General features: G+C 37.9%; 6 protein-coding genes and 2 non-coding genes across 12 annotated transcripts; 5 read left to right on the top strand and 3 right to left on the bottom strand.

The window, feature by feature from the left end:
• The first annotated feature begins 10637 nt into the window (after window positions 1-10637).
• On the top strand, window positions 10638-12088 carry LOC133318251 (protodermal factor 1-like). Of its 2 annotated transcripts, none has more exons than XM_061520252.1 (3): window positions 10638-10828; window positions 11000-11360; window positions 11758-12088. In XM_061520252.1, exons 1-3 carry the CDS (start codon window positions 10675-10677, stop codon window positions 12086-12088), a joined length of 846 nt encoding a protein of 281 aa, XP_061376236.1. In that variant the 5' UTR covers window positions 10638-10674. The 2 variants fall into 2 exon arrangements, with proteins under 2 accessions (XP_061376236.1, XP_061376231.1); XM_061520247.1 differs by having other exon boundaries at window positions 10638-10846.
• A 4642-nt stretch (window positions 12089-16730) lies between these two features.
• On the bottom strand, window positions 16731-22459 carry LOC133318177 (uncharacterized). Of its 4 annotated transcripts, none has more exons than XR_009752439.1 (6): window positions 22208-22459; window positions 21986-22092; window positions 19991-20108; window positions 18819-19144; window positions 17412-17557; window positions 16731-17250 (listed from the first exon to the last, which is right to left on the bottom strand). XR_009752439.1 is itself a non-coding variant. In XM_061520157.1 (4 exons), the coding sequence occupies exons 1-3, from the start codon at window positions 22377-22379 to the stop codon at window positions 20055-20057; spliced, it is 345 nt and encodes a 114-aa protein (XP_061376141.1). In that variant the 5' UTR covers window positions 22380-22459; the 3' UTR covers window positions 19164-19281; window positions 19991-20054. The 4 variants fall into 4 exon arrangements, 1 of the variants encoding a protein (XP_061376141.1); XR_009752435.1 differs by having other exon boundaries at window positions 18819-19099; XR_009752440.1 differs by lacking the exons at window positions 21986-22092; window positions 22208-22459 and adding an exon at window positions 20642-21759 and having other exon boundaries at window positions 18819-19099.
• A 4228-nt stretch (window positions 22460-26687) lies between these two features.
• LOC133318244 (cystinosin homolog) lies at window positions 26688-30958 on the top strand. Its single transcript, XM_061520241.1, has 6 exons — window positions 26688-26771; window positions 28973-29139; window positions 29993-30035; window positions 30272-30389; window positions 30490-30539; window positions 30786-30958. Exons 1-6 carry the CDS (start codon window positions 26688-26690, stop codon window positions 30879-30881), a joined length of 558 nt encoding a protein of 185 aa, XP_061376225.1. The 3' UTR covers window positions 30882-30958.
• Window positions 30959-38748: 7790 nt separating this feature from the next.
• Window positions 38749-40760, top strand: LOC133318237 (trifunctional UDP-glucose 4,6-dehydratase/UDP-4-keto-6-deoxy-D-glucose 3,5-epimerase/UDP-4-keto-L-rhamnose-reductase RHM1-like). The gene is made up of 2 exons (XM_061520231.1): window positions 38749-40236; window positions 40314-40760. Exons 1-2 carry the CDS (start codon window positions 38749-38751, stop codon window positions 40758-40760), a joined length of 1935 nt encoding a protein of 644 aa, XP_061376215.1.
• A 22065-nt stretch (window positions 40761-62825) lies between these two features.
• On the bottom strand, window positions 62826-62932 carry LOC133318272 (small nucleolar RNA R71). Its single transcript, XR_009752454.1, has one exon. It is a non-coding gene; the product is annotated as a small nucleolar RNA R71 (small nucleolar RNA).
• Window positions 62933-63994: 1062 nt separating this feature from the next.
• LOC133318231 (uncharacterized) lies at window positions 63995-64531 on the top strand. Its single transcript, XM_061520223.1, has one exon. The coding sequence runs from the start codon at window positions 63995-63997 to the stop codon at window positions 64529-64531; it is 537 nt and encodes a 178-aa protein (XP_061376207.1).
• Window positions 64532-71617: 7086 nt separating this feature from the next.
• Window positions 71618-71724, bottom strand: LOC133318267 (small nucleolar RNA R71). The gene has a single exon (XR_009752453.1). It is a non-coding gene; the product is annotated as a small nucleolar RNA R71 (small nucleolar RNA).
• Window positions 71725-100388: 28664 nt separating this feature from the next.
• LOC133318212 (protein ETHYLENE INSENSITIVE 3-like) lies at window positions 100389-109489 on the top strand. Its single transcript, XM_061520208.1, has 2 exons — window positions 100389-101081; window positions 108623-109489. The coding sequence occupies exons 1-2, from the start codon at window positions 100389-100391 to the stop codon at window positions 109487-109489; spliced, it is 1560 nt and encodes a 519-aa protein (XP_061376192.1).
• The last annotated feature ends 22844 nt before the right edge of the window (window positions 109490-132333 follow it).

Here is a 132333-nt window from a genome sequence, read left to right as displayed (position 1 = left end):
TGGATTGTTGTTCCTATTATAATTACCTATAAAACAAACAGATTGAGGGTTTTGTGGACAATTATCATAAACATGGGCACCATTACAGAAAACACATGATATAGCATCAGTTATGGCATTGACTGGTTGTGCTTTAGATTCAGTAGACAGATTTAACGTCTTGATAGAGTTGTTCAAAGCTGAAATCTGTTCTGTCAGTGCTGTTACATCATCGAGTTCCAGAAATCCAGCAGCCTTCTTTGGTGTTGAACTTGCTCTTTCTACAGGCCACTGATAATTGTTGACTGCCATCCTATCTAATATTGCATATGCTTATGTATATGTCTTTTCTAAAAGGGCTCATCCAGATGATGCATCAACCATGCTCTTTGTTGGTCCATGAAGCCCATTGTAGAATGTCTCCATTTGAATCCATTCGGGAATGCCATGGTTTAGACACTTCCTCAACAGATCTTTAAATTTCTCCCAAGCCTCATAAAATGACTCTTCCTGCAATTGCTTGAAAGTTGAAATATCATTCCTATATTGGGCTGCCTTTATGGGAGAAAAAAATTTCAATAAAAACTTGTCCGCCAACTCTTCCCAGCTTCGGATTGAATGTGGTTGTAAAGAACTCAACCATGCTTTAGCTTTGCTGGTGAGGGAATATGGGAACAACTTTTGCTTTAGAGCATTGGATGTAGCTCCTCTGATCTTGAAAGTGTCTGCTACATCCATAAAATTCTTGAGGTGAAGGTGAGGGTCTTCACTAGGCAGTCCATTGAATTGACCAATGGTTTGTAGCATATTAAACATCACTGGCTTCAGCTCAAAGTGCTATGCTGCTACATCAGGTTGAACGATTCTAGAATTCAAATTGTTGGGCGTAGGAATTGCATGCGCTCTGATTGGAATCTCAACTTGAGCTGGACCTTCATTGTTATGTTCAGGTCCATCCTCTTCATCGTTTCTTAGCCTTTCTGCCATGTCAGGTATTGCTGTAGGATTGTTGTGTCTTTGTCGTCTTTTTCTTGCTTGAAATGTTCTTTCAATCTCAGGATCAAAATCTGCTTCTTGCTCGGATGAAGTACTGCTCATACGCTGCAATTAACACCTTGAAAACAGAAAAGAAAGAAAGGTGAAAGAAAATAAAAGAAAGAAAATTTCTTCACTCGAATAAAAACAACTTTATAAAATAATCCCCGACAACAGCGCCAAAAACTTGTTGTGCAATTTGCAATCAATTAAATCAATCACACAAATACGCAAGTGCACGTGTCACAAGTAATAAATGGATGTGTTAGTCCAAGTATCGTTCCCACGGAGATGATTTATAAAGTTTGTGTTATTCAAGTAAAGAAAATAGGGAAAAAGATTGAGTTTTTTTATTGGATTTATAAACTAAAAGATAATTAAAACTAAGAAAACAGTAAACTAATTTTAAAGGTATTAAGATGATGGATGACATATAGGTCAGGTTCAATTTCCCTGATACAGCAATACTGAAACAATGCTTTAACGATGCTCTATCAATGCTTAATTAGTAACCGAACACTAAGGTATGTCGGGGATTTTGGCCAACCTAACGTATATACCCAATAAATAATTCCCACATCTCTATGGCCAGACTAATTACTGAATTGTTAAAGTTCAAGTTCAAAGGCTATGTGGTGCGAATGATCTTTCTACCCACAACTTAATTAAGTTAGTCTAAACCTAATTAATCCACACAATTCAACAAGGATCTGGATTCGGAAACCTCTCGACCTCAACCTCCTCAATATCATATATGTATATCTCTCGACATGCATACATGAATAAGAATAAGTAAACTCGTTGAAAAACTAATTAAACATTAATAAAAACAAAGTTTAAGCATACATCTCAATGTTACAACATAGGTTCTTTATCACCTAACCTATAGAGCAATTTAGCTCATAACGTAATTAAATAAAACATAGAAGAGGAAGAAAGAACTCATTAAAAAACAGAAAAGAAGACGAAAACGAATGTTGTTGTAGAATTTGTCACGGTCTTGCTCCAGCAGCTCTTCCTCCTCCAAGAATCTCACTTTCTCTCTCTAAAACGCCCATTTTGACTTGACTTGACTTCTTTCTTACTTGTCTAACCTAAAACTAAAACTGAAACTAAAACTATAACTATAACTCCAAGACTAAAGAATCCGTTGGGGACTCCTCTTTAAATAGGAAAAGTAGTTGGATAATTGGGCCTTAGGTTTGGGAGTGAGATTCCATGAATCTTGTTGCTGCAGCCTTATCTTATCCCTAATTTCTTGGGCTGTTGGCACTTGATTGGATAAGATCTTGATCTTCTTGATTTTCTTGTGACAATATTGTTGTTGACTAAAGACGAGTTTGTTGTCCTTGATCCTTGCAATTTTAGGATAAGAATTAATCTTTAAAAACGTCCTTGATCTCTGTTTGCTGGTGTTTTATCCATTTGTTGGGGAATAACTAACTTTTGAATTTTGAAAATTCAGTTGTTCCCTTGTCCACGCTGTCATGCTGTACCGATTGCTATATCTTGTCAGCTTTTCTGCTACAACATTCTGACGTCAATTTTCCTACAAAGATAAACACTTAACAAGTCATCTTTTCTTACACAAAATCAAGGAATATTGTCTCATTTTCCATACTCAGTCATCTTAAAGCACTTGATCATAAATATGCAACATTTAGCTTAATTATCATGCAAACAAGACAACTTATATGGAATTTATGCAGCAAATTCATCATAAAATACCAAATTAACTCTCATTTGGGAGAGTTAACATGGCTCCTTGAGCAAACATAAACAATTAGCCAAAGATTGACTTTCTACTATCAAGACATCTACCAAAATATGAATCAGTATATCCAATTACTTCTAATTCATTGGACCTTTTGTACATGAGCATGTAATCCTTCGTGCCTTGAAGGTATCTTAAAACTTTCTTTGTAGCTTTCCAATGTTCCTTTCCTGGATTACTTTGATATCTGCCCAACATCCCGACCGCAAAACTAATATCCGACCGAGTACAGGTTTGAGCATACATTAAGCTGCCCACAACAGAGGCATATGGAATTGATTCCATCTCTTTCCGTTCAACATCCTTCCTTTTACATTGCATGAGACTAAATTTATCACCTTTCTGTATAGGAACAATCCCAGGTGAGCATTTACACATATTAAATGTCTCTAGAATTTTCTCAATTTATCCTTTCTGAGATAGTCCCAACAATCCTTGTGATCGATCACGAAATATTTCTATTCCAATCACATAGGACGCATTTCCCATATCTTTCATTTCAAAATTCTTTAAGATAAAATCTTTAGTCTCAAGCAATATGCTCAAATCATTTGCAGCAAGTAAGATGTCGTCAACATAAAGAACTAAGAAAACAAACTTACTCCCATGGATTTTCTGGTAAATACACCGATCAACAGTGTTTTCCTCAAATCCAAAAGATGTAATAATGGTATTGAACTTGATATACCATTGTCGGGATGCTTGCTTAAGTTCATATATTGACCTATGGGGTTTACACACTAATTTTCTTTCACTTTCCATGGAAAAACCTTCAGGTTGATCCATATAAACTTCCTCCTCTAGGTCACTATTAAGAAAGGCTGTTTTTACATCCATTTGATGTAGCTCTAAATCATTATGAGCCACCAATGCCATAATTATCCTTAATGAATCTTTTTTCGAGATAGGTGAAAATGTCTCTTTATAATCAATGTCATCTTTCTGAGTATAACCCTTGACAACAAGTCTAGCTTTATATTGTTCGATATTACCATTAGAGTCGCGTTTTGTCTTAAAGACCCACTTACAACCAACTCTTTTGGAACCTTCTGGTAATTCGACGAGATCCCAGACATCATTTTGATCCATGGATTTTAGCTCTTCTTTCATAGCTTCAATCCATTTATCGGATTCTATAATTTCTATGGCTTGTGAAAATGAAACTGGATCTTTATTGATTCTAATGTCATAATCTGACTCTTGCAGGTAAACCACATAATCATTCGAAATAGCTGGCCTACGTTCCCTTTAGGATCTTCTTAATTCTATTTCATGTGGTTCTTGTGCATTAGCATTCTGCAAGTTGGCATCTGCTAGGAGTACTTCTTCATTCAAATGTTGTTCAGTGTTGTCATCTTATTCTACAACAACTGGAACACCATTCGGGAATGTAGTAGATGGAGTAACAATTATAGTCTTTTGAACTGCCTTACTAGGAATCCTATTCAGCAAGTATGTTACACTTTTAAGCGCATAAGTCCACAAATTTTTGGGTAATGAGGAGTTATTCATCATGCTCCTGACCATATCCATTAATATCCAGTTATGCCTTTCTACCACACCATTTTGTTGTGGTGTGCTTGGCATAGTATACTATGCACATATGCCATGCTCTTCGAGGAATTTTGCAAATGGACCTGGACATTTTCCTGACTCATTATATTTATCGTAATATTCACCACCTCTATCTGACCTTACGATTTTCACCTTTTTATCTAACTACCTCTCAACCTCCTTAATGAATGTCTCTAGGACATTTACTAATTGAGATTTTTCATGAAGCAAATAGATGTAACCATAGTGTGAAAAATCATCAACAAAGGTAATGAAATATTTTTCCCATTAAAAGCTGTAGTGTTCATAAGTCCACAAATATCAGTGTGTATAATCTCTAGAAGCTGGGTGCTTCTTGTAGCATCTTTCTTATTATGTTTGGTTTGCTTTCCCTTAATGCAATCCGCACATAATTCAAGATCAATAAAGTCTAAATTTGGCAAAATATCATTCTTCACCAATCTCATGGCAAAATATCATTCTTCACCAATCTCATTATTCTTTCTTTGGATACATGACCCAATCTTCTATGCCACAAGAAAGCAGAATTATCATTCTTTATGTTACACTTAAATCCAACATTATAAACAACATTAAGCAGTGATTCATCATAAGACTCATTCAATTTCAATCTATATAAACCATCAATCAGAATACCAAAACCAACAACATCAATATTCTTATATAAATTGAAATAACCAGATCCAAACATAAGTTTAAAACCATTAACATCTAACATAGAAACTGAAATAAGGTTCCTAGATAATGAAGGTATATAAAAGGTGCGTAATAGGTCTAAATGATAGCCACTATCTAAGACCAGACGATAAGTCCTTATGCCTTCAATCGAAGATTTCTTTCTATTTCCCAAAAAGAGAAAACAATCTTCATTTGGATTTATAGTTCGGATCATAACGAATCCCTGCAAGTTGTTGGAAATATTCATCTTAATGAACATAAGGCTCAACCTGTTACTTCGATTTCATGCCTTATGGTGGGATTTCTCTTCCTCACTACTGGTTTCAGTAATAGCAGTGGGTTCATTCTCAAGGAGTGCCAAGTTAAGATCCATAACACCTAAATAAAAATTGACTTGTTCACGCCATTCTGAGAAATTCTCACCAGTAAACATAGGAACAGATGAAGCTTGTAAATTCATGGAAAAAAACTGCAATTTAAATAACATACACAAAAGCTCATGAATAATCATAAATTTGATTCAAATAAAATCATACAAGCACAAAGTAGCACTCCTTTGGGTAGATACTATAATATACCCATCATAAGCAAATACCAAAACATTAATAGACAAAAAATAATTTTCAATTAAATATATCCATTATCTTTGGATAATCAAAACATATTTAATCAAAATACTAATTTGCCACATAATGTCACTAATTATAGAATATGATTCACCTTTGGGTGAATCCCTCATTTCTAATAATCAGCAACGTCAATTTATCCAATTTATATCAGTACATGGATAAATGACAATTTTATGCATGCGATAACATTCTAGTTTGGCCACTGTGGTGACTAACAAACTATAACCATACTGCACACAAATAAATAACTTTTATGTTATCTACACACTTTTAGTTTGACCACTTTGGTGACTAACAACCATGACATAATGTGTGAAAATAACTTAACATATCAATCTCATATCATAATCACAATATTTACATCAATAAAAATTATTAATGAGTATATATAAGACAATACAATCCATACTTCAAATATACATATTGCAATTTATTAATATTATTATTACTATTTTTTAAACATGAACGATACAAATCTTCATACTAATGCTCATATAAAAAATAAAAAAAATAAAAATTCATTCAGCAGCTGCGAAAATCATGTTATTATATATACATGCTGAATTATTCATAATATAAACAATGCATATATATATATATATATATATATATATATATATATATATTAAACAATTAAGGGATTAAAATTTAACATTCAATTTTAATCCAATAAAAAACACAGTACTTTATATATATGATAATATATATAAACATTAAGCCACAAGCATTTGTCTCGCCTTTATAAACATTAGCTTTATATTTGTAAACATTAATTTTATGCATTTGATTTATATATAAAAGCAAAAATCTAAACATATATATAAAATATCATTCGTAACCGAGGAAACGATGTATCCATTCCATCCATGGAAATCGTTCTATTATAATATGTATTGGGTCACGAGAATCAATGCATATTGATTTTTCAAATAATATAACTGGAATATATATTAACTTTTATGTCCTTCTTATATACTTTAACGAAAACCATCGGTTGACTTTTATACGAGTACAAGTTGAATCGGTGTATTTTTTTTTTAAATGTATATAAAGTTCACCGATTCAATCATTGAAGAAAGTAATAAACTTTATATAATGAACCGACGAATTACAATGATACGGAAAAATCATAAATTTTAGAAACCCTAATTTTTTAAAAATCAAGAATCCATTCATAACCATACATGAAAAATCATGAATTTCCAAACCATGCTCTGATACCACATATTAGTTTATACATAATATATCATGTTCATAAATCATAAAATAGGAACATGATAAAGAGATCTTGAAAATACATGATTTTCACATACATATAAGAGATAAAGACATACCCGAAAACAATGATGAAGGTTTTACAGCAAACATCTTGTCAGCGATTTTTTGGGGTAGTTTCTTTCTATAAGCCTTCTTTTCTTGATATATATTCTAATGGAGAGAATAACATTAAGGTTGAACGGGAGAGGATCATCCATAATATATATATTCCATAACTTATAATCCGGTACATCCATCATATACCAAATCAAATCAATGATTGAGATTAAGTGTATCAGTAATTAATTGGGTCATATAACATTTAATGGGTAATATCAAGAGTATTAATATTATAATTATAATAAAATCTTTTTAATATTGTAATTGACTCTTAATATTTCTAACAGAAGGTATTAGTGATTAGATTCAATTTTTAGCTTAAAAGTTACTTAAAAACACATATTTCAAAAAAACTCTATCTCCATCTCTATAGCTCTTCATTTAAAAAAAAAATACACAATTCAAGAAGAGCTGATAAGAGCTTAAAAAAAGTTCATTCTAGGAACTTTTGTCTTTTAGCTTTTTTCTTAATTTTATAAATAAAAAAATTTCTCAAAACCTGTTTAACCAAACATTTATTTATAAGTAGTGTCTTGCATAAAAAAAAGAATGAACTTTTTTTTAAGCTTTTTTCTTAATTTTATAAAAAAAGAAATTTTCTCATAACCTGTTAACCAAACATTTGTTTATAAGTAGCGTCTTGCATAAAAAGAAGAAGAAGGAGAATCCAAAGAAGACACTTTGTCTAATCTAATTCTTTATTTTTTTAAAAACATTAAACGCACCCATAATTTTGACTTGAATACATTTATCGTGAGGTCCCTCTATTGAGCTACCTGTACATGTAGATAATTAAAACAGCGAGCGTTGATGCAGATAACGTGCAAATTGTTTACACGTAGGTAATGCTAATATGAAATATTCAGTTATATTTTGAACGCCATTTTAAAATAGAGACAAATTTTATTTTGCGTTTTTTACGTAAGGTATTAATTTCTTAAATAATTAGATTAATTTTTCGCTGTTATTACCTAATATACATTTTTTACGAAAGCGTAACATTGTTAACTTCTTGCTTGAAATAATTGCTTTACATAACGTTCACCCTAACAGAAATGAGTTTATCATTTTACTTTGTGTTAGACTGCTTCTCTGCTGTCATTCATAACATTGTCTGCCCTTATGAAACAGTTCATAGCCAAACTGTTTTCTTACAAGTACAGAGAATCATTCATTTCTATTAATAAAAAAATTGAATCCGAACCAATGTCTCTTTCTCTAATAAAAACCCAAGTCAATGCAAGGTTTGACAGAGATTATGAGTCCCAATGGTGGCACCAAATTTCCTACCCCGATTCACTCCTCTCCTAACATTTTTGTAACCAAACCTACTTTTCTGTCAATGTCATTTATTTCGTAATAACTCACTCACTTGTAATTTTAGTGTTTCGGGCCCCTCTTTTCTACTGTTTCGCCAAATGTTTCATTTCGAATGAAGATACACATACAATTGAACATATATTATATTTATACAAATTTTATTATTTTATTATAATTTATTTTATTTTATTTTTTTCAAATATATATATATATATACGTACACTTTAATTTTGTGACTTATCCCTTATGTAAAATGTGAGATATAAATAATGTGTAACAATTTTTTTTTCAAGTCTAAATGAAGTTTTCTTTTTATATAAAGAATAAAATTAGATAGATAAATGATAAATTTTATAAGCACCAAACAAAATTCTCACAAAATCTTCATTAAAGTTTAATGGAGTAGTTGAGCTCATGTGAGGGCTTAATAATGGCGGAACCAAGAAAATTTAATGAGAAAAGAAATAAAATTCACATTAACTTAAACATGTTCAATACGTTATCAAATTTGAAAAACTGAAATAATATAGAGGAAAGCTCAAACGCTGAACTTGAAAGGAGGCAACTTATATTATATTACCTTTCTTTTAAGTAGGCAAATATTTGCATAGACTTGAGCGGGCGATCACCCCTCCTATCCCCTCCTGGACTCATTTGTTGGGTTTAGAAAAGGTTCCTTAGGTGAATTGTAAGTTTTCATCTAGATATATACATAAAGTAAGATAAAGGTGGAGCGAAAGTATGTGTTCGATTCTCTCCATTATCGTTTTTATGAGGGGTTTGAAATCTTAATCACGAGACTCGTCCCGAATTAGATCAATTATGAAGCAATGAATCGATTGGAATCTTTAAAAATAAAAGTGAGGGTCTCATTATCGCACGTACTTAGGACACATGTTAAAGAATAAAAAACATTAAATACCTTAAAATTCTAAAATATATTTAATACTTTATTCTTTAAGTAATTAGAATAAGAAATAAATACTATTTTAAACCTTAACATATATATATTAAAAACTCGTAAAGGAATTGCGCAAAGAATTTTAAGTATGATACAATTATTTTTTATTAATTGAATAAAATGTTACGACGAATATGTTAAATATTTATATACATGATAGATAGTATATTAATATTTTGCTGCATGAGTGAATACACAAAGGTAGTCATCTATTCCCTATACTTCTGACTTGCCCTGAGAAAGAAAATAATGTAGGCCATTTCCAATTAATGTAATATTCAAAATATATGACAGTTGAGCTGAGCCATAGATACTGACTGATGATAGAAATTTAGGGGACTATTACTGGTCACTGTGGCTTACTCTACTGAAAGGCAACATATGAACTAGCTGTTTATGGACCATATAGCAGAGTTTTACACTTTTCCATGCTCATTAGTTAAATTGTTGATTTTTTTTACATACCAATTCGTATATAAAGTCTTAATAAATTTGACTAATTTAATTTTGGGTTTATGTCTCTCCACATTCGGTATTTTTCAAATGTCCAGGAACCTTAGTGAGAATAAAATAGAAAAAAGAAAGTGGGTTCGAAATTGGAAATTGGTAAATCAAGTCAATACACTCAATATGTCCTGTTTATACCTTATTATATACAATATCAACTTTTGAATATCTATTTATTAATACAGAAAGGCATATATTGCATTGATGGGTACAGCCTGTTAAAATCAACCATAGCTTTTTTTAAGCGTGTCCTATTATGCATATTGATGTCCTTTCCTAGGGTATGTCTCTATCAGCTCCAATAAATGTGGGGGTGTTGGAGATTTCACTTTCAAGTGATTGATATTATATTCAAGTGGAATTTCCTAATTTTTGTTGAAGGAGACTGAGATGCAACAATTGTAAATGATCTTTCTAAGTTGTAAACTTCTTTAGACATAGCAAAGAAAATGGTGTATAACTGCTATAATTAGATTTCCATATATAAGTGACATTTGTACACACAATTCAGCTTAATCTTTTGATCAACAAGAAACAAGGCCCAGGATTGGAGAGAGAGGATTTGTTAGACATGCTTAACTGAATTTTAGTCATGTGCTCTTAAGCTTTTGCAGAAAAATTCAGACATATTTATTACATGGAGAAGAAGTAAATACTATGAGTAAATGCACCCTGCAACACATCAACTAACCACATACTCTTCCCACCTGCTAATATTTACTTCAGTCTGTGAACCATTTTTATATCCCCTGCTAGCTCCCTACTCCAAAGCACTTCAAAATCCTGCTCTAACCTTCTTTCTTTCTTCTATCTCTTAGTGTTCTAACCAGCTAGACATAATGGAGAAGAAAAGAAATCATGTCTCTCTTACCATGTTTGCAATGCTCATTGGATTGCTTTCTCAGAACCTTGTAATACCTGTAATATCCACCACTGTTGAAGACCAGAAGAACTACTATTCTCCAGATCCACATGCAGGAACTCCTCCCACAGGTTTCTCTAATTCTCTGTGTAATCCTCTAACTGAAGTATCTACATTTGTCCAATATTTATGCAAAGCATAAATAGTATTGCTATCTACATTTGAATCAAGCAATAGCTAATTAATGACTTTGGTCTTTTCCTTTCTCATGTGATAACATACATTGTCTTCACTTATTGCAGGCTCACACAGTAGTCCTCCATCTCATGGCCATGGAAGCACCCCACCCTCACATGGAGGTGGTGGAAGCTATAATCCAACCCCATCAACACCCCCAGGTGGCAACTGTGGATCACCCCCACATGATCCTCCCACTCCAACACCCTCAACCCCTTCAACACCTTCAACACCCTCAACCCCTTCAACACCTTCAAACCCTCCTTCAGGTGGTGGATACTATAACTCCCCACCATCTTATGGAAGTGGTAGCCCCCCAACACCAATCACTGTTAGCCCACCAACCACCCCAATTGACCCTGGCACCCCCAATATCCCTTCACCCCCTTTCCTTCCTTCCCCATCTCCCTTCACTGGCACATGCAAGTAAGTTACTTTCACAACAAGTACATCGTTACCTACTATACAATATATACTAATCTATTAGTTTATATTTATAAATTTTTTGTTTACAAACTCTTACAAATTACACTAAGTATGACTGGTTATACTTCAATCAAGAATGTATGACCGGTCATATTTAGTGTAATTTATAAAAAAAGTTTGTAAATGGATCTTTTCCCATAAAATATAAAGTAAACTACTATATATTATTTTACCACACTGTTATACAACTTTAATGGGATGAGCGTAGATCAGTAGTAAAACTGTTCTTTTGTGACAGAATGATTATAGATTTGAATCTATGAATTTTTCTCACCCTTAATGGGGAGTGGTTTTTTGTTATAATATAACCTAATGAATCAATTCTTTTAATCTTCAGCTACTGGAGGACTCATCCAGGAATCATATGGGGATTGCTTGGGTGGTGGGGAACCTTAGGGAGTGCATTTGGTGCGACTAATGTTCCCGGGTTCAATTCTGGTGTCACCTTGCCACAAGCACTTTCCAACACAAGAACTGATGGGCTAGGAGCACTATACAGAGAAGGTACAGCTTCTTTTCTCAACTCCTTGGTGAATAACAAGTTCCCTTACACAACCAACCAAGTCAGGGACAGATTTGTGGCATCACTTAACTCAAACAAGGCTGCAACAACACAAGCTCACCTCTTCAAGATGGCCAACGAAGGGAAAATGAAGCCTAGAGCTTGAAATGGATTAGTTTATTTAGTGTGTCAAATTATGGAGTTAAGAACTTAATATGTAAGAAGATTTCTGCTAGTTTGTGACATTTATGGCTATGATATGTTTTAATTTATCTTGTTATTGGTATCATGTTTTGTTTCCAATTTAATGCAAGCTTTATGGTTTTAGTTTTAAATAAAGTTCATTTGTTGTTAGAATTGATTGTACAAGACCTTCATTCAAAAGAGTTAAAGAGAAATCCCCACAAAGCAGAGTCAAAATGAATTGATTTTGCCAGACAGAGTAATATTGAAGTAACACGGTCTAAAAGTGTGGATTGGGCTTACTACATAAGCTTGGTTGGTGGGTCTTGCAGACAAGCAAGGACCCCACCATTAAATGTCGAAATTGGGTAGTATTGTTTCCTAGTGAAAATACATGGTTTAGTTGTCTATATATATGCATGTGTAAAGACAAACATAGAGGGCTATATGCTAGAGGGTTAACCATTACTTGAAAAGGAACAGCTAAGCAGCCATAGGAGATACAGTTAGTGCCAGTTTAATTGCTTTGAAAAGAAACCGTACAAGACTGTGGTTTGGCCCAGGGTCATTTACCACAGGAGCTAATCCCCGTACATTCTACTAAACTCAATTTTTTTTAGAGTAAATATCATTTTTGGTCCTCAGCAAATTTCATGATACTCGTTTTAGTCCCTAGCAAATAAAAAGGCCTATCGTGGTCTCTAAGAAATTCAAAATAGACTCATTTAGTTGAAATTGTGGTCCTCACAAATTCAAAAAAGACCCATATTAGTCCTTAAAAGGACTAAAATGGGTCCATTTTAAATTTCTTAGGGACCACGATGAGCCTTTTTATTTTCTAGAGACTAAAACGGGTATTGTGAAATTTGCTGAGGACAAAAAAAACATATTTACTCTCTTTTTTTAAAATAAGGCACAACCACTACCTTAGAAGATTTTTATTTTTATTTTTATATTGATTGATTTCTTGATTAATTCAATTGGACTGAATAGGGTTATAAGAGCAATAAATCTTTCTATAATAAATTTTTAAATTTGAACTCGAAATCACTTATTAAACTGCAACAATAATTGAACTAGTACAACATTCTAATTTTAAAAAATACACAAAATTTCTCATATTTTATAAATTTTAGAAATATCTACAATGACCATAGCCTATAAGTAAATGAATTAAAGTCACCTTTGATGAAAAATGAGTTAAAAATGATAGTTAAGAAAAAAATGTTGAATGGCAAAATTACTCAAAAGGTAAAAGTAAAAATAGAAACATGATTAGAAAAATATTTTAGTCCATTAGGTAAAGTTTGGTAATGAATAGAGGTGACTAGATAGATAAGCATTTACCTAGTTGAATTTCACTTAATCTATGTAAGTGAAAAGCGTCAAAACTTCTTATTTCTTCTTCATCTTCCAACAGAATTGACAGAGGGAGAAAAAAAAAGATTTTGAGTGAAATCTTCCAAAATACATATAGAGATCTCCAAATCACTTCATTCCAAAGCCAAATTTGTAAGAAATTTTGAGAGAAACATATTGGTACCCATATTTTCATGTGGGGTTCATTGTAGAAAGAGTTCTTCTTCCCCTAAGATTTCGGGTTTCATAAAAAATATGAATTTTGATGGAGCTTAAGGCCATGGGAGCTTGAAGTAAGCTTTACCCTTCATTCTTGGGTACATTGTGGTAAGGAATCACCTTTCTTTTCTTGTTTTCATTTAAGAATTCTAGATTTTGTGATGAATAGTGCACGAAAATGTGAGGATTTTATGGATTGTGATGGTTTGTGGTATATTCATGTTGTAGAGTTGATCCCAACATTGTTTTGGTAGTTAGCGAGTGATGTGGATATAGCTTCCTTTGTTAAATATGCTTAGGATTGCTTATTGATGAAAGACAAAAAAAGAAATCACCATTTAGCTCATTATAGGAATCACCAGTTGTGCCAGCTGTCTTTTTGGGAGGAAGATTTTTTGAATTCTTTTTCCTCTGAACGACCATCCATGGGCCTACTCCCTGACTTGCTACAGGTTTGTCAACTTATGCTATGTTGACCTCTTGTGTGTTATTATTCTCCACTGGTTTTGCATAGTCAGGGCATATTTCAGCGTTGTGGCCATATTTACCACACTAGAGACATATCATGTAGAGACCCTCATATTCAACTTTGAGGACTTCATCTTTTAGGATATACTCTCCTCTCAATGGTTTGGAGAGATCGAGGTCTATGCATACCCTAGCAAACTTGTCTCTATCACTTGTAGAGGTAGTTTTATCAACCTTTAGGACTTTCCCAACTATGTTTCCTAGATGTTTCAGAAAAGGCATTTCACAGAACTCTTGGGGAATACCTGGTAATCGAATCCAGGCGGTGACTCTGTGGATATTGGCTTTTGAGGGTTGAAGCATGGCTCCCATTTCCTTATAGCGAGGTAGTGACCCATCAGCACCCAAGGGCCTCCTGTTAATGCCAAATTGAGGTCTTCCAGATTTGAAAATTTTACAGAGAAGAAATCGTTACCCACATCTGCTACTACAATGGAGCATGACTTGACCACAGATTCTCATGTTTGCTATTCATATACAGAACACCCACCTTTTTCCCTAGGAGTTTAACTATGATAGCATTCCTCCAAGGACTTATCATCCTCTGCTTTGCTTCTTTGGAACATCTTATTCTGACGGAACCATCTGCTTCATAAATGGTCTGGAATCCTCATTCAGAGATGTCACCCTTATCAGGATCTAGAGGCTCGTTTGACTCCATTAAGTTATCTTCTTGCCAAGCACTATCGTCCCCATGGGACTATCTTCCGATCTAAGTGCATTAGCGAAGGTCCTTTGTTTTCCAGGCGTTGAGTGGTCCAGACATTTGCCCAAATCTGCTCCTCTATTTGGGGAGATCAAGGAGAATTATTCCCCGTGTGTAGATCTTTTGATACTTTTGCGTGAGTTTTGTAAATTATCTGGTGGATTCAGAGAATATTTCAACGGTCTACCATGAGTATCGTTGGAGGAATTCATCTTATTTTCCCTAGCAGAGAGAATATATTCGCATGTGTGAGATGCATGTGTCTAACCCATTTTTTAATGATTCTTCTTTTTCCTTTACAATTTGTTAAAAAAAAAGTGGGAAAAAGGGAAAAAAAATTGAGAAACTTTAAATAGAATATAAAAGGAATTGAAAAATAGTATGTGGGGGAATTAATTGAGGTACATAATAACATCTCTGATCTAAAAAGACCAATATGCTTAGAATAGGCGAGTTTTGAAATATCACTACGTTTCATAGCACCATGAAAGGTTTTGAATCTTTTGATGGAACTCATTTATCAATATCTATAGATAAATAATTTCTTTTTTTTATAAAGAATTTTTAGATAAAAATATATATTTGATAATACACACATTCTAAGATGTGTCTGTTTAATAAATAGAGAGATTTTTTTTCTAATTTTTTAATTATGATAATACAGTATACAATATATGTATTTAAGAAATAATGAGCACGGAATAAATAAATAAATAAAAAGTTTTTTATTTTATTTTTTTTACAATTTCTGTTCTTTAGTTATTGGTTTATTTTCTGGAATAGAAAAATTAAGTTGAATTTATTAAGCATAAATTCTAATCATTTTTATTTTATACATTAAAAATTGAAAAAAAAATAGAAACGTTATGATACATATCCTAAGTGAGTTAGAAATGACGATATGATGTGCTTTAATAAAGGTAAAAATTTGAGTTGGTGGGTCATGTTTGAATTCCCACAAATATCTTCGACACGAACATGACAGATATTTAATAAATAGAGAGATTTTTTTTCTAATTTTTTAATTATGATAATACAGTATACAATATATGTATTTAAGAAATAATGTGCACGAGAATGATAAATAAATAAAAAGTTTTTATTTTATTTTTTTTACAATTTCTGTTCTTTAGTTATTGGTTTATTTTCTGGAATAGAAAATTAAGTTGAATTTATTAAGCATAAATTCTAATCATTTTTATTTTATACATTAAAAATTGAAAAAAAAATAGAAACGTTATGATACATATCCTAAGTGAGTTAGAAATGACGATATGATCTGTTTTAATAAAGGTAAAAATTTGAGTTGGTGGGTCATGTTTGAATTCACACAAATATCTTCGACACGAACATGACAGATATTTATTTGTATCAAAACTCTCTATATTAATATGACTTATTTACCATACACTACATGACGATAGAACACAATACGAATAACTAATTATTTTACTTTTCAAATAAAAATAATTTAGATAACTTCAAATTAATAAATAAAAGTGGATAAATGAGACAAATATGTAATTATATAATTATTTATTTTAAACAGTGCACACCAACATGAATCCTCATGAATGCAAATAAGGATTGAGACAAACACAAAAAGTTAGCAGCATATTTGAGTGTTGAAAATTGACACTCCTAATTTTAAACGTTTTCCTTGTCCTCTTTTTCCTTCTTTTTTTTATTTTCGATTCAAATAGAAGGATTAATTATGTACGAGAAAAATAGAAACTTTAGACCAGCTAAACTGTTATGCATAGACAGGATACTAAATCTTGTAATAACAAAAAGTGGCACAGAAAGAGGCAGATAAACTAAAAAAATCTTAAAATTTTCTTGTTACATATTTAAATTTAAGACAAAATTGACATTTCTTGCAACAAGGTACCAGCCCGACTCGCAGCGCTATTACGACGCAATTAACTACTATGTTTCTACTCAAATATTTAATAAAAGTATTGCTAAAATAAAGCTGAAACATCCATTGATTGACCAATTGTAGCAATTAATAACAATTAAGATAACAATTGCTTTGCATGGTAGAGAAAGAGGGAATAACTTATTGTCAACACCTAATTTATCAACAGCAGCCACAAAACACCACCGATGTAGCTCGACCATCCACACAGCTCGAGGCTTCTTTTGATTTGATGGGTCCTCTTTGTTATGACCTTTCTTAGGCTCTTCATAATCTTCATCATGATCTTCTTCCTCATTACATGCTACCATATATTTTGGAGCTCTTCAATTCTAAGAGTTTTACCAAATAATCACAAGCTCCCAGACTCATTCCTTTCATCACCAACTTTCCATGCTATCTCCAGATAACACTGAGATAAAAAATTAAATAATGTTAAAAAGATCATCAAGCAACAAAATGAAGCCCCAATACATAATACCTCGAGAAAATATTTTTAATTTATACAGAAAGAAGACCATAAAATCAAAACTCAAAATTTTAAAAAATAATAAAAGAACGGTTGAAGATTACATATAAAACTATCACAAACATATAATAGGTATGTCCATCCAAAGTCGACCGAGCTAAGTCCATCCATTTCAGGCATGTGGAGATCATGTCAAACTTGTTTTCTCTCAACAACCTTATAGCCGTCATTGCCTTTATAGTCGTGGTTACTGCAAAATAAATAATTACAATAAATTTTATTCTTTATGAACAAAATGAAATATTGCAAATACAAGCATAATACAAAACCTATAAAAAGATCATTAAATGATTTCCAATCATAGGAAGCTAGTAACATCCTGCATTTGAAGCCAGTAATTTAATTGAACACAACGTTTCACAAACAATATCAAAGAAAGATAAAAAGTTAAAAAAAAAATATGGATTAAGAGTAACATTGACAGGACATAATGTAAACAAATAAGATATTTGACGGGAAAATGACTCAACTTCATTGATATTTCACACAAATATATACAACTGTGTAACAAAGAAATCAATAAAAGATTTGTTACTTTAAAAACCAAACAGAAGAAAGTAAAAGAATCAACTTGACAAATTTAAATTTATGGAGAAAATGGAAAAAAAAGAATATGTTTTTATTCCAATAATAATACATCTAGACCAAAAGAAACAAAAACACCCAATGGAAAAGCCACATCCTCATTATTTTCAATTTTTCACCAAACTAAGAAAGAAAAGAAAAGAAAAGTAAAGCACAACGGAAGGTACAGATCGTGGTAACACAATTTTTCAGGAACAACGTCAGAGAATTAAGAAAAAAATTATAAATAATTCAATTGACTAATATTAGCACTGAGTAGATATAATGTAGAAAAAAATTATTTGACGGGAAAATGATTAAACTTCAGTGATAATAATTTCACACAAATATATACAGGAGTATACAACTGAGTTGAAGAAATAAATAAAAGATTTTTTTACATCAAAAATCAAACTGAAAAAAGCTGACAGAAAGAACTAGACATAAAAGAAAAAACATCTGTTATTATTCCAATTGAAAACCCACATCTAAATATTGCTAAAACAACAATGAAAGAAAGAAAGAAACATAGATATACAGGATTAATGGATTATATATATTTCTCGAACTTAAAGAAATAAATATTCTATGTTAGTTTTTTTACATGAAACACCAACTAAAAAAACTAAAAAATTCAAATTTATATATGTATGTAAAAAACAAACAAACTGAATCTGTTATTATACCAATAATATGTCTAGGCCAACAGAAAAACACAATAAAAAACCCATAGTCAATATTGCCAAAAAAATATAGAAATCAAAAAACATTTTTAATTAGGTTTTTAGACCGAAAGAAACATCAGCATACCATCGAAAAGTCACATCCTCAACATTTTCAGAAAAATAGAAAAGATAAAAAGAAAAGAAAGAGAACAAGTAATGTACCATGGTATTGACACCTTCAGTGTTGTCTGGAAAGAGTGACAGAATGCTGGTGATGAAAGCAATTAAATTGGGAGCTTTATATTATTTGGTAAAACCTGTTAGAATGGAAGAGCTCCAAAACATCTCACAGCATGTAATGAGAAAGAAGATTAAGACGCAGGAGGAAGAATATCAGGATGAAGATTATGAAGAGCCTGAGAAAGTTCTTAACCAAGAGGACCCATCAACCCAAAAGAAGCCTCGGTTTGTTTGGACGGACGAGCTGCATCGAAGCTTTGTGGCTGCTGTTAATCAATTAAGTGTTGACAGTAAGTTATTCACTCTCTCTACAATGCAAAATAATTGTTATCTTAATATTGTTATTAATTGCTACAAAAGGTCAATGAATTGATGTTTCTACTTTCTTTTAGCAATATTTTATTAAGTTACTGAATTGTGTTATTTTGATTGCAAGAGGCTGTACCTAAAAAAATTATTCAATTCATGAACGTCGAGAACATCTTTTAAACAAGAGTAAAAGAAGAAACTAATAATATTAATAAACATTGGTACTCAATATGCATTACTCATTCTACATAATTTGTTTTTAAAAAAAATTTCCAAGGATGTCAACACTCATTTGGACTAGACTAATCTCTTCCTAGCATAGAGCACATAACGATTTTTACCAGGATGTAATCGAACATATTTGAAAAATAAATCATTCATCTATATATCTCTTGAATTTCACTGTTATTAGTTGGTTACCTTCATTTTATTGTCTCAGGGAATCTGTTACAAGGATGGTCACCCTCTTTTATTATTCCCTTCATCATATCTCATTTTTCACTCATCATCCAAATAAATATTATGTTTAATTTAGCTACTACTAAAATTAATCTTTCTTACTTATTTATATTAGATTCAAATATATTAAAGTTTTATTTATTTAATGTTATATTTACATCAAATAAAAAATTGCTTGTGGATTTAGACCAATTAAGGCTCTAGTGAGGAGCCAAAGAAAGTCTGATTAAAAGAGCAACAAGAAGGCCAAAGAAAGCTTGAGAAGAAACCATTTACAAAGACCTTAATCTAGATGGCTTTAATGAAATTTTGGTTATTGATACCACTGTTTAGAAAAAAATTTAAAAGACGCTTAAGCAGTGAGAGCTAAAAGCAACAGCAAATACCTTTCTGATTGGAGGGGAATTCCTTCAAGATTATTTTAATTCTGCAACTTAGAAAGTGATAGTCTTACTGTGATTCAACCACCTCACACCCATTTAAGAGATTTTCATACAAATGAACCTGTATAAGAGTATACAAGAGTAAATAAGAGCACATCGTTTAAAAGAATAGAGGTCGTGATCAAAATTGAAGAACTATGGGAGTGTAAAGTTCTTATCAAACTACAACACCAATTGGAACGAAACATAAGGTATAACAAGTTTACTAATTCAAGTAATAATGGCTGTGCACATAAGGTATAACAAGTTTACTAATTCAAGTAATAATGGCTTTGTAGCAAAGATACGCCAATATGATGATAGTAATGAAATAGCCATGTCCCATTATCTTTCAAACATATTAAAACAATTGATTTCTTTGTGTTCAACACTTCATGTATTATTGAGTACTCTTCACTATAAAAGCCTCTCAACAGAAGCATAGCGAAATGCAAGCAATTGAATAATAAAGTACAGAGTTTTCAACTCCCATGCATATAAATTCAGAAATGCTCTCATTGGCGAGGCTACTTAATCAGAAACTCAGTCTGTGATTTTATGGACCTTTTGTGATTACTAAAAGAATTGGTCCGGTTGCATATCAATTGAAATTACCTGATTATGCCAAAGTTCATTCTGTTTTCCATGTCTCTCATAGCTAAAAAAGGCTATCAGCTCAGCAGCACTAGTTTCAAATTTTACTAGTTGTTTGGCAGAGGACTACGAGCTTCGAGTGCAGCCTGCAGATATCTTAGATGCCCGTCGTTTACTTAACGGTAAAGTCAAAATTTTAGTCAGCTGGTTCGACCTTCCTATTAACGAAAGTTCATGGGAAGATTTGGAGACTTTTATAGATTTGGGGACAAGGTGAAAGGATGGGGGTAATGTTGAGGCTATCAAACATGTTTACAATAGAAGGGGGGAAGGCCCAACATGGCAGCAAAGGACTGGCCCAGAATTAGAAAGTCTAGTGCAATTTCAAGAAGGTTCAGGGGCTGACCCAAGAGCTGAGGTGGAGAAGGATGACGTGGAAAAGGAGCATAAAGATAGAGGAGATTACAATGAGCGCATGGAAGAAAAAGGGGAAGTTAGTCAGAAGGCGTGGGGAGCGAAAGGTGATGCTGGTGTGGGGGGATTTATAGGGGAAGGCAGCATCCAAATGGGGGAGGATTGGATAATGAATTAGTTGGGGAATGTAGGGGATCCATTGGGGACCTCTTGGGAGCTTTTTTCTTCTCTTTTCGGTGTCAAATACAAAGTGTCTCTTGCCGTTGTTTAATTTTCTCCATTGTAAAGAGCAGTGCTCTGTTATTCTATCAATACATATTATAGAAGGTTTCTTTAATTTTCTGTGTTTTATCAATTTCGATTTATCTGTTCCAACAAAGACAAACTAATTGTTATAAAAAAAAAACATCAAGGACAATGTGATATGCATAAAAATCTTGTTTCACAGCAAGCAAGCAAGCAATAATAATAACAATAATTCACAATAATAGCAATGGCAAGGCAATCACATGCATATCACCCAAAACTTTTGAAGAAAAAAAAAGTAAGGAAAGAAAGAAAATCCATAGATGCTAAAAAAAGAAGTGAAAAGTTGATACTTGAAATAAGAAAATCTTCGTCCTCAACCATGAGTCAAAAGAGAAAGAATCAGAGAGAAAGCTAAAGAAAAACTAAGCATTATTCAGAGAAAAACTGAAGCTGAATTCATTGATTACAGATCTGAGTAGAGACCTAACTTATATAGACGATACAATGAGATCTGAACAGAATCTAACTACCTGACTCGAACTGACTGAACTGAAACTGAGCTTCTAAGATTCAGTTATAACAAACTTAACACTACAAACACAAGAGTCCAAATACAATGAATGAACCATAGAGTACAAATACATGACACGTACAATATTAATGAGGATTTAAGAAAAAATAAAGGTATGGAAGGGAAGTTACCTTATCCTCAGCAGCAAGTAAAGGAAGATGGAGAAGAATCTCAAGAGGCTCAGTGTCGGCTGCAATCACAACGACCTCCGAAATGCCTCTCTTCAGTGTCTTGGTCGCTGAAACAAAAACTAAAATGGTAAATAAAACGCAATAACACTTAAAATGGTACAACTAATAAAATAAAACCTCTTTTAATCAGAGGCAAAGTAATAATAATACCATCATTAGCACCTTTTTGAGCTGCTTGTAGTTGTGAGTTGTGCATCGGCCAAAGGCAACCATTTTTTGTTGGGGAGTCGTTGATTGAAAGAAAGAAAGAAAGCATGAAGAAAACTTGAAGAACATTCAAGTCAGATTCAATGAATCTTTTAGAGGGAAGAGATGATAACGAAAAGGTAACCATTTTTTGTTGGGGAGTGGTTGATTTGATTGAACGGTGAGAAGAGAAGCGGCTAGGGTTTTTCGTGGAGAAAAAGAGAGAGGAATGAGTGATAGTGCAATACAAAAAATGGGTTTTAAAGAGACTGGATCTGCAAACATTGCTTTTATGGGTTATGCATTGCAGGGCCACACTACACTACATTATGATTCATTCTTGAAAAGCAATGGTTATTTTGAGACAGTTTTGTTTTGGGCCCAATCCAATCCATCTTTGTTTGTCATCGAGGAGGGATTTCTGAATTCTAAAGAAATGTTAATAAAATTGCTAATATATCTATATCTATATCTATACTACCGTAGAAGGGGATTCCATACTTTAGCGTGCAATTTTTATCATTTCAAATTCATCTTTGTTAATTATTGACTTAATTATGTACCAAAAAAATGATTGATTTAATTATTTAAAACAAACATTACAAATATACAACTTTAAATACATCTTAAAAGGATAAAATATAATCACTTAATGTTTACCCGAAAAAAAAAATATAATCACTTAAGAAACTGATTAATAATAATATTATTAAAAAATAGAATTAGCAAACACATAATACTGAACAATATGCTGAATAATGTGTGTGTACACACACAAAATTATAAAGGAAATCTCATGCTTTGGTTTTTATTTTTTTATTTTTCAAAATTATTATTATTAACTACTTATTGAAAGAATGAAATTATAGAACAGTTTCAGCCCTAAAAAAAAGCCTATTTAGAAAGTATGTTGTAGATTTTTGTTTACATGTCAGGCTTATAAGTCTACAGGCTGGCTTATTTTATATTATTTATTTTAAATTAAATAAATAAATTATTATTTTAATGGTTTTGAATAATAAGGTTATATTATTTTTAATTATTGAATGTCTTATCGACTTAAACATGCTAACAAGTTTATGCCAAGGCTTTTGTTTTTTAAATATAGGTCATGCTAAATTTATAATTTGGGCCTACACAAGATAACGTATTCGGCCAGGCCTAAAGTATTTTATACATGTCTGACCTATTTGAGCTAGAACCTACCTCTGTCCAGCCTATTTACACCCCTACTTTTAACAATGATTTTTCGTCGTTCATTGAATGTGAGTACTAAAAGCATGCTTTTAACATGGGCTAATTTATATATAAAGTAGAGCCATCAAAACAACCTATCTCATCCCTTTAGGCCCTAACCCACACAAGCTAAGGTAAAAAATCCTGCAAATAAAAAAGGTCGCATGGGCCAAAATCTATATAATCCCACGGGATAAGGCCAATCCACAAACCAAAATTTCATATAAATCAATCATTTTTCATTAATTAAAATTATGACAGTAGCAAACAGGCATCACCAAAACCTTATTTGAAATTCCCATCTGTAATCCATCTTCCACTCCTAATTTCTACTCTCCATAATCAACTATAGTGGAAAGAACAATAAATCTTTACGTAATCCTCCAAAACAAGCAATCAATGAGATAAAATAAACCATGTTGCCATATAATTGAATAGGAATTAGTTTCTTCGCGTAAACTATTCCCAAATTACAAACTCATAAAAACGTCTCATCCATTTTTTTTTCCTTTAATATAGTGAGTGCCACATATTTAATGAGTCTGCAAGAGAGGAATAATTTATTCTGTAACAACAGGAGAAACTAGGAAAACCATTGCCATTTGTTCATTCCTTACTTTAACATAAATTCGTTACATTAATTATGTATTTGCTACTCCAGGAGTAATAACCAACAAAATTGCTTTAGGCTTATTTTCAATGGTGTGAGACTCATCATTCTTGCCTTTATTTTATTTAGCCATGTTGATTTCATTAGCAATTTCCATTCAGCTTCTTTCCTTTGTCATCATTTTCTATCATCCCACCATAGCAGAAGGTGGTTGATCCAGTTCGCAATTCAACATATAGCTATGAGAAGGTGCAACTTGCAAGTGGGATAATATTCCCATCTCAAACTCAGTTAGCGGAAACCTCACTTATTGATCCGTAAAGTGAGTCTTGTATACCATGAACCGCCATCAAGATTTCGCTGCATTGCTAGGCGTGTCACAAGCCCGACGATCACTACTGACCGCGAATGGCTGCCACATCGCCTCATATGCACCATTTTCAGTAATAGTGAAGCTAGGCTCAGATTTGTAGTGGCAACGCAAAATGTCCCGGTCAGCATAACTTAATGACGAAGTAGCTATCTCTGTTTCAACCCAATCCCTCGCCTCGAGGCGATCGTCCGACTGAGCAATCTCCATTAGTCAAGTAACAATCCTACCTGGGAGTAGGGGTGTAAATGGGCCAGGCTGGCCCAGCCCAGCCTACATTGAGCCCAGCTCAGGCCCAGCCTTTCAGAAAAGTAGAGTAGGCTTAGGCTTATAAAAAAAGATTTTTTTAATAAATAGGCCATAGGCCAATTTTGTCAAGCCTGGTCTACAGCCTTGTAGGCTTGCCTATTTAATTTATTAAAATAAATTAATAAAATAATATTTATTTTATGTGGCAAAGACACAAAGTACCAAATACCAATATCTCTTATTTTTTGTGCTATTTTATTTTATGAAAGGAAAACTTGCCTAATGTCTCCAAATTTTACATGTTGTTGCAACTTAATACCATGGAGCAATGAGTACATTGCTGGATTATGATGTTACTGATGAAGATCTTTCAATAATACTCTTCTTTCCCTTGTCTTGATGGTGGTTTAAAGATTTTTAGATGAATGACATTCTCTTATAGACTTTATTTCAGCATTCAGTAATTGTATTTTTCTTATTTTTCCCATTTCTTTGACTCTATTCCTCTATGACATACATTCTAGAAATGAGGTATTATGTTGACTCTTTCTTGTTTGTCATTTTTTCTTATGAGAAGTACTAATGCATGCATGAATGGAACTTTCTTTGCTCTAAACAATTATTTTTTTTGCTTAGTATATTTAGTGGGAGGCCTACAAGGCCTGTAGGCCATGTCAGGCTTTCTTATTTTTGAAAATGGGTCGGGCTTGGCCTACAAATAAAGCCTTTAATAGGCCAGTAGGCCAGATAGGCTGAATTTTTTTTGACGTAGGCTTGGGCCAGGATGGCCAAAGCCCAGCCCAACCCATTTACACCCCTACCTGGAAGCGATAAACACACAATCAATCTTCAATACTTCACCAACGCCAAGAAGACCACTGCGAAGAGAAATGAGGTCCCACCTCGCCCTATTCCTCACTCTTGTGATCGCCAACACCCTCCTTACCAACTACTACAAGAAAAAAATAACTCAAGCACAAACTACTTACCATCAGAATCAGAAGTTTCTGAAGAGCTTGAAGAATAAAAATCTGAGTAGCTTAAAGAAGAAGGCCACCAAGCAGGCGGTATCTTATAAAGCCCCAGGTCTTCATATATGGCGTCCCACACACCATACTTTACAAGACGTCCATCTTCCGGATGAAATCTACCTAGCCGGTTCTCTGCGGACTCATCATATTTACGGCGATGGAAAGACTGAGAAATATGGGGTATATGGCCCCGCGAAGTGCTCAAAGCAACAGGGGAGTCAACAGTCGGGTGGGAAGGCTTATAGTAATACTCTATAGGACGATTTTGTGGAAGACGGTTAACAGAAGACAAAGGCCGAACAAGTCACCCGGCTCCTAGGGCAGAGCGCCGTGAAACATGGCGATAAGGACCTCTCTTTCATCCAGTTGAACGAACAGAAGATCTGGAACCACGACGATGTGAAGGGCGAGCCCTAACCCCCTCACTGGAACCCCTTGACCGTCGTCCTCCAGATCTGGCAGGCTGACGCCTCCTAGACCCGGAAGCGGTCTCATCCCATGATGAAAGGCGCTCACCACGCGGTCGAGAACCAGATGCTTCACCCAAGTAGGAAAGCATAGGCCCTACAGCCCGTTCAGGCAAGAGACTCTAAATCTCCTTTTCAGAAAAACCTAGAAGTTCTGGAATTCTACCATGGGGCAATGACTCCACCTCAGGGACTAAGGAACGATATGAGGGAAAGCTGTTGCTTCCCCCACGCCTAGCAAGATAGTCCTGCATAGCTGGCCCCATTGTACAGCCTTCGACGGAGTCAAAGGCTTCATCAAACTCTTCCTCCTTAACCTCAACCCCCAACTCAGGCAAAACCAACCCAGGAACGTCCATGACTTTTACCGTGCCCAGGAAAAGAAGAGGAAAAGCTATACAAAGAAGAACAAGGAATATCAAAGGAGAAAGAGTGAGACACTATACCTGAGAGATATGCAGACAGTGAAGAAAGAAGGACCAGCTCGAACACTATGGTAAGAAGGAAGAAGCACAATGTAATGGTAGCAACAGGAAGAGCAGTAATCAGCGTGAAGAAGAGCCTCAAAAGAGAACAAGTTCCCCTTTTAAAGAAGAAATGAGTGCAAGGTGGCACTCACGTATACTGCCTCTTGATATTCCGATCGTTAGATGTCATAACTGTCATGGACGGGCGGTTATGATGAGAGGCTTGATGGTAATTTCAAGGGGATAAGACACCAATCACGTCGCATTAATGCGTCGTGCCTCGAAACAAAGCAATTGCTTGCAATGATGAAGAATCCATCATTGTAACTTGCACGAAACCCAAAGAGACACCCTTCGTGTCAGAAGGACGAAAGACCTGAAGTACCCCTGGAAGAGCGAAGGACAAAACTGTTGCTCTCCCCGCACCAGTCAAGAGACGCCTAAAATCCCTAAGTGGGCGACACCAACCAGAGAACGCCCAGGAGTTACTATAAGCGTACAAACACAAGTCTACAACTATATTTAAGTGGCGATACCACCTATATATCGCCCAACAAAGACTACCAATCACGAAGACTGCCCGAAAGGTAACGCCCAAGGATTATAACTTGGCACCATCCTACGCATGCTACCAAGCTGGGGGGGCTCCTGTTCTGGATGGCCCAAACGCTGAAGCGGCCCAGCTGTTTAGGCCCAATCCTTAGCCCCAACCCGCGTCATCCCTAAGGACCCGCACATCCTCCAACCCTGCAGCACGTCCAAGGGATACACCGAAATGTCCCATCTTGGGACGCAAACCACCAAAGGCAACCGCCACAGGCACCACAAAGGGAAACTGCCCATTTGCCCAGTGCTGACAGTGCCAGATGCAAAAGGTGCAGCGCTGCCACAATGGCAGCGCCAACCACGCCCAACACTACCATCATGGGAGTATATCCCAAGGAGGGTTGACCCCTTCCTCACCAACCCACACCATCTTCCTTATAAATAGCCCTCATGGGCACAGCTTAAGGGCTATCTTATGTATCGTTATTATGCCCATTTCTATTAAGTCACATATTTAGCCATCTTTCCTCCATTGTTATTAACTTGTTATACTTGGAAACATACCATCTAGCCTGGTCTTTACCTAAGCTAGTGGTACCATCCATATAGTGACAACCCCCTCCAAAGGGAATATAGTGGGCTTATAGATTCCAACAGTACACTCTTATAACTATAATGCTTTGACTTAGTGTTGAGCTCTTGATAATTCAAAGATAGTAAATTATCTGCTATTTTTTTCTTTATGGCTTCTGCAGCGTGGAAATCAGAAGTTCTCCAAATATGCCATTGCAATAATTGTTGTCGTGTAGTTCAGTGTTGCTGTTTGTTTTTTCATAGCATTACCTAGCCAGTCTTGGCTTTGGCTAATCTCCATCTTCAAGCAAGTTTCACTCTTATTATGACTCAAATTTTTTCAATCTATCCAGAAGGTTTTAAATGTTAATTAAGCTCTTCGGATTATGATACAGATTACTAAAATGGATGTGATTAGTATGTCTGTACTCTTTCACTTACTAAAATTCTTGTGTTGTATCCACTACCATGTGGATCAACTGGCATTGGTTGTTCTAGGTTAACAAATGGTCTCAAATTCGAGCTTTGAGTATGCAGCTGTATTAAAAATTTGGTAGGGAAAGTTTTGCTACCCTTGTGATTCTGCCGTGCTTGAATTTTGATTAATTGAGCTTGTTGGTGACTGGATATTGGATGATTTATGAAAAAAAAATCTTTTGATGAATTACATCATATGCATCTGAGTGTAGGGGTAAGTAAGATGACTAGTGAACTAAGATAAATTAATTATGGTCATGCTCTAACATGGCATAAAGAAATCATGTAGAACTAAAAAAGTTAAGATTATAGTTAAATATTGCACAGTTTCTTCAGGTATCTTTAATCAGTGATCTCACTTCAAAGTTTGAATCCATTGCCTTGGAGTATATCCCAAGGAGGGTTGACCCCCTCCTCACCATCCCACACCATCTTTCTTATAAATAGCCCTCATGGGCACAGCTTAAGGGCTATCTTATGTATCGTTATTATGCCCATTTCTATTAAGTCACATATTTAGCCATCATTCCTCCATTGTTATTAACTTGTTATACTTGGAATCATACCATCTAGCCTGGTCTTTACCTAAGCTAGTGGTACCATCCATATAGTGACAACCACCTCCAAAGGGAACATAGTGGGCTTATAGATTCCAACGGTACACTCTTATAACTATAATGCTTTGACTTAGTGTTAAGCTCTTCATAATTCAAAGATAGTAAATTATCTGCTGTTTTTTTCTTCATGGCTTCTGCAGCGTGGAAATCAGAAGTTCTCCAAATATGCCATTGCAATAATTGCTGTCGTGTGGTTCAGTACTGCTGTTTGTTTTTTCATAGCATTACGTAGCCAGTCTTGGCTTTGGCTAATCTCCATCTTCAAGCAAGTTTCACTCTTATTATGACTCAAATTTTTTCAATCTATCCAGAAGGTTTTAAATGTTAATTAAGCTCTTCGGATTATGATACAGATTACTAAAATGGCTGTGATTAGTATGTTTGTACTCTTTCACTTACTAAAATTTTTGTGTTGTATCCACTACCATGTGGATCAACTGGCATTGGTTGTTCTAGGTTAACCAGCGGTCTCAAATTCGAGCTTTGAGTATGCAGCTGCATTAAAAATTTGGTAGGGAAAGTTTTGCTACCCTTGTGATTCTGCCGTGCTTGAATTTTGATTAATTGAGCTTGTTAGTGACTGGATATTGGATGATTTATAAAAAAAAAATAAAAAAAATCTTTTGATGAATTACATCATATGCATCTGAGTGTAGGGGTAAGTAAGATGACTAGTGAACTAAGATAAATTAATTATGGTCATGCTCTAACATGGCATAAAGAAATCATGCAGAACTAAAAAAGTTGAGATTATGGTTAAATATTGCACAGTTTCTTCAGGTATCTTTAATCAGTGATCTCACTTTAAAGTTTGAATCCATTGCCTTATGTTCATAGTGTCTTTGTTTATGGATTATATATCATTGAGGTTTAGTTCCCAATGTTGATAATGTAAATTGATGTAGGGATGTAGTTAGGAAAAGTTTCTGTCAATTCAGTGTAACATTGCAAAATATCAGCCTCTTCAAGGGTCTTTCAAGGAAATGTTGATATTCTTCTGTTTCTTTTTATTTTTTATTTTGTTATTTTAATGTAATTGTTAATTTTATAGTTGTCTTATGAGCTGTGATATGATTAGATTTTCATCTAAAATTTTGTGGAAATTAATTATATTGCAGCTCAATTCAAGTATGTATGACAGTCATCAAATATTTCCCCCAGGTCAGAATGTTTAACCCTACATATTATGTTATTTATGATCATCTAGAAATTTGGCTAGAGTTGCTTCTCAATTTCTTACTCTTGTTTCATTGGTAATGGACAGATAAATTTATTTGTGTTTTCCTTATATTCATCTTGTTAACTTCATACAATTTTTGAACAAGGAAAATGATATTTACTTGATTAGCCATCAATATTTTGTTGCTAAGTTATTGCTATTTGGTTATGAAATATAGGCATTCATGAACTTCTTGAGAAAGAGCACTGATGGATTTAGCATTGGGGGTGTTCTCCTTGATTTTTCTGGAGGGGTCTTTAATTATTCACAAATGGCTGTGCAGTCTATAGATCAAGGTTTGTGATTTGTACAAGCTATAGTGAATTAGTTAGACCTTGCCATCAGATTTTATCCTTGATGTGTGATATGAATTTCAACTTGATCTATATAATCTAGGTTCCTGGGTGAACTTCTATGGGAACATTGGGAAAGTACTTATATCCTTGGTATGTAATCTTCTGCTACTCCATATTCTCAATTCTTTTTGTGTGGTAAAATTAAAAATTTGTTGAACATATTTAAAAGCCATTCAAGAAGTAGGCCTCGTAAGATAAATGAAATGACACAATGAATGTGAGAATTTGCTTAAACTTTAAAAATCATAGAAGAGGCTTGTTGCATGAGTTTATGTATTGAAATCATTAACTACTGTGAAATTTTTTGATGATTTTCTCTATATTACACCATTGCAGGTAACAATATTCTATGATTCTATTTTGATGTTACAACATTATGTACTATATCCTGAAAAGAAAGGGACTTCTAAAAATTCTGAAGAAATCAAGTAACCACTAACTTGTGGAAATCTAGTAGATCAACAAATCAAAGATTCATTCAATTCTTCTAATCAGCCTCCAGCAGAAGTATGAGGAGTAACTTGGATCATGTAGTGTGCAATACCAATGTACAATGTCCGTAAATTAGGCACTGTAATTTAAAATCCCCCTCCTTCCCACGAGCACGTGTTTTGTGCAATAGGAGTTGGTATTCTCTTATCAAAAAAAGAAAAAAAAAAGATATGGAAGGAAATACTCATAAAAGTAGGGGTAGTATAAATATGTTATTTTTTTCTATATTTAGTAAAGGATGTACCAAATGCTTGATATATACATAGTACTGAAAATATATTTTCATTTCCTAAGGATGATGTACAAAATATATATAATATATTTATCAGAAAGAAATTTTGTTTATTTGATACAATTATCAGGTGGCTCTTTTTCTTTATTTTCTTATCCAACATGTTAGTGTGCATTATATTGGGGAGAACTATCCCTAATAGTAATAGGTTAAGTGACAATTCATCATAATAAGTGGATTTAATATCACATCTCAACTTAAAAATTTAATGTATTAAATTTATAGGTCGTTTTCGTTATGCCATTTGGGGTTACATGAATATATATCTTGCGTGAGAATCAACTGAGAGAATATATTATGCAATGAAAATATTTTGTCATGTAATGGAATAGAGGATTGGAACCATATTGACTCATTGCACTCATTAGAACACAAGTATATTAGAAGTCCAAATGCAGTGTTAACTATTTCCCCCTTAATTTGTTAATTGAAAAATACACGGATCTTGAAAAATGTTTTTAAATTTAGAGTAAATACCCTTTTTGGTCCTCAACAAATTTTACGATGCCCGTTTTAGTCCCTAGCAAATAAAAAGGCCCATCGTGGTCCCTAAGAAATACAAAATGAACCCATTTTAGTCCTTTTGAGGACTAATATGGGCCTTTTTTGAAATTGTGAGGGACCACAATTTCAACTAAATTGGTCCATTTTGAATTTCTTAGGGACCACAATGGGCCTTTTTATTTGCTAGGGACTAAATCGGACATCGTAAAATTTACTGAGGACCAAAAAGGGTATTTACTCTTAAATTTAAAGGTCAAAAGTGTTATGCTTCTTAAAACTTGGCTGTTTAATATCTGTCCCTTTTTTTGAAACTAACATGAGCGTCCTACAAATATGAACTGAATAAAAGCCAACAAATAAGCAATGTCATTTCATTCAATAATATTAGTTTACTTATGGTATTGCGTTCTTAGAGGGTAAGCTGCTATTGTTGGATATATTAATAATATAATCCAATAATATGTTCATATATAAGCTCAATAGGTGAAAGAATGGTTATTTGGGTCCATATGGGCTCAAGTCAAATAGCTTGCATTATATCTAGGGTTTCCTAAGCTGGAGGTAACACTGTTGAGCATTCCAAACTTTGATGTCTCTTGGTGTAATACTTCAAACACCTATAAACCCTTCTCTCTCAAACTCATAACCTCCAACAATCTTGAAATATTAGCAATCTTGAAGTATTAGCTTTGTGTGTCGGATTTGAGCGAGTAAGGTGTCTATTCGAAAATCTCATCGAGTGAAATTCATATTTTAAAACACTTTCGCGATTCGACGGAAGGAACTGGAGCCGCAACTTTTTGGTCCAGATCCCGAAAATTTCGGCCATTTTCAGAAAGTGAAACCTAATGGGCTTTGTTCTACTCGTCGAGACGATCGTTTTGAGTGGTCACTCGCCTTAAACGGAGATCGGACGAAGGAGATATGACTTTTTGAAGTTTTATGTACACTTTTATGCGAAAAAGAATATTCCTGCGAAAAGAAATATTCTGAGAGAATATTCTGTTAGTTGGGAAATATTCTGTTAGGGGACATTTCAATAATAAGGAAATGTTCCGGTGAGTTTCTTGCAACAGGGGTAGTCTATCTTAAGATTTTTGGGCGCTCTGAATCTGTTTTTGGGGTCTGTTTTGGCAAATTCCAAGTCTACAGAGCAGTTTGATGAAAGTTGGAGCCTTTGTTTTAATTTATGAAGTCTGAGAACTACAAGGTGCACTCTTTCTTGGGCATGATTGCCCTCAAATACTAGGGATAACCATCTGCATGATTTTGACATTTCATCACAAATATGTGTTCATCACTTTTTGCAACTATAATTGTATAATGGACTTTCATACAATACATTTTAATAGTATGTTACATTGCAAACTTGGACTCGAACTCCTGTTGAACAAATAATGGATCTTCTAATTGCCAAGCACCTTGCAACTCATCATCATCACCATAGATAATCTCTTCAAAGGGTACTCCCAATTAATATATGTATAATGCTTGCTATCATTCTAGAATAAGACACTATTTTGCACTACATATATAACCATGATATTCTTATCATATGCACTCACTAGATAAATATGACATGATAAATAAAATGAGAAAGTCATTAACGAATCACTATTAACTGGGTCAACTTGAAGGTTTGTCGAAGGAGGGATACTCATATTTATTGGCATCGTATTAGCATCAAAATCACCCTCCACATTAGTATCCAATGAATCACAGAGGGGAATTACACTTTCAGGTTCAAACTCATCATCAATGTACATATCCAATGAATCATCGTCTTCTTGATCCCCTAATATGATCTAACTTAACATTGTTGGAGGTGTACATGAGTGGAGAATTTTGTCTTCATGGCCATAATATTGTTCTGTGCTCATTTTCATCAACTAAACGAGTAAAGAAGATGACTAACCAGAGTCAACTTTAGCATATATCTCAATAAAGTTTTGTCCATTTTGGCCAAAATATGCATCGATCATATAATCCACATCTTTATTGTCATTGACATTATTATCAAGATAACATCAATTAGAAGTTTCGTACTTGGATGTCAAGCGAGAAACATATTGGTTGCCTTGGAGCCCTAATTTTTGTTGAATTCTCCTCTTGAGAATGTTGCATGTAGTGTCACGTTTGATTTGCATTATTTTTCTTTGACTTTCAAAAAATTGACCATTGGTACCTTCAAATTGCCTACTATTGTGGTACACAATTGTAACATGTTTGGGAACTTGAGCTCATATTTGCCACAGATTAGGGTTTGGAGATGAGTTCATATTTTTGCAAAAATATTCAAAGAGCCAAGGATAATGACAATAATTTGATAAGGGTAAAAGTTCAGGAATATGGGGTGAGAGTTAAATTGCTCGGTTGGAAGGAAGATGAAAAATGAGTGGGAGAAAATGATAAAAAAAGGGGATGAAAGAGATTTTGGCCAAAGCCCCCTGTTTTAAGCTTCTGGCTGATGGTTACTCTAGTAACTGGCCTATTTACTCAAGTAACAGTCGGTTAATAATGGTCAAACTGGAGAAATTAATATGTAATTTAAAAAAAAAAAAGATAAAATTAATATATAATTTAAAAAGGGAAGAATGTGATAATTTTTTCTTTGTTGAAAAAAAAGGATGCAATGGCCAATCACCCTTGTTATCATGTTTAGAAGTTTTGAATCATTCAGGTGGGCATATAATTTTAGGTTGACTACGTAAATGTATTGTTTGGAGTGAATTAAGCACATAATTAAAAATGTGTAAAAAAAATAGTTTTATTAAAGGAAAAAGTATTTCTCCAGTCACTGTAAACTCAAAATGACATCGTTTTAGGGTTATATGATTAAAAAAATTATAATTATAAAGACTAATATAACCATGCAATATATTAAAATTATAAAAATATCTTGATTTTTATCTCAAAACGATATCGTTCTGGACATCGAAGATAAGTTATCTCTTGAAAAATCCTTTACCCTTTATTGAAATATCTTATAAAGTTAGAAACAGTTTATTGTAAAGAATCGTGTACAAACTTTTCTTCTAATTTCACTTAAACTCCAAACGTTTTTGTAAACTTTTTATTCTTAACAATAACATAACTCGAATTTATTATAAATTTTCGTTAACGCAAATAATTTGTCGTTACTGTTGTTGGAGGGAGGAGAAGAGTTATTTGTCCTACCTTTAAATTTTTATTAAGAAAATAATAAAGCTATTTTTAGTTTTTTATTTTTATTTTAAATAAGGGAAATGTTATATTGACAATTTTTTTCTTCTTACAAACTACAGTAAGTTTGACTATGACCAATCATACACTCTTAATTGAAATCTAACTTAACTAATCAGACTTAATATAATTTTTAATATAGTTTGTAAGTTTATAAGAAAAAAAAAATTGTTAATATAACATCTTCCTTTAAATTATTTCTATGAAAACTTAAACTTTGATATGTAATGCGAATAATTAAAAATTAGGGCACTCTATCTCCTGTGATGCTGACATGACAATGGTAGTAGTGACCACTGGTCCGTCACGCGTAGCACGCTTATATTAATTAATTGTTTATTTCATAAACTTTGGGTCAATGTACTCACAAATTTATTTTGAAAATAAGAAAATACATGAAATGGAAAGAAAGTAAAACACCCTTATACTTAGAGTGCCTAAATATTTAAGTATGAAGAGATTAAATAAAATAATTAATACAATAAAATAATTTTAATAATTAAATGATAACCATGGAAGTTTTCCTATTTTTTCATTCGATTTTTTGAAAATTTAATTAGTCTGTTTCAAGCATTCTGATTATAAGGGGTGCAGCTCATTTTTAATTAGAGAATATATTTTTTTTGGTCTCTTTTTCACTCTATATAAAGTATTTACTTAATTTCATTTTAACTATTTCATGAATGCTGTTTTTGTTAGTGTTGTTTGATTCCAACACGAAATCTACACACATGCAAATACACAAGAAAAGTCCCAATGCATATATAATCAATCATAAAAACACATAACCAGTTTTTGTATTTAGTTTTGATATGTTATTATTATCAATTGCACTATTATTTAATTGATATTTCCTTAAAAAGGTTAAACTTTTTCAAATAAGCAGTGTTATTAAACCCGACCCGGGCATCGATCCGGTCAGGGTACTGGGTCATCGGGTCACTGGTCGGACCGATGGGTCACTGGTCGGACCGGTTGACCCGGATATATACAGATATATAAAAATATATATAAATATAAACATATAAATTCAATTATATTCTTCATATCTAACATGAATTAAACAAGATTCATTATTATGTCAATTTAAATTGTAACTTAAAATCCTCCTAAACATACATCTCAATGACATTGAACTCATATTTTTCAAATTCAACTACATTAAAAATGACACATGTCACAATCTCTTAATTTATTATTTCGCAAATTGCTTCACTGGAATTTGAGGCCATTGTAGAAGAGTATACTAGCAAATAATCTTACAAAAAAAAAATTAAAATGAGTTCTACATTTATTTTGACAAGATAAAACAATTTTGGTTTTTTTTTTTTTAAATGCATGACCCGACCGGGTCACCGGGTTTGGCCGATTTTGTCCTGGTTTTGACCGGGTTTGACCGAATTGATGTATTACCGGTCCAATGCTTAACCCGAACCGTCCGATGACCGGGTCACCGGGTTCCGGGTCAACCCGGCGGGTTGGGCCGGGTTTTACAACACTGCAAATAAGTGTCATTGTAGTAAGACTTATTAAAAATATTATCATAGCCAGTCTTGTAAAATAATCTATATATCAATATATAATCGTATAATAATTAAAAATTTGTATCATGATATAAAGTGGCCAAAATTATACATTTTGTTTTCTGTTTTGAAAATATAATGGTGGTTTTAGTAAGTTGAGAAAAGAGTCTGAAAACTCAAAACAACATATACAATTTTAACTATAAAATTGGAGGAGGATTATACTGATAATTTTTGCAAACTTACAAATTATACTATATTTTATTCATAAGAGTGTCTTACCGATAAGACATAATGTAATTTGTAAAAAAAAGTTTGTAAATATAACATTCTCTGTAGAATTAAATGATTAGATGTTAGCGCATATATAATTTGTTAAGACTACTCGTTAATATAGTGGATGAAGAGTGATGATTTATAAACACATTTTTTTACACTGAATTTATGCACGCTGTGTAGGTAGTGTATGCAGTCAGCTTCCCTTAAACGTACCACGTGACACAACTAATTATTTTAAAATTATGATCCCTGGGCCACAAAACAATCCCATGTTGAATGTTGATAAGAATTGTTGTAGAAATTTTGAGGCTTCTACACCCTATGCCAGGAATAAAAAAACATAACTCGTGTTCCATGAGAGTAACGAAACTATATGGGAAGCATATTTATTATAAATTATGAATACAACATACGAAAGCAACTCATTCCTCAAACGTACCTAAGATTGCCTCTCTTTCTCTCTTTCCTTTTTCCTTGCTGATAATATTTTAAGCAAAACTTTCATTTCTGCTTCAATTTTGATTTCTTTCCTCAGGTAGCTAAGGACCTTAGGTAAGTTATTTCTCAGTTTTCAATTTATCACTATTGTGGACTTTCTTTGATTGAAGATTTTAATCACTTGTGTTTCTGCTCTTACTTTACTTACTGTAATATTCTAGTTGTGTATCTCTGCTTTCACAGCCTTAATTAAGGTTGGTTTTTAGTGATGCATAGTTAACTAGTTCTCTGTGGTTTTGAATTTTTTTTTTTTTTTTTTTTTTTGACTATTTAAATTGTTGCAAACCTTAACTAGTTATTAGTTGATAGAGGGTTGGGAACTTTGGCTCAATTAAAGCGAAGACTGGATACTGCACTAGTTCTTACTGATAGTTTCTATAGAAAATTGTGCTCTTTTCGTTTTGAATGGTTGGGATAATTGTAAATAAGGGTAGTTTTTAAATAACTTTAATTGTAAAAATATATATATATGCCAAAGGAAAGTTCTGATATATGCTGGAGCACACTGCTCTAGCTTTTGGCCCAGTGGATGGTTACTTGTTTTTGAGACGTGTGTATATTTAACATTAAAGGATTGGGGAAAAAAAAAAACAACCAAAAAACTATGCAGTAAAGCGCTACAATACTTGAGCCTTTTATTAGATAACCTTTTGATTAAATATTTTTTTCGTTAAATAATTAAAATTTCATACAATAATAATTTTTTTCTCATTGTGTGGAATACTTTTTTTAAACTAAAAGTTACTTTTAAGTTAAAGTTAAAAAAAAACTTAACAAATAAAGTTAAAAGCTATTTGATAATTGTATAAAATTGCTCTTAAAATTTTGAAGGGAGAAAGATGAAATGATTTGCTATTAGGACAACATAAATAAAAATTTAGAATAAGGGTATAACTGAAAAAAAAAAAAATTTCAAAAAAACTGTCATCCATATTAAAAATAGATCTTCGTGAGAGTTTTTAACTTTTAGCTTTTTTTTATTATAAGAAAAGTTCTTTTTATAATAATAGCTTTTGTAAAATTATATTTAGCTAACCTTATGTTTATAAGGAGAAAATAAACTAAAAATAAGAGCTCCCAAAGAGACATTAGTCAGAAGGCAGAAGACAATAATAAAATTTAAAGAAAAAACTAATATTTTATTTATTTATTTATTTATAATGATATAAATACAATAAAAAAATTTATTTTAAAAATTTATAGATATTATGAAACGGAAGAAATATTAAAATACAATATTTTTCATTTTTTGTTCTTTTTTTTTTTGTGGTTGACATGTTTAATTTTAATTTATTTAACTTTATTATCAATGTTATTATTTTGGTGTTGAATTGTTTCACAGGAAACATTGTTCTAAAGTTCTTACGAATTTTTCTGTGAAATGATTCAACAGAAACAATTTTTCTTGATATCATTCAACATTTTATGCAAAAAACTGTGACATATATCTGAATTGAAGTTGTATTGCTTTAAAGCAAAAGTTGCAGATATGGGTAGCGCATATAAGCCAAAGAACATTCTTATTACTGGAGCAGCTGGATTCATTGCATCCCATGTATGCAACAGGATAGTCCATAACTACCCTTCATACAAGATCATTGTCCTTGACAAGCTTGATTATTGTTCAAATCTCAAGAATCTGTTTCCCTCACGTTCATCCCCCAACTTCAAGTTCATCAAGGGAGATATTGGAAGTGCTGACTTAGTCAACTACATTCTTCTCACTGAATCTATTGATACCATAATGCACTTTGCAGCACAAACCCATGTTGATAACTCTTTTGGCAACAGCTTTGAGTTCACCAAGAACAACATTTATGGAACCCATGTCCTTCTAGAAGCCTGCAAAGTCTCTGGTGGTCAGGTGAAGAGGTTTATCCATGTCAGCACAGATGAAGTTTATGGTGAAACAGATGAGGATGCTGTGGTGGGAAATCATGAGGCTTCTCAGCTTTTACCTACAAATCCTTATTCAGCTACAAAAGCTGGCGCTGAAATGCTTGTTATGGCATATGGTAGGTCTTATGGATTGCCAGTTATAACCACAAGAGGGAACAATGTTTATGGGCCTAATCAGTTCCCTGAAAAGTTGATTCCAAAGTTTTTGCTATTAGCCATGAAAGGAAAAACTCTCCCAATTCATGGGGATGGGTCTAATGTCAGGAGTTATCTCTATTGTGAAGATGTTGCTGAGGCTTTTGAGATCATTCTCCATAAGGGTGAGGTGGGACATGTTTATAACATTGGGACAAAGAAAGAAAGGAGAGTGATTGATGTGGCTAGGGACATATGCAAGCTTTTCTCTTTGGATCCAGAGACACATGTTAAGTTTGTGGAGAATAGGCCTTTCAATGACCAGAGGTACTTTTTGGATGATGAAAAGTTGAAGAATTTGGGTTGGTCGGAACGCACTACATGGGAAGAGGGTCTAAGGAAAACCATGGATTGGTATGTTAAGAATCCTGATTGGTGGGGTGATGTTTCTGGAGCTTTGCTTCCTCATCCAAGAATGCTCACAATGCCAGGAGTTGAGAAATACTATGATGGCTCTGAGGTGAGCAAAACTGCTTCCAATGTTAATGTAAACAATTTGTCACCACAGAAGCCATCTTTGAAGTTCTTGATATATGGTGGTGCAGGGTGGATTGGGGAGCTTCTAGGGAATATTTGTGAGAAACAAGGGATACCCTTTGAATATGGTATAGGACGTTTAGATGATAGATCACAGCTCCTGGTTGATATTAGGACTATTAAACCAACTCATGTTTTCAATGCTTCTTCTGTGACTGGTGCTTTAAATGTGAAATGGTTTGAAGCTCATAAACCTGAAACCATACGTGCCATTGTTGTCAGTGTGTTAACATTGGCAGATGTATGCAGAGAGAGCAGTCTCCCCATGATGAATTATGCCTTTGGTGGTAATTTTGAAGATAGACCAAATTCTATTGATTCCTTCTATTTTAAAACCCAAGCCAAGGTAGGTTCAAAAAAAATTTCATTTTGCTTGTTATGTTGCACATTTTTTATTACATGTCTAACACAATATGGTGTCAGGTTGAAGAGTTTCTAGAGGAATATGAAAATGTGTGCACACTCAGAATCCAGTTACCTGTATCCTCTGATCTGAGCAATCCACATAACTTCATCACCAAGATAACAAGGTCTGATAAGGTGGCTAACATTCCAAACAGCATTACTGTTTTGGATGAACTTCTGCCACTTTCAGTTGAGATGGCAAAAAGGAATTGCAGGGGCATTTGGAACTTCACGAATCCTGGTATTGTGACTTGCAATGAGATTCTTGAGATGTACAAGAATTATGTTGACCCTGGTTTTATGTGGGTTAATTTTACACTTGAACAACAGGGTCATTTCCCTTTTCCAAGCATTAAGGATGTGGATGCATCAAAACTGAAGAAGAAATTTCCTGAGCTGTTACATGTCAAGGACTCGTTGATTAAATATGTCTTTGAACCAAAAAATAAAAGCTTGGGTTATTGAGTAGCAGAACTAACCATGTATAAATGTATACATGAAGGTGGTCTATGTATTGATTTTCCCCTTTTTGTACTATGGTCTGAATTAGTTTGCTAGTCTTCTGCACTTTTTTTCAAAATCATAATGTCCTATAAGCTAATGTATCATATAGAGAACTGTATCCTATTTCCTTTTTTTTGTAGAAATAACATCTGAATGGCGTTTATAATTATGTCTTTTTTTTCCCTTTTTCATTGGTATTTGGTTATTTTCTGCATTGCGAATTCTCATCTCAATTCATTACATGTTTAAAAGAAGCAGTTTGTGACATTGGACACCAGTGAAATTCATGGTATTTTGTAACATGAGAATCTTCTCATCTTGAATCATTTGACTGAATAAATCTTCATCAAGTAACTGTACTTATATAATCTAGAGCAAGGATGCAGACATAATCTAGCTTGAGTAATTTTGACGTTTGTATTTAATTACAATTTGCCCCGTCTTGTATCTGGAATGAATGATGCTGATAAACACAAATTGGGCCATGAATTATGTATTTATTAATGGGCCTTGCCTAAAATCTAATGTTGTGAACTGAAAAATTAATAAAAAGGAAAAATTGTACTTCGGAAAAAATAAAAAAAGAAGAGGAAGAAGGAAAGTGATAAATAAAGAGATATCGTGTTTTTTATTCAACAAATAATCCTTTGAAAACATCTTATAGTTTGACCGTTTGACGGCCTTGTGAATTTGTGATGAAACGGGGAAGGTAAAAATCAAGGAAATTAGAAATGTTTAGGCCAATTTATATAGACTTCATTTACAGAGAATTTATTTGAACCGGTTGACTCGGTCAAAATTTTAAAAACTAATTATTAATTTAGATTAAAGATATGTTTGAGTTTTAATATGATTTGGAAACAAAAAATTCCGAAAACCATTTCTTATCAAATTTAATGCATGTTAATGCATGTACACTAATCAGATAACCACTTCTTTACAAATTTCTCCATATAACGGAAGAATTGATTAGTTTGGCTAATGTCCTCTTGAATTTTATGAAACAAAAATTCTAAGACAGTGAAAAGACAAGACAGTGATAGTAAAGAAAGAGAGAGCTTCAAATAGGAAACATCTCAAAGAGAATAGTTCCAAATAAAAATAAAAAGAGATAAGATATGACTACCATCAATTAGTGTTATTATTTATCTATCGGTTATATTTATTTTCACCGTAACCATATAAAAATGAAAATAAATATAAAGTATTAAATATATGAAGAAAAAAGAAAATTTTTAAAAAATTAAATGAGAATCGTTTGATCATCATAATAACAAACTGGTAGTGATATTAGTAATAACATTAATTGGTAGTAACAATATCCTATTTCAAAATAAAATATAGAAAATATAAAATAAAGTAAACTAAAAAAAAAAACAAGCAAAATGTTGTTGAAATGATATCAATCATTTCAAGAATTACTCATCCTCACAAAATTGAAGGGGAAAAATGATAAGAGGAGGTGAACCAATAAGTATAGAGCTGACATGCAATGGTGGATTTACCCATACTAAGAATATTTAATATAACATAAAACTAAGAGGGGAGACAGAACTGGGCAAGCTCAACGTTTTTTTATCTATAGACTACATCACACGAAATTTCGGAATAAACTAAGCCCATAAATCGGGTATCAGTCTCCTCCAAATGAAAGCAATCAAGAAAATAGGGGCGAAATCCCATATTTTCTATCGTTTTCGATCATTTTCATTGCTAAAGACGGACAATAGAAAGAGTTAACACTCGGAAACAAGATATCTCGAATTGACGAACACCTTCGGAGATTCAGAACAAGGACCCATCATTCAAACATAGAAAACAAAATAAAAAATAAAGAAAGCGTTATATTTCTAGAGATTTTGTATAAGAGAAACAAATTTTCAGCACACGCAAAATAGGAATGGTCTCGGTCCTATTTTTTCTCTCTCGTTCTACATGTGAGTTTTACTTATAATTTTATTTTTACTACATGAAATAATTATATAAAAATTATTTCCCATAAAGAAAAGAAAGAAATATACTTCACAGTTTTAGAACTGAAACCAAGGGGCAAGACAATATGTTGTAGGGTTTAGGATTTAGAAGGAAGAATTAGAGAGAAAAGATGAGAAAGAAATTGTAAAGAGATAGAATTTGTCCAACAATTTTCTCATTTTCTCCACTTTTTAGTTTCTGTTATATATTCTGAATGTAACAAAACAATTCAAATTGTAAAGTGTTTACAATATAATAAAAGTGAAAATAAGCTTACCAAAAAAAAGTAAAAATAAAAGTTAGCCCATTATGAAATCCTCAAAATGTTCGGGCTTAGAAGTGTTCCTTTGGGTCCTGCCAGTGTTAGTGACTATTGGGCTTGTGGAAGTGGGCCACCAAGGTCCACTACATCCTTCCCTCCTTGAGAACCAGCATCGTCCGCAATGACTGATTGGGGCAACCGACCAAACGGGCCAATCACAAAACGGTTTGAAGCATCACACGGATTGTCACGTGAATTGCTGGATGAGTGAAGAGAATTTGAGGAGCTGTCCACGTGTCGACAAGCGATTGGACCGCTTATGTCCTTTGTCTTTAATGTATGTGAACCCTGTTTTTCTCCAGAAGCTTCATGTGTAACAGCCACCAGCGGAGGGGTCTGCTGGACTGGGTAACTCACATTCTCTGAGTCTGTAAGGGTGACTAGGTCTTTCTCCTTGCTGGGCAATGTAACCCTTATAGCATCGGTCATCTTTGTTTCGGGTGGTTCTGTTGTCACTGTAGTACCATTCTCCTTCAAAAATTCACTTAGTGATGGGGATCCAGGTGAAAGATCCAAACTTTGTGGAGTCTTACCCCTCCTATTAGTCTTTTGTTGACTCGAAACTAAGTCCATAACTGGAAACTCGTCCTCCCATGTACAGTCGTCAAGAGGTGAACCATCCCACTAAACTAAGATCTGGGGAACTTCGTGTCCCTGGCACCAGATTATGCGGTGATCCACAACGACAGTAGGATGATGAACAAGAGGTCCTTCGGCGATGATTCTGGCAGTGGTAGGTGGGGTGGATCCCGTTTCGCATGAAAAGGGTGTAAGAGGGAAACATGGAAGACATTATGGATGCGGGGGGTCTCAGGAAGCTGAAGACGATATGATACTTGGCCAACTCACTCAATGATCTGGAATGGATCATAAAACCTTTGCGCAAGTTTCTAAGAAGAACGACGAGCAACCGACAACTTCCTATGAGGCTGTAACCGAAGCAATACCTACTCTCCCATGGTAAAAATCTTATTTTTTTCATTTTTTATTTGCATATGTTTTCATTGCATTTTGAGATCTAAACAAGTTGTCTTTTAATGTCTGGAAAATGTTGGTCCTGGTTGCTAAATCAGACTCTATTACTGCCTCTAAGGATGATCCCAAAGTGTAAGCTAGAAAATTTGGGGGCTTGCTGCCGAAAGCGATCTCAAAAGGAGTCAAACCAGTCGATCTATTGAATGATGTATTAAAATGGTATTCTATAAAACTCAGGTAACTGGACCATAACTTAGGGTGTGTAAGTGTAAAGGCTCTGAGATATTGTTGAAGACATCGATTAACTCGTTCGGTTTGCCCATCTGATTGTGGGTGATAAATGGTGTTGTATTGCATGGCTATGCCTTGAAGCTGGAATAAGGTCCACCAGAAGGCACTTAAGAAGATGGGGTCACGATCTGAAATTATTGTGCAGGGAAACCCATGAAGTTTGCCCATTGATTCCCAAAATTGTTTTGCTACCTGGGAAGCTGTATAACTGGTACGTAATGCTATAAAATGCCCTCCTTTTGAGAATCCATCTACCACTACAAGAATAGCAGTGAAACCATTAGATTATGGTAGATGGGTGATGAAATCCATGGATAAGTCAGTCCAATGGGAATCAGGGGGTGTAATGGGATGTAGCAGCCCATAAGGTGTATGATTTTAGGGGTTTAATTTTGTGGTAAACAGGGCAATGTTTAACAAAGATTTTGACATCATTTCTGATTCCTTTATAGGTAAATGAACTGGAAATGCGATGAAGTGTGGCATTGAAGCTTGAGTGACCCCTCTGGATCGAAGAATGCATATCGTGCAGCAGCTGAGGAATTAGACTTGAACCAGCAGGAAGATAGACTCGATTATTGCAAAGTAGCAGCTTTCCTTGGATCCTCCATTTCGGCCATAAACTAGGAATAGTTTTTAGATCTTGTAAAATTTGAGTAGCATAAGGATCATGTTGTAACTCAGTATGTAATATGTCAGTATAGTTGGAAGTAGGATCTGATAGGGAAAGGAGTTGGGGGGAAGTTGGAGCCTCTATCCCCTTTGGTGTCTAGAAAGGGCATCTGCTACAATGTTGGTCTTTCCAGATTTGTATTGAATAGTAAAATTAAACCCCATTAGCTTTGCGAGGAAGAGCTACTGTTTCAGAGTTTGGATCACTTGAGACATGAAGTGGTGTAAACTTTGATGGTCCGTGTGGATTATAAAATGGGCACCCAGTAAATACTAGCGCCATTTAGCAATGGCAACAGAGATGGCAAACATATCCCTGACATAGGTCAATTTGAGTCGCATAGTGGGAGACAATTTCTTGCTGAAAAATGTGATGGGGTGATTGTTCTGAAGAAGAACAACACCGACACCTATTCCAGATGCATCTGTCTCCAAAACAAATGGAAGAGAGAAATCTGGCAGAGCTAGAATTGGTGCATTTGTGATTAAGGATTTCAATTTTGTAAAAGCTGTTGTGGCAGCTAGTGACCAATTAAAACTAAACTTTCCTAACAGATTAGATAATGGAGATGCAACTATCGCATAATGTTTGATAAACCTGCGATAATAGCCCTAGAGTCCCAAGAATGCTTAAACGTGCGTTTGTGAAGTGGGTAATGGCCAATCAGCAATTGCTTGGACCTTGCTTGGATCAGGAGTGACCCATTACCAGAAATGATATGACCAAGGAATTGGATTGAACGTAATGAGAAAGAGCATTTTGACAGCTTCGCATAAAAAGAGTGTCTTCGTAGTGTTTGCAACACTTGGGATAAATGATAAAGATGATCCTGTAGGTTAGCACTGTAGACCAAAATATCATCAAAGAAAATAACTACGAAGTGGCGAAGGAAATCGGAGAAGACCTCATTCATTATGGCTTGGAATGTGGAGGGGGCATTGGATAGCCCAAAAGGCATTACTACAAATTCGTAGTAGCCATGATGTGTTATGAATGCGGTCCTATGCATTTCTGTGGGCTCCATGCGGATCTGATGAAAACCAGAATGCACGTCTAACTTCGAAAAAATGGTGGCACCTTGGAGCTTATCCAACAATTTGTCAATTGTTGGAATGGGAAATTTATCTTTAATGGTAACAGCATTAAGGGCTTTGTAATCGACGCAGAAGCGCCAAGTACCATCCTTCTTTTTGACCAACAAAACCGGAGAGCTAAAAGATGACTGACTAGCCCTAATTACACCATCTGCCAATATTTCCTTGACCAGTCTTTCAATCTCATTCTTTTTGAAAATGAGATAACGATAGCCTTTCACTTGAACAGGTTTAGCATCAAGTTAAAGGAGAATTTTATGATTAGTAGCTCGGTCAGGTGGGAGGAAAAGGGGTGAAGCAAAAATGTCTTCAAAGTCATGTAAGATTTGTTGAAATTGTTGGTAAAGAGAGAAATTGTCAACTGTTTGGGCCATGCTTGTAGCATCAAATGAAGAGTGGAAAGTATGAGTCATTGTGAAGCACATAAGACAAGAATAAACTGAATTTTGAGCCACCAATCTATGTAGTTGAGCTGGGGATAGTGCGTCAGGGTCAAGATGGAGGTCACCTTGTAAAACAACATTGGAGTGTCTTCTAGTAAAATACATGGTCAGATGTTGATAGTCTATAAAGATGGCACCCAATGTAGCCAACCATTATACCCCAAGAACAATATCATCCCCTTTGAGTTCAATAACAGATAAATCAATAGAGAAGGGCTCAAACTACAACGACAATGGTACATCCAAACATTTTGCAGAACAAAGTATCATGTCGCCATTCCCAACCTGAACTGTGAAAGAGGAAATAACATGTAATGTGAGATGGAGATATGAAGCCATGTGTGGTGTAATAAAATTGTGTGTACTGCCCCTATCAATCAGAACCTGCACTGAGTGTCCCCAGGCATGGCCTTGCAAACGAAATAAATGAGAACTATGATGTCCAAAAAGAGCATTATAGCTAATCTCTGGAGAAGTAGGATACTTTATTAATTCAATGGAAGGAGGGGAATTGCGTTGGACTCCCCTTCATCAAGTGCTTCGTTAACACCCTTCATATAGAGAAGAACAGGTCAGGCTTTACATTTATGGCCAAAAGTGTATTTCTCATCACAATTGAAACAAAGATTTTTCTCCCATACATTGTCTTGAATTCTAACATATGTGGTTTGGGCCCAATAAGGGATAATGGGCCTAGGTTGGTAAAGCCCACATATTGGGCCAAGAGAGGGTAGGTGGCATTATAGGCCAAGTTGGACTTGATCCATGATGTAACCTAATTAATTTAAATGTTAAATTAATAAAATTAATTATAATTCAAATTTTGAATTCTTCTTTTTCTCCCTCTTTTTTTAGTCTTTTCACTCTTTTATTCTTTTTCGTACATATGCATATGTTCATGCAGGGGTGCACTACAACTATAAATTGTGTATAACCCTTCTACTTCTTTTAGTGTTTACACTCTCACATTCTTTTTCATACATATGCATGCTTCCATGCAAGGGTAAATTGCAACCATAAATAGAGTATCAATCTTGCATCCCTTTCAACATTTTAGCTATATGATTCTTCTTCTTTTTTCCCCACTCCATTTAGTCTTTTAGTCTCTCATTCTTCTTCACACATGTGCATGCGTCCACGCAAGGGTGATCTGCAACTATAAATAAAGTATCACTATTTCACTCCTTATAGGAGGGCTTGGTGCAAGGTTATACTCAAGACTTTGAAGGTTTAGTAGGGCAAGCAGAGGAGGTCAAGGACGAATAACGCTTGGGGTATTTTGTAACATCCCGGGCGCTGACGAGGGCCGGGGAGTGATCACCGTTGCGAAATGGCATGGACAAGGAGCGGCTCCTGGAAAGCTTCTAGCGACTGGGGTACATGAATAAATCGAATCAACACCCGAAAGAGAGGGATTCCAGAGACTGTGCTGGTATGGGACGGTACAGTTGAGAATGACTTATAAGAATTAATTGGTACTACCTATACTAACAAGATGCATCTAAATTTCGGTAGCCCGGAAAGGAAGAAATCCATAGTTAAGCGTGCTTAACTTGGGGCAATTCTGGGATGGGTGACCTCCTGAGAAGTTTTCTCGAGAAGTGTGCGAGTGAGGACAAAGCACGCCGAAAAGTCTCGTGTTAGTGTGTGGGGACAGTCGTTGATCCTCGTAAGTTGTCAGGCGTTACAAGTGGTATCAGAGAAGGGCTTCTCTTCCAGTATGGTGTGGTTCGAGGAAGAACCAGGCGGAAACTAGTGGGCATGTAACATCCCAGGTGCTGACGAGGGCGGGGAGTGATCGCCGGTGCTTGACTTGGGGCAATTCTGGGCTGGGTGACCTCCTGGGAAGTTTTCTCGGGAAGTGTGCGAGTGAGGACAAAGCACGCTGAAAAGTTTCGTGTTAGTGTGTGGGGACAGTCGTTGATTGTAAGAACCCGCACCGTTAATTAAGAAAATTAAGTAATTAATTATGTTAAATTAGGGAATAATTCCATAATTGACCCTAATAATTATTAAGAGGCTTTAATAATTATGATAAGTGATTAAGAATGCTGAAAGTCGCTTTTCGGAAGAAAAGTGCAGATACCGGTTCTGCTAGTCGGTATAAATGCGTACCAAAAAAGTATCCCAGAAAATTATAATAAGTGCATGATAATTCCTAGAATAATATATAGGACTTGTAAAACGAGTTTCAAGTTAAAATAATGAGAACTGGTGCCAGAAACTGGTACTGGCTATGAAAAGCGCGTACCGGAAAGGTGCTCCGAAAAATATAATAAAAATATGATAATTCTTGTAAAATTGAGTAGGTTAAGAATCCAAAGTTTGGGATTAAAATTCTAAGCGTAGCATTTAAAGTTAATACTGCGTCTTTAATGCTTAAGTGGTTATATATACTCTTATTAAGGGCACACAACCCTAGAAAACAGACTTCTATGCGTGAGTTGTTGAGAGGCTGATCAGTTTGGCTGCTCCTTTGGGTTTTCTTCTCCATTTCTTGAGCAAGTTGGCTCCTTTGGCTTTAAGTCTTCTATTTTCTTCATCCTTAGCACTATGGTTGGGTGTGATGGTCACTTGTGAGTGGGAGAGGAGCTTAGGTTCTGAGTTGTGATGCTGTCTTAGTGAGCTTGCGGTGCTGTCTTGTTGAGTTGGGGGTTGTGGAGTCATCTTCTTGGTTGGTGAAGCTTCAAGGAGTTTCCTTTGTGAAGAAAGGGCTAAGCTTTGTGGCATTTTCGTTGGTCTTGTGTAGTCAGTTTGTTGGAGCTGGTTGTGAGCTCCAAGAGCAGTCCTTGTTTCTGCTTTGAAGCCTTGAGTATGTACCTCAACATGATCATGAGTTTTTATGCCTAAAAATGGAACCTTGATGCATGTATTGGTTAAAAGATGATAACTTAATGTTGGGTAATGTCAAACACACCTAGAAATGCATGTTTAGGCTTCTGAAATAGGTAAAAATGGAACCTTGGAAGGATATCTTCACGAAATGCAGAAACTGCATTCTGTCGTGAAATATCTGGATATCTGATCGTGAAATATCGGGATATTGATATCCGGATATGGGGATCTGGATATCCGGATATTGATATCCAGATATGTACAGTGAGATATCCAGATATTGGATATCCGGATATGCCCCGAGGAATATCCGGATATTCTAGGATTTTGTAGAACAGTAGCTGTGTTGTGTGTACCGTAGGCTATTGGGGGTTCATGGACCCTAGATTGATGAAGTTGAACTTTTGTAATTAATGAACTAAGTCAGAATCATGCGATTAAGGGCTTGTGGCTTTGTTAGAAGCCTTAAGACGTAAAACGTAAAGGAAAGACATTGTCTTTGAGTGTATGCTTGTAGAGTTGATTAATGATGTATTATTGGTCCATAACAGATTGTGATACTGCTGTGTTTGGGCTTTGAGATTATGGACTCTTGGCTTGGATAGCTAGCTTGCAAGGTAAGCTTTCGTGTCCTCGGTTTAGCCATGTTGTGGTTCCACCATGTCCCATGGGGGTATGGTTATATGCATGTTGTGTTACATGCTTTTGATGTTTTGGAAATGCTGTTGAGCTGTTATATGCTAGTGCCTTTATGATATTCATGTGGTGTTCCACCTATACGGTAAGCCTGAGTATGTGGTACATATAATATGGTAAGGCTGTGGGTGAGGTGCAAGCGGTGTTCCTTGTACTACATGTGGGTGATAGACGTATTTCTGCATTTCTTTGGCCAGTAGAATAGTGATAAACACACATGGCATGAATATATGTTGCACTGCATAGTTTTGGAACTAATATTGATATTAATTCTTTTAGAACTTATATTGCACATGTAAGTGAGTTTGGGTGGAAGATCCTTGAGAACCCCTTGTCTTACTGAGATTTCTAGTTTAGAGATCTCACCCCACGTTTGGGGAATGCTTATTTCAAGATCAGGTAATGTGGGGGTTGAGGCCCCAGGCGGCAGGAGTCCGGAGCTGAGTTAGATATTGATGATATTATATGCTGACATGTTGGATGCTGGATATGCTTGCTGCTTTTATGCTTTTAGCTTCATGTTATGATTTTGGATTATCTTGCTGAGACTCTGTCGTTTATGCTGTTGATTTGCTGAGCATGGGGATTGTCCATGCCACGTAGACTTGTTATGTCTTGTTTTATTTAGAGTTGTATTAATGTATCAAGATATTTTCCGGATTACGTGATGTAATGTCGTGACTTAGATACTCACTTTATATTTGAAATTGAGGTATTTCAGTTACTTGTCTTGCAATTTACATACAAGCATTGTTTTTATGAAATTGATTAAGTAATCAACTTGGCTAAGTATAATGACGTCATAATTGGAAAAGAAAAAGATATTTCACAATTTTTAATTAAGCGCAGCTTAATACGATAGTATGATAACATTACCGGGTATACACGGGGTGTTACATTTTATGGTATCAGAGCAGGGCCTCTCGTCCAGTACGGTGTGGTTCGAGGACGAACCAGGAGGAAGCTGGTGGGCATGTAACATCCTGAGCGCTGACGAGGGCGGGGAGTGATCGCCGGTGCAAAAAGGCACAGGCAAGGAGCGGCTCCTGACAGGCTTCCAGCTGGGGGTTACATGCATGGATGAATCGAATCGACACCCGAAAGAGAGGGATTCCAAAGACTGTGTAGGTGTGAGACTGCACAGTTTGGGATAGCTTATAAGAATTAATTGGTACTACCTATATTAACAAGATGCATCTGCTTTTCGGTAGCCCGGATCAGAAGAACTCCACAGTTAAGCGTGCTTGACTTGGAGCAATTCTGGGATGGGTGACCTCTTGGGAAGTTTTCCCGGGAAGTGTGCGAGTGAGGAAAAAGCCTACTGAAAAGTCTCGTATTAGTATGTGGGGATAGTCAGTCATTGATTCTTGAAGCGGCCAGGCGTTACAAGTGGTATCAGAGCAGCGGTTCAAGGGAAAAGCTATATGTATTGCAATGATTAAGATGTGTGGTTGTGTCTGTCTTGTGTGTTTACTCCGTTGGTTGTTATTATGATGATGCATATGTGATCACATTGCGTGGGCCTGATCAACTCATAATTTGTGTAACTTGTGCAGAGTCATGGTAGGATCCAGGAGAACAAGTGAGACTGCTGAGGATCAACCTGATCCAATCCTGACTGCATTGGCAGAGATGCAGGAGGCCACTAGATTGGCAACCGTGGCAATGATGGACGCTGCTAGAGAAGCAAACCAGAAGGCCACTGAAGATGCTCTTGAGGCAAATCGGTTGGCGAACATGACCTTGATGAGGGCCATGTTGGAGGAGATGAGAGCTGGTCCAGTTGTTGGTCGGTTCCCACCGCCACCGCCACCACCTCCACGGCCACCACCGCCGCCTCCACCTAGTGTTCAGGATGAGACCCGGAGTCACATTGGTAGTGCTACGCATGATGTTGGGGGTGATGGAACCCTTTGTGGAGCCCGCTGAGGACAGAGATGCGATTGATCGCCGGCTGAATGCTTTCCGTAAGCATAAGCCACCTACTTTTGATGGGTCTTATGATCCCATTGCTGCTGCAAGATGGCTTCAAGCGCTAGACAAGATTTTTCGAGTCATGCAGTGTTTAGATCCGCAGAAGTTGATTTCGCTACTTATATGCTGGAGGGTGATGCCTATGAGTGGTGGACAAACATTTCTCATGCCTACACGATGCAGGGCCGTGTGATGACATGGCCGTTCTTTCGAGGAATGTTTTCTGGGTCAGTACTTCCCGTACGATGCACAAGAGAGGAAGCAAGGGGAGTTTGGTTAGGTTCAGGGCTCGTTGTCTGTTGACGGGTACCTGGCCAAGTTCAATGAGCTAGTGAAGTTTTCACACTTCAGGATGGCGAGGCCTACCCCTACATACTTGGCTGCTAAGTTCCGCAGAGGACATAGTGAGGATATTGCTGGTTACCTTGCTGGTTCTGCTTCGAGAGACTTTGGGACACTGGTTCAGCAGTGTCGTGATATTGAAGATTTCTACAGCACGAGTAAGGCCAAGAGGGCCAAGGTAGCTGAGACGACGACGAAGAAAGCTGGTAGTTCCACTTCTTGGAAACACAGGAAGTTTGGGAACAAGGGCAAAGGAAAGCAGATGGCAACTCGGCAAGCGCCGAATCAGTTCAAGAGGAATTCTGCTCAGGGGAGTGCAGCAAGACCTCCTGCTCCTAGGTGTTCGGGATGCGGGAAGACTCATTTTGGACCGTGTTCTACCGGTCAGTTGATTTGTTTTCAGTGTGGCAAGGAGGGCCATTTCTCCAGAAATTGTCCGTCGACGACGGCGAGAGCCGCTGCAGTTCAGGCAGTGCCACTACAGATGGTTCCCCTTCCACCTACTTCAGCACCGGCAGTGCCACAGTCTACAGGACGTGTTTATACCCTGGATCGTCAGCAGTCGGATCGAGCTCCGAACCTTGTTAGAGGTACTGCTACCATTGGTGGTACTTGTGTTGATGTCTTGTTTGACTCTGGGGCTATGCATTCCTTTGTTGCTACCCCGATTGTTGTGGGGCTTGAGTTGCCCATGTCTGTGCTTTCTCCACCGTTGCAGGTGACCACCGCCACCGGGGAAAAGTGTGATTCTACCACTGTACATCGTGATGTAGCGTTTCAGTGGGATGGCCGTGACTTTTCGGTAGATCTGATAGGATTGCCGATGGCCAACTTGGAAATTATTCTGGGTATGGATTGGTTGTCCAGGAATTGTGCATTGATTGATTGTTGTGCCAAACATGTGGTGATGTCTCCGTGTGATTCCACAGCCAGTTCCTCGTCGTACATTTCTTTGCTGCAGGCTAGGAGAGCCTTGAGAGCTGGGGCATTTGGTTATGTCATGTTGGGAGGTTTGGTGACTGGGATACAGGAGGACATCGCTGGCATTCCTGTGGTGAGGGAGTTCCTTGAGGTGTTTCCTGAGGAGATTCCTGAGTTTCCGCCATAGAGGGAGATAGAGTTCTCCATTGATCTGTTGCCTGGTGTGGGGCCTATTTCATTAGCTCCATACCGGATGTCGCCACCGGAGCTGGCAGAGCTGAAGAAGCATATTGAGGATCTTTCAGCGAAAAATTTCATTCGACCGAGTGTGTCTCCTTGGGGAGCACCGGTCATCTTTGTGAAAAAGAAGGACGGGACAATGCGATTGCGCACCGACTACAGGCAGCTAAACAAGGTGACGATCAAGAACAAGTATCCCCTTCCTCGGATTGATGATCTGTTGGACCATCTTAGGGGTGCTTGCGAGTATTCTAAGATTGATCTCCAGTCTGGATACCATCATATTCGGGTGAAGCCGGAGGATGTCCCTAAGACCGCATTCCGTTCGAGATACGGTCACTTTGAGTATTTGGTGATTCGGTTTGGACTCACCAATGCACCTGCTGTGTTCATGGATTACATGAACAGGATTTTCCAGCCGTACCTAGATCAGTTTGTGATCATCTTTATTGACGATATTTTGATTTACTCCAAGACGGAGGAGGAGCATGTGGAGCATTTGAGAACTGTTCTGCAAGTGCTGAGGGAGAAGAAGTTGTATGCGAAGCCTTCCAAATGTGAGTTTTGGCTTAAGTCTGTGAAGTTCCTTGGGCATGTTATTTCTGTTAAAGGAGTTGCAGTGGATCCGAACAAGATCGAGGCCTTACTGAATTGGGAGAGGCCCAAGACAGTTACGGAAGTGAGGAGCTTTCTGGGTTTGGCAGGTTACTATCGGAGGTTTATCAAGGGTTTCTCCATGATGGTTCTCCTTTTGACTCGTCTTACCCGGAAGGAGACTCCGTTTGTGTGGACTCACGAGTGTGAGGTTTGTTTTCAGGAGTTGAAGGAGAGACTGACTACTGCACCTGTGTTGGTCCTTCCTGATCCTGCGCTTGAGATTGAGCTTTACACCGACACCTCCGAGAAGGGGCTAGGTTGTGTGTTGATGCAGTTGGGCAAAGTGATTGCCTATGCTTCGAGGCAGCTGAAGCCTCATGAGGAGAACTACCCTACTCATGACTTGGAGTTGGCTGCTATTGTGTTTGCTTTCAAAATTTGGAGGCATTATCTTTTTGGTTTGAAGTATCTTTTCGACCAGAAAGAGCTGAACATGAGGCATAGGATATGGATGGAGTTCATAAAGGATTACGACTTTGAGTTGAAGTACCATCCTGGCAAGGCCAATGTGGCAGCTGATGCTCTGAGCCGGAAACCCGGGAGTTCATCCAGTTTGTTACTTGGTAACTTTGATGTGATTGAGAAGTTCCGAAACCTGGCAATGACTGCACCGCGTGAGGGTGTACTTCTCGAGTTGGAAGCAGCGGATGTTGTGAATGAGTTGTTAGAAAAGATCAAAGAGGCACAAGTTCAGAGAGAGTGTCTGGATTATGTGAAGAACCAAGACGGTGTGTCTTAGAATGATGATGGACTTCTTTTGTTTCAACAGAGGATCGTGGTTCCTCGAGGTCCGTTGACCGATGAGGTTATGGCAGAAGCCCATAAGGGCCAATTTTCTATCCACCCTGGTGCTACTAAGATGTACCAAGACCTGAAGAAGAACTTCTGGTGGCCGGGCATGAAGAAAGATGTTGTTGTCTTTGTGTCCAAGTGTTTGGTTTGCCAGAAGGTGAAGATCGAACATCAGAAACCGTATGGTGAACTTCAACCTCTTGAAGTACCACAGTGGAAGTGGGAAGGTATTTCCATGGACTTCGTGGTGGGTTTGCCGAAGACTCAGGCGGGTTGTGACTCTATTTGGGTCATTGTGGACAGACTGACGAAGTCTGCCCATTTTCTTCCAGTGAAGGTGAGCTTCACTACAGAGCAGTTGACCAAGCTTTATGTTCGCAAGATTGTGAGGCTTCACGGGGTACCCGAGAGTATCATCAGTGATAGGGACCCGAAGTTCACATCTCGGTTCTGGGAGGCGCTGCAGGAGGCTTTTGGTACGCAGTTGAGATTTAGTACCGCCTATCACCCTCAGACTGATGGACAGACTGAGAGGACCATCCAGACCTTGGAGGACATGTTGCGAGCTTGCACGTTGGAGCAGGGCTCGGCATGGGATAGGTACCTTCCGTTGGTTGAGTTTTCTTACAACAACAGCTTTCATGCTAGCCTAGGCATGGCGCCCTACGAAGCACTGTATGGTGGGAGGTGTCGGACTCCTACTTGTTGGTCTGAGGTTGGGGACAAGGAGCTTTTTGGCTTGGACTTTGTCCAAGATACCACCCAGCAGATTCAGACGATCAGAGAAAAGTTGAAGCAGGCGCGGAATCGCCAGAAGAGCTACTATGATCTCAAGCATCGTCCACTGGAGTTCAGTGAGGGTGAGCACGTGTTTGTGAGACTTTCACCTGTCACCGGTGTTGGACGGGCACTCGGAGTGAGGAAGCTGAGCCCGCGATATATTGGGCCATACCAGATCATTGGTAGAGTAGGACCAGTTGCCTACCGGCTTGCCTTGCCTCCGAACTTGGCCAACATCCACGACGTGTTTCACGTGTCTCAGCTTCGGAAGTACATAGCAGATCCATCGCACGTGGTGCAACCTGATGATGTGGAGGTTCGGGAGAACCTAAAGACTCCCGTCGGACCACTTAAGATTCTCGATCGTGGCGAGAAGCAGCTGAGGAGCAAGATCATTCCGATGGTCAAAGTGCAGTGGACCGGAAGAACTCCTGAGGAGTGTACTTGGGAGCGAGAGAACGAGCTTCTCCGGCAGGTCCCCGAGTTTCGAGACAGGTATGTTTTCTGATTTTGAGGACAAAATCCTATAAAGGTGGGGACTGGTCATGTTGGAGGAGATGATGACTGGTCATGTTGGTGGCCAGCATCCTCTGCCGCCACCGCCTCCACCCAACCACCAGGATGGGCATGGAGGAGGTGGAACGCACATTCCTGAGGATGATACTCAGTCACATGGAGGGTGTTAGTCACCTCACTGGGACGATGCAACCTTTTTATGAGCCAGCGGAAGACAAGGAGACATGAGACCGCCGGCTGAATGCTTTCCGTAAGCATAAGCCACCCTCCTTTGATGGATCATATGATCCTATTGTTGCTGCGAGATGGCTCCAGTCTTTAGACAAGATCTTCAGAGTTATGTAGTGCACCGAATCGCAAAAGCTGTTGTTTGCTACTTACATGTTAGAGGGGGACACTCATGAGTGGTGGCCGAACACCTCTCAGGCTTATGAGATGCAAAGTGTAAGAACCCGCACCGTTAATTAAGGAAGTTAATTAATTAATTATGTTAAATTAGGAAATGATTCCATAATTGACCCTAATAATTATTATGAGGCTCTAATAATCATATTAAGTGATTAAGAATGCTAAAAGTCGCTTTTCGGAAGAAAAGTGCAGATACCGGTTCTGCTAGTCGATATGAATGCGTACCGAAAAAGTATCCCAGAAAATTTTAATAAGGGCATGATAATTACTAGAATAATATGTAGGACTTGTAAAACGAGTTTCAAGTCAAAATAATGAGAACTGGTGCCAGAAACTGATACTGGCTATGAAAAGCGCGTACCGGAAAGGTGCTCCGAAAAATATAATAAAAATATGTTAATTCTTGTAAAATGGAGTAGGTTAAGAATCTTGAGTTTGGGAGTAAAATGCTAAGCGTAGCAATTAAAGTTAATACTGTGTGTTTAATGCTTAAGTGGACTATAAATACTCTTATTAAGGGCACACAACCCTAGAAAACATATTTCTATGCATGAGTTGTTGAGAGGCTGATCAGTTTGGCTGCTCCTTTGGGTTTTCTTCTCCATTTCTTGAGCAAGTTGGCTCCTTTGGCTTTAAGTCTTCTCTTTTCCTTATCCTTAGCACTATGGTTGGGTGTGATGGTCACTTGTGAGTGGGAGAGGAGTTTATGTTCTGAGTTGTGTTGTTGTCTTAGTGAGCTTGAGGTGATGTCTTGTTGAGTTGGGGGTTGTGGAGTCATCTTCTTGGTTTGTGAAGCTTCAAGGGGCTTCATTTGAGAAGAAAGGGCTAATCTTTGTGGCATTTTCGTTGGTCTTGTGTAGCCAGTTTGTTGGAGCTGGTTGAGAGCTCCAAGAGCAGCCCTTGTTTCTGCTTTGAAGCCTTGAGTATGTAGCTCAACTTGATCATGAGTTTTTATGCCTAAAAATGGAACCTTGATGCATATAATGGTTAAAAGATAATAACCTAACTTGGGGTAATGTCAAACACACCTAGAAATGCATATTTAGGCTTCTGTAATCGGTAAAAATGGAACATTTGAAGGATATCTTCGCGAAATGCAGGAACTGCATTCTGTCGCGAAAAATTCGGATGTGGATATCCGGATATCCGGATATTGATATCCGGATATTGCCAAAGAGATATCCGGATATTGGATATCGGGATATGTCCCCAAGGAATATTCAGATATTCTGGGATTTCGTATAACAGTAGCTGTGTTGTGTGTACAGTAGGCTATTGGGGGTTTGTGGACCCTGGATAGTTGAACTTCTGTTTTAATGAACTAAGTCAGAATCATGTGATTAAAGGCTTGTGGCTTTGTTGGAAGCCTTAAGACGTAAATCATAAAAGGAGAACGTAGCCTTTGTGTTAATGATTTGAGCTATGTATGTTGATATACTTGCTGGTCCTAAATCTGATTGTGATTTGCTGTATGTTGGACTTGAGCTGCGAGGACTCTTGGCATTGGATAGTGAGCTTGCAAGGTAAGCTTTCGTGTCCTCGGTTTAGCCATATTATGGTTCCACCATGTCCCTTGGGGATATGGTTATGTGCATGCTGTGTTACATGCTTTTGATGTTTTAGAAATGCTATTGAGCTGTTATATGCTAGTGCCTTTATGATATCCATGTGGTGTTCCACCTATACGGTAAGCCTGAGTATGTAGTACATACAATATGGTGAGGCTGTGGGTGAGGTGCAAGCGGTGTTCCTTGTACTACATGTAGGTAGAGACGTATTCCTGCATTTCTCTGGCCAGTAGAATAGTGATAAACACACATGGCATGAATATCTGTTGCACTGCATAGTTTTGGAACTTATATTGATATAAATGCTTTTAGAACTTATATTGCACATGTAAGTGAGCTTGGGGTGGAAGATCCTTGAGGACCCCTTGTCTTACTGAGATTTCTAGTTTAGAGATCTCTCCCTACGTTTGGGGAATGCTTATTTCAGGATCAGGTAATGTTGGGGTTGAGGCCCCAGGCGGCAGGAGGCCGGAGCTGAGTTAGTTATTGATGATATTATATGCTGACATGTTGGATGTTGGATATGCTTGCTGCTTTTATGCTTTTAGCTTCATGTTATGATTTTGGATTATCTTGTTGAGACTCCATCGTTTATGCTGTTGATTTGGTGAGAATGGGGATTGTCCATGCCACGTAGACTTGTTATGTCTTGTTTTAATTAGAGTTGTATTAATGTATCAGGATAGTGTCCGGATTACGTGATGTAATGTCGTGACATAGATACTCACTTTATATTTTATATTGAGGTATTTCAGTTAGTTGTCTTGCAATTTACATACAGGCATTGCTTTTATGAAATTGATTAAGTAATCAACTTGGTTAAGTATAATGATGTCATAATTGGAAAATAAAAAGATATTTCGCAAATTTTTATTTAAGCGCATCTTAATACGATAGTATGATAACATTACCGGATATACACGGGGTGTTACACAGAGTCATGTTATCACGTGGCCATTCTTTGAGGAGTTGTTTCTTGGGAGGTATTTCCTATATGATGCGTAGAAGAGAAAGCAGGGGAATTTCGAGCGGTTGGTGCAAGGATCGATGACAGTTGATGAGTACTTGGCTAAGTTCAATGAACTGACAAAATTTGTACACTTCAGGATTGCTATACCTACACCGGCATTCTTGGCTTCTAAGTTCCGTAGGGGACTTAATGAAGACATAGCAGAAGGGATAGCGGGAGCGACATCCCGAGACTTTGGCATATTAGTTCAGCAGTGCCGCGATATTGAGGACGTATGTATAGTGAGCAAGGCCAAAAAGGCCAAGATATCTGATGTGAAGGGAGCTGGTAATTCCACTTCTTGGAGAGACAAGAAGTTTGGAGGAAAAGGAAAAGGGAAGCAGTTATCTGCTAGGAAGGCGATGAATCAGTTCAAGAAGACTTCAACTCAGGGGAGTGCAGTTAGAGCTACTCCTAGGTGTACTCGGTGTGGGAAATTCCATGTGGGGTCGGGTGCCACTGGTCAGGTTATTTGCTTTCACTGTGCCAGAGAGTGTCCTTCGTCAGTTGTTAGAGCTGCAGCGGTTTAGGTGGTTCCTCTTCATATGATTCCCATCGCACCTACAGCGGCACTTGTCATGCCACCATCCACTGGCCGAGTGTATACCTTGGATTGGCAGCAGTCGGACAGAGCTTCAAACCTTGTGAGAGGTATTATTTCCGTTGGTGGTTTTGCTGTTGATTTATTGTTTAATTCCGAGGCTACGTATTCTTTCATCGCGACCCCGATTGCTGTGGGGATTGAGTTGCCCGTTTATGTGCTTTCTCCACCTTTGCGGGTTACTACCGCCACCAGAGAAAAGTGTGATACTATCTCTGTACATCGCGATGTCATGTTTCAATGGGATGACAATTAGTACTCGGTAGATCTGATTGGTTTGCCGATGGCTAATTTGGAGATCATCCTTGGCATGGGTTGATTGTTCAAGAATTGTGTGATGATTGATTGTTGTGCTAAGAAAGTGGTGATGTTTCCGTGTGATTCCACAACCAGTTCTTCTCCTTATACTTCAGTGCTGCAGGCTAGGAGAGCCTTGAGAGCCGGAACATTTGGTTATGTCTTATTGGGAGGTTTGATGAGTGGGACACAGGATGATATCTCCGGCATTCTTGTGGTGAGGGAATTCCTCTAGGTGTTTCCTGAGGAGATTCTTGAGTTTCTGCCACAGCAGGAGATAGAGTTCTCCATTGATCTGTTGCCTGATGTGGGGCGAATTTCATTACCTCCATACCAGATGTCTCCACCTGAGTTAGCGGAATTGAAAAGCATATTGAGGAGCTTTCCGAAAAGAACTTCATTTGACCGAGTATGTCTTCGTGGGGAGCACCGGTGATATGCATCAAGCATATAGGTAAATCCAAGCCAAAAAGAGAAAGAATCTTGGTTAATCTTGAGTAAAAAGGCAATATTTACTGTTGATTTGTTAAAATCTCAATCAGAGATTGTACAACTGATTTTATGCTGATTTCGTAGGAAAAACAGACAAACTAGAGCTCAATGAGAAAATACAAAACTGAAAGCCCACGCTGATAGCGTGGGTGTGGCGCTGACAGCGTGGATTAGTCTTTTCATACAGATACATCCACGCTACTAGCGTGGAACCAATGCTAGTAGTGCCAGAATTCAAAATCATCCCAAGACATCCACGCTACTAGCGTGGAACTCACGCTAGTAGTGCCATACTTTCCTGCCAACCACGCTAGTTGCGTGAAACTCCAGTATTGTGAACAAAACTCCCACGCTATCAGCATGGGAACCACGCTAGTAGCGTGGGAACCACGCTAGTAGCGTGGGAGAAGCGGACAAGTCAGCAGTCAATCCTGTTTTGAATCAGATAAAGATCACACTGAGATTTACGACGAAGATTTAATCAAGATATTTGAGCAAGACACGAAGTCTATAAATAGAGGCTTAGACTCCTAGAAACAACAATCTTTGGCTGGAGAGAATTGTGAGGACCATAGAATTGAGAGAATTCTTGGAGACTCGCGCTGGAGATCAGGATTCCACCAGAGTTGAAGGTTGAAGACATTGAGTTTTTATTCTTCTTCTTATTTTCTTCTTTATAGTTTATGACCAATTTTCTTTTAATTTGTTTAAGTCAAACATGAATATGTCTGGCTAGTTTATTTATGTAGTTGGGATCACGGACCCGATGTGAATCCTTTTATATTTTATGTATTGACATTTTATAATTTAATTAGTTTGTTTGTTTTATTCTACCTCGTTTAATTTTTCCATATCCTATTTAGAATAGGCCACTCTAAATTATAAGGCTTTGAGGCTTAGAATTCACAATAGACATATTGGGATTTTAACCTGGACATGGGTAGAATAACAATTTGTGTATGATCTAGACATAGGCTTACATAAATTTCAGACTCATAATTCATTTGCTTAATGCTTAATTTAAGAAGGATCACTAAGACATTAGGGTTCTAATTGGGTTAAAGGGTTGAAATCACTAAAACATTAGGGTTCAACTATTTTATACGAAAATAATGAATTGTCTGAACAAACGAATTAATTATTTATAAAATACAATATAGGAATATAAGGGAGGATCAGAGGTAAAGTGTATCCTGGCTACAGCTTCCTTACGAATTTTTTATCAATCTTCTCTTCGCGTTCTTGATCTTTTCTTGTATGCGTGGAAAATTAATTGTTTTTAAATTCTGTTTTTAAATTTATTTGTTCTTAATTTCTGTTTTTTGATTTTCCAAACTCAATTATTCCACAACACAAACAACTTTTCTGTTCCAAATTAAAGGGAATAGTTAGACTAGTACTTGGTGCTTCAATCCTCGTGGGAACAATATTTTTCTTATCACTTTATTACTTGGAACGATCGGTATACTTGCCGAATTCGAAACAAGTTTTTGGCGCCGCTGCCAGGGATTGAATACGCCAATATTAGTTTTAACTTTCGATCTTTGAGATTAGAATTTTTCTTTTTCTTTTTGTTACTAAAAGATTTCTTTCTTTTTATTCGAGGTAAAGCTAACAAGGAACTTTTACAGTTTGATCCAGAAATCGAGAAGACTGCTAAGAGAAATCGAAAGCAGACCAAGCAACAAAGATAGAGGAATCCTCGAGTTCAGTGCCGAAAGCCAAACCAGAGATGGCCGCTAATAATCAACAATCTCCCGGAGGAATTGATGGAGTCAATATTGGCTCCAATGTTTACAAGGCCAAATTCAAGCATCATCAGACCACCAGTCAACGCCAATAATTTTGACATCCATCCAGCACTGATAAACTTGGTTGACAAAAATCCATTTGGCAGAGAAGACTATGAAGACCCCCATGATTTCATGGACAGATTTCTGAGAATCTGTGATACAACTAAGCATAACGTGGTGTCCGATGATGCAATTAGACTCAGACTATTCCATTTTGCTGTAACAGGGAAAACTCTGAGATGGTTGGATAGACAAGCCCCCAACAGCATCACAGCGTGGGATGAATTGGCTGCTAAATTCTTTGCATAGCACTTCTCCAGAGAGAAATATAACAAGTTGGTGAATGAGATCACCAACTTCACTCAACATTTGGGAGAAACTTTATGTGCAGCTTGGACCAGGTTCCAAGAATTGATCAGGAAGTGTCCCCAGTACGACTTGCCGGACAAAAAGAAGGTCAGAGTCTTCTATAATGGAATGATGCCAGAATCCAGAATGGTGGCCAATGGTACAGCTGGAGGGACCATAGAAAAGAAGACAACAGCTCAAACTATAGAGCTGATTGACTTCATGGCAAGAGCTGATAATGCATCAATGACAGTTCCACCTGTTCAACCAATTCAACCAAGAAAGGGAATCCTGCAGTTGGGAAACAATGATGCATCACTTGCAGAACAAAAGATCCTATCTAAACAAATAGCAATTATGAATGCTAAGTTAGACAAGTTGCAACTCTCTACAGCTCAAATTGACTTAGTCAACTGTGAGTATTGTCAAGAGAAGCATGATACTAACATTTGCCCAACATTGGTAGGATCAGATGCTTTACAAGTCAATGGAATATGGTACGAACCAAAACCACAGTTGAATTATGGAAGAAACCAGAACAATGCTCCAGGGAACAACTTCCAAAGGAGAGTGCAAGGAACAGGTTTGGATTACAAATCCAACAACTATTTGCAACCTCCACCAGTCCCACAAACTCAAATATCTGAACTGGAGAGAGCATTGGTACAATGGACAAAAACTACTGACACATTCATGAATGAGACAAGGGCTCATCACAAAAATCAGGATGCATCTATGAGAAACTTGGAAAACCAGATAGGCCAACTGTCAAAACAGCTTGAAGAAAGGACTAAAGGTCAGTTTCCAAGTAACACAATAATCAATCCGCGAGAAGATTGTAAATCAATTGTTACAAGAAGCGGAATTGTCATCACTCCTCAAGAAAAACCGAAGGTGGTTCAACAAAAGAAAGCAGACGAACCAGTTCTTGAACCGGTGATGGAAAAAGAGGAGGAAACACCTGCAAGGAAGACAAAGAGGAAGCAAAGGAGAAAGCTGCAGAGACACCAAAGAAGCAATGTGATTTCTCTCGCTTTGAGAAACCACCTTATCCCATAAAGTCAAGGCAAGCACAGAAGCAACAACAAGCCAGGTTTTTAGAAATATTTAAAAAGTTGCAAATTAATATTTCCTTTGCTGAAGCTTTAGCTAACATGCCTAACTATGCTAAGTTTATGAAAGAACTCTTGTCTAGAAAGCATAAGTTGCAGGAATGTGAAACAGTTGCTCTCACAGAAGAATGTAATGCCATAATCCAGAAAAAGTTTCCACCAAAGCTTCAAGATCCAGGAAGTTTCAACATTTCGATTGCGATAGGAAACATTGATGTTGGTCGGGCATTGTGTGATCTGGGAGCAAGCATCAACCTTATGCCACTGTCTATGATGAAAACTCTCAGAATCTCCGAGTTAAAGCCGACAACATTATCGCTCCAACTTGCTGACAAAACGTTGAGAAGACCGAACAGAGTAATTGAAGACGTACTTGTCAAAGTGGACAAGTTCATCTTCCCTGCTGACTTTGTAGTCCTCGACATGGATGAAGGAGGAGAAATGCCTCTTTTATTGGGTAGGCCATTCCTTGCTACAACAAAAGCTTTGATAGATGTGGAAAACGGAAAGATGGAATTGAGAATGGACGACGAAAGTCACCATCGATTTGTTCAAAGTTATGAAGCATGCAGGAGATAATGGTGACTGTTTCCGGGTAGACATTCTTGAAGCACTCCTCCTTGAAAAAGAAGATGATCAGACTCTTGAAGAAGAGAAATAATTCTTTGATGAAAACCCTTCAAAGGACGATGCTAAAATTCCGACAGAGGAGTTGAAAAAGAAAGAGTCAGACACAATAAAAGAAGCACGTAAGGTGGAGCTAAAAGAGCTTCCATCCAATCTAAAATACATTTTCTTAGGAGATGAAGAAACATATCATGTCATCATCAACAAAGAGCTGTCTGAGACTGAAGAATCAAAGTTGATGAAAGTGCTCAAAGACCATCAAACAGCCATTGGATGGTCCATCTCCGATCTAAAAGGAATCAATTCTTCCTTCTGCACTCACAAAATACTAATGGAAGATGACATCAAACCTGTGAGACAACCTTAGAGAAGACTAAATCCTACCATGAAAGAGGTGGTTCAGAAGGAAGTGGTAAAGCTCATTGATGCCGACATGATCTACCCAATCTCAGACACTGCATGGGTAAGTCTTGTCCAAACAGTGCCAAAGAAAGGCGGAGTTACAGTGATCAAGAACGAGAGAAATGAATTGATCCCCACCAGAACCATAACAGGGTGGAGGATGTGTGTGGATTACAGAAGACTAAATGATGCCACACGAAAAGATCACTTTCTTCTCCCTTTCATTGATCAGATGCTGGAACGGTTGTCCAGACATGCATATTACTGTTTCCTAGACGGTTACTCCGGCTACAACCAGATACCTGTTGCACCAGAGGATCAAGAGAAGACGACTTTCACTTGTCCCTTTGGAGTGTTCGCCTACAAAAGGTGCATGCTTTCCATTTTTCAAAGATGCCATTCGGCCTTTGCAACGCACCTGCTACTTTTCAAAGGTGCATGCTTTCCATTTTTCTGATATAATTGAAAAATCATTGGAGGTATTTATGGATGACTTTTCTATATTTGGTTCTTGCTTTGATTCTTGCTTAGTTAATTTAGCTAAGGTATTGAGGCGTTGTCAAGAAACAAATTTGGTTTTAAATTGGGAAAAGTGTCATTTTATGGTAAAGGATGAGATAGTATTAGGCCATAAAATTTCTGAAAAAGGGATAGAAGTTGATAAAGCTAAACTGTTGTTAATTGAAAAACTTCCCCCTCCTGCTAATGTGAATGGCGTTCGAAGCTTCTTAGGACATGCAGGGTTTTACAGACGATTCATCAGGGACTTCTCCAAGATTGCAAAGCCATTGAGTCAACTGTTGGTGAAGGACTCTGAGTTTAAATTTGATGAAGAATGCCTGAAGTCCTTTAATCTTCTAAAGGAAAAGCTGACAACAGCGCCTGTCCTGATGGCGCCCGATTGGAACCTTCCCTTTGAACTCATGTGTGATGCAAGTGCGTATGCAATAGGAGTAGTCCTCGTTCAGCGTAGGGATAAGTTATTACATATGACTTAATATGCTAGCAAGGTTCTAAATGAGGCACAAGTGAATTATGCCACAACTGAAAAAGAGATGTTAGCTGTAGTATATGCATTAGATAAATTTAGACCTTACCTGATAAGATCTAAAGTTATTATTTTTACTGACCACTCTGCATTGAAGTATCTCATGAGTAAACAGGATGCAAAGCCACGATGGTTACGTTGGACACTTCTTTTCCAAGAATTTGATCTGGAAATTAGAGACAAGAAGGGAGTTGAAAACAAAGTGGCCGATCACTTGTCAAGGATTCAAGCCAAAGAACTGCAAGATGGACCTGAGATTGAAATAAAAGAATCCTTCCCTAATGAACAAGTAATGGCAATCTGATTCGTGCCATGGTTCGCAGAATTCGCGAATTACAAGGCTGTAGGATCAATTCCTAAAGAACTCACATGGCAACAGAAAAAGAAGTTCATGCATGATGCAAATCGATATTACTGGGATAACCCTTACTTATATTTCCAATGTGTTGATGGGATTATTCGTAGGTGTGCAGCTGAGATGGAAATTCCAAAGATTCCGTGGCATTGCAATGCTTCAGATTATGGAGGACACTTTGATGGAAATAGAACCACACAGAAGGTCCTACAAAGTGGATTTTATTGGCCCACAATCTTCAAAGACTCAAACGAGTTTGTGGAGAAGTGTGACAGATGCCAGAGGACGGGAAACATATCCCGAAAGGATGAGATGCCACTGAATTGCATATTGGAAGTGGAAATCTTTGATGTATGGGGAATTAACTTCATGGGACCTTTTCCTGTGTCATATTCCAACCAATACATCTTGGTTACTGTTGACTACGTGTCCAAGTGGGTGGAAGCAGTGGCCTTATCGACAAACGATGCTCGGGTAGTCGTGGCCATCCTACAGAGAAACATCTTAACCTAATTCGGAGTTCCAAGAGCCATCATCAGCGATGGAGGAACCCACTTCTGCAACAAACAATTTGAGGGTCTTCTCAAGAAGTATGAAGTCACACACAAAGTGGCTACATCGTGTCATCCTCAGACAAGCGGACAAGTGGAGATTTCCAACAGAGAGTTGAAGCGAATCCTCGAGAAAACTGTGAGCCACACAAGAAAGGATTGGGCAAAGAGGCTTGACGATGCACTCTGGGCATACAGAACAACCTTCAAGACTCCCATAGGTATGTCACCATTCCAACTGGTGTACGATAAGTCCTGTCATCTCTCTGTTGAGTTAGAACATAAGACTATTTGGGCAACTAAATTTCTGAACTTTTAACCAACTAAAGCTAATGAAAAAAGATTACTGCAATTATATAAGTTGGATAAGTTTAGGTTAGTTGCTTATGAGAATGCCATGATCTACAAGGAAAAGACAAAGAGGTGGCATGACAAGAAGATAACTCCAAAGGAATTTGAGTCGGGACAACTGGTATTATTGTACAATTCTCGACTGAGATTGTTTCCAGGTAAACTTAAATCTCGTTGGTCAGGTCCCTTTGTTGTGAAAAAGGTATACCCTTATGGCTCAATAGAAATTTCTCCTATAGATACTAATAATTCTTTCAAAGTTAATGGCAGTAGGCTGAAATTATACTATGGAGGGCAGGTGAATCGGGATAAATTTTTTGTCCCTCTGGCTTCACCTGAGTCTTAAATTGTTCACGTCAGGCTTGTGACATTAAACAAGCGATCACTGGGAGGTAACCCGGTAGAAAAGTTACTTTTCTTTGTTTTAATTTTATATTTAATATTTTTTAGGTTAAAAAAAAACAAAAAAATTAAATAATGGTGAGGAAGAGTGTTAAAAAGAAAAAAGAAGATTCTGGGAACTGGCGCTACTAGCGCCATATCCACGCTAGTAGCGCCAGAGAGGAAATTGTTACAGTGAGTCTCACGCTAACAGCGCCATGGTGGCGCTGAAAGCGTGAGAAATTTGAAAGGAAAGCCACGCCATCAGAGTGGGAATAGCGCTATCAGCGCCAATGGTCCCAAAGTTCCCGAGAGTTCCACACTCACAGCGTGAATCCCACGCTGACAGCATTAGGAACTCACAAAGAACGCACGCTACCAGCATGAAATTCACGCTCAGAGCGTCACAGGATCCAAAACTCACAGAGAGATCCGCGCTCACAACGTGAATCCCACGCTATAAGCTCCAAACCCAAAATCAGATTTTTTTAAAAATTAAAACCCTAATTTTCTAATTCCCCCCCCCACAGTCGTCTCTCTCCCTCTTCCCTTTTTTCTCCCTGCCTTCACCAAGAACTAAACCAGTCCCCACCACTCTCACACCGGTTTTCTATCTCTCTCCACCGGTCACTAACGTCGCCGAACCATAGCCACCATTCTCTTCCACTCACCACCATCATTCTTCCTCTCCCTTCTCCTATCTTCTTCTCCCAAAACCGACCACCACATTCGCCGGTGACCATACAAAACCATCGAAACCCCCAACTTCACCTTCCTCACTCACCGGACCAACACCATTCCTCCCACCACCACCATTCATCTTATACTTCTTCACCGAAAACCTCCACTGTCTTCCATTCAAAACCTTCGACCACAACCAAACCACCCTAACACCACCATATTCCACCATCGGACTTCGCCACCTCAATCACAGTACCGGTGACCACCAAAGTCATAAAACTACCATTGTGAAGAACCACAGCAAGTCCGATTTGGAGTTTCTACTTCCCTTGGGTTTTCAAATTTTTGATTTGCTTCTATGGCTGGTGATAAGGTATGCTTCAAATGATTCTACGATATCTGATTAATGTGTAAGTGTAATCACCTGCTAACTGCGGAACTACACAACAGAAAGGACGTCTAAACAGAAATATTTTTCTGAAAAAGGGGAGATATTTTAACCTTCAATTTTTATTTTTTTTCAATTTTTTTTCATTCAATTAAGTGATTCAATTTTTAATATTTTAAGAAAAATAAATTAAAAAAACCCAAAAATAGAGAATTCCTGAACAAGCAGTCTTAGATTTTTGTAAGCTTACTCAGTAAGTAATTAGATTGAATTATAAGAAGCATGATATATGTGGGGCAATTAATTGTTTTTATATAAGAATAATGACTGCTCGTTTGTATAATTGTTTTGGTGAAAACTTTTAGATAATGCTTGATGTGAAACTTTGAATTGAGATTCTAGTTTGAATTATAACTGTGAGGATTTGAGCCTAAACAGAAATATTTTTTTCAGAGAGGCCTCAGTGTAGTAGTTTTCTAGAACTTGAATTGTTTCTCTGGCTTGCATGCATTACTAACATGATAAAGGCATGTTTATTCTTGATAACATAGAGCCAAACAGTCTACCTAGAAGAATTTCCATTGTTAAACCCTTTTGAGCCTTAAGCCAGTTCATTCAAAACCCGATGAAAATTTCTTAACCTTTTTCCCTTGACACACTGATAAACCTTTGGTTTACCATGTTTTTAGGTCAAATTATACAAGACTTATGTAGTAGAATGCGTGGAATTCAAGGTTTTACGACATATAAAGCATAAGATAGGAAATTGAGCTGACGTTTTGATAATATATGCGTTTTGAAGGTAAAACCACAAGCGCCCAAGAAGACAAGATTTCAGACTCGAACAGCACGCTCGAGCGCCCATTAGCACGCTCGAGCGCACTCAGGCAGGCAACAACAACAATTTGAAGCAATTTGGCACGCTCAAGCGGCCAACAGCACGCTTGAGCGCCCAACCACGTTTCAGACATAAAAGATTCACTAAGATTTGCTGAGATTTAATGAAGATTTGCCAGATTGTGATACCGGAACTATCAACCTTGATTCAGGGGCAGATTGAAGAAGGATTATAACAGGATTCAAAGTCTTAAATCTATCACCAATCTACAAGATCTTAAATACAAAAAGGAAAACAATTGTAGAATCAACTACAAATCTGATACGGATTCGGTGAAGAGATGCGATGAAGGATACAACTCCAATGGCTATAAATAAGGAGCTTGGGGTCAGACCAAAACACCAATTCACAAGTCCAGAGCATTACACCAAGACTGAAGGAGGAATCCTGTTACGGAGCGCTGGAACACTGAGGAACCAAGTCAACATCACACCAATGGAGGCTTGGGGTTCTCTTTTCTTTATTATTATTTTTCAATTCAGTATGCTAGACTAGTCTTTTATGTAGATAAGGGTAGATGGAACCCAACTGAATCTTTATGTTTATGAATTAAATTGTCTTCGAATCTTGTTCTTTTTATAATTGAATAAATTTATTTGTCTTTAATGCTTTCTATGATTTTGTTCCTTATAGAATGATTTTGGCGAATTGTATGACAATAGGGATGTTGGTGCATGAACCATGACTTGATAATTTGTCATAATCCTTGTGATCTAGGGATAGACATAGGGTAATTATGCAATCTTGAAATTCTTGATCTTAATGCATGTTTTCTTGGGGAATAATCGGGGAACTAGAGTTCTTTCAAGATCAAATAGATTTAGGGTAACAAGGAATTAAGCCCTAATTAACATAGAAAGAATTGATTGGCAATATATTAAGAAACAGATTCTTGACTGTTTAATTCATAACATATTGAGGAGATTGGAAAAAGTCGAAACCTTAACTATGCTTGTTTTAAATACTTAAATCAAACATCATCTTCATTCATTCTTTTTAATTCTGAATTTTCTTAATTGCATGCTATTATTTGTTTTTAATATTAAGTTCTTCCAAATCACAATTCTCTCAAACCCAATTTTTGATTGTCCAACTAAGACGCAATTAGCGAACTAGTGCTTGAAGATTCTGATCCTCGTGGGAACGATCTCGTACTCTGGTACACTTTATTAATTTACGACCGGTGCTCTTGTCGAGTCGCAACAAGTTTTTGGCGCCGTTGCCGGGGATCGAATTCTTCAACATTTGAAGTAACTAATTAACTTTTAGATTGGACGTTTTAATTTTATGCACTTTAAACATTCTTCAAAAATATTTTTTCTGCATTAAAATTTTGCATCAATTTTCTGCGTATTTATTTTTCTGCATTCTTTTATTATTTTTATTATTTTTCTATTTTTTTGTTTTGTCTTTTTCTATTTTTCTGCTCATCTTTTTATGTGAGGTACTCTTAACCTGCGAATCTTGCAGTTTGATCCTGAGATAGAAAAGACAGAAAGGAAACTTAGAAAGGACGCAAAAGCAAAGAAAGCGAAAGAAACAAAGGCAGCATCAACTTTGACGGAACCAAAGACAGAACCTAAGGAGGAACCAATGGCAGAAAACAATCAACTCGCTCTAAGGACATTGGGAGATTACATGACCCCTGCTCGAGTTCCACAGACGGCAAGCATTGTTAGACCAAACATAGAGGCTAACAACTTTGAGCTGAAGCCGGGACTGCTGCAACTGATTCAAAAAGAACAGTTCACTGGAGGAAGCACAGAGAACCCCTATAGTTATCTTGATGACTTCTTGCTTTATTGTGATACATTAAAGGTGAATAGAGTTTCTCGAGATGCTATCTTGCTCAGATTATTTCCATGCTCACTGAAGGATGATGCAAGAGATTGGCTGCAGTCTCAACCTGAAGGAAGCATAACCAGTTGGGATGACTTAGCAAGAAAATTATTGGCCAGATTTTTCTCAGCTTCAAATATGGCAAGGCTCAAGGCGAAGATCACTGCTTTTGAACAAAAAGAAAGCGAATCTTTGTACGAGGCTTGGGAACGATTCAAAGGATCACTCAGGAAGTGTCCTCAACATGGAATTGAAGCATGGGAGAAAGCAAGAATCTTTTTCCAAGGGATGACGTCCAGCACAAGAACACTGGTAAACGCTACTGCAGGAGGCTCCTTGAAAACAAAAACTCCAGAGGAAGCGCTAGAATTGTTGGAATCCCTAGCTTCTCAAGAATTTGACAATGCTCCTACTCTAGTCACCCAAAGAAGAGCAGGAATTACGAAGCTCGACGGCTATGATGCACTCTTAGCCCAAGATGAACAAATGCTACAAATGCACAAGAAACAACAAGAACAATTAGATGCTCTTAATAAAAAAATTAATCTGTCTCAAGTTTCTTTTGTTTCTAATTCTAATATTAAATGTGGTATTTGTGAAAGGCTCATGCGACTGAGGATTGTGACTACATCAGAAATATTGAAAAGCCACCAGCAGAGGTCAATGGAGTCTGGTATGATCAAAAGAATCAGAACAATCCAGGAAGGAATCAATATGGTAATCAAGGGTGGAAAAATCCTAACCAACACCCTGGGTTGAGTTACAAATCAAATTACCAGTTGAACCCTCCCATGCCATTGCAACAACAACCTTAAGGCACCACGCCAGAATGGGAAAAGGCTTTTGCACAGCTATCCAAGACAACATCCGACTACATTCAAGATGCAGATGCCTTCAGATATGAAACAAGATTTCATTCCAGAATCAAGAAGCTTCGATCTGGAACTTGAAGACTCAAATTGGTCAGCTGTCAAGACAGTTCATTGAAAGAACTCAGGGCACCTTTCCAAGTAACACCGACATGAACCCAAAAGCACAATGTAATTCAATTGTTACTAGGAGTGGGATCGTGATTCAGCCTGTGGAAAAGCCACCAGTTGAAAAGAAGAAAGAAGTCAAACCTGAAGTTGAGAAAGAAAAAGAATAAGATGCAGTAGAAGCTGAAAAGAGCAGTCCAGAGAAGAAGCTGTTCAAATGGGAGAAAAAGAAAGCTCTGGACAGGCAACCAAAAGCGGAAGACCCGTCTCCCTATGCAAAAGTTCCATATCCTCAGCGGTTGAAACAAGAAATCCAGAAACAACAATACACCAAATTTCTGGATATCTTCAAGAAGCTACAAGTTAATATTCCATTCGCAGAAGCCCTAGAAAGCATGCCAAACTATGCGAAGTTCTTGAAGGACCTTCTATCAAAAAAGCGCAAGTTGAATGAGTGCGAAACGATGGCCTTGACAGAGGAGTGCAGTGCAATCATCCAGAAGAAACTTCCTCCCAAGCTGAAAGATCCAGGCAGCTTAAGTATTCCTATAGCCATAGGAAATATTGAAGTAGGAAAAGCATTATGTGATTTGGGAGCAAGCAAAACTTGATGCCACTATCCATGTGCAAGGCTCTTGGAATAAATGAGCTCAAGCCGACTACAGTTTCTCTACAGTTAGCTGACAGATCGATCAGACGACCAGATGGGGTATGTAACACCCTGTATGCATCCAGTTTGTTAACATATCATCGTATTAAGCCACGCTTAAGTTAAAAATGCGGAATATCTTTTTCTTTTCAATTATGACGTCATTATACTTAGCCAAGTTGATTACTTAATCATTTTCATAAAAACATCTCCTGTATGTAATTGCAAGAGACAACTAACTGAAATACCTCGTAAAATAAGTAACAGTGAGTATCTAAAATCACGGAACTACAACACGTAGTCCGGACATAATCCTGATACATTATTACAGCTCAAATCTAAACCAAGATATAGTCAATCAATGTGGCATGGACAATCCCCATGCTCACCAAATAAGGCAACACAGCCGAACATAGTCTCAACAACAGCAACATAATAATAACAAGCTAATAGTATAGCATCAACAGATATAATCCAGCATCCAAACATGTTAGCAAATAAACAGCAATATCAGCTAAGCTCTGGCCTCCTGCCGACAGAGGTCTCAACCCCCGCATTACCTGAACCTGAAAATGGTGCCCCAAACGTGGGGTGAGATCTCGAAAAAGAAATCTCAGTAAGACAAAGGGTCCTCAAGGATCTTTCACCCCAAGCTCACTTACATGTGCAAATATAAGTTCAAAAGCATTTATTCAATATAAGTTCCAAAATAGTGCAATGCAGCAGATAATCATGTCATGTGTGTTCTAACAATTCTACTGATCAGAGAAGTACAGGAATACGTCTATTACCTACACAATACCAGCCCATGCTGCACACACCCTAAAGGACCACCCCATGGCTTCCCTTTAAGGCAAACACCACATAAATATCATACAACAATTGCACTTAACAACTCCATAGCATTTCAATAAAAAATACATGAAAACCACATCATACATATAAACCATCCCCCCATGGGAAATGGTGGAACCAACAATGGCTAAACCGAGGACACGAAAGCTTACCTTGTAAACTAGCTATCCAAACCAAGAGTTCACACAAGCTCAAGGCCCACAAACAGCACAATCACAATCTGCCCATACCATAATTAATCATCAATAATCATAGCACAGATTACACTAAGTGATTAAGTCTTTCTTACTCATTTTAACTCATTACAGGTTGTTTCTGCAGGAGGTATTCGAATACTCCTCGATGAGTATTCGAATAATCCAAGTCTCCAGAAAGTATTCGATTACTTTCATTTAAGTATTCGAATACTACCAAGTATACGAATACTTTTCCCCAGTATCCAAATACCACAGTATTCGAATACCAAACCCCACTATATTCGAATACTTTCCAGTATTCAAATACTTCTTCAAAGGTATCCGAATACTTTTCTTCCCAGAAAAGTATTCCAATTCTCCTACAAGGAGTATTCGACTACCAGATTAAAACTACCGTTGCAACTCTTTACCAAATACTCTAAGCTTTTACTATGTTAAACTAGACATCTCAATCTTTCCAACGACATATCTTATGCCTCAATCGAAGTTGTATAACTCCGGTTATGATTTTGGCAAAGCTCCTACAACAAGTTGAATTTCCAGCAATAGGGTCTGAACTTCAAACATACACTGAGAGAAATCAACTTATCCAATGGATTTAAATATTTACAAGGTTTTAGACCTGTGTATTAGCTTCACATAGGTCCAAACCGCACTCAATTTAGAGCTCTGTAGCTCAAGATATCGCAATTTTACTAAACTAGGTCGCTGTTGTCTCGCGAAGTATTCGATTACTGCATTTTCTCAGCAAAGTATTCGAATACTGCCCGAAAAGTATTCGAATACTTCTTCGACAGAATGCAGAAAACTGAGTTTTAAAGGTAAAATCGACCTCTAATGATCCAAACTCGATCTGGAGTCCAAGAACTCCTTAAACAGATGTTTATTAACATGTTATGAACCCATAAACACATTCATTTTATCAAATGGTTCAAGCTACGATTTTTTATTGCTTAAACAAGCTTAAAACATCAAAATACACAAGGGTGTTCATGGTATACCTTCCAAGCTCCAAAAATCCGAAAATGAGACACACAAGGGGTCTTCTACACAGCACAATGGTTCAGACTTCACAAGGGTACGAAAATACACTTCAAGCTTGACCATTTATGCCAAAAGGTGGCTTCTTGAAGCTCAAGAAGCCAAGAACAAGGCTCCACACACTCAAATTCCAAATTATAGCCCCAAACCCCACCAAACAGCAGCTGGTCATCTCAAAACAAAGGTCATTCTCACACTCCCAAGGTTGCTCTCAAGTGTCAAAAAGTCTAGAGGTGAAGAATCCATCATAAAAGTGGTGTCTTGATGAGTTCTATGGAGAAAAGGCAAGGGCTTGGTGAAGGAGAAGAGTGGCAGCCAAGATGGAGCTCTCAACTCAGAAAATAGGCTGCGTAGAAGCAAGAAATCTGAGCTAGGTTATTGTGCAAATGCCTATTTATACCCCTATTAAGTTTAATCGCATAGTATTAGCACTAATAGCTACGCATATCATTTTAATCTTAAACTTTAGATTCTGAACCTACTCATTTTTCTAAGATTTATCATATTTTTATTTTATTTTTCGCAGCACATTTCTGGTACGCGCTTTTCCATAGCCAGTATCAGTTCTGGTACCATTTCTCATTATTTTGACTTGAAACTTGTTTTACAAGTCCTACATATTATTCTAGGAATATTCATGCACTTATTATAATTTTTCGGGATACTTTTCGGTATGCATTTGTACCGACTAGCAGAACCGGTATCTGCACTTTTCGTCGGAAAAACGACTTTCAACATTATTACTCACTTACTATAATTATTAAAGCCTCATAATAATTATTAGGGTCAATTATGGAATTATCTCCTAATTATCTAATTAGTTTCCTTAATTAGCGGTACGGGTTCTTACAGGGTATTTGAGGATGTTTTTGTTAAAATTGACAAATTTATCTTCCTTGCAGATTTTGTAATTCTGAATATGGAAGAAGATGCTGAGATTCCCCTATTGCTCGGGAGGTTATTCTTAGCCACCGCAAAAACGATGATCGATGTGGAGCAAGGGAAACTGATGTTAAGAATGTACGAAGAAATAGTCACCATTGATGTCTTCGAATCAATGAAACATCCATCAGACAAATGAGACTATTTTATGATAGACATAATACAAGAAACAATTGATGATGCTACGAAAGAGGAGAGTCCCCCACTCGAGTTAGAACAAATCAACGAAAAAGTTGAAATAGCTGATAAAGAACCAGTGGTGGAAGAATTGGAAAGAAAGAAAGATGACATCCCTCTTGGAGCACCAAAGGTGGAGCTTAAGGAGTTACCTCCAAATTTGAAGTATGCTTTCCTTGGTGACAACAACACATATCCAGTCATCATCAATAATGAACTGTCAACCGGTGAAGAAGAAAAACTTCTCAAAGTGCTGAAGAAATATAAAGCTGCCATAGGATGGTCCTTCTTCGACTTGAAAGGTATAAATCCTTCCTTTTGTACTCATAAAATTCTAATGGAAGATGATATTAAACATGTGAGGCAGCCGCAAAGGAGACTCAATTCAACCATGAAAGAGGTGGTAAGGAAGGAGGTAGTTAAACTGTTAGATGCAGGTATGATCTACCCTATATCTGACAGTGCATGGGTAAGTCTTGTACAAACAGTACCCAAGAAAGGTGAAGTCACTGTGATAAGAAATGAGAACAACGAGTTGATTCCAACAAGGACAGTCACCGGGTGGAGGATGTGCGTTGACTATAGAAGACTTAAAACAGCCACTCGGAAGGACCACTTTCCCATACCTTTCTTGGACCAGATGTTGGAGAGACTAGCTGGCCATGCCTTCTACTGCTTCCTGGATGGGTACTCAGGCTACAATCAAATAGTAGAAGATCAAGAAAAGACAGCATTTACATGCCCCTAAGGAGTCTTCGCTTACCGGAGGATGCCCTTCGGCTTGTGCAACGCTCCTGCAACTTTTCAAAGGTGCATGTTTTATATCTTTTCTGATATGATTGAAAAATCTATTGAAATTTTCATGGATGACTTTTCTGTTTTTGGCCCCTCTTTTGACACTTGTTTAGAAAATTTATCTTGTGTTTTACAAAGATGTCAAGAGAGTAATCTCGTTTTAAATTGGGGAAAATGCCACTTCATGGTGAAAGATGGCATAGTTTTAGAACATAAAGTGTCCCAAGATGGTATAGAAGTTGATAGAGCAAAGATATCTGTTATTGAGAAACTTCCCCCTCCCTCTAACGTTAAAGGCAATCGAAGTTTTCTCGGTCATGCAGGTTTCTACAGACGCTTTATCAAAGACTTTTCCAAGATAGCAAAGCCGCTATGCAAGCTGTTGGTCAAAGATGAGGAATTCAACTTCACAGATGAATGTTTGGTTGCATTTAATATTTTAAAGGATCAATTGACCACTGCACTTATAATCATTGCACCCGATTTTTCTTTACCTTTTGAATTAATGTGTGATGCTAGTGATTATGCTATAGGAGTTGTCTTAGGACAAAGAAAGAATAAATTGTTGCATGTGATTTATTATGCTAGTAAAATTCTGAATGATGCACAAATGAATTATGCAACCACGAAAAAAGAATTACTAGCAGTTGTCTATTCATTTGATAAATTTAGACCGTATTTGCTGGGGTCTAAAGTAATTGTTTACACTGATCATGCTGCTTTAAAGTATTTGTTGAATAAGCAGGATGCAAAGCCACGATTACTTAGGTGGATGCTGCTCCTTCAAGAATTTGAAGTGGAGATCAGAGACAAGAAAGGTGTAGAAAACTTGGTGGCTGATCACCTCTCCCGAATTCAAGAAAAAGATCTTCAAGACGGACCTGAGCTGAAGATCAGAGAGGAGTTTCCCGATGAGCAAAATATGGCTATAAATGTTATCTTGGATCCAAAACCGAAGGAAGTAAAGAACATGAGTACACCCCTTTGGTTCGCGGATTTCGCAAACTTCAAAGCAGCAGGAGAAATTCCAGTAGACTTCACATGGCAACAAAGAAAGAAGTTTCTACATGATGTCAAGAAATACTTATGGGAAGAGCCCTTCCTCTTCTACAGATGTGCTGATGGAGTAATAAGGCGATGCATTCCAGAAGAAGAGATGAAAGACATTATGTGGAACTGTCATGGTTCCAGCTACGGTGGACACTTCGCAGGAGAAAGAATAGCCGCAAAGGTGCTGATGAGTGGCTTTTATTGGTCAACACTCTACAAAGATGCAAGGAAGTTCGTGGAATCATGTGATAGATGTCAGAGAACGAGGAATATCTCTAGAAGACATGAAATGCCCCTCAAAAACATATTGGAGGTTGAAATCTTCGACGTGTGGGGAATAGACTTCATGGGACCTTTTCCTCCTTCCTATGGCAACAAATACATCCTTGTTGTGGTTGATTATGTCTCCAAATGGGTTGAAGTTGTTGCCCTTCCTACTGATGATGCTCGAGTGGTCATCGCATTCTTAAAGAGAAATATATTTGTCCGATATAGAGTACCTCGAGCAATCATAAGTGACGGAGGAACCCACTTTGACAACAGACAAGTTGAATACGTGTTGGCTAAATGCGGGTAAGACACAAGATTACCACACCATATCATCCGTAAACAAGTGGTCAAGTGGAAATATCCAATCGAGAGCAGAAGCGAATTTTGGAGAAGACGGTTGGAGGTTCAAGAAAAGACTGGTCCAAGAAGCTTGATGATGCACTGTGGGCATACTGGACTGCATTCAAGACGCCAATTGGAATGTCTCGTTTCCAATTAATGTTTGGGAAGGCCTGTCGCTTACCAGTGGAATTGAAACATAAAGCTTTACGGGCAATAAAGTACCTCAACTTTGATTCCAAGACCGCAGCTGAGAAAAGGCTTCTACAACTAGATGAACCGGACGAGTTCAGACTCTCTGCGTATGAGAGTGCAAGCCTGTACAAAGAAAAGACGAATAAGTGGCACGACAAGAAGATCCTGCCTCGAGACTTTAAGGTGGGGAATCAGGTATTACTCTTTAACTCTTGTCTTCGTCTCTTCCCTGGAAAACTTAAGTCTCGATATTCGGGACCGTTCATCGTAAGGAACATGAAATCATATAGAGTAGTGGAGATCAGTCCGCTGGATTCCGATAGGAGCTTCACAGTGAATGGTCAACGGCTGAAATTATACATGGGAGGAGAAATCGACAAAGGAACAGCCACGGTTTCCTTTATAGAGGTAAAGTAAGTCAGGTACGTCAGGCTCGTGACGTAAAACAAGCGCTACTAGGGAGGAAACCCTAGAATTTATTGTTTTCAATACTTTTTAGTTCAATTATTCAAGAAAATACAAATAAATTAGATAGTTAAAAGCTTTTTGGGGTCGAGGAGAGCGCTCGAGCGCACACATGGTCGCTCGAGCGCGTGCATCCAGGGAAAAAGAGAAATTATAGGCACTTTGCATGCTTGAGCGCACAAATGGCCGCTCAAGCGCCCAACATGAGACTCACAGGGTGTCTCCCTGCCATCAAGCGCTCTGGAGCGCTCAAGCGTGCACCCAGGAGGGAAAATGCAATTCGAATTTCACGCTCGAGCGCCCATATGGCCACTCGAGCGCGCTGGCACAGACAGTAGGTTGTAAAATCTTCTTTTAAATACACCATCTTCCCTCTTCTTCCCCCTACACTACTCACTCTCACCACACTTCTCTCTCCCTCACATATATTTTTTAGCTCTTCTCCTTACTCCCTTTTTCGTTCAAGTTTGCTAGTTCAATCGATCATCATCTACAAGGTATGCATCTCTTCCTATTTCAATGATAAATTTTTTGAAAATTGCAACTACTTTCTCCTTCTTATGAGATGAAATCTGAAATTTAGGGTTCTTGCAATTTCTAAAGGGTTTTTGTGAATTTCTGTATGCTGATAGAAATTGGAGAATAAGAAGTCATGATTCTTACACATGCATCATTCTCATCCACTCATGGCATATTCACAAGCACCATATGATAAAGTGCATCACTTCTTGGTAGTGCATTATAACTATTCGATAAAATGCTTGAATACAAACTCCTAAACAGCATCGTGGTTAACCGAACAAGCATGCAATGTTAAACATGGAGATAGTTGTAATTGAATGTAGTTCACCATAAAATAGCTCTAATCAAAGGGGATGCATCAATTTAGAAAGCTTTCATTGTTACAATCATATATTTTGAATGTATAATCAAAGTGATGAAGTCACCTCCTTAGAACATTATTACAAGTTTTGGTGATTATGATTGAATTATTTCCATGTGAATCATGTTGTACACCAATTCTGGGAATGCTTGGTAAACCAAAAGGTTTATTGATTGTCAAAATTTTCCATGATGGCACTATGCCTTACTACTAAATTTGGGAATTTTCAACATGCAATATATCTTGACTTGCAAATACTTTTCTGAAATTGCAGGATGTCAGGAAAAGGAAAAAGAAACTGAGGCACCAAGCAAACCGGTGCCGATTCAAGTTCTCAACCTCCAATAGTGGATGTGCAAAGGTTCAAATATCCGGCTCATGAGCAAAGGTACCATACTCACATCTTGGGAAAAGTTGTATGCAAGGAGAGAGTCCTCGAACTCACCATGGGCCAACACCCTGATTTTTACAACAATATTACTATGAGGGGTTGGAGGAATTTCTGTACCCTCCCTGTAGTGACAAGGGACGACATATGCAAGGAATTCTTTGCTAATGCTTATGTTGAGCATGAAGAGGGGGTCGAGAGGCAGTATGTCAACTTCGTGAGAGGAAAAGAAATCCATTATGACTCCCTCTCCATTCAGAACCTGCTGAAGACTGCTCATTGTGACAGGACATCTGTCACCACTTGTGCATATCAAAACAAGTGTCATTCACTGGAATATGCTGATGGAGATCAAATGGAAGCAGCATGACCTATCCTGGAGTGCATCACCAATCCAAGTGAGAAGTGGGATAAGACAAAGGACGGGCGTCCTAAGAGAGTATGGCTGATGAACCTAAATAACCCAGCTAATGTATGGTTCCACTTCATGGTCAGCAATATCACTCCCTCTTCTAACCACACTGAGGTGATAGAAAAACGAGCAGTGTTGCTTTGGGCAATTATGACTGAGAGGAAAATAGACCTACCTAGGATCCTCTCTGAGAGCTTATATGACATGGCCCACAACACCAGCAAGAAGGCATCCATTGGCCATAGCTCTCTTATATAGTACATGTGTCAGGCAGCAGGGGTAGAGATTCCCACAACAGGAGGAAGAGAGATTACCCTGTTGCCAAAAATTGATGCCAAGTGGATTTTAGATAAGCTGAAGGAAGTTGTAGAGGAGGATGTTTCGATAGCAGAGGCAGCCCAGGCGGGAAGGAGGAGGAGAGTCAGACGTACACTAGCTGAGGCTTCTGGTTCTGCTGCTACAGGATCCGTGGAGAGTCGACTGACTGCTCTAGAGACACAAGTGGGTTTCATCCGGCACAGGAACTGCCATATGCATAGGCAGCAGCTTGCGTACCAGACACATATTTTGCGCTACATCAGCCTCACTCAGCCAGATGGACTTCCAGCCTTCCGGTCAGAGCCTTATGACGGATCAGAAGAGGAGGATGCGTATAATGCTGCACAGAGAGGAGCTAGCACAGGTCCGGCTACTCATGGCCAGGACGAGGATGGTGAGGACACAGTCATGCCACCAGCCATAGTGAGGGATGCAGAGGACGAGGATATGGATGACTGATCACCTTGACCATTTTATATGCTTTATTTCAGTTTTATTTTATTTTGGATTATTATGTTTTATGTTGTTTTTGTATGAGATAACCCTGTGTTGCAGTATGATATTTCAGCACTGTTGATCGATAGTTTTTATGATGCTGTTTCACGATGAATCGACTAGTTTTTAAAAACTATCCACGCGATTTTTTTTAGATTTAAATTAGTTGCTGAGGACAGCAAAATTTGAATCTGGGAATGGAAACGCGCGTATGTCATCAGCTGGAATGCTAATACCGGAGGAACTTCATGAGTATACACAGAACATCCGGCTAGTACAGGGAACTATCTCAACTTAAACTTTTTCCTTGCAATTTGAATTTGATTGATTTTTTTTTTTAGAGTTTTAATTAATAAAAACCCCAAGTCACTGTTTTGTGAAAATTTTGAAAAGTTTTCTCAGTTTTTTAATTGAAAATGGCAGGAGATTTGTAATCATTAAATGATTCAGAGCATGATGGTGACTTCAATTTTTCATAATAAGCATCAATGTATGATTTTCATGATTTGTTGAATACTTTCATTAATGATGAGATTGTTAAGCTTTGGAATAGAGAATTTACTGCGCATTCATAGCCGTGAGGTTTTTGAGCCTATACAGAAAATTTTTATTGAGTGTGCATCCCACAGTATGAAAGACTCTAGAACTTGCTTTGTTTCTTGCTTGAATTGATATGTGATATATTTTATAGATATGATTGAGGCATGTTCTTTCTTTAAACTAGATGGCCAAATAGCTAACCCTTGCTGATATTCCTTAGTTTAACCCCTTTGAGCCTAGGCCTGTTTATTCTTTGAAAACCTATGACGATGACTAAGCCACTTTCCACATACTATTCTCACCTTAATTGAGATTGAAAATTCAGATTAAATTGAGAAAAAGGTGTTAATTGTTAAAGATATAAATTGTGGAAGTACAGGGAAAAAGGAAAAAGCCAAGGAAGTAAGGTTGGGTAGACTGAGAAAGAAAGAAATAAAGAAAAGGAAAAATCCTCAGGAAGTAAAGTGAAAAGAAAGAAAGAAAAATTGGTCTGAGGAAGAGAATGACAACCAAGAGAAAAGTTCAAAAGGAAAAGAAGAAGAATGGCCCGAAAAGAAGAAAGAAAGTTGTTTACAAAATGTAAACAAGTACATTAGTTCCTCTTTAAATCTGAATCTTAATCTTGCAGCTCCTTCTCTAAATTTTTCCGTCCTTTAGCCAGGCCAAGTTATAACCCAAGAAAGACCTCTTGATCTTTGAGATACATCACAATACTATGGAAAGCGAGAATATAAGCAAGCCTATGGCAGTGTTGATTCAGTGGGAAACGAGTGAAACACCAACCCTCCAGACAATTGAGCATGAGTGAAATTGAAATCCTAGTGAGGGAATGTTTCAGTAAATTTTCTCTTATTCTTGATCTTAAGAATTTTGTTGCAATTTTCTCTGATGAATTATGAATCTTATAATTGATGCAACAATGTTTATAGTCTGAATGCTCTGTTATTATAAATTCCTTCCTGCCAAATTCCATGATTATGCGATTCCTACTTCCTATTCCCTTAGTCTTATTTTAGTTGATTGTTGAGGACAGCAATATTCAAATCTGGGATGTTTGATAAACCTTTGGTTTACCATGTTTTTAGGCCAAATTATACAAGACTTATGTAGTAGAATGCATGGAATTCAAGGTTTTACGACATATAAAACATAAGATAGGAAATTGAGCTGACGTTTTGATAATATATGCGTTTTGAAGGTAAAACCACAAGAATTGGTGTTAAAAGGGCTAAAGAAATCATGACGAAGAAATAGCAGCTCAATATAAACCAAGGGAAGCCAAAATATTACAATTCACGGGCCAGAAGAGCACGCTCAAGCACACACAAGGACGCTCGAGCGCTTGGAAGCAGGAAAAAATATCCAAACTGGGCAAGTCAGGACGCTCAAGCGCACAGATGCACGCTCAAGCGCCCAAGAAGACAAGATTTTAGACTCGAACAGCACGCTCAAGCGCACATTAGCACGCTCGAACGCACATTAGCACGCTCGAGCGCACATTAGCACACTCGAGCGCGCTCAGGCAGGCAGCAACAACAATTTTAAGGAATTTGGCACGCTCAAGCGGCCAACAGCGCGCTTGAGCGCCCAACCACGTTCCAGACAACAAAGATTCACTATGATTTGCTGAGATTTAGTGAAGATTTGCCAGATTGTGATACCGGAACTAAAACGGAAACATATCAACCTTAATTCAGGGGCAGATTGAAGAAGGATCATAACAGGATTCAAAGTCTTAAATCAATCACCAATCTACGATCTTAAATACAGAAAGGAAAATAATTGTAGAATCAACTACAAATCTGATACGGATTCGGTGAAGAGATGCGATGAAGGATACAAATCCAATGGCTATAAATAAGGAGCTTGGGGTCAAACCAAAACACCAATTCACAAGTCCAGAGCATTACACCAAGACTGAAGGAGAAATATTGTTGCGGAGCGCTGGAACACTGAGGAACCAAGTCAACATCACACCAATGGAGGCTTGGGGTTCTCTTTTCTTTATTATTGTTTTTCAATTCAGTATGCTAGGCTAGTCTTTTAAGTAGTTAAGGGTAGATGGAACCCAATTGAATCTTTATGTTTACGAATTAAATTGTCTTCGAATCTTGTTCTTTTTATAATTGAATAAATTTATCTGTCTTTAATGCTTTCTATGAGTTTGTTCCTTATAGAATGATTTTGGGGAATTGTATGACAATAGGAATGTTGGTGCATGAACCCTGACTTGATAATTTATCATAATTATTGTGGTCTAGGGATAGACATAGGGTAATTATGCAGTCTTGAAATTCTTGATCTTAATACATGTTTTCTAGGGGAATAATCGGGGAACTAGAGTTCTTTCAAGATCACATAGATTTAGGGTAACAAGAAATTGAGCCCTAATTAACTTAGAAAGAATTGATTGACAATATATTAAGAAACGGATTCTTGACTGTTTAATTCATAACATATTGAGGAGATTGGGGGAAGTCAGAACCTTAACTACGCTTGTTTTAAATTCTTAAATCAAACATCATCTTCATTCATTCTTTTTAATTCTGAATTTTCTTAATTGCATGCTATTATTTGTTTTTAATATTAAGTTCTTCCAAATCACAATTCTCTCAAACCCAATTTTTGATTGTCCAACTAAGACGCAATTAGCGAACTAGTGCTTGAAGATTCTGATCCTCGTGGGAACGATCTCGTACTCCGATACACTTTATTACTTTACGACCGGTGCACTTGCCAAGTTGCAACACACACCTTGAGAGAGATTGAATGCTGATCAAAGGAAAAAGCTCAAAGGAACATCAAGCAATTTGAAATAGGAAAAGAAGAACAATTTGCAGAAAGGTAGCTCAATAGAGAGAAGGAAAAAGGAATACTCTGCAAAAATGCAGCTCAAAAGAGAAAAGAAAGAAAACATCCGCAAATAAGGAAAGAAAATAAAAAGGTAGTGAAAAAAGGAAAAGAATCCCAAATTGATGAAATGAGGCAGAATTATAAGAATGAGAAGGAAGTATTGTCAAAAGCTCAGTGTTTCAGTCTCTCAAATTAAATCAGCCCCTGTCCAAAAGATTCCTACCCCAAACAAGGCCAAGTTATAACCTATCAAAGACCTTTTGATCAGTCTATGCACGTTAAATGGATTCCTCAATTTTAGGAATTTAGAATATGTTCAAGCCTATGGAATTACTACTACACTGATGGAATAAGTGTGAAACCCTCAAACACTGAGAGTGATGAGAGTACATTTATCTGGTGAGGAATATTCAAGTTAAGATTTGAATTCTTGATATAACTGAAGAGCATTGTTTGAAGTTTTAAACAAGGAGTTATACATGCATAGCAGACTGATTTCTTAAGATGTTTGTGTTCCATGTTTTCTCAGAATTAATCTTTGCTTCTAACTTTAATCTATTACATTGTTGAGGACAGCAACGTTCAAATCTAGGAATTGTTTGATATGCATCCAGCATATGGGTAAATCCAAGCCAAAAAGAGAAAGAATCTTGGTTAATCTTGAGTAAAAAGGAAATATTTTCTGTTGACTTGTTAAAATCTCAATCAGAGATTGTACAACTGATTTTATGCTGATTTCGTAGGAAAAACAGAAAAACTGGAGCTCAATGGGAAAATACCAAACTAAAGGTGTGGCATTGACAGCGTGGAGGAGTCTTTTCATACAGATACATCCACGCTACTAGTGTGGAACTCACGCTAGTAGCGCCAGTATTCAAAATCATCCCAAGACATCCACGCTACTAGCGTGGAACTCACGCTAGTAGCGCTATACTTTCCTGCCAACCACGCTCACAGCGTGGGAACCATGCTAGTTGCGTGAAACTCCAGTATTATGAACAAAACTCCCACGCTATCATCATGGGAACCACGCTAGTAGCGTGGGAAATGCGGACAAATCAGCAGTCAATCCTATTTTGAATCAGATAAAGATCACACTGAGATTTACGAGGAAGATTTAATCAAGATATCTGAGCAAGACACAAAGTCTATAAATAGAGGCTTAGACTCCCAGAAACAACAATCTTTGGCTGGAGAGAATTGTGAGGACCATAGAATTGAGAGAATTCTTGGAGACTCGCGCTGGAGATCAGGATTCCACTGGAGTTGAAGGTTGAAGACATTGTGTTTTTATTCTTCTTCTTCTTTTCTTCTTTATAGTTTATGACCAATTTTTCTTTTAATTTGTTTAAGTCAAACATGAATATGTCTGGCTAGTTTATTTATGTAGTTGGGATCACGGACCCGATGTGAATCCTTTTTTATTTTTGTATTGATATTTTATAATTTAATTAGTTAGTTTGTTTTATTCTACCTGGTTTAATTTTTCCATATCCTATTTAGAATAGGCCACTCTAAATTATAAGGCTTTGAGGGTTAGAATTCACAATAGACATATTGGGGTTTTAACCTGGACAGGGGTAGAATAACAATTTGTGTATGATCTAGACATAGGCTTACATAGATTTTAGACTCATAATTTATTTGCTTAATGCTTAATTCAAGAAGGATCACTAAGACATTAGGGTTCTAATTGGGTTAAAGGGTTGAAATCACTAAGACATTAAGGTTCAACTATTTTATAGGGAAATAATGAATTGTCTGAACAAACGAATTAATTATTTATAAAATACAATATAGGAATATAAGGGAGGATCAGAGGTAAAGTGTATCCTGGCTACAGTTTCCTTACGAATTTTCATCAATCTTCTCTTCGCGTTCTTGATTATTTCTTGCATGCGTGGAAAATTAATTGTTTTTAAATTCTGTTTTTAAATTTAGTTGTTCTTAATTTCTGTTTTTGGATTTTCCAAACTCAATTATTCCACAACACAAACAACTTTTCTGTTCCAAATTAAAGGGAATAGTTAGACTAGTACTTGGTGCCTCAATCCTCGTAGGAACGATACTTATCTTATCACTTTATTACTTGGAACGATCGGTATACTTGCCGAATTTGCAAAAATCGGTCATCTTTGTTAAGAAGAAAGATGGGACAATGTGATTGTGCACCGATTACAGACAGTTGAACAAGGTGACAATCAAGAACAAGTATTCCATCCCTCGTATTGATGATCTGTTGGATCAACTTATGGGTGCTTGCGTGTACTCGAAGATTGATCTCCGATCCGGATACCATCGTATTCGGGTTAAGCCGGAGGATGTTCCCAAGACCGCGTTTCGTTTGAGATACAGTCACTATGAGTATTTGGTGATTCCGTTTGGACTCACCAATGCACCGACAGTGTTCATTGATTACATGAATCGTATTTTCCAGTTGTATTTGGATCGATTTATGATTGTTTTCATTGACGATATTTTGATTTACTCCAAGAGTGAGGAAGAGCATGCAGAGTACTTGAGGATTGTGTTGCAGATGCTGAAGGAGAAAAAGCTATATGCTAAGCCTTCAAAGTGTGAGTTTTGGCTCAAGTCGGTGAAATTCCTTGGGCATGTGATTTCTGCAGAAAGAGTTGCAGTGGATCCAAATAAGATCGAGGCAGTGTTGGATTAGGAGAGGCCCAAAACAGTGACTGAAGTGAGGAGCTTCTTGGGTTTGGCAGGTTATTATAAGAGTTTCATTGAGGGATTCTCCAAGATGGTTTTACCATTGACTTGCCTTACTCGGAAAGAGACTTCATTCGTGTGGACTCACGAGTGTGAGGAAAACTTCCAGGAGTTGAAGGAGAGACTGATAACTGCACCAGTGTTGGTCCTTCCTGATCCCGCTGAGCAGATTGAGTTGTATTGTGATGCCTCTGGGAAGAGGTTGGGTTGTGTGTTGATGCAGACTGGTAGAGTGATTGCTTATGCTTCGAGGCAGTTGAAGCCTCATGAGGAGAACTACCCGACTCATGATCTGGATTTGGCTACAATTGTCTTTGCCTTTAAGATTTGGAGGCATTACCTTTATGGCATGAAGTTTTCCATGTTCAGCAATCACAAGAGTTTAAAGTACTTGTTTGATCAGAAGGAGATGAACATGAGACAAAGGAGATGGATGGAATTCCTGAAGGACTACGACTTTGAGTTGAAGTACCACTCGGGCAAGGCCAATGTGGTAGCTGATGCTTTGAGTCAGAAATCCATGAGTCTATCCAGTTTGATGATGGGTGACCATGATGTAATTGAGAAGTTTTGGGATTTGACAGTGACCTCTTTGTTTGGGGTTGCACTTCTCGAGATAGAAACTGTTAGAGTTGAAAATAAGCTGATGGAGAAGATTAAAGAGGAGCAAGTGCAGAGAGAGTGCCTTGGTTATGTGAAAAACCAAGATAGTGTGTCTTGGAATGAAGATGGTTTGTTGATGTTCCAGGAAAGGATAGTAATTCCTTGAGGTCTATTGACTGAGGAGGCGATGACAGAGGCTCTTAAGGGCCAATTCACTGTCCACCCTGGGGCTACAAAGATGTATCAAGACTTGAACAGAAATTTCTGGTGGCCGGGCATGAAAAAGGACATAGCGATCTATGTGTCCAAGTGTTTGATTTGTCAGAAGGTAAAGATTGAACACCAGAAACCTTCTAGTAAGCTTCAACCTCTTGAGACTCTGCAATGGAAGTGGGAGAGTATTTCCATGGACTTCGTGGTGGGATTGCCTAAGACTCAGGCTGGTTGTGACTCTATCTAGGTCATTGTGGACAGATTGACTAAGTCTGCCCATTTTCTTCCTGTGAAGGTGAGCTTCGTAAGATTGTGAGGCCTCATAGGGTTCCCGAAAGTGTCATCAGTGATAGGGACCCAAAGTTCACATCTCGGTTCTGGGAGGCACTGCAAGCAACTTTTGGTACTCAATTGAGATTGAGTATAACCTATCACCCTCGGACTGATGGACAGACTGAGTGGATCATCCAGACATTATAGGACATGTTGAGGGCTTGCACATTGGAGCAGAGCTCAGCATGAGATCGGTACCTATCATTGGTTGAGTTTTCGTACAACAACAGTTTTCATGCTAGCCTGGACATGGCATCCTATGAGGAACTGTTTGATAGGAGGTGTCGGACCCCTACTTGTTGGTCTGAGTTTGGAGATAGAGAGTTATTTGGATTGGACTTTGTTCAGGAGACTACCCAGCAGATCCAGACGATCAGAGAAAATCTGAAGCAAGCACAGAATCGCCAAAAGAGTTACTATGATGACAAGCATCGGCCACTGGGGTTCAGTGAGGGTGAGCACGTGTTTGTGAAACTTTCACCTGTCACCAGTGTTGGTCAGGCCCTCAAAGTGAGGAAGCTTAGCCCAAGATTCATAGGGCCATACCAGATTCTTGGTAGGGTAAGACCTGTTGCCTACCGACTTGCCTTGCCTTCGAACTTGGCCAACATCCATGACGTGTTTCACGTGTCACAGCTTCAGAGATATATAGTGGATCCTTCGCACCTGGTGCAACCTCATGATGTGGAGGTTCGGGAGAACTTAAAGACTCCCGTCGGACCACTCAGGATACTTGATCGTGGTGAGAAAAAGCTCAGGAGCAAGATCTTCCCTATGGTCAAAATGCAATGGGAAGGAAGAACTTCATAGGAGTGTACTTGAGAGCGGGAGGACGAGCTTCTCTGGCAATACCCTGAGTTTAGGGACAGGTATGTCTCTAATTTTGCGAACAAAATTCTTAAAATGTGGGGTGAATGTAAGAACTCACACCGTTAAATAAGAAATTTAAATAACTTAATTATGAAATTAAAGAATAATTCCATAATTGACCTTGAATAATTATGAGAGGGCGTAAATAATTATAGTAAGTGCTTAATAATATTGAAAGTCGCTTTTCTGACGAAAAGTGCAGATACTGCTTCTGCTTCACGGTATAAGTGCGTACCGATGAAGTATCCCAAAAAATTATAATAAGTGTATGAATATTTCTAGAATAATATTTAAGACTGGTATGTCAAGTTTGGGGTCAAAATAATGAGAACTGGCGTCAGGACTGATACCGGCTACGTAAAAACGTGTATCGGGAAAGTGCTGCGAAAATTATAATAAAAATATAAAAATCCTAGAAAAATGGCTAGGTTCAGAATCTTAAGTTTGAGATTAAAATGATTAGTGGAGCTATTAGTGCTAATACAGTGAGATTAAACTTAATGCACCTATATATACTAAGTGGCACTAAGCCCTAGGCTGATCCTTCAGCTTCTATTGTTAAAAGGTTAAGCCTGTGTTTAAATATGTCAGTCTGCTCTGTCCTGTTACCTGTTACGAATATAATCATTGGTCTGTGGCCTGGCTTATTTACAACCTGCCTTAGCCTGTTAGCCTTTTAAAAAAAAGACAACAAAAATTTATCCAAACAGTATATAAGATCAACAACACTAATAATTCTGCAAAGATTCATAGATTCAAAGTATATCCAGACAAGAGAATATAGACCAAAATCATTCAAAAGGTTCAATAAACTAAAGTATTACAAAATTCTACATATCCAAAAAAACAAAAGACTACAAATTCTGCATAAACATACTCATATAAACAATTTAATATATTGTGATGTTGCCTCCTCTTACATAAAAACAAAAAAACAAGTCAGATTTGTTTTGACATTCAATTATGATATCATAATATATAAAAATTTAAATTAAGTAAATTAATACCTTATGCTTTTTCTTTATGCCATACTTATTACGTAACCAATCTGCACCGCAAATTAATGCTTGAATCGTATTTTTAGCCAAACTTGCTCAATAAGCATCAATGACTCTTCCTCCAGCACTAAATGTCGATTCAGATGCAACTATAGAGACTGGTACTGATAATATATCCTTTGCCATCTTTGATAAAGTCTTATACTTCATGCTATTGCTCTTCCATCATTCCAAGGCATCAAATGAAAGATGAGAATTATCCTCGCTTATATAAACATTCTCTTCAAGATAAAACTTCAATTCTGACTTAACTGAATTAATAGATTCCCTTGCACGTATCATGCTCAAGAGTTGAGTAAATCCAGATTCAGAATCTTGTGAAACTTCAATTGAGGGAGAAGAAGAAGAAGATCCTCCCACCCTAGTTCTGACATCTATATTAAAGAAAGGTTCTTGCAAATAATCATTGTAAATGTCTTCTAAAGGTTGACACACATTTTCTTTGTTAACTTAAACATCAAACTCTGATTTGTAAATAAGTGGGAAACAAAGGAACACCATTTCTAATTTACACCTTGGGTCCAAAACACTAGCAATGGCCATCAACAAATTGCATTCCCCCAATATTTATCAAATTTCTCTTTCATAAACCTTGCCATTCCTCTCATGAAATCAGAACTATCTTCAGCTGCTTTATCAATCACTACTTTGACCATATAATCTTCCAGAAGATATAAGTTTGTTGATTAGTAGCATGAGAGAAAACTTTTAATAAATCGCATTCCTTATCAACCTTTTCCACTCTTCAGTAGACGGCAAGCAATTGTAGTGTGGGTCTCTTTCCTTGTATTCAGGAAAAACATCTTTAAATCTTGAAGCAATATTCAACATTTCATAGGTAGAATTTCATCTAGTGGGACAATAAATCACTAGCATTCTTTCTTTTATACCCATTTGTTTAACAATATCAAAGAAAGTCTTTAATCTTGAATCAAAATGATTATCATATTTGACACTTTCTCTAACATTCTCAATGATGTTTTTAATCTGAGAAAGACAGTGTTGCACTAACAAATTCAATATATGTCCACAACAACGCACATGAAATAATTCCCCACCAAGAATTAATTTAGTATTTCTTGACAAAGTGCTTTTCATCGTTCTTATGCAAACATGATTGTAGGTAGCATTATCCACAGACACAGAAAATACCTTATTTTCAATTCCCCATAATTGTAGACATTTAAGAATCGCATCTGCAACATCAACTCCACGCCTTGGAGGTGGCACTTTCACAAAACTCAAAACTCTTTCTGTAATTTACATTCTGAATCAATGAAGTGGCCAGTGATCACCATGTATTCAACTATTTGGTGGTTAGACTTCCACATATCAGTGGTGATGCTAATCTTGTCCACTCTCATCAATTGAGCTTTTAGCAAAAAAAATTCAGCCTCATATAATCCAATGCAATCATTTTTTGTTGTATGACATGACATTTTCTCAAAATCAGGATTTGCACATTGAAACACCCACCTCCAGGCAGTATCCTCGACAAAGCTAAAAGGATTCTCATGAACCATAATAGCAGTAGCAAAAGCTTCTCTCATTTTTTCATTGGAACACTTTCCTGTAGGTGAAAGGAAAGGGTTCACTGTAGAACCTGAAGGCTAAACGTAAGAGTGGTTTCCTTCTTTTCGAATTGGGCCAATTTTTTTTTCAAGCAACTTGTTAGATGCCTCTTTATATGGGTTGTGCTTGCTCCTGGTCTACCTCGTGCAAATTTTGATTTCCAATGGTTGCATACTGCCTTGGCCCAACATTGGGATGTCCATTAAAGTCATCCCACACCTTTGATGTTTTTTGCCTCTTATTTGTGGTGCTTTCATCTGCGTCTTGTGTTAGTGGTTCTTGTCCTTGAACATCAACATTCCCTTCATGTGAATTAGAGGCCATTTACCTAGTTTGATAAAGAAACAACACAAATAAATCTAAATCAATGAGTGGAAAAGCCAACAAAGATGAAGACAACGGACTTGAATGCTCACTTTAGCATAGCAAGATGCTGCAATTAAAATCTATATGTAAAACAGTGATAAGAGAATGAGCCCAAAAAAGAATAACAAATTACGTTACATCCCAAATTTATAAAATCCAAAATTCTTTCTATAAAATCCAAACAGTGACAAGACGCTAATATCCAAGGCATACTGCACTTATCCAAACTTTAGTGTGTGTATATATATATATATATATTACTTAGACTTCTAATTACGAGATTGGACTTTTCTAGGCATACAACACTTATCAAATACATACAGGAATGACTCAAGTAGCTAAAATATCCAAGGCATTTGCTAACTAGCACCCTGAGAGCATTATTTTATAAGCATTTAATAGTTTCCATTAACAACATCTAATGAATAAATCCTCCTAATTTAAAATGGAAATATTAAATGCTTTTTTGGCTTCCTTCTATTTTTTAGTTTAATACTTTCTATTGTGTTACTTAACTATTGCAAGCACCCAATATCTAATACTCCTAAGTAATACAGATTTCTGATTCAACTACAGAACTACTAAATCTCTTAATGGAGTAATTGATACATAAAGATAGCTTCTTTATTCTTCATCAGAAATGAAGAACAATGTAGTGAAAACTATAATTCTCTTACAGTCAGAATACAAGAATTGAATTCACACTTCATAAGATCTTCTATTTCTGTAGCACTATCATCGACTATTAAATATTGCAAATATTAATATTTAATATATGGAATACAATTACAAATTCTGAAATATGATTTCATTTTGATATCAGCCACTTTCTAAATTTGTTAAAGTATTTTTTGATATATATGTTAATATAATTTTCTTTTCTGAAGACACTGTTATACATTGTATGAGCAGATTGTCAAGGTAGATTAGCATTGCATCAACAAAATTGTAATGGTGTGACAAAAGTTCCCAAGTTTTATAGCAGAAATCGAGAAACATCGAGATCTTTCACAACAGGTCTCAGTGGGGGTACGATGGCAGCAAGAACAGTGATCAATAAGATTGAACCAATAGGTTGGGTAAAAGAAAAAAATCCAAAACAAATATGGCTAGGGTTTAAAAAAATTCAAACTTAAAATGAGATTGAAGCAACTCCTCAGTGATGGGTTGTGACTTGTGTGAGTCTCTTGACTATGCCAGCTCTCATGGACAAATCAAAGTACCTCCAACAAAGAAGATTCAAAATGGAGAGAAATATTTGGGTATGTGTTTTCGGTCAGGACGGTGAGAAATGTTGAGGGGAGAGAGAGAACAGATAGTTACTTTTGAATAATCAGTAAAAAAAATTAATATTAACGGGCCGGCCTTGAAGACTTCAAGGCTAGGCATTTCATATAGGGCCTGAAGCCTTTTAACTAAATGGGCTTTTATTTGAGTACAGGTCTGAGTCCAATAACTGAAAAAGACGGGCCGGGCCGATGGAGGCCAGGCCCAAGGCCCCTGGCCTTATTATCACCCCTAGCTGCCACCTTCTCCACCATATTCTATAGCCTTCTTCTCCATAGAAACCTCCAAAGTGACTACATTTCTTCATTGTTCCTTCATCGAAACACCATGATTGTGTGTGGGGAAGACTTGAGTGAGAGAAAGGCTTTTATTTTCTGAGTGAAAGTTGTTGTGAGTTGTGGTTTAGGGGTTGAGTTCTTGGGTTTATGTTGAGAGAGCCATTTGTTTGGCATTTATGGCTTCAAGAAGCCATCTTTGAGGGTAAAAGACCAAGCTTGTGTGTCAAATTAGTGGTCTTGTGAAGTCAATGTTGTTGAGCTGTGTGAGGAAGCTCCAGGTCAGTTCCTTTTCTGATTTCTTGAGCATAGAGGTAAGCCATAATCACTTCCTTTGAAATTCCATAGTTTTAGCTTGTTTGAGTCATTAAAAAGAAGAGTTTTGATCATTCAAGTTAAAGGTTGATAAACTATGCTTAAAATATAGTAATGAACTTCTGTTTGTGGAGTTATTGGACTCCAAATCGTGAGAGGACACTTAAAATGGTGTTTATGCAGAAACTGCACGAGTTTCTGCATTATGTCTAATAAATATTAGAATACTTTTCGTGGAGTATTCGAATACTCATCAGTAGGTAGTCGAATACTCATGAAGGAGTATTGGGATACTTTTCTGGGAAGAAAAGTATTCAGATATCGTAGTAAATGTATTCGGATACCTGGTGGTATTCGGATACTGAGGGGAAAGTATTCGGATACTGGAGTGAAAGTATTTGGATACCTGGTGGTATTCAAATATTGTAGAGAAAGTATTCGGATACTTTTTGGAGACATGGAGTATTCGAATACTCATCGAGGAGTATTCGAATACCTCCTACAGATTAAGCCTAAAATCACTTAAAACAAGTTGGAAAGTCTTAAACACTTAGTGAAACATTGGTCTATGAATATTAATGATTGTTTCTGATATAAACAGACAGTGATTGTGCTGTTTGGTGACCTTAGGTTGTTGAGGACTCTTGACTTGGGATTGTTAGCTTGCGAGGTAAGCTTTCGTGTTCTCGGTTTTACCCATTGTTGGTTCCACTATACCTCATGGAGGGGTGGTTATATGCATGATGTCTGTTTACGAAATTATCTGATGATTACTGAAATGCTATTGAGCTATTTTATTGAGTGCAAGTACCATATGATATGTATGTGGTGTACCACCTAGAAGGTAATCCTAAGTATGTGTAGACATACAAGCTGGCAACCCGTGGGTGAGGTGCAAACGATGTTCCTTGTACTGTAGGTTGTAGACGTATGTAATCCCTACTTTTTTATTCTTTGGCCAGTATGATTCTTACACACATGACATGGATATATGCTGCATTACACAGATTTTGGAAATGATATTATTATACTGTTTTGGAACTTATATTGCACATGTAAGTGAGCTTGGGGTGGAGAGATTCTTGAGGACCCCTTGTCTTACTGAGATTTCTTTTTAGAGATCTCACCCCGTGTTGGGGCACATTTTCAGGTACAGGTACCTCAAGGGTTGAGACCTCTGGCGGCAGGAGGCTGGAGCTGAGTTGATATATGCATGTCTACCTGTAATCACTTTTGGATTTATACATGCCTTGATATTATGATAGGACTATTGATTTGAGACATTGTTTGGCTTTGTTTCCTGATTTGGTGAGCATGGGGGTTGTCCATGCCACATTGATTTATATTACGTTGAGTTTACTTGAGTTGTATAATGAATGTATCAGGATATTGTCCGGTCTACGTGTTGTAGCTCCGTGACTAGATACCCATATATTGAATGAAGTTATTCAGTGTAGTTAATGATTGCAATTTACATATAGGTGTTATTTTGAAAAGGATAATTTAGTCAACCTGGTTAATTTAAATGATCATAATTGGAAAGAAAGAGTTAGCTTCTGCATTTATTTAGCTGCGCCATTACCATATGTATGTATAATACGCCGGGTGCACACAGGGTGTTACAGTTGAGGTTAGAAGACTTTGAGTTGGGCTGTCTATTTCCTGGGTTTGAGATTGTTGTAGATAATGGAGGATGAGTGATTCACCTTTGGCGCAATGATCCTGACTGGGGGGTACCTGCAATGACACTCTGACGCTCAAGTCAGTATCAATGTCAGGTTTTATGTATATTCTTACTGAATTAGATGAATTTACTTGGACATGTACCCTGTGTTTATATAGTGAATCTGATACCGCCTTAGGAAGGCGGTGTGACTTTTGATTGGCTAATCCTGGGCTGCAGGTTCAGCTGGTGCTTCTATAGCCTTATCTCTTTATGTCAGGCTATTTTGGTAGGGTGGTAGCATGCTAGTGTTGTCTTCTTTATTTGTTCAATGTCGCGATAGATCTTTATTAGTTCATGTGATTGCTTCCTTATCTCTGAAGTTTATGCTGAAGGGCGATTTGGACGCGATGGTAACATCGCGCCCTTTAATACACGATTGATGACATCGCACCTCATTCTAGGCCTCGTGGCTTTGGGCCTTGCTCTATGGATTTTAGCCTTTGATAGACCTATCATATTTTATCCAGATCAATAACCTTTATAACTTTGGAGCATTTCGCTTTGATTGTTTTCCCATTCAATTGATTTAAAATCTTACCTTACTTGGTTTTTTCCTCTCTTTTTTTAATATTAATCCCCTACCAAATGTCCCTAATCTCCTAATTATTTTCCCTAATTAGATGACACATTCAACGCACCTAGACACCCTACAAAAATGGGAAAACCTTCTTTCAAAAAGTTGTCTTTCTTGCTTCTCTCCCAATCAATTTTTATCCATCATTTTTCAATGTCACATACAATGCACGTAGACATTTATTTGAATTCTATGTTTTCTCCAGGTTGATGACTAGTTTGTTGAATTTTGTTTATTAAGGATATTTGAATTCCCTCATGTTATTTACATTGTCAAATATTTGTTACTTTTTTCTTTCTCCCATATTATTTGAATAATTCCCCATTGACTATCTAGTTCCTTGAATAATTTGTTAATATTTTATTTATCCAGGATTTTGAGCAATCAGTTGTTTATACGGCCGGTTATCAAGCACTTTTTACTCGTATCAAGTTTTATGTGTAATTTGTTGTTTATGAGGTTATTTTTTTAAGTGAGAGAGAGAGAGATTTTTGTTTTGTTTGCCTGTTCTGGTACTAATTCTTTTTCACTCCTTGGTTTTTAATTTGAGTGTATGCATATTTCATAATAAATTTTTATTCTTTTTTAAGGTTAGTTATTTTTTTCTTCCCCTTTTAATTATTAATTTCTTTAGCATATTTTTATATTATATTTTTTTAATTTATTTATTGTTTTAGCTTATATATTAACAAAATAGAAATTATTTTAATTATTGAATGTGTTTTATTTTATTTTATTCAAACAATAAAAAATGATAAAAATACTTAAAAAAAATTATTTGAAGTTTTTAGGCTAATTTGATTTGTTTAGTAAATTATTAATTATTTCACCATCTTTGCTAATAGACATTTCATCTCTCCTATAAATATATATAGGTTAATCCCTCAAATATAATCCTAACAATATTTATACACTCCATCTTTGTTCATATGCTGATTTTGACACTCAACGGAGCCACCATAAACGATCGACACCGACCGTTCCATAGAACAGGTAACAACATCGAAACAATTATTATTTTATTTTTTTTATATCAACATCGAAACAATTCTTATTGGAGTATATACGAGTCCAAGTAAAGTCAAGTTATAATTTTTCAATTTTTACCTTTTCAATTATATCTTTATTGTTCTTGTAGATTAAATTATATTTACGATTATTTGATTCATACAATTGCCTTTAGGATAATTGTCCAAGGACAAGTGTACTGGAGTGTTATGGGATTAAGTTTTCATCATTTCTTATGCATAACTGATTTCAAAGTCAATTGATTTTTGTAGATTAGTTTTAAAACTTTTTTTTTATTTTCTATTTGTTTTTCAAAAGAAATAAAATTGCTGATGACTTTCTCTAAATTATATTTAAAAAAATAAAATAAAATTCAAGTTGTCTCCCAATCTGGACACTAACAATGATTAGAAGTTTTGAGCAGAGGAGGCCGTGGCCTGTCAACAGCCCATTCCCTCCGCCATTTGTTGGATACGTGATTAGGCACATTAACAATAATATTCAAAATGGTTAATATTTAATCTACTTTTTATCATAAATAGCACTCTTATAATACATAAGATTTTCTCCTTTTTATGACATGTAAGTTACCATCGTTGTTTGGTTAATTAACCATTTTACCCTTCTTTTAGATTTTATTTTTTTATCACTTTGTCCCTCTTCCCAAATTACATTTTAATATGTCCCGACACTTATTCGAGTAAATAATTTACTAAAGATTTAGAGTTTGTCAAACTTTAATCAAATAGTGCATATTGATATATAATTTGAGAGAAAGGACAATTAATATATACTTTGAGCAGAGAGATAAAATGATAAAAAATAAATAAAATAAGGCCAACATAATTAATCCATCCTTGTCTATTGCCCCTCTGTGTATATATGACTAGTGTTGTGTTACCTCATTTTATTTCACTCACAGTATTCTCTATCTATTTCTCTCAGGACCATCTCTTCCTCTTCTCCAAAATATTCAGTGGTTGATGTAACATAACTTTCGGTATGATTTTGACTTGTCTTTCAGGTTTCATCTTTCATTTGATAAATGTTTTTAGGTTTCTTGCTTGATGCCCTTGAATTCAATTACAAAAAGTCTATGAATTCCCAGGACTTTTCATATATATAGCTTATATTTTTTTGTAATTCGTTTTGCATTGGAAGTTTAGCTATTCATAAACGTAGTAGAATACATTTTTATCCTTGTGATTTCTTAACTATGCTTATATTTAGGGTTCGATGTATTTCATGCTATACGAGATAAAATTATCTCTTACATATATATATATATATATATATAAAGTATAAGGGGCCCATGTAGGAAGAAGAAAGAGAAAAAAAAAACCATGAACCAATTATATATGGGAAATCATTATCTCCTTCTACATGAGATAAGAACTTTTTCCTACACAAATTCGTTTTCCGTGCCAATTAATTTTTCTTTTCTTTTTTAATTTAAAATGTGGGACCCACATTTAACTTATCTCTACTTTTTTTCTCTCCTACTATCCTACAACATAAGAAAATATGCACCCATTATATATATGGGAGTTATTAATCTTATCTCACATAAGATAGGTATCTCATGTGAGTGAAACAAAGTTATGGAACCCACAATTTTTAAAATAATACAAAAGAAAAAAATATGAGCACAAGATTCTACGAGTGTGCAACATAAGATAACTATTTCCATATATATATATATATATGAGAAAAATATTTCTCGAACAGCTTGAGATATATTTATCTCTGGCTACACCAAAACTACGTCGTTTTGTTTATTTATTTCCTTATATTAATTGATTCACCTTTGAATGATTATGATTCTCATTTTCTCTCTCTTCCTTTATCACCATTGATTCATCTTTGTACGGTTATGATTTAATAGCCGGAGATAAAATTATCTCAGCTTGAGAAATGATAAGCCCTATATATATATATATATATATATATATTAAATGATCATGTGATACATGCATTGACATTAAGCCGTTATCTTAGTACTCATTCGTATCACACCAGAGCGTCTAATCCCACTTGAATTTTTATGAAAAAAAAAAAATCATAAATGCATTTGTTGAGTTTATCATTTTGTTGATTATTTCAGGAAGGTGACACCTTAGAGTAGGTGAGTGTGGTAAGAACAAAGAATGGAGAGAGGCATTGTTGCAAAACTTAGACCAGAAACTAACATCGAAGACAAAAGCGATGAAGAAATAACTGTGGAGGAACTTGAGAGGAGAATATTGAGTAATAGTATATTATTGAAGCGGCTTAAGGAAGAGAACATGGAAAAGGAGAATGGGAATTTGCAATCATCAAACCAAGTGAAAGGGAAGATCATGAGTAGAGCACTAGATGGTATATTGAATCATATGTTTAAGATGGTGGATATTTGCAATGCTCAAGGATTTGTCTTTGGCATTATTCCTGAAGAAGGGAACCCAATCACACATTCTTCTGATAATCTTAGAGTTTGGTGGAAGGAAAAGGTAAAGTTTGATCGTAATGGCCCTGCTGCAATAGCCAAGTTTGAAGCAGAGGAAGGAGTTGCTACAAACAATGAAGGGTTGAATAGAGATGCAATAACTTCTCACACCTTGAATGAACTCCAAGACACTACTCTTGGATCACTTTTGTCTACACTAATGCACCATTGTGACCCATCACAGAGGAAGTTCCCTTTTGAGAGTGGTGTTCCTCCACCATGGTGGCCTAAAGGAAATGAAGAATGGTGGCCTCAATTGGGTTTTGAAAAGGATCCAGGTCCACCTCCTTATAAGAAGCCTCATGATTTGAAAAAGGCTTGGAAGGTGGTTGTTCTCACAGGTGTGATTAAGCATATATCTGAAGGATATCTTAGATTTATGCGGAAGCGGTTTAGGACCTAGTACATTGGTATGCTTACCGAATCATCCTTGTTTCACAATTACCTTTCGGTGTGCAGGTCTCGTGTAGAATCTTCCCTTGTAGGATTCCTCTTCACGAACAGCTCACCTCAGCGCCGCAGCACGAACAACCTCCTTGAAGCTGGACTGTGGCAGATCTTCCAAACTATCTCTCGAGGAGGAAGGGGAAGTGTGTGGGCACTGATCAGATTCTAAGCTTGCCTCTTTCTCACAAAAAGGACCTAGGAGGCTGATGACTTAAGAGGTACTATTTATATGGGTTCCAAGAAACCCTAGCTCATTGGGCTCTAGGTTCCTTGGGCTCTTCTCATACTAATAACCCATTTGGGCTTTAGTAAAAGAGCAAACCCAACAATCTCCCACTTGCTCTTTTGGATACAAACTTGAGTCGTAAAACCCAAGATCATGTAACCCATAAGTCATCATCTATCCGAAAAATACCCCATCCCTTGTCTCAAGCTAGCTTGGGGATCTACCATCTGTTATTAATCAAGGCTCCTGATAATCAACGAATGATTATCTAATTCGGTGCTACTCCACTAAAAGCCCGAACTTGAACTCCAAGATTAACAACACTTATAACATGAATATGCATCGCCCCTTTGTAGAATGTCTATAATTGATTGACAAGTTTTCTGTAACTCAATCAATTATTTATTCCCTTGACTATGATAGTTTCTCTGATGGATTACATGCACTGGCCAGTGTATTTAATATCCAAGTACCGAAACATATCAAGGGGACATATCCTACAAATTCCATGTTGTTTATCTCATAAATACCGATAATCAAATAATCTCACACCCAAAATACCGAGTTATTGGTCGTCAATAGATCGAACCTCACCCGTTGGTAAATCAAAGAATGAAAACTATTTGATTACCTATTTATAATAAACTCAGGATTAAGAGCAATCACATAACTATAGTTAACTGGAGATTTGATACCTTATGACAGAAAAACAACCTTAATCAAATCTCTCCTTGATCCTTTCAATGTGAATGTTAATTCACACCAATATTTTACAATGATTCGGACAAAATCACTTCATAAAATATTGCAGCCTGAATAAAGTGCCCAACTTTATTTAATGGCTGTGACTCCATTCATCAATTGTGAGATCCTATGATCATGTCCTCCATGAACGTATCCATATGATCATATACTCCACGATTTGATCCGGACCTTTATGTTTGTAAATAGTGTGCAAAATAAATAAATAAAACCTTATTTATGAAATTCAGAAAATTATTTTATTGTTTCATCGTCTTACTCCAAGAGCACAATGAAACCAATAACTCCCACTTGCTTAATGCAAGTCTGGGATCCTCCTAAAATCCAAAGAAGTAACATGCCTCTCGAACACAAGTTCAGGCAAACTCTTAGTAACTGGGTCTGCAAGATCCACCTCTAATGCTATCTGAGTTTAGTGAAAAACTGATAGCTCGAGGTTGATTTTCTTGAGTCAATATCCACTTGAAATAACTGAATTTTTGAAAACTCAGCTTTTCAAGACTCCCAACCAGCATATAATCTCTCGTTCTCCAAAGATACTTGAGTACATGCTTAACAATAATCTAGTATTCCTCTAGGTTCAAAATGGTACTATCTCACTACTCCCACTGCGTGACAGATGTCTGGTTTAACGCCCAACATGATATGTGTGAGTCTACCTTTGCCAAAGCATAAGATATCTTGCTCATGCATTCTTCCTTCTTAGAAGTCTTTGGTCACTCCTTAGGAAGATGAATTCCACATCTGAGAATTATAATTCTTCTCTTAGAATTCTCATGTTGAATTTTGGGTTTTGTCAATGTAAGTAGCCAGAGGTGATGCCAACAACTTATTCTTCCGGCTTCATAAGAGTTTTATACCAAGAATATAATTGGCTTCCCCGGTACTTCCATACCAAAACACTAACTTAGCCAACTCTTTATGCTTGATATTACCTCCACATTGTTTCTAATAAGGAGCATATCATCTACATAAAGTACTAGAAAAGCTACTGTCTTCCGTTGTATCCTTTACATACAAATACACATCATTCATCAAGGTTATCTCAAAATCAAAATTTTGATAACCTAATCAAAACTGATGTTTCAAGACCTGGATGCTTGCTTAAGTCTATGAAATAGACTTTCACAACTTGCATACCGTGTGTTCCTACTCATTTGCTACAAACCCTTTTGGTTGTTGTATGTAGATATCCTGACATCCAACTCCCAAAATGAAATCTCATAATTGAGACTTATAGCAACTAAGAGAATCTGGATAGACTCAAGCATGACGTCTGGCAAAAAATGCCTCCAAGCTAGCTTTGAAGGTTTTCACCTTTCTGTCATCCTCTCTTTGCCTTTTATGTCCACATGCACCTTGTGGGTTTTACCCCTCTTGGTGTCTTTACTAGGACCGAACGGAGTTGAAATACAAGTATTTCATCTCATTGTTCATAGCCTGAGCAACACTTGATCAACAACATCTTCTAGTGCATTATCGTAACTAGTAGGATCAATATCACTCAACAAGAGACAACTTGAGAGTTAACAAGGTTCTCTCCCACTACGAATGTACTGCACTAGACTTTGTGTATTTATAGGTAAAACAACGAGTGGGTCAAATGGTGGATCTTCAATTTCTTGAGGATCCGCTTATCCTTGATATTGTTCTTTTACATGTGATACTAATATTTCTACTAGTTTCACTTATATATTATCATGTTGAATTTCCAATCATGGTTCTCTTGTTTGTTCACTTAGAGATATATCTATCCCCTCTTGAACAATCAAGGGAACAGTGGATGAAGCTTCTAGAGATTCTGGAAATTCTTGATCTGAGATAAATCTCATCAAGAATAACCTAACTTAAGAGCTTATAATTTCTTATCTAGTCCTCCTTTAAGAAAATCATATAAGTGCTCACTTAGATTATCTTGTCCTTAAGACTAAATAAGAAATCATCCCTAGTTCTCTTAGGGTAGCCAAAAGATATGCACTCTTCCATACAAGATTCCATCTCATTTGACTGTTGTTGTAGGACGTGTGTCGTAGCACCCTAAATCCGAATATGGTTTGATCTGGGCTTGCACCCTTTCCATAATTCTTTAGGTGTCTTTACAACAAACTTTTGACGGAATCAAGTTAAGAAGGTACATTTCCTTCTCTTAGGCATCTCCCTTGAACAACATTGACAAAGATGAATAATTGAACATGATCTTCACCAAGTCTAGAAATGTTTGATTTTTGCATACTGCAACTTCATTCAACTAATGCGTTCTTAGAGTTGACAGTTACAAAAACTATCCCCTCTTAAATCAGGTAAGACCTGAACTTACCAGACAGGTAGCCAACACTTTAGTCAGACCAAAGTGTTTTTGATTTGAACACCTACATGCTTTTCTGCCTCAGACTAAACCTCTTGGAATTTCCAAAAGCTTTAGACTTATGGCGCACTAATCTGTCCAAATCCAGAGTAAACATTCATATAATGAAGTACTCATCACCTCTTCTGGTCTGAACACTAATTGGTCCACATACATTAGTATGTACCAGTTCCAGTTGAATAGTTGCGCAAACCTTTTTGGCCCTTGTAGGATTGCTTGGCCACTTTACCTTCCAAATAGGACTAACATGTAGCTGTTAGTTAAAAGATTATTGAACTTTCAGTCCCTCTTTTAACTAAAATATGTTTCCTACTTGAGATAATATAACTCAATCACAAAGGCCAAAGTGATGTTTCATTTGAAACTTTTATTTCTTTGGTGAAAGTTCTTGTTCATCATCCTTTCCATTCAACATAACAAATTTAAAAAAGGGTATAGGACATAGGTAATAAAGACTATTTAAACAATGTACCAGAACAAACAAGACGAAGATGAACTTTGAAATGTAACTGAGGAATCAATTGCATTGTCAACCCATGTTTTAACCAAAACAACTAACAAAAATTGAATTCCTCTTGAAATCTGGAACAAATAAACAATCACCCAAAACCATAGTCTTATAAATAACTTGTCCTACTGCAAATGCAGACACAAGTTCCCATTTTCAAGCTTAAAATATCTGTCCATTGCTGACAGGTATGCCATGTTTGAACTACTACAAAGAGTAACAAACATAATCAGTGATTCCTGAATCAATAATTCATTCACTGATCAGGCCTTGATATGCCCATGTCAGGTTCTTTTCATCACCTCTGGACAATTTTTCTTTCAGTATCCCTTCAGTCTGCACTTGAAGAACTTGTCTTGCGGCTTCTTCATAGCAACTGGTTTGACAACTGATAACCAAGTCATTTTGTTCTTGTTACCACCCTTGGGTTTCCCTTTGGATTTAACAAGACTCTTAGCAAAACCTGCACCGACTGCATTCTGTCTAGCAGAGCTGCTAGACGCAGCAAACATGTCATTAAGAGTCTGAAGCATTTCTACTCCACTCTTAATCATGTACACTTGCTTATGCAAGTATGTGGAAAGACTGACAATAATATAGCAGCGAACTACCATATTTGCCCTTTCCTAATCTGAGAAATGCGTCTTAGTTTCCTAAGACGCATCCTCTGCAGGTTGCTATGGCCCTCGCATTGTCAGAACAAAATTTAGCTTCCATGTTTTAGAACAATATCAAAAAAATTGCTTTTCACTTATTCATAGTCGGTACCATCTAGAGGTTTTTGACTCAAAATCATTTCTAAGATATTTTCTGAAAAACATATAAAGCACAATATTACAAACAAATAATGCAATAAACAAACGAAGTGCAAGTAGATTCTCATAACTACTCTTGTTTATTGTTAACAATCCTTCAGTTTATCTTTACAAGGCTTACGATGGGCAAGTCACTTGTAAAAACCAAAATTGTTATTTGGGCCTTCAGTGCCATTGCCAGAGCCTCGATGGGAGGGTTAACAATTTTACCAAAGTTGAATGTAATTAACCATTGTTTAATTTGAAAATTATCCTTAGTGTCTAAGCATTGCCGACGATGGGCCGTACAATACTTTACTAAAATTTTGAAATTATTAAGATTTAATCTAGTGAAATCTGATTATCCTTATCCGATGGGGCTTCAGCGATAACCATTTCACTAATAAACCCACAAATGGAGCCCGCAGGTTTTAAAATTAATTAATTTTTAAAACCTTCACCCATTCAACATTTTTGTTTGAGAATTTTCATAAGCCCAGTCGAATTCATTGTTTAATTTCAAAATTATCTTTAATAACTTAGTATTATCGACGATGGGCCGTACAATACTTTATTAAAATTTTGAAATTATTAAGGCCCAATAAAATCCAATTATGCTAATCCGATGGGGCCTCACATGATTATTTTATTGATAGGCCCACAATGCGCCTGGAGGTTAAATTAATTTCTTAATTTAAATCTCCTCCCATAGATATTTAAGTCCAATCTAATAAAATCCAATCATGCTTATTCGATGGGACTTCACATGATTATTTTATTAATGGTCCTATAATGCGCTTGAAGGTTAAATTAATCTCTTAATTTAAATCTCCTTCCATTCAACATAAGCAACATTTTCTAATTTCCAAGAATTATTTAATTGAGAGTATCCTTTGTTCGATTTCAAAAACTATATAAGTAAGAGCGCCGATAAACGTGCACTAAGCTTAACATAATTTTGAAAGCATTAAGGTCCTGAAATCCGGTCACTTTACGTCAGCGTGTGCTCCAAACAATCATGATACATGAATGTTGTATGCAACGTGTGTTATTCCATGACCATTTCAGAAAAACCCACAAATTACTGGCAAAATAAAAGAATTCTCTCAGAAATTTCTCTAATTATTTTTCTAGATTTAAATCATCCAAATAGCTGACTTAATTATTAATCTAGATTGCAACAATCATAATAATTATCATTTATGAGGATAATTTGAAATCAAAATAATTTCCATAACGATTATTTGTCTTGATGTTAATTATCCAAAATTAATTAATTCAATTATTAATCTAGATTTTTAATAAAAATCATAATAATTATTAATTAATTTCTTAGGATGATTTAAAATCAAAATAATAATAACTATCATACTAGTCGCTGAAGACATAATAGCTATTATGCTCATGCAATCATACAAGTTATGCAACAATATGGCACCACCTATTCTATATGGCATGTTATCGCAATAAAGCATGTTATCTATCATATAATTTATACCAATCAATAAAAGCATTAAATAATAAATCATAATTACTTTAATCCATGGCCTTCCTATTTTAAAGAAAATAAAATAAAATAAAATAAAATAATACAACTTTGGAATTCAACTTTCACCTAGCCCATAGTATCTGTCTCAAGCCCCTTTAGGGTTTCATGGGCCCAAAAGCCCAAAGACCCAATCCTTTGGCGAGAAACCCTAGGACGCGAAAGAGGAACCCTAGCCGTCAGGTCTGCCGCCGTCACCCGAAGTCAAATCAAGCTGAAACTCCAGGGGAAGGACCGCCACGTAGAGATGAGTGCACCGCCGCAGGAACCACCCAAAAAGGTGGCCGGACGCTCTCTCACTCTCCCATTCTTTTCCGGAGAGTGGCGGCCACTCTCAGAATCTTGTGGAGGCGCGTGGAGGCGCGTGTAAACTCAGATGGAGGTAAGCTACCCACAGTTGCGTTCGTCTTTCCGTCCTCTTTCCAACCATATATAGATCGCCTCATTCCGAGATCGGGAAGACCTCGAAAAGTCTCCGACAGTACTGACTGCGCATCTTACTCGCGGTTTCTCGATCTTGAACTTTTACAAAATATTGGAAAAATACACAGAAATTCCAAAAATAAACAAAAACAGCAAGGAGGAAACCTAATCATATGGGATTAGCCTCCTTGTTACAAATCGAGAAATACACGAGAGACCCTAACCATGGATTAAAGCATTTTTACCGATTAAAATTTAAACTTTTATGAAAATGAATTATAAAATACACATGCTAAATTCATACCATAATCCTAGAACCCTAGGTGCCACATTTCAAGAAGCAAAACTAATTACATGAATAGTGAAACTAGATTCACATACCAATGTACAGCCAAGGCTCTGATACCAATTGTAGGATATCTTAGATTTATGCGGAAGCGGTTTAGGACCTAGTACATTGGTATGCTTACCGAATCATCCTTGTTTCACAATTACCTTTCGGTGTGCAGGTCTCGTGTAGAATCTTCCCTTGTAGGATTCCTCTTCACGAACAGCTCACCTCAGCGCCGCAGCACGAACAACCTCCTTGAAGCTGGACTGTGGCAGATCTTCCAAACTATCTCTCGAGGAGGAAGGGGAAGTGTGTGGGCACTGATCAGATTCTAAGCTTGCCTCTTTCTCACAAAAAGGACCTAGGAGGCTGATGACTTAAGAGGTACTATTTATATGGGTTCCAAGAAACCCTAGCTCATTGGGCTCTAGGTTCCTTGGGCTCTTCTCATACTAATAACCCATTTGGGCTTTAGTAAAAGAGCAAACCCAACAATATCCCCTAATATTGAAAAGATAAGAAGGGCTGTACGTCAATCTAAGTTCCTACAAGACAAGGTGACTGCTAAGGAAGCTGCTATTTTAGTGGCTATTATAAACCAAGAGGAATTCTTAGCTAAACAGAAGTATCCGATAAGGTTTGCACCTTTTTTAGATGGAAACAATGGGACTAATCTGCTCAATGAGATCAATGATTATGATGTTGAAGACAATGCTGATGATACAAATAATGTGGAAAAGCACAATCAACCCCTCAATACTAATATAGTTCAAATGCAACCAAATGTGGCAACAGACAACATTGTTATGAGGCCAGTTGCTACAAAGAGAACCAGACTGCTAGGTTGTGATGACATTTATACATGTAAAAATCCTCAATGCCCTTATAATAATTACTACCTTGGGTTTCATGACAAGTCTACAAGAGATGATCACCAATTGAATTGCTCATACAGAAGTAACTCTTTCCAAATGCTTGGGTGGTCAAAACCTCAACCTAATCATGCCATCAAGTCTGAAGTGAATTATGATGATATGGTTCCTGATATGGGGTCAGTTCACAATACAGGCAATACACAGAACAACACCATGGTTTCTCAGAACCATATACCTCTTGTGAACTGGAACCAGCAACAACAAAACCTTCGACTTCATATGGATAGAAATTTCTTGGGTCAAAGAGTTAGTGTTAATGGGAATCTTTCTTCTGAATTAACCAAATTCCCTGCACCATCCTCTGAACCTCAGCTTGAAATAAAACCATCTGTTTCTCAGTTGGACGGTGCTAGATTCAATCAGCAATTTACTACCTCTACCATGGACCCATCATCAAGTAAAATTTTCACTAGAAGGTACAATTAAAGAAAAACATTTCAATTTGTTCCTTGGCCGCTGCAAGAAGCTATTTGTCCTATGATATAATGAGTGTGCGAAGCCTTTCATGTAGTTTTTCTTATTCCAGTCCAATAAAATGAAGGGCACTTTTTCTTAATTTTTTATGTTTTGTTTCGATTTTAAGACGATGTTTGCCCAGTTTTTTTTTGTTTTTTTCAAGGTCAAATGCTACTCTCTCTTTTTTTGAAAATTAAGGAAATTGATTACAAAACAGGGCAAGATCTCACAAGAGAAGTGCCCTTCATATCCCTATCCAACAACCCGACACATTCTGCAAGGGAATGCTCAAAAATATGCATTTTCCAGTTATTAAAAGAATACCCCAAAATAGCTAGCCTATCCGCAAGCCTATTGCCTTCCCTGTACGAATGACTAAGTCTGGTGTTCCATGATCTACGTAACAATTCTCTAATCCTGTTGATCAAGGATCCTAACGGATGATGCACCTTACACTGCTTCAAAACCAGCCGAATAGGATCTTGAGAGTCCCCTTCCACCTAAAGTTTCGGGATACCCATCTCCCAAGCTACTTCAAGGCCATGAAGTAGCCCCAACAGCTCTGCTCTAGTGGAGGTACATGCACCAGTATTCCTACTGAAACCCTTCACCCAGTTACCTGATGCATTCCTTATGACACCACCGCAACTCGTCTTGTTTCCTCCATCACTACAAGCACCATCAAAGTTAAGTTTGCACCATCCTTCTTCTGGGAAGATCCAACGCACCAACCTATCCTCCTTCTCTTGCACCTACAAACCTTTCGTGTTAGGAGAAGAGTAAAACAAAGGATTTTTACTAAGGCAGAAGTCGTAACTTTTACATTCAAACAATAGATTTTTAAATTACAAAACTTGTAACTCTACAATAAAGACACTTAACATCACAATAAACTCACATAATTTCAGAAACTTAAAAACATAAAACTGACATTTAACGTTTGCTGAATTAAACCCATTAAAAACTAAATTGATTGCTGAATTAAACCCATTAAAAATTAAACTGACACATAACTCCACATTTAACGTTTATTCAACAAAACTCCCACGTAAACTTAAATGCTTCTGCCATCCTTCATGCCGATCAATTTCTTGTAGTTGTCAAGGAGTACCGTCGGTAGTGGTTTCGTGAAGATATCCGCGACTTGCTCTTGACTGGTCACGTGTGTTAGCTCCACATTTCCTTCCTTTACTTGATCCCGGATGAAGTGAAATCGGACGTCAATATGCTTGCTTCTTTCATGATTTACCGGGTTCTTGGCTAGCTCTATAGCCGACTTATTGTCAATTCGGATCACAGTTTGGCCGACTTGTTTTTCCTCCAGCTTGCTTAGCAAATTCCTGAGCCACATTGCATGACAAACACACCAAGATGCAGCTACATATTCAGCTTCACATGTCGACAGTGTCACAATAGGTTGCTTCTTTGAAATCCAAGTGAATGTCGTGTTGCCCATGAAAAACACATAACTAGCCGTGCTCTTTCGATCATCTACGTCTCCACACCAATCACTATCAGAATATCCAATCAACTTGTATTTTGCCGAGCTCGAGTAGTGTAACCCGTGTGAAACTGTACCTTGAACATACCTCAGAATTCTCTTTACCGCCTTCCAATGTGTGTATCTTGGCTCCTCCATGAACCGACTTACTATGCCGACACTCAACGAGATATCCGGCCTCGTGCACGTGAGATAGCGTAGGCTTCCCACCAAACTTCTGTACTTGCTTGCATCAACACGGTCTCCTCCATCAAACTTAGAAAGTTTTGAACCGGGTTCCATTGGTGTTGAAACCGGGTTGCAATCTTCCATCTTGTACTTTTTCAAAATCTTTTTTGCATAAGCCTCCTGTGACACGAAAATTCCCTTCTCATTTTGTTTTACTTCCAAACCGAGAAAGAACTTCATAAAACCGAGATCTGTCATTTCGAACTCTCTTGTCATTGTGCTCTTGAACTCTTGTATCATCTTGGCATTGTTTCCCATAAAAATGAAGTCGTCAACATAAAGAGCCACAATTAACAAGTCTCCTCCATTTTTCTTGACATAAACAGCATGTTCATATGGACATTGTTCAAGTCCATTCTCCTTGAAATATTTGTCAATACGAGCATTCCATGCTCGTGGTGCTTGCTTCAACCCGTAAAGTGCTTTCTTCAATCTCAGCACCTTCTTCTCTTCTCCTGCCTTCATGTAGCCCGACGGTTGTTCCACATAAACTTCTTCTTCAAGAACACCATTCAGGAATGCCGACTTTACATCCATTTGATGTATTGGCCATCTGTATTGAGCAGCCTGTGAGATGAGTAGCCGAATTGTCTCCATCCTTGTAATAGGGGCAAACACCTCGTCATAGTCAATTCCAGCCTTCTGCTTATAACCTTTTGCAACTAGCCGAGCTTTATATCGTTCTATCTCCCCTTGAGCATTCATCTTCTTCTTGAACACCCACTTCACTCCAATGGGCCGACTTCCTTTTGGTAGCTCGGCTAACTCCCATGTGTTATTTCGGTCAATGGCTTCTATCTCCTCATTCATGGCGTCTTGCCATTTCTTATCTCGGATGGCTTCTTCAAAGCTTATATTTTCAGAATCTGCAAGAAGACAAACAAAATGTACCTCACTTGTTGACTCATATATGTCTTGTATGCTCCGCATCCTGGGTTGTCGTACCTCGTCTTCATCATTAGAAGCTTCAGGACTTGCCGGGTTGATAATTTGTGTTGTGATTCCGTCTTCAAAGTTTATCTCAGATGAATTTCTCCAGTCCCACTCATTTGCTTCATTGAGCTTTACATCTCTGCTCACTATGACTTTCTTGTTGACGGGGTCAAACAGCTTATACCCCTTTGTTTTTTCATCATATCCAATAAAAACATATTTCTTGCTTTTATCCTCGAGCTTGGTTCTGAGCTGGTCCGGTATGTGTGCATAGGCCACACTACCAAAAACTCTGAGATGAGCCACTGAAGGCTTTTGACCGCTCCATGCTTCCTGTGGTGTTTTGTCATCCAAGCTTGAATGTGGACATCGGTTCTGCACATACACAGCACACTGCACAGCTTCCGCCCAAAACTCCTTCGGCATCCTTTTGTTCTTCAGCATTGACCGAACCATGTCAAGAATAATCTGGTTCTTCCTTTCAGCCACGCCATTCTGTTGTGGTGAGTATGGTGCTGTTAGAAACCTCCTTATCCCATGTTCCTCACAGAACGACATAAACGCTGTTGAGGTATATTCCCCACCTCTGTCAGACCGCACCGATTTGATATAGCTTCCTGTTGCTTTCTCAATCATCACCTTGAACTTTTTGAACACATCAAACACCTCGGACTTCTCCTTCAGAAAGTAAACCCAAGTTTTCCGTGAGAAATCATCAATAAAGGAAATAAAATACTTCTTACCGCTGAAGGAACCCGAATTGATGGGTCCACACAAGTCGGTATGTATTAGTTCCAGAGGTTGATTAGCCCGGAATCTTGCCATCTTCTGAAACGTGGTCCTGGCATGCTTGCCAAGTACACAACTCTCACAAAACTTTCCTTCAAAGTTTATGTCAGGTAACCCGTCCACCATCTTTTTCTCTGCCAACTTGGTTAGACCACCATAATGTAGGTGACCAAACCGGAGATGCCAAAGTGACGCCTTATCTTCTACCTCGGCTTGTAAACATTCAACCTGTACACATTTCAAATTCAGTTTATACATACGATTCTTACCCATTTGAACTCGGACTATCATCCGACCTTGCTCATCTTTCAAATACAATACCCGGTCTTTCATAATAACCGAGTAACCTTTCTCCATCACTTGACCTATGCTTAAAATATTGCTTTTTAGGTCGGGTACATAGTACACATCTCGAATTGAGCCAATTAACCCATCCTTTTGTAGGAAACAGATCGTACCTCGGCCTTTTACCTCAACCTTTGAGGCATCCCCGAACGAAACATGTTCGGTTTCCACTTTTATCATCTCCTTGAAGAAGTGTTTATGTCCGCACATGTGGTTGCTCGCACCCGTGTCAAGATACCACTCCATGTCATCGTCAGGACTTCCTTCACTGTGTGTCATTAACAAGACACCATCCTTCATCTCGCCTTCTGTGGCTAGGTTGGACGTCTCCTCCACCTTTTTCTCCTCTCTGCATTCTCTTGCGAAATGTCCGACTTTGCCACAGTTGTAACACTTGTCCGAGTTACAATCTTTCGCATAGTGACCAAACTTTCCACATTTGTGATACTCGATGTTTGAATAATGTGACCGACCTCCTCGTCGACCTCGTCCTCGTCCTCTCCAGTTTTGTTGATTTGACTGTCCTAACTCATCACCATACACTTCTTGACTTCGGCCTCGACCTCTACCACCACGGCTAGTACCTCGTCCACTGCGGCCACGTCCTCTACCTCGGAAACTTTGAGAATAGAGCATCTTCTCATCTTTAATTGTTGCTTTGGTCTGAAGTACCTGCTCAAGAGTTTCCTCCTTCTTCTTCTTTCTTTGTTCATGCGCTTCAAGGGAACCCGCCAACTCGTCAATGGTGAGTGTAGACAGATCCTTGGACTTCTCTATCGCACAAACCACGTTTTCGAACTGGTCTGTCAAAGATCTCAAGATTTTCTCCACCACTCTGGTGTCAGGTATATCTTCTCCATTCCGTTTCAACTGGTTCACAATTCCTTGAACCCGAGCAACGAACCCGGATACTCCTTCCGTGTCCTTCATCTTCATTCCCTCCAACAAGGCACGAAGGGTTTGAAGCCGGACTTGTTTAACCCGGTTAGCTCCTCTATAGACATTTGCCAAGATGTCCCAGGCTGCCTTTGAGGTCTCACAATTTGCTATCTTCTCGAACCCGGATTCGCCTACAGCTCGGAAGAGCATGAATAACGCCAGCTTGTCTTTTGCACGCGTCTCTTTCAACGCTTTAGTTTGAGCCGCCGAATAGCCTCCAGTATCCTGTGGTTCTACAAAACCTGCTTGAACATTCTCCCAAGCGTCCTGGGATCCGAGAAGAGCCTTCATCTGGATGCTCCAATTCTCGTAGTTCTCCTTCGTCAACTTAGGTAGTGCCATATCACTCCCCCTTTCCATAGCTCTGATACCAATTTGTTAGGAGAAGAGTAAAACAAAGGATTTTTACTAAGGCAGAAGTCGTAACTTTTACATTCAAACAATAGATTTTTAAATTACAAAACTTGTAACTCTACAATAAAGACACTTAACATCACAATAAACTCACATAATTTCAGAAACTTAAAAACATAAAACTGACATTTAACGTTTGCTGAATTAAACCCATTAAAAACTAAATTGATTGCTAAATTAAACCCATTAAAAATTAAACTGACACATAACTCCACATTTAACGTTTATTCAACATTTCGGATATAGCTCCATTCGCGCAATCTCCCCTTGCGATACAAAAACTTTTGCTCTCCTTATAATTGAATCCTGTGCATCAGATTTACCCTCGAAGACAAGGCTATTTCTGTCTCTCCACATGAGCCAGCAAATAGTCCCAAAGATATCTCTCCACTCATAATTATGCACCCTAGTTTTGCATTGTAAATTTTGAGCGAACCAATCTTGGCCTGGTATAGAGAAAAAACCAGTCCACCTCTTCTCAGGTTCAAAGTTATTCCACAGAGTTTTGCTCCAAACGCAATCACGGAAAACGTGAAATGTACTTTCACTGCCAACCTTGCATCTCGGGCACACCATGTCATCTGTCAACTGTCTGTGGACTCTCCTTTCATTGGTTAATAGACTGTTACCTAAAGCCAGCCAGAGAAATGTTTGCACCCTCTTCGGCCCCTTCCACCGCCAAGCAATATCGGTTGTAATCCTCCTGTCCTCGTTTGTCCCACTTGCTAACATCTCGTAAGCCGTCTTCACAGAGAACATGCCATCTCCAGACAGACCCCAAATCACATGATCCTCGCCTTTCTCCAGACTAGGGGGTCTAACGTTGGCAATTATGGCACACGTTGTGGGGGAAACCATTTGGGCTAGGAGTTCCCAGTTCCAGTTCCCCAGATTAGTCACCAACTCGTTCACAGTCCAGCTGCCGGCATAATCAGGAATTTGGGCGTCTTCCTTGACCACGACCCTGTCATTAAGAGGTAACTACCTGTTAGGTGTAAAATTGGATTGTTTAAACACCTATATTTACCTATATTTTACTTCCTATTGGGCTGTGAAAGAATTAATAAAGCAGGTGAAAGGCCCAAAAGGTAGGGAAATCAGCCCTTGAAGGTAAAAGTAAAAAAAAAGATGAGATTTAGATAAATCTACTTACTGTTTTTACCACTACATTGCAGGAATTAAGAGCATGTGAACAATTGGCTGAGTTGAAAGAGATCTAAACCATAGGATGCCAATAGAATCTGAAGGACAGCAATGCATTTTGGGGAGCTCTTTAGTTTTTTTTCGTTAAATAGAAGTCTGAGTCATTAGGATCTGAGAGAGAGAGAATTTTCATTTTTTTTGTTTTTCATACTTCACTTTTAGATTCTTGAACTTTTGTTAAGTGTTCTTTCTGTTCTTCAAGTTCTCTCATCAAGAGCAAGCGTGAAACTTCTTTCTTGGAGGGATCCAAGACTCAGCTACATGCAAGCTTTGGTTCTTCATTTTCCTTTTCTAAGCTTTTCATTTGTTAATATGAATTTCTAAGTTTCTTTTTCTGGGATTCACGATGATTGGGTGATCTTTTAATTTTCTGAATACTGTGATGGTTTGCTTTAGATTCATTTGATTAACAAGATTTTGATTTTAAATTCAAGAACACCATGGGAATGGGTCTTGAATAATTTTTGCATAACTGTGATTGGGAAATCAGGTTATGTCCCTTGTTAATTGAACCCTTGAGGTTAGGGATAACCCAAGGAGGTCTTTGATACAATTTTTAAAGATTTAGAAGACTTTGGGAAAAGATCCTTCTAAAGATTAAAATCTGGAACTGGGAAGTTTCAGATAAAATAGCCATAGTAATTCGAATTCTGATACTAAAGTGCCGTAGCAGTTATAAAACGCAGGAATGCGAAATTTTTCCTTCATCTTCAAAGAATTCCAGAACCTTATAATTGATACATTTGTGATTAGATATTCCTCTGTTAATTTTGTTTAATACAAATCTGATAAATACCTTGTTTGATTTAGTCTTTTCTTAGTTTTAAAAGATTGATCACTTAATTTCAAGAAATTAGAAATAGGAATTAAAAAAGGAAAACTAAACAAACTGTTCCCTGAGAACGATAACTCTTTCTTTTGAAATTTACTACCAACACTACCTATCCCTCGAAAAGTTGGTTCGGTGACCATTTCCAACTTGAATTCTCGTTCCTTCGGCAAGTTTCGGCCAAACCCTCATCACCCCCCTCCATAGGTTCGAGGCTTGTCTGTTAACTTTCAAATTGGGGATCAAATCCTCACCCACACCATATTTGTTTCTAAGAACGCGAGCCCATAGGCTGTTCCTATGAGTAAAAATGTCGTGCCCTATCTTCATTACGAAAGCTTGATTATTCTTCCTCATCCTTCTAATACCGATACCTCCCAACCTCTTATCCTGGCAAACCTTATCCCAAGCCAAGGCATGGACCTTCCTCTTCTCAACAGTGGATCCCCAAAAGAACATCATCGATCTTCTGTCAATGTCATCACAAACGCCCTTAGGCAAATGGCACGTCTGCATGACATAGGAAGGGATCGTTGAAAGGACCGACTGAACCAAAGTGGCCCTTCTCGCGAGCGAAAGAGAAGATATGTTCTAGTTATTGAGACTCTTGTCCATCCGCTCCAAAATGAAGGCAAATGTAGATGATCTGATCCTCCTACTCATGAGCGGAATGCCCAAGTATTTTCCAAGGTCAGGAGAAATGGAGAACTCCATACTCCATAGCCTGGGAAATTTGACCACCTCTAGGGTGTGTTTGGTACAAGAGAAATTTTTTGGTGACCGGGAATCATGATTAATGAGAATACAGTAGGAATTGAGTTTACTTGGAATCTTACGAAAAGAGGTGTTTGGTTCGCCAAAATATTACCGGGAATATTGGATAAAAATTACTGATTACATATTTGATTTAGAACGAAATATGACTTGGAATATGAGGTTATTTTACAAAAATAATCCCAAACTATTTTTACTTTTGTAATTGATAGATTGAGTCTAGATTTTTATGTGTATTGGAGTATTTTTGTCTCAAAATTTATTGTTGTGCTTTCCTTTTACTTAGTATTCTGATTGGTATTCCGAATTACCATATTATTTTTGGTAATCTGAATAGTGACTTTTCTTTATAAATCAAATTACCGGTAATCCTTGGATATCCGGGAATCGTAATTTATTCCTTCTACCAAACGTGGTAATTACATTTACCAAGGAAGGATTACCGGTAATCCTCTTCAAAAACTTGAAACAAACACCCCCTAGTGTGATTTACGTTCTTGGAGAAAAAGATCCTGGTTTTATCCTTGCTTACTTTTTGGTCCGACGAATCGCAAAAGCAATTTAGGATGCCATGGATCAGACTTGCTTGTTCAACAGAAGCTTCTGCAAATAAGAGCAGGTCATCCGCAAAAAACAAATGCAAAATGGGAGGCCCGTTCCTCTTGAGCACGACTTGTTTCCAAAGCTTACGAGTGGTGGCTTCCACAATCAGGTGGGCCAATCTCTCAATGCAAAGGACGAATAGGTACAGGGACAGAGGGTCTCCTTGCCTAATCCCTCTACTTGGACTGAAGTCCTCTGTGTGGCTCCCTTCCCACAACACATTCATGACAGGAGAGGATACACCCTCCATAATAATGTCAACCGCTTCGCGGTTCAAACCAGCCTCCTCTAGGGTTTGCGTAAGTTGTAACATCTCGAGCGCTGATGAGGGCGGGGAGTGATTGCCGGTGCAAAGAGGCACGGACAAGGAGCGGCTCCTGACAGGCTTCCAACGAGGGGTTACATGCATGAATGAATCGAATCGACACCCGAAAGAGAAGGATTCCAAAGGCTGTGCAGGTATAAGACTGCACAGTTTGGGATAGCTTATAAGAATTAATTGGTACTACCTATGCTAACAAGATGCATCTACTTTTCGATAGCCCGGATCGGAAGAACTCCACAGTTAAGCGTGCTTGACTTGGAGCAATTCTGGGATGGGTGACCTCTTGGGAAGTTTTCCCGGGAAGTGTGCGAGTGAGGAAAAAGCACACTGAAAAGTCTGGTGTTAGTATGTGGGGATAGTCATTGATTCTTAAAGCGGCCGGGCGTTACATATGTAGTCCCAACTGACCCTATCATACGCCTTATCCAAGTCACCTTTTATAGCCATCCATCCCAATCCCCCTTTCTTGGACCTCATAGAATGGATGATCTCCTGCACAATGACAATGTTATCGCTGCTATGTCTGCCTTTAATAAAGCTGCATTGGTTGCGCAATGACAATGTTATCGCTGCTATGTCTGCCTTTAATAAAGCTGCATTGGTTGGGTAAAACCAAAGTCTCCATATGTGGCTTCAATCTGTTAGCCAAATTTTTGTGACAACTTTATACACCACATTGCACAAACTGATAGGGCGAAACTTCTTAATAGAACCGGGGTTCTCTTCCTTAGGAATGAGGCAATTGATGACTGATTAATCCCTTTTAATCTTTTCGGATCTTGGAAAATATCAGCAATCAAGTTCACCACTGATGCACCCACAGTATCCCATTGGGTTTGTAGGAAGCAGGCTTGCAAGCCGTCGGGCCCAGGGGCTTTGAAGCCATCCATGCTCATAATAACGTCTTTTATCTCCAACGTGCTAGGGGTACGATGGATATGGTAGAAAGAAGCGCTTGAGATCTTGGGAAACCGACCAAAAAGAGGAAAAGGAGCAAGACAAATCCCTTCCTCCGTGTATAACTTCTTAAAGAACCCCAACACCATATGTTTAAAATCCCCAGGTTCTGTGATCCATTCTCCCTCCTCATCTCTAAGGGCCAAGATCTTGTTTCGTCTCCTCCTTGCTAAGGTAGCATTGTGGTAAAACCTGGTGTTCCTATCCCCATCTACAAACCATCTTTGTCTCGATCTTTGGAACCATATCACTTCCTCCTTGATGTAAATACCATTTAACTTATCCCATAGATTTCTGTATAAAGTCTCGAGAGCACTCGTAGGATGTCTCTGGAGTTCCAAATCCACTCCAACCAATCGTGCATGGAGTCTATATTTCTGGGGGATTAGCTTCTTGAAGGTGTGATTGTGCCAGGATGAGGCTTCATTTAGAAAACTCTCAGCAGCTTCCTCCCAGCCCCTTCCTTCCATCCAGCAGCTCTTAACAAAGGTCTCAAATCCCTCGCATGACAACCAGGTCGCCAGGAAACAAAACGGTTTCCTCCCTTCCAACTCTCCACGGTTAGCCCCCTCCCACAGCAACAGGGGTCTATGATCCGAGCTGAAATACGGCAAGTGCAATATGAATCTGTCATGGTAGGCTGCCACCCAGTTAGAGTTAACGACTGCCCTATCCAGCCGTTCCAGAATTTAGCCTCTTTTCCAAGTGAACGAAGGGCCCTTAAAGTCAGATCAAACATATCACAATCATGGAGACACTCATAAAAATCCTTCGTACTACCACTGTCAGCCTCTCTCCCTCCCATCTTTTCCTGAGATTGAGATATGGCGTTAAAGTCTCCCATGACAATCCATGGATTGGTAATGCTCCTACTCAAATTTCTTAGCTCCTCCCACAGCAACTTACCCGCCGCTCTCCTTGGACTCCCATACACAAAGGTGGCATGTTCCTCCTTTTTGGTATCCAGCCACTTCACATTGACGTGAATGAATTGAAAGTGAGACACCATCAGAGAGATATCTACACAACTGTTATCCCACAAGACTCAAACACCGCCAGAAAATCTAACTACTTCACTCCTGACATGACTACTAAATCCTAATTGCTTGATCATTCTATTGGCTGCCAAACCACTGATACGAACTTCTAGAAGAACCATGATTTTAATATTATAATTCCTCACCATGTCTCTAATAAGGAGACCGAATCCTTTCTTCTTAGCACCACGGCAATTCCAACAAAAAACACTCATTAAAAAATTGCAAAAAAAAAGGGAACCGGACCTACGGTCCTGAAGCTAGGTGAGAAAGTAACTTTTGAGGATAGCCTCGTCTGCTGTTCTGGCTACCTCAGGCTTTTCCTGCTCATATCTACACATCAGAACCGTCTCATCCAACCTGTTGACTTCGTGCGGTCTAGGGTTACAACTGTTGGGATCAGTATTCGTCACTTTCAACCTGTCATTATCTGCCTTACACAGTTTTAGATTAGCACCCCCATTGACCTCCCCCCCTCATACGATATGTTCGCCTTTATGTAGCCACCTTTCTGGGACTCCTTTCCCCCTCTCCCTTTGATATGTTTAACAATACCCAAGGGATTACCTCTTTCGCGTAAGAGCTCTGGTTGCGGTAGGTCAAATGTGATACCCCTCTTTTAATCTGATCCTCTCTTGTCTCCCTTCCTCAGTCTCTATCAGTCTCCTGCACTCCGTCAGAGTTCTGAGCTACAGCTTGTTTGTTCTTTTCGAGGTTTCTCGTTGGAGATCTCTCCCCCCTCTGGTTATTCTTCGTCGTTGCCTCTTTGGCCGTCCCCTCCGGTACCGCCGTGTTCTTCCTCCCTCTGTAACCTCTTTTGACCACCATCCATGCCCCAAAGGCATCCGATTCAGCTGGCTTCTTATCTTCTACTACTTCTGCCACCCCCACATTTCCTAAGCTTTCTCCGTTCATCTTGGTTTTAGTTATTTCATCGTTTCTACCCTGGTCTTTCCTTCTATACTCACTGGGAACATTCATGGTGTAGTCTAACCCCCCATTACACGTCTCCTTCTTATGCCCATAACGTCCACATGAGAAACAAATCTCGTGTAAGCCTTCATAACCCACATTCAGGTAGATGAACTCCTGTTGAAGGAAGTCTCATAACCTGAACCTCGAAACAAAGCTCCGACGAAGGTCAACCTCTACGCAAAGTGTAACACCCCATATATATTCGGTAATGTTATCATACTATCGTATTAAGCAACGCTTAATTAAAAATGCGGAATATCTTTTTCTTTTCAATTATGAAGTCATTAACATTACCAACTTGCTTATTAATCAATTAATAAAACATCGCATGTATGCAATTGCAATAAAACAGCCAACTGAAATACCTCATTAATTAAAATAACATAATGCATGGCTCTAGTCACGGAACTACAACACGTAGACCGGACCAACTAACAGTTTATACAACTCAACTCAAAAGTAATAACAGCATAGTGGCATGGACAACCCCATGCTCACCCAAATAAGGCAACAAAAGCCCAACATCAGTCTCAACTCAAAACATAAAGAGCAGAAAACATAAACAGCATCCAGTCCAGTCATGCTAGCAAATAAGCAGTAAGATCATAATCAGCTAAGCTCTGGCCTCCTGCCGCCAGAGGCATCAGTCACCATACTACCTGAACCTGAAATAAGCATTCCCCAAACGTGGGGTGAGATCTCTAAACAATAAATCTCAATAAGACAAGGGGTCCTCAAGGATCTTCCACCCCAAGCTCACTTACATGTGCAATATAAGTTTAAAAGCAGTTCATCAATATCATTTCTAAAACAGTGCAATGCAGAAGATAATCATGTCATGTGTGTCAATACTATTCTACTGGCCAGAGAAATGCAGGAATAAGTATATGTCTATTACCCACAATTAGTGCTAGACGCCACTTGCATTCACCCCGGATCACCATATCGTATGACGCCACATACTCAGGCTTACCGTCAAGATGAAACAACACATGCATATTAAAAGTCATTACACATAAAGCTCAACAGCATTTCAAATATTCAAAGCATGTAACACAGCATGCATATAACCACACCCCAACAGGACATGGTGGAACCACAACATGGCTAAACCGAGGACACGAAAGCTTACCTTGCAAGCTAACACCCAAAGCCAAGAGTCCACAGCTCAAAGTCCAAACACAGCAGATTCACAATCTGTTATGGACCAATAATATATCAATAACATGCACCGCAAGCATACAATATTAAGTCAACGCATTTCCATTACGTTTTACGTCTTAAGGCTTCTCACTAAGCCATAAGCCCTTAATCACATGATTCTCACTTACATTAATTAATTACAGAAGTTCAACTTCCTCAAACTAGGGTCCACAAACCCATAGATCAGTTCTGGATTAACAGTACGTTACTGTTCCTCGCAAACCCAGAATATCCGGATATTTCTCGGGGACATATCCGGATATGCAATATCCGGATATCTCACAGGCAATATCCGGATATCCAATATCCGGATATCACTCTGGCAATATCCGGATATCAATATCTGGATATCCAGATCCCCATATCCGGATATCAATATCCCGATATTTCACGTCAAATATCCGGATATTTCGCGACAGAATGCAGTTTCTGCATTTCGCGAAGATATCCCTCCAAGGTTCCATTTTTAACACTTCCAGAAGCTTAAACATGCATCTTAAGGTTCATTTATGCTCATATAACAGTTGGTTACTTGTTTAACTCATTAAACATACCAAGAAACCTTTTTTACTCATCAAAACACAAGATCAAGGTTGGTACAACTTACCAAAGTTAAAACTCAGCAAAATGGGTGCTCTTGGAGCTCACACAACAGCTCCAAGGTTCTGACTTTACGGATGCACGAAAATACCACCCAAGCAAGGATCTTTCTTCACAAAGATTGCTCCTTGGAGCTCCCACAACCCAAGGAAGAAGCTCACACACTCACACTAGGCAACTTAGACCCCAAACAGCCTCCACACAGCCACCACACTCAGGAAAAGTGCTCCTTTCACACTCACAATGATCTCTCCCACTCACCCAAGGTACAAAGTGAAGAGAAAATGAAGAGAAGAGGTCACAAGGCTCACAAAATGGTGGTGAAGCAATGGAACAGTGGAACCAGCAGCTGACCAGCCCCACACTCACGTAGAGAATCTGTTTCCTAGGGTTTTGTGCCATCATAAGGGTATTTATAACCCACTTAAGCCTCAAACACACAGTATTAACTTTAACTGCTACGCTTAGCATTTTAATCCCAAACTTTAGATTCTTAACCTACTCAATTTTACAAGAATTATCATATTTTTATTTTAATTTTTGGAGCACCTTTCCAGTACGCGCTTTTCATAGCCAGTACTGGTTTCTAGCACCATTTCTCATTATTTTGACTTGAAACTCGTTTTACAAGTCTTGCATATTATTCTAGTAATTATCATGCACTTATTATAATTTTCTGGGATACTTTTTCGGTACGCATTTATACCGACTAGCAGAACCGGTATCTGCACTTTTCTTCTGAAAAGCGACTTTCAGCATTCTTAATCACTTACTATAATTATTAGAGCCTCATAATAATTATTAGGGTCAATTATGGAATTATTTCCTAATTTCGCATAATTTATTAATTAAATTCCTTAATTAACGGTTCGAGTTCTTACATTCACCCCACCTTTTTAGGATTTTGTCCTCAAAATCAGAATATACCTGTCTCGGAAGTCGGGGTACTGCCGGAGAAGCTCGTCCTCTCGCTCCCAGGTACACTCCTCAGGAGTTCTTCCTGACCATTGCACTTTGACCATCGGAATAATCTTGCTCCTCAGCTGCTTCTCGCCACGATCGAGAATCTTGAGTGGTCCTACGGGAGTCTTTAAGTTCTCCCGAACCTCCACATCATCCGGTTGCACCACGTGCGAAGGATCTGCTACATACTTCCGTAGCTGAGACACGTGAAACACGTCGTGAATGTTGGCTAGGTTCGGAGGCAAGGTAAGCCAGTAGGCAACAGGCCCTACTCTACCAAGAATCTGGTATGGCCCAATAAATCGTGGGCTCAGCTTCCTCACTCCAAGTGTCCGTCCAACACCGGTGACAGGTGAAAGTCTCACAAACACGTGCTCACCCTCACTGAACTCCTGTGGACGATGCTTGACATCGTATAGTAACTCTTCTGGCGATTCTGCGCCTGCTTCAACTTTTCCCTGATCATTTGGATCTGCAGGGTGTTATCTTGGACAAAGTCCAAGCCAAATAACTCACGATCCCCAACCTCAGACCAGCAGGTAGGTGTACGACACCTCCTACCGTAGAGCGCCTCGTAGGGTGCCATGCCCAGGCTAGCATGGAAACTGTTGTTATACGAAAACTCCACCAATGGAAAGTACATATCCCATGCCGAGCCCTGCTCCAACGTGCAAGCCCGCAACATGTCCTCCAAGGTATGGATAGTCCGCTCAGTCTGTCCATCAGTCTGAGGGTGATAGGTTGTACTCAATCTCAACTGAGTACCAAAAGCTCCCTGCAGTGCCTCCCAGAACTGAGATGTGAACTTCGGGTCCCTATCACTGATGATACTCTCGGGCACCCCGTGAAACCTCACGATCTCGCGAACATACAGTTTGGCCAACTGCTCTGTAGTGAAGCTCACCTTTACTAGAAGAAAATGGGCAGACTTCGTCAGTCTGTCCACAATGACCCATATCGAGTCACAGCCATCCTGAGTCTTCGGCAAACCCACAACGAAGTCCATGGAAATGCTCTCCTATTTCCACTCTGGAATCTCAAGAGGTTGAAGCTTACCAGACGACTTCTGGTGTTCAATCTTCACCTTCTGGCAGATCAAACACTTGGACACATACACAGCTATGTCCTTCTTCATTCTTGGCCACCAGAGATTTCTCTTCAGGTCTTGGTACATCTTTGTAGCACCAGGATGAACAGTAAATTGTCCCTTATGGGCCTCCGCCATAACCTCTTCTGTTAAAGAACCTCGAGGAATCACAACACGCTTCTGAAACAACAGAAGTCCATCCTCATTCCAAGACACACCGCCTTAGTTCTTCACGTAGTCGAGACACTCTCTCTGCACTTGCGCCTCGTGGATCTTCTCCATAAGCTCATTCCTAACTCTCACAGTCTCCATCTCGAGAAGTGCACCCCCAAACAAGGTTGTCACCTTCAGATCTCGAAACTTCTCTATGAGATCGAAGTCACCCATCGTCAAACTGGATAGACTCACGGATTTCTGACTCAAAGCATCAGCTACCACATTGGCCTTACCAGGATGGTACTTCAACTCAAAGTCGTAATCCTTCAGAAACTCCATCCATCTCCTCTGCCTCATGTTCAGCTCTTTCTGATCGAACAGATACTTCAAGCTCTTGTGATCACTGAACATCGCAAACTGCATATCAAACAGGTAATACCTCCAAATCTTGAAAGTAAACACGATCGCAGCCAACTCCAAATCATGAGTCGGGTAGTTCTTCTCATGAGGCTTCAACTGCCTCGAAGAAAAAGCAACCGCTCTACCAGACTGCATCAACACACAGCCCAGCCCCTTTCCAGAATCATCATAGTAAAGCTCAAACTGCTCCTCAAGATCAGGAAGGATCAACACAGGTGAAGAAGTCAATCTCTCCTTCAAGTCCTGAAAGCACGCCTCACACTCGTGAGTCCACACAAATGGAGTCTCCTTTCGGGTAAGGCGAGTCAAAGGGAGAACCATCGTGGAGAAACCCTTGATGAACCTCCGATAGTAACCTGCCAAACCTAAGAAGCTCCTCACCTCTGTAACTGTCTTGGGCCTCTCCCAATCCAGTACGGCCTCAATCTTGTTGGGATCAACTGCAACTCCATCCGCTGAAATCACATGCCCAAGGAACTTGACTGATTTGAGCCAAAACTCACACTTTGATGGCTTAGCATAAAGCTTTTTCTCCTTCAGCACTTGCAGAACAATCCTCAGATGCTCCGCATGCTCCTCCTCAGTCTTGGAGTAAATCAGAATGTCATCAATAAAGACGATCACAAACTGATCCAGATACGGCTGGAAAATCCTGTTCATGTAATCCATGAACACTACCGGCGCATTTGTGAGTCCAAAAGGAATCACCAAATACTCAAAGTTATCGTATCTCGAACGAAACGCGGTCTTAGCGACATCCTCCGGCTTCACCCGAATCTAATGGTATCCGGACCGGAGATTAATCTTGGAATACACGCAAGCACCCCTGAGCTGATCCAACAGATCATCAATCCGAGGAAGGGGATACTTGTTCTTGATCGTCACCTTGTTCAACTGCCTGTAGTCGGTGCACAATCGCATTGTCCCGTCCTTCTTCTTCACAAAGATGACTGGTGCTCCCCAAGGAGACACACTCGGCCGGATGAAATCTTTCGCTGAAAGATCCTCAATATGCTTCTTCAGCTCAGCCAACTCCGTTCGCGACATCCGATATGGAGCTAATGAAATCAGCCCCACACCAGGCAACAAATCAATGGAGAACTCTATCTCTCGCTGTGGCGAAAACTCAAGAATCTCCTCAGGAAACACCTCGAGGAACTCCCCCACCACAGGAATGCCAGTGATATCCTCCTGTGTCCCACTCGCCAACATGACATAACCAAATGCCCCTGCTCTAAAGGCCTTCCTAGCCTGCAACAATGAAATATATGGTGAGGAACTAGCTGTGGAATCATACAGAGACATCACGACGCGCTTTGCACAGCAATCAATCAATGCACAGTTTCTAGACAACCAATCCATGCCCAGAATAATCTCCAAGTTGGCCATCGGCAATCCTATCAGATCCACCGAGAACTCACGTCCATCCCACTGAAACGCTACATCGCGATGTACAGTGGTAGAATCACATATTTCTCTGGTGGCGGTAGTCACCCGCAACGGTGGAGAAAACACAGACATGGGCAACTCAAGCCCCAAAGCAATCGGGGTAGCAACAAACGAATGCGTAGTCCCGAAATTAAAAAATGCACTAACAGCAATACCACCAATAGACACAGTACCTCTAACAAGGTTCGGAGCGCGGTCCGACTGCTGCCTATCCAAGGTGTACACACGCCCAACAAAAGGTGGCACCGCAGGTGCCGAAGTAGAAGCCATCGGAACCATCTGCAAAGGAACTGCCTGAACAGCTGCATCTCTTGCCGTCGATGACGGACAGTCTCTAGAGAAGTGGTCCTCCTTGCCACACTGGAAATAGATCAGCTGACCTGAAGCACAACGACCAGCATGCTCCTTTCCGCACCCCGCACATCTCGGAGTGGAAGGAAGCCTAGCAAAACTCCCCTGCTGTGAAGCAGTACTCTTGAACTGACCAGGCGCCTGCCTAGTCGCCAACTATTTACCCTTGCCCTTCCCAGCAAACTTCATGTCCTTCCAAGAAGTAGAAACAGGAGTGGAACTAACAGTCCCCTTGGTCTCGTCGACCTTGGCCCTCTTGGCCTTGCTCGCTATGCAGACATCCTCAATGTCCTTACACTGCTGAACCAGTGTACCAAAATCCCTCGAAGCAGCTCCAGCAATATGCTCAGCAATCACCTCACTAAGTCCTCTACAGAACTTAGTAGCCAAAAATATCGGAGTAGGAGGAACCATCCGGAAGTGCGTAAACTTCACAAGCTCATTGAACTTGGCCAGGTACTCGTCAACAGACATCGAGCCCTGAACCAATCTATTAAACTCCCCTTGCTTCCTCTCCTGCGCATCGTAGGGAAAGTATCTGCCCAAGAAGCATTCCTCAAAGAATGGCCACGTCAAAACACGACCATGCATCTCATAAGCACGAGAGGTGTTCGTCCACCACTCATGGGCATCGCCCTCCAGCATGTAAGTCGAGAACATCAACTTCTGTGGGTCTGTTCTCTGCATGACCCGAAATATCTTGTCCAGCGACTCCAGCCATCTCGCCGCAGCAATAGGATCCAAAGACCCTTCAAACACAGGTGGCTTATGCTTCCTGAAAGCATTCAGCCGGCGATCTATCACATCACGATCCTCAGCAGGCTCTACAAGAGTCTCTCTCGTCTCAGCGACATGAGCAGCATTGCCAATGTGACTCAGGCTCTCATCCTGAACAGTAGGTGGAGGCGGCGGCGGTGGTGGCGGTGGAAACTGGCCTACAGCAGGACCAGCCCTCATCTCCTCCAACATGACTCTCATCATCGTCATGTTTGCCATCCTGTTCGCCTCGAGGACATCCTCAGTGGTCCTCCGGTTCGCTTCACGAACCTCATCTGCGGCTATCCGGTTCGCCTCACGAACAGCATCCATCATTGCTGCGTTGGCCAATCTAGTGGCCTTCTGATCGGCTAACCTACCCGCCTGCATCTCAGCCAATGCAGTCAGGATAGGATCGGGTTGATCTTCAGAAGTCTCTCGTGTTCTCCCGGATCTTACCATGACTCTGCACAAGTTACACAATTTATGAGTTGATCAGGCCCACGCAATGTGATTACATATGCATTATCATAATAAAATTCGGCGGAGTAAACACATTCGACGGAGTAAACACACAAGACAGACACAACCAAACATCCTACCTATTGCAATACATACAAGATTTTTCCTCGAACCATTGCTCTGCTACCATAAATATAACACCCTGTATATATCCGGTAATATTATCATACTATCGTATTAAGCAGCGCTTAATTAAATATGCGGAATATCTTTTTCTTTTCAATTATGAAGTCATTAACATTACCAACTTGCTTATTAATCAATTAATAAAACATCGCATGTATGGAATTGCAATAAAACAGCCAACTGAAATACCTCATTAATTAAAATAACATAATGTATGGCTCTAGTCACGGAACTACAACACGTAGACCGGACCAACTAACAGTTTATACAACTCAACTCAAAAGTACTAACAGCATAGTGGCATGGACAACCACATGCTCACCCAAATAAGGCAACAAAGCCCAACATCAGTCTCAACTCAAAACATAAAGAGCAGAAAACATAAACAACATCCAGTCCAGTCATGCTAGCAAATAAGCAGTAAGATCATAATCAGCTAAGCTCTGGCCTCCTACCGCCAGAGACATCAGTCACCATACTACCTGAACCTGAAATAAGCATTCCCTAAACGTGGGGTGAGATCTCTAAACAAGAAATCTCAATAAGACAAGGGGTCCTCAAGGATCTTCCATCCCAAGCTCACTTACATGTGCAATATAAGTTTAAAAGCAGTTCATCAATATCATTTCTAAAACAATGCAATGCAGCAGATAATCATGTCATGTGTGTCAATACTATTCTACTGGTCAGAGAAATGCAGGAATAAATATACATCTATTACCCACAATTAGTGCAAGACGCCACTCTCATTCACCTCGGATCACCATATCGTATGATTCCACATACTCAGGCTTACCGTCAAGATGAAACAACACATGCATATTAAAAGCCATTACACATAAAGCTCAACAGCATTTCCAATATTCAAAGCATGTAACACAGCATGCATATAACCACGCCCCAACGGGACATGGTGGAACCACAACATGGCTAAACCGAGGACACGAAAGCTTACCTTGCAAGCTAACACCCAAAGCCAAGAGTCCACAGCTCAAAGTCGAAACACAGTAGATTCACAATCTGTTATGGACCAATAATATATCAATAACATGCACCGCAAGCATACAATATTAAGTCAACGCCTTTCCATTATGTTTTACGTCTTAAGGCTTCTCACCAAGCCATAAGCCCTTAATCACATGATTCTCACTTACATTAATTAATTACAGAAGTTCAACTTCCTCAAACTAGGGTCCACAAACCCATAGATCAGTTCTAGATGAACAGTACGTTATTGTTCATCGCAAACCCAGAATATCCGGATTCCTCGGGGACATATCCGGATATGCAATATCCGGATATCTCACAAGCAATATCCGGATATCCAATATCCGGATATCACTCTGGTAATATCCGGATATCCATATCCGAATATCCAGATCCCCATATTCGGATATCCATATCCGGATATCCATATCCAGATATTCCACGTCAAATATCCGGATATTTCGCGAAAGAATGCAGTTTCTGCATTTCGCGAAGATATCCCTCCAAGGTTCCATTTTTAACACTTCCAGAAGCTTAAACATGCATCTTAAGGTTCATTTATGTTCATATGACAGTTGGTTACTTTTTTAACTCATTAAACATACCAAGACACCTTTTTTACTCATCTAAACACAAGATCAAGGTTGGTACAACTTACCAAAGTTAAAACTCAGCAAAATGGGTGCTCTTGGAGCTCACACAACAGCTCCAAGGTTCTGACTTCAAGGGTGCACGAAAATACCACCCAAGCAAGGATCTTTCTTCACAAAGATTGCTCCTTGGAGCTCTAACAACCCAAGGAAGAAGCTCACACACTCACACCAGGAAACTCAGACCCCAAACAGCCTCCACACAGCCACCACACTCAGGAAAAGTGCTCCTTTCACACTCATAATGATCTCTCCCACTCACCCAAGGTACAAAGTGAAGAGAAAAAGAAGAAAAGAGGTCACAAGGCTCACAAAATGGTGGTGAAGCAATGGAACAGTGGAACCAGCAGCTGACCAGCCCCACACTCACGTAGAGAATCTGTTTCCTAGGGTTTTGTGCCATCATAAGGGTATTTATAACCCACTTAAGCCTCAAACACACAATATTAGCTTTAATTGCTACGCTTAGCATTTTAATCCCAAATTTTGGATTCTTAACCTACTCAATTTTACAAGAATTATTATATTTTTCTTATAATTTTCAGAGCACCTTTCCGGTACGCGCTTTTCATAGCCAGTACCGGTTTCTAGCACCAGTTCTCATTATTTTGACTTGAAACTCGTTTTACAAGTCTTGCATATTATTCTAGTAATTATAATGCACTTATTATAATTTTCCGGGATACTTTTTCGGTACGCATTTATACCGACTAGCAAAACCGGTATCTGCACTTTTCTTTCGAAAAGCGACTTTCAGCATTCTTAATCACTTACTATAATTATTAGAGCCTCATAATAATTATTAGGGTCAAGTATGGAATTATTTCCTAATTTCGCATAATTTATTAATTAAATTCCTTAATTAACGGTGCGGGTTCTTACATTAAATGTAACACCCCGTATATATATCTGGTAATGTTATCATACTATTGTATTAAGCTGCGCTTAATTAAAAATGCGGAATATCTTTTTCTTTTCAATTATGAAGTCATTATTATTACCAACTTGCTTATTAACCAATTAATAAAACATCACCTGTATGTAATTGCAATAAAACAGCTAACTGAAATACCTCATTAATTAAAACAACAATAATGTATGTCTCTAGTCACGGAACTACAACACGTAGACCGGACCAACTATCAGTTTATAGAACTCAACTCAAAAGTACTAATAACATAGTGGCATGAACAACTCACATGCTCACCCAAATAAGGCAACAAAGCCCAACATAAGTCTCAATATCAACATCATAATAATAATGCGAAAAACATAAACAGCATCCAGCCCAGTCATGCTAGCAAATAAGCAGTAATATCATAATCAGCTAAGCTCTGGCCTCCTGCCGCCAGAGGCATCAGTCACCATACTACCTGGACTTGAAATAAGCATTCCCCAAACGTGGGGTGAGATCTCTAAACAAGAAATCTCAGTAAGGCAAGGGGTCCTCAAGGATCTTTAACCCCAAGCTCACTTACATGTACAATATAAGTTTAAAAGCAGTTTATCATCATCAGTTCTAAATCAGTGCAATGCAGCAGATAATCATGTCATGTGTGTCAATACTAATCTACTGGCCAGAGAAATGCAGGATGTACGTCTACAACCCCACAATAAGTACAAGACGCCGCTTGTATCCACCCCGGATCACCGTATTGTATGACGCCACATACTCAGGCTTACCATCAAGAT

Source organism: Gastrolobium bilobum, unplaced genomic scaffold (genome assembly GCF_033153095.1).
Source record: "Gastrolobium bilobum isolate Gb01-03AN ecotype WA unplaced genomic scaffold, APGP_CSIRO_Gbil_v1 utg16305, whole genome shotgun sequence".
Lineage (NCBI taxonomy): Eukaryota > Viridiplantae > Streptophyta > Magnoliopsida > Fabales > Fabaceae > Gastrolobium > Gastrolobium bilobum.
Note: the sequence above shows the minus strand (reverse complement) of the source record. Positions and strands in the feature narration are given on the sequence as shown.

Bases quoted from the DNA above. Each gene is read 5' to 3' on its own strand.
- LOC133318251 (XM_061520247.1), top strand. From the start codon at position 10,675: ATGGAGAAGAAAAGAAATCATGTCTCTCTTACCATGTTTGCAATGCTC. The intron at 10,847-10,999 runs GTAATCCTCTAA...CACTTATTGCAG, and splicing joins AGGTTTCTCTAATTCTCTGT to GCTCACACAGTAGTCCTCCA. The intron at 11,361-11,757 runs GTAAGTTACTTT...TTTAATCTTCAG, and splicing joins CCCTTCACTGGCACATGCAA to CTACTGGAGGACTCATCCAG.
- LOC133318177 (XM_061520157.1), bottom strand. From the start codon at position 22,379: ATGGTTACCTTTTCGTTATCATCTCTTCCCTCTAAAAGATTCATTGAA. The intron at 22,093-22,195 runs GTATTATTATTA...TTTTTGTTTCAG, and splicing joins TCAAAAAGGTGCTAATGATG to CGACCAAGACACTGAAGAGA. The intron at 20,109-21,985 runs GTAACTTCCCTT...ACTCTTATACAG, and splicing joins TACTTGCTGCTGAGGATAAG to GTTCATTTGTATGAAAATCT.
- LOC133318244 (XM_061520241.1), top strand. From the start codon at position 26,688: ATGGTAAGAAGGAAGAAGCACAATGTAATGGTAGCAACAGGAAGAGCA. The intron at 29,140-29,992 runs GCAAGTTTCACT...ATTATATTGCAG, and splicing joins TGGCTAATCTCCATCTTCAA to CTCAATTCAAGTATGTATGA. The intron at 30,036-30,271 runs GTCAGAATGTTT...TATGAAATATAG, and splicing joins TCATCAAATATTTCCCCCAG to GCATTCATGAACTTCTTGAG.
- LOC133318237 (XM_061520231.1), top strand. From the start codon at position 38,749: ATGGGTAGCGCATATAAGCCAAAGAACATTCTTATTACTGGAGCAGCT. The intron at 40,237-40,313 runs GTAGGTTCAAAA...ATATGGTGTCAG, and splicing joins ATTTTAAAACCCAAGCCAAG to GTTGAAGAGTTTCTAGAGGA.
- LOC133318231 (XM_061520223.1), top strand. From the start codon at position 63,995: ATGCCTAACTATGCTAAGTTTATGAAAGAACTCTTGTCTAGAAAGCAT.
- LOC133318212 (XM_061520208.1), top strand. From the start codon at position 100,389: ATGGAGAGAGGCATTGTTGCAAAACTTAGACCAGAAACTAACATCGAA. The intron at 101,082-108,622 runs ATATCTGAAGGA...GCAAACCCAACA, and splicing joins TCACAGGTGTGATTAAGCAT to ATATCCCCTAATATTGAAAA.